The sequence below is a fragment of the Lactuca sativa genome, chromosome 2, assembly GCF_002870075.4.
Source record: "Lactuca sativa cultivar Salinas chromosome 2, Lsat_Salinas_v11, whole genome shotgun sequence".
NCBI classification, from domain to species: Eukaryota; Viridiplantae; Streptophyta; class Magnoliopsida; order Asterales; family Asteraceae; genus Lactuca; species Lactuca sativa.
In genome coordinates, this window is record NC_056624.2 from 94,702,928 (window position 1) to 94,847,106 (window position 144,179).

Below are 144,179 nucleotides of genomic sequence, written 5' to 3' on the forward strand. Positions count from 1 at the left end.
TCAGTATACTATTTTTCTCCTATTTTCTAAGATTAAATACACTTAAATCCACAAAATCGGATTTCAATATATAAAAACCACATTTGGTATTTTTCCCAGATTATTTACTCTATAACTGAAGTTTACAAAATTTTTGGTAATTTACTTTAACTGTTTAATAATTATTATTCAATTAATTATTATTTAAGAGGATTAAACAAGGAAAAATAGCAAAACTAATTGAAAAATATCTTTTATATTTTTCACAGCTTCTATATATGTAATAACAGTGTTAAAAAAATTCTGGACAATTTTGGAAACTGTTTTCTATTTATCTCCATTTTTATTAGAATAAATGCACAAAAATCATAAAATTGGGTTAAACAGTTTATAAATCCATTTTTATATTTTTCCCAGCTTAGGTATGCGTAATGGCAGTAATATAAGAAGTTTGTGGAATTTTCATAACTGATAGCTATTTTTCATGAATTTTTATCAATTTCGAGAATTAAATATAAAACATTGGTTAACATATCTATAAACCATGAAAATTTATCTGGAAGTATTTTAAATGTATTTAGAATTAAAATCTGAAGTTTGGTAATTCTTGTTAGCTTTTTACTATTTTCCATGATTTTATGATTATTCAAGGAATTAAATGGTGAAAATAATTAGACAAATCAAAAAGTCAAGAAAATTTATCTTAAGGTCTTTGAATTCAATTAAAACTGAAATGCAAAGTTTGGGAAAGTTTAGAACTAAATTGATTTATTATTTGAATATTTAATTATTGGAATACCTCTTAAAATGTTAAATATTAACATTTCAATAATGAGAATTTTTCACTTAAAATTGTTATATAACAATTGATTCTTTGAAATTTAATTTTCACAGAAAAATGTTTGTAACTTATCAATATTAAATTTTGACACATTATTGGCATAATTCTAATGTAGTAGTAAGTATACTAGTATTAGATTTCAATTAGGGAATCACTAGCGTATATCATTATTGCAGGATTCGGTAGTGGTACAAGTGGAACTTAGATCAAGGCATCATTTGCATCATCTCAATGCATTGTGAGTATTCACGACTCCCCCTATTTTCGATTTTTATGTTTTGGGGTGGAAAAGCATGTCCTAAACTTTTTATGTTCGTTGTATTTATTTTGACTCGTATGAAACTTGGTTGCTATATTTCGTATGTATGTGTATGTTACTTTAATTCATGAGGACTGTATCGCGGTTAAGTCCTTGGAATCTCTAGACACAACTCATTAACTCTTTTGCGCCTATGGTTATTATGGATAGCGCTATCAAGAGGTAGACAACTCCTCACTCGCACGATTCGCTTGAGTGCATTTTACCATTTTTTTACACTATGTTTGCGATACACATAGTAGTCAATAGGGTACGATTCGGTCATTAGGCTTGGGTTGTGAACTCATGAATGGAAACTTGATGCACATACGAATCTTTATGCACATACGAAACTTGTATTCTCATGTTAGCAACGACACTTGTATACTTATTTTTAGCAATGAAACTTGTATACTTATTTTAGCAACGAAAATTTTATGCTTATTATAGCAACGAACTTTTATTACTAAAAACTTATATACTTGTTTTAGCAATGAAATTGTTTGCTCCTTGTAACCACGAATATTATTTCGATTCTTGAAAACTCATTTTAGCAATATACTTTTATTTATGGAAACTTTTATCATAACTTTTAATTTGATTCTTGAAACCAATATTATTTTTAATCTGTGAGTACTCACCAAGTATTTTTATAGTTGACGCTCGTTTTACATGCTTTTTCAGGAATCATCGAGTAAGTGGCACTTAGGGACACTTCACTTTTAGGAGCATTTGCATGTGTTGTATTTCATTTTACATTGTAATTTTTTTTAAAAGTTGTTCAAACCCGTTGTAAATTTGTAATGATTTTCAATACTATGGTTGGTGTTGTCTTTAAACTTTTGTTATGAAACTCTTTGTACTGCCACGCCTCGTGTTTCCGCTTTAGCGAGGTGTGACAGAAATGGTATCAGAGCCGAAGGTTATAGAGAATACCGGTTTTCCTTTGGAGAACCATAACTATAGCCAAAAAATTTCAAAACGTTTTTAAAATATCGAACATACTACTAGTATAACTAATTCGAGTACGCATTATTGGACTTTAATTAAGTATAGCCTGGCCAACTATGCTTAATTAAGGAAACTTAATGCGAGGCTTGAAACGGTTATAGTAGAATTATGTTCAAAATGATTTTCAGCTTGAACTTTTGAAAAACAATGTTTTTTGGTGTGTGTACGGGCATTGCATATTATAAGCATTCATCTAGATACACTTAGAAACTAAGTTCTCTGTTATAACAATTCATTTATTTAGAAATATTCTTATCCCTTATCAAGTGTTAGGTTAACCACTTAGGTTATATCACTAGCCACTCTAGGAGCAATGCACTTAGTACTGAGAATGAGTATTCCTTGGTAGCTATTGACTTTAGATGTAAGGTTAGTATCTAGATATACACTAGTAATAATCATAAGTCGAAACCTATACCAATTATTCCTCAATACCTCTTCATCGTCTTCGTACTAGAGTTACAACTAGGAAAAAGCGTTTCGATATCGACAAGAATAATAATTGGAGCATCGTGTAAGGAGGTATATGAGTCGCCACTAAGTAATCACTTGGATACCATTGGCGGGCATTCCAGATTCGACTCACGAGGAGACACTGAGGTTTAACATATACGTGAGACCTTATTACTGTGCTACGATTTAGCTCTACGTTGTTTCCACCTTGAGCTTAAAACTTAACATAGGATATCCCTTCGACCTCTATAAAAAGCAATGAAACTGCATTGACACCATAAAACATTTTTCAAACAATTTTTCTTGCCCTTTATCTTAGGGAAAAATACATAGGTACTTGTATTATACTTTCCTTATACTCTCCTTAGTATTTAGGTACGATCATCTACACTAATCTACCTATCCCTTAATTTTAATCTTCCATCGAAAAGTTATCTCTTCATCGGTTTTGTTTATCATCGATAAAATATTTTATATCCACTTCAATCAACTTAGTAGACCATTCCTAACAATGTAAGCCATATTCTCGCTAAAACCTTTTTGACAACTTGTCTTAAACTTAACACTTTTCTTCAAAACTCGATTTAACCAATATTGGTTTTAACATTGCTATTTCAATTTCATTTCAATCCATTTCAATGGATAGATGTGCTTTTAAGGGCATATAAACCATTTTAAACCTTGATTACCATTTTGACACGTTTTCGAAAAACTTAGAAACATTTTCTTTTATAAAAGTGTTTAAATTCTATGCAATAAAACTTAGACATATGACATTGAAGTTCATATTACGTGTAAAAGCTTCACCGGATCTTTCAAACGAGTTTTGTTTTGGCTCTTTTGACCACTTTCTCATTTAGGCATTTTACTTTACTTAAATGTGTTTTTCCTGAAACCCAACATGGTATTTTTACAACTTTCTAATTCAAACATGTTTATAAGAAATCTCTAATTCCTACATTTCCAGCATACCTCATTTATTTATTTTATTTCAAATTACTTTTATACTTTGTAAAGTTTCTAAAATTTAAAGCATTGCAAAACTTAGTGTTCACTTTTAAACTTCCAGTGATGCACTTTCGACAATGCACAATTATTCATCTAAATATGTTAAGTCTTTACCTTATCCGTTTTAACCATTGTTGGACTCTAGTCTAAAAGGTCAACACTATCAGATTTTCAATACCAATTGTAGTGCTTCTTTTTTTCACAAATGGATTTTTAATTTAATAGATAACTCATGAATTTTTAGCAAACACTTTAAAACTTTTTCATTTCAATGAAACCATAAATATACATCAAATATTTAAGTTTGAAATATATCTCAATCTGGTTTTAAATCTACCTATATGTATTGTTCTTAAAATTTTAACAATAACAATCATTTCCGCCACTACCTTCCTTTTTCTTTCCCCCGAACTTTATTTCTCGCTCTCCTTCTGATTTTAGATCTTGAACGCCATAATATTAGCATAATACATTGTCTAACCTTGTTTCTGTCTATTTTGCCCCTCCTGGTATCGTGTTCGTACACATAAAGACTAGAAGTCTACCATTCCGTTTTGAGCGATTAATACGTGTATAGTCGTGAGGCATACTTTTTATTTAGTCAGCTTTGATATATTCAATTACGCCTTTTATCATATACATCTTGTTTTATTTTGAAATCTACTAAACAAGTGATCCTTATTTACATATGCTCTTTCGTTCTAAATTCGGAAACTTGATTTAAAATGCAAGTTTCATTGTATTTTTCCTTATAATTAATACACAAGATGAATACCATTATGCTTATAATTTTTCTATATCCGGAAAATATATGTGAATGATATGTTTTCTTATGCTTCTTCTTTTCTTTAAATACATCAAAAGTCTTGAATTTTACTATTATATATTCTCTAAATGATTGTTTTTGTAGAAACACTAAATTAAGAATCCACTATTTTCAATGATCGATATTTTTACACATTTCTTAAAATAGTATTTTACTTTGCAATTTTCAGTGAATTCCTAAACTCTCAAACTTGTTTTAATAAGTATACTGAATCCTTGTAAACTTGAATTTGTCCTGACTTAGACAATTAGACAATTTCTCAAAAAAAAAAAATAATACAAATATTTCTATACAAATTCCTTTAATGGCGACTAAAACTTTTAACCTTAATTAATCTTTATATTATTTTACTACTTCGTTGGATCGTCACACATGTATCTTCATTATCTTGGAATTATTACACATTTTGATAATAATGAGATTAATTATCATTTATAAACATACATTTTGATAACAGTGAGATTTTTATCACTTCTAAGCACTTAAAATGCTATCTACACAATGTGATTTAATTTATCATTATGACAACCCTAAATTTCCATTCTGTATAACATATCAAGTCAATAGAAGTCAAAACAGTTACTGTAAATTTTCAGACTTTTTGGAATAAGTTTGAGTATTTCCGGATTTACACTTTAGGAGAAATCAGGAGAGAGGATGCCCTAGATTATTTTGTGCATCTTAAAAGTTTCAAAACTCCACGAGGTTGGAGTTTACGGCTCAAATGATATTTTGGACCAAAAACCCCAAGGGGTATAAATATGGCCCTTAGCCATATTTGTTTCATTTGTTCCGTTTTCAACTAGAGAAAAACCCGATTCTCTCTCAAGGATCTTCAGTCTTCCATCCCAAATCGTAAGTGCTTCTATCTTAGAGTATAATAGGGCTTGTCATATGTCTATACATCAAGAAATCACAAGGAATAACCAAGATCAAAGAGTTTACGGCCCAAGAACACCTTGGACCGTAAACCCTTCTTTGATGGCCAAAAGTGTGCCCTAGTCCCTTCCTTTCCTTGTGAAACAAGTCTAAACTCATACCTTAATGTGTATGGGACTTGAAAGCACAAAATACCATGGTCCATATTAGATTACGGCCGCAAACACCAAGGGATTTGGTCTTAGGGACGTAAACCCCTTTTAAGGGTGCAAATGACACCCTAACACTTTAGTGAGCCTTGGATTTTAGCATAGAACCTTATGTTGGAATAGTGTCTAAGGCTGCAACTATATTTGGCAGGTATTTGACCCGGTTGTGCATGGTCCTTTTTGGGTTGCCTTCACCATAGCAACTTGACAGGATGATTTATAAAGAGAGAAGAAATATTATTAATATATTATGAGTATAATATAAGGAATAATAATATTGTTATTTGATTAATATAAGTCATAAATTAACTAGGAATTAATTTGGTGACTTAAAGAGATTAATTGAATAAAGGGGCATAAAATGTCAATTGTATGATAGTTGTACTTTGGGCTATGATTCCTTATGAATAAGGGAATGGACGATTTTAGGGTTAGGAAAGGCCTAGAAATTGTCCAAGGCTTATCAATAAGGGGATTGGATTGCTTAGGGCCTAAGTTATCCAATTAGGGTTTAAGGGTGAAACCCTAGGAGGCTCACTAGTATAAATAGACCCTTAGGGCTAAGAAACTCAGCACCTTTGGTATTGGAGAAACCCTGGCCGACTTTTCTCACCCTCCTCTCTCTCTCTAATCATCCTCTTGCTAGTTGGTGTTTGTAAGCCATTAGAGGAGTGACAATTGTGACTCTAAGCTCCAAGGACAAGAAGATTCAAGCAAGCAACTCAAGGTAATCTTCTAGATTTGTTTTTTTATATATGATTTGAATGTTCTTCATTAGATCTATCAATCAAAGTCTTGGATACATTGCATGTTCAATTAGAGAAACCTAGATCCAAGCATTAGGGTTTGCATGTGCACATAGGAATGTTCTTATGGCTCAAACCCATCAGTGGTATCAGAGCCTTGATTGGTTTCTATTGAATGGATGCATTGGTTGCTTGATTGTTGATTGAAAAATCGATTTTGGTCCTTCTGCCTGATGAACTCGGCGAGTACCACAGTGTACTCGGCGAGTACAGTGTGGTACTCGGCGAGTTCGAGCGTCAGATGGAGTTATTTTCGGGTTTTCTTGTTGTTTATCTTATGGAAACTTGACTTTATCTTTATGGGTCAATATAAATCCGATTTTAAACATATATTAGAGTATATCCTTGACCTAATAAAAGATATTTATCAATTAATTGAATATAATTTCCATATATGATATTAATTGATTATTTTAATTGAATTGGTAAATTGTTTTGCAAGAAACATTTAAATAAATCAAATATGGATAATTATGAGATTAAATGGTTAATTTAAATTATTTTTTATTTGATCCTTTATGTTTTGAAAAGTTTAAAACTTGTCCTCAAGTTTTGAAATTTATGTTTCGTGATTAAAAGTTTAATTTAGACAATTTAAATTTCAAACCCTAGAATTTTAAAAGTTTAAATTTCAACCCTATACTAATATAATATTACAAGACTATATATATATATATATATATATATATATATATATATATATATATATATATATATATATATATATATGTAATTAAAATGCTAGTCTTACCGTTAGTAGGCCTCATTCACGAAGTCGGTTTATAAGGTGGGTATAAGGTTGTGGCCTATAAAATGGCGCTTAATGGGTGTACACTCACACCCACCGCTTGCTTGATCGGTGGAGGGTCGTTAGCCGAACGGGTAGGATAGGGCAACTCTATCTCCTCATTAAAAGTATAATATTAAATACCAAGTAACTACATGTTTTTCAAATTCCCAATCCTAGTTACTTTAGGAAAAGTGAATTGATGCAATCCCATGAAATTACACTTTGCACCCCTGCTAAGAAGTTAGTGGAGCGTGTGTGGTTTACCGGCACACTAAATTGGTTCTAAGCATAGGTGGCAAAGGGTGATTCATTGTTTATGATAGTTCGGTGGAGCATGTGTGGTTTACCGGCACATCGAATAGGTGATTGTTACAATGAAGGCACCGTGTAGATTTGCATGGTTATTCACACCCACTTTGTGATCCTCGATATCCTAGACACAAACGAGAGGGGCATATCGAGATTTAAACATGCCATTGAAAAGTTCAATGAATCTCATCGAAAAACTAGGAATTCTCAATACATTTAGAACTTAAGGTTATGTTTTCATGGTGGAGAATTAGTGAATCGTCATTCACTTACCTTCAAATTGTTTGCATGTTGGATTACGGCATCCCTTTTCTAATATGTAAATAATGTTGTTGGATCCTAACCCTAATTTTTCATATTGGGTGATAATTATGGATTTTAAATTCTAATCAATCATTGTCCTTTCTATTTGTAGATGTCGAACGCGAACAACGCTGTTGCTAGTTCATTCAAATTGATGAGCCTTTGCCAAAAGGTGACGTTCGATGGAACAAACTTTAGCAAATGGATAAGATACATTCGCACGATTGCTCGCTACGAGGACAAGGAGTATGTCCTCGACGAGAAGCTCGAGATGATCAATCCCGAAATCGCTACTCCGGCTGAAATGACTGCTTTTGAGACTCATGAACGTGATGCAACGAAGGTTCATTGCATCATGATAGCCACAATGAACGCCGAATTCCAAAAGTCCTATGAGGACATGTATCCGTACGAGATGCATCAAGACTTATTGGAGAGATACCATCAAAACGCGAGGCAGGAACATTACGAGATCTTCACTAACATGATCTCCGCTAAAATGGGACATGGAGAATCTCTAACCGTACACTTGCAAAAGATGCAAAGGTATGTCGATCGTTTTCACAAGTTGAATGTCGACTTTGGGGAAGACTTAGCTATCGACATGGTGCTTCATTCCTTGCCTCCGTGTTACAACCAATTTAGGATGACCTACCACATGAACAAGGAAGAGGTCACCCTAAGTAAGCTCCAAGGTCTCCTAAGGGTTGCTGAGAGAAACATCAAGGACAAGTCTGTTGCACCAACTCCCAATCCACCCGCTGCTCCTGTTTTGGCAATTGGGCAAGGAAGGGGTAAGAAGAGGAAGGCTCCATCTAAGAGCCACCGCAAGGGAAAGTCCTGAGATGGTTCCTCTTCTAGTGGGACCAAAGTTGATCCTGCTAAGCCTAACCCTAACCCAAAGGAGGCAGAGTGCCACCATTGCTACAAAATAGGGCATTGGAAGAGAAGTTGCCCAGAATACCTGCAATCCATCAGGGAAGGAAAGATCAAGCCGTCTTTCGCAGGTATTTACACAATTAAATCTAATGATTCATCTCATGCTATTTCTTGGGTCCTCGATACCGGGTGTGGTTACCATATTTGTTATGAATTGCAGGGACTAAGAAGAAATAGGGATGTGGAGTGTGGAAGAATAAATCCAATCATGGGGAACAGAAGATCGTCGCATGTGACCAAGATTGGAGTATATTCTCTAGTGCTTAGTAATGGATTATGTTTAGATTTGAATAATTGTTGCTAATCGCCAGAAATGGCAAGAAACATCATTTCGTTTCATGGTTTGTTTAGACAAGGATTTAGATTTTCTTTAATGATGAGAATGGTTCTATTTATGCTTATCTAAATGGTGTCTTATATTTTGAAGCAATGCCATGTAATGGAATTTATGAAACTGTTATGATTGTAGATAACCTAGGAAATGATGTTTTATGCATGGATTCTCCCATTAGTATGGATAGAGCATCCTTATGGCATTTTCGTCTTGGACATGTCAACAAGAAGCGCATAGCCCAACTCCAAAAGGATGGAGTGTTAGAGTCATTCGAACTTAGGGAAGATGACACGTGTAAATCTTGTTTGCTTGGAAAGATGACCAAGTCACCCTTCACTGGTACATGTGAAAAGGGTGAGGGTTTGTTGGATCTCATACATACCGATGTATGTGGACCCTATAGATCCTCCACAAAGGATGCGAATCGCTTCTGTGTGACTTTCACCGATGATTATAGTAGATATGGGTATATTTACTTAATCAAGCATAAGTCAGAAACGTTTGAAAAGTTCAAAGAATTCAAACATGAAGTGGAGAATCAATTGGGCAGGAAAATGAAGATGCTTCGATCCGATTGAGGAGGAGAGTACCTAAGTCTTGAATTCCACGACTATCTTAGAGAATGCGAAATTGTTTCGCAATTGACGCCACCTAGGACACCACAATTGAATGGTGTGGCAGAAAGGCGTAATCGAACCTTGTTGGACATGGTTCATTCTATGATGAGCCGTGCTTCACTATCTATCTCATTCTGGGGGTATGACTTAGAGACTGCCGCCCATATCCTTAACCGATTCCCTACTAAGAAGGTTGCCAAAACACCTCACGAGATGTGGACAGGGAAAGCTCCCTCGTTGGCACATATCAAGGTTTGGGGTTGTGAGGCTTTCGTAATACGAGATACTCACGACAAGCTCGAACCTCGTAGTGAGCGATGTATTTTCATCGGCTACCTGTAGAAATCCTTTGGATATCTCTTCTATAGACCGAGTGACAATGTTGTCTTCGTTGCGAGGAGAGGGGTTTTCCGAGAGCGAGAACTCATAAGCCAAGGAGACAGTGGGAGGCAAATTGAGCTCGAAGAGATTCAAGAATCGATTGATGAAGGAACCTCAAACGCTGGCGCTCAACCCGAGGAGGAAACTCCGGTTGAACCAATTGACGAGTCCTTACCTCTTAGACGTTCCGAAAGAGTTAGAGTTCAACCCCGGTTTTATGGTTTTCATATTACTACCGAAGGGGACACGTATATTAGTGATGGTACACTAATAAATCTAGATGAACCTAATAGCTATAAGGAAGCCATGGCAGGCCCGGAGTCTGCAAAATGGAAAGAGGCGATGGACAGCGAGATTCGATCCATGTATGATAACCAAGTTTGGAATTTGGTTGATAATGTGCCCAGACATAAGACCGTTGGGTGCAAACAGATCTTCAAAAAGAAGACCGACATGGATGGAAATGTACACACATATAAGGCGCGATTGGTTGCGAAGGGCTTTACTCAAACTCCCAGAGTTGACTATGATGAGACCTTCTCACCAGTTACGAAAATAAAGTCTATTAGGGTGATGCTAGCCATTGCTGCATTTCATGATTATGAGATATGGCAGATGGATGTCAAGACCGCTTTCCTTAATGGAAAGTTGGCTGAGGATGTTTACATGGCTCAGCCAGAGGGGTTTGTTGATACGAAGCATCCGAATAGAGTGTGTAAGCTTGAGAAGTCCATTTATGGACTTAAGCAAGCGTCTCGCAGATGGAATCTTTGCTTCGATGAGAAAGTCAAAGAGTTTGGATTTGTACGAAGCGAAGATGAATCATGTGTATATGTCAAAGCCAGTGTGAGTATAGTTAGCTTCCTCGTTTTGTATGTCGATGACATACTACTCATAGGAAACGACGTCTCGACACTGCAGGAGGTTAAGTCCTGGCTCGGGAAGTGCTTCGCTATGAAGAACCTCGGAGAGGCTTCCTATATTTTGGGAATAAGGATAGTGAGAGAACGAAGTAAGAGACTAATAGGACTAAGTCAGAACACTTACTTAGATAAAGTACTAAAACGTTTTAGTATGGAAAATTCGAAGAAGGGAGAATTACCAATACAAAGTAATGCCAAGTTGAGTAAGACTCAAAGTCCGAGTACTGAAGCCGAGATAGCATAAATGAGCCGAGTACCATATGCTTCCGCAGTTAGCTCAATCATGTATGCTATGACTTGTACTCGCCCTGATGTAGCCTTTGCTTTGAGCCTGGTGAGTAGATATCAAGGGAACCCTGGCAGAGCCCATTGGATTGCGGTCAGGAATATACTTAAGTACCTTCGGAGGACGAAGGAATGGTTCTTAGTCCTCGGGGGAAGTGATGACTTAAAGGTGCGAGGGTATAGTGATGTCAGTTTCCAGACCGACAGGGACAACTACCGTTCACAGTCGGGCTGGGTCTTTACCCTTAATGGAGGAGCAGTAACTTGGAAAAGTTCCAAGCAAGAAACTGTAGCTGATTCAACGTGCGAATCAGAGTACATTGATCTTGGAGTTGTGCCTGCCATAAAGGAGCCTATGGAAATTTTCTGTGATAATGAAGGAGCGGTTGCCTTGACCAAGGAACCGAGGGATCATGGTAGATCTCGTCATATCGACAGAAAATATCACTTTATTAGACATCGAGTAGAAGAATGACACCTCGTGGTTAGGAGGATATCATCAGAAGATAACCCAGCAGATCCGCTTACGAAGGGACTAAGTAGGGTTAAGCATTTGCAGCATGCTAGGAGTATTGGACTGAGAGATGATATTAGATTAGATTAGATAGTTAATAGATAAATGTAATTGACATTTGAGGATTAAATAAAGGAGTATTATTTATGAGTAAAGTTACTGTCTTATGTTAATTGTTTAACTATTGTTTCACTTTGCATGTTTTGACTTCCAGAATAATTGAGTTTATTAAGAATAATCGAATTATTCAAACAGTCCACAATCATTCATATGTTGGAAGTAGGTATGAATGAAGATTGTCATGAATTGGTGTGTAGATTGTCTAAATGGTATTAGACATAGCAAAAGTTTGCTACAACGTTCATGAGTGCTTATGAACTAGTTTTGAGCATTGGAACAAACCCGCACTTGTTGGAATCACCTTATGGAATGTGATAAAAAGGGTGATCGCAAGACGATAATATCATATGGTCTTAAAACCTAGATATATGGTTTGTTATTTGTTAATTAGTTGTACATTGATAATGCGAAACCGCATCAGTAAATTGATGTCATAAAACAAATTGTTGTGTATAATTGATTAATGAATAAGTAAATGCATATAAGTCGAATTTTATCTGTTACTTTTATCCTAAGAGGGTAAAAGCGATATCTCGGCCGCTCAATGATTTGATTTGACTTATGTGCCGGGCTCGGTTAGAACTAAATTGATGTGTTCGATTAAGCTCTATGTCGAATAAATCTGAGATCGAGAAACCAAATGCTAGACAATTGATTCCCTAGAATTGTCCGCATAATATCTAAATAGAGGACTATACGATCCCTTATCTAAAGGACAAGACTGATAAGATCAGAGTTTGACAGCGTCTTTGAGAGCTACGATTGCTAACCGGATTATGCTTATATAGTTACTAGACTTATCCAAGTGGGAGACTATTGGAATAGTGTTTAAGGCTGCAACTATATTTGGCAGGCATTTGACCTAGTTGTGCATGGTCCTTTTTGGGTTGCCTTCACCATAGCAACTTGACAGGATGATTTATAAAGAGAGAAGAAATATTATTAATATATTATGAGTATAATATAAGGAATAATAATATTGTTATTTGATTAATATAAGTCATAAATTAACTAGGAATTAATTTGGTGACTTAAAGAGATTAATTGAATAAAGGGGCATAAACTGTCAATTGTATGATAGTTGTACTTTGGGCTATGATTCCTTATGAATAAGGGAATGGACGATTTTAGGGTTAGGAAAGGCCTAGAAATTGTCCAAGGCTTATCAATAAGGGGATTGGATTGCTTAGGGCCTAAGTTATCCAATTAGGGTTTAAGGGTGAAACCCTAGGAGGCTCACTAGTATAAATAGACCCTTAGGGCTAAGAAACTCAGCACCTTTGGTATTGGAGAAACCCTGGCCGACTTTTCTCACCCTCCTCTCTCTCTCTCTCTCTCTAATCATCCTCTTGCTAGTTGGTGTTTGTAAGCCATTAGAGGAGTGACAATTGTGACTCTAAGCTCCAAGGACAAGAAGATTCAAGCAAGCAAATCAAGGTAATCTTGTAGATCTGTTTTTTTATATATGATTTGAACGTTCTTCATTAGATCTATCAATCAAAGTCTTGGATACATTGCATGTTCAATTAGAGAAACCTAGATCCAAGCATTAGGGTTTGCATGTGCACATAGGAATGTTCTTATGGCTCAAACCCATCACCTTACCCCTTTGAGTTAAGGACTTCATTTCATGAAATGGTACTCCTTACCATGAGTTTATGGCCGTAAACTCATGGGGGAGTGGTCCCAGGGCCGTGAACACCAAACAAGTTCATTTTAGGACCTTAAACCCACCCAAACACTTGTTTAAAGCTTTGGAGCAGTTAACCACTTAATCCCTTAGAGTTTTAAGACCCTTTTGGTGACCAATTGAGAGTTTACGGCCAGGAGTAAACTACCCTGGGCCGTAAACTCCAATAAACATGGTCATTGGACCATAAACTCCCGTATGAGGCTTTGCACTCCTTTGTTGCAACCCGATAGCCTCCTAGCACTTGACCAAAGTGTTTTCCTCGCAATAGGATGTTTATACATGTTTAATTAGTGTTAAAGTCACTAATTTTTTATATACATATGTCTTCATATGTAATTAGGATCATTGTGTGTGTCTAAGTCTTCACTTGTCCGACACTTCCTTCCGACCGGATCACTGCAGGTGAGTTCATACCCTTTAAATTAACCTTTTAAATGTTTTTAAACGTTTATAAATGCTTTATGGGGGGGGGGGGGGGGAATACAAGTTGAATCATGTTTAGTTATTATATCAATCACATGTGATTAATAATTAACATGCAAATGGCTTTACTTTATGTAACTGTTTTACCAATCAGATTTCTTCAAATGTTTATCTTAAACGTTTTTAGGTGTTTAAAACACTTTATTAAACTGTTTATTAAACATTGTATGTTCATTTCAAACCCTGTTACATTGTGTTTCAAACAAAGGTTCCTTTATACTTAAACTGTTTTTGTCAAACAAATACTTCCAAACCGTTTTATAAACTGACATCAAATCGATCTTTTCTTAGGTATTAATCTTTTTCAAAGGTTTTATAAAACTCCTTATATGCTTTTATATTGTCAATTGCATGTCGGTATATGTATAGTTATATAAATAATGTTTAAAAGACTTAGGAAGGCTAACCCGCTTTATTTCCTTTTCCCCGTTGGGATGTGGTCTGGTAGGGTATCGGGTATCCGTCCGAAGGTCGTTTAACTATCAGTTATATATCATGTATACATATAGAGACATAAAAGTTTTCCTCAGTCAGTTCAATACCTTTGGGTAGCAAAGGCATACTTTAGGTTATACACTTACATGGTTAGTAACTATTATAGGTATAGTTAGGAGATACCACTTACCATTCCAAGTATAGGGAATCACATAAGAGTCAGTTCATTCATGTGTCTATACTAGTACATTACATGATACATGAGTACCTTACATGATACATGAGTACGTTTACATAGATACGCTTACATGAGTACGTTTACATGAATACTTTTATGTAGATGTTATATGGCGAGTTACTATTACATATTATATGTGTAGATACTATTATATATAATTCTCCTTCTTATCTTTACTTTGTGATACAAACACATAATCGACGATATAGATTGGACTTTATATCCTCGTTCCAAAGGATACTTTGCGGGACTAACCATTCCTAGAACCTTTGTTAGCTACAGAGGTAAATGCAGATCTACGGATGTCTTCGGTTGATACCATTATAGGTATACTTTAAGGGACTAACTATTCCTACACCCAACTGTTAGCTACAGAGGTAAATGTACATCTAAGGATGTCTTAAGTTAACATTGTTAGTTATCCTAGTACAAAAGGATACTACTTAGTTCATTATATTATTTCTTCCTTTACTTTGTGACACATTCATATGATCGACGAGGTAGGATATATTTGATATAGATAACTATTTTCATTATTACCTTTATATTGTGACTCATACACATAAACGATGAGGTATACTATAGTTTTATACTAATAGTTAAACAGGGAAAAACCATCACATTTACAGAGATGCTTGCTTTCAAAACAGTAGGGTCTTGGTAGAAGACTTCTTTCAAAACAGTAGGGTCTTGGTAGAAGACTTCTTTTATAGGGATCATAGGGATTTCTAGGGTTATTCAAACGTTTTCCATTTCTTACAAACATTTACATACTTATACGAACTTTCTTTCAAAACAATGTCAAGACTTTCATTGCAAGTTTTACAAATCAAAGACACATTAATACTTATGAATTCACCAGCTTTTTGGCTAATACTCGCTTTCAAAATAACTTGTATTCTCAGGTCACAAATAAACAGGTACGACGATCAGGTTTTGTGAAGACGAAGCAGTTCAGACTCGTCTTTTATTTTGATGATTCATTATGTTGTCTTATATTATGAAAGAACACACTTTTAGTTAAAATTATACTATTAATGCAATGGATGATGTTGTTGCTTGTTTACTACTTTACATTGTTGTGATACATTACATGAGGTCCTCTGCCCCAGAACGTTTCCGCCGTTCTCGGTTTTGGGGTGTGACAATCATAAACTTTCATAGCCTCCATTTGCAAAAATGACTCTCTCTCTCTCTTTATATATATATATATATATATATATATATATATATATATATATATATATATATATTCTTCAAATATTGTTTTATTATAGTAAGAGTAAACGTGGTAGTAAATATTGCTTCAAAAATCCTCGATTGTTTCGTAACTTATTTTATAGACGACACTTAAATAGCCTTTACCTTCGAGAGGTACCAAAACTTCGTTGCTTACCCTTAGTGCATATCTTTAGGAACTTACCCTCGATCGCTTCCCCTTTCATTCATGCTACCTGTTCTTATTTCAGAATATATCTTTTCCAGATGTAATAGCCAACCCGGAGGTGAACAAATTGTTTCTAATCCCTTCTTTATTAGATGGCGAATTTACACTTAGTGCTAATTTAGAATGGGACTTAAGGATCAATGTGGATTTAACGCTCAGTGTAGTTGGTGCTTCAGCAAAACTTATGCCGCTCTCTTAATTCAAATAATATCTAACTAAAAGATCTTTTTCGACTAGGTCGCCATGGTTGGATCATGATTTCCATGATCCTAACTTCCCACAATCTAGAGTGTAAAACTCGAATTATGGAAACACTAATTTGATTATAACTAAAGAATTGGGCTTTTCCCTTGAGGAATTAACCCAAAATAATCAAAGAGCTCTTCAAGTCACCACCTCTCCAACTATACAATTGTATCCGACTGAGTTCTAATAGGATACATCACGAATTGAATTTCGGGACGAAATTCTTTCAACCGGGGGAGACTGTGACAACCGTCAAAATTCGAGTCGGTTCTAGATTTGACTAGACTTAGTTGTACATATAGGCACTACACATACTAGACTTAATAACTAGAAGATAAGTTATAACCTACTAGAAAATTGGAAACAATTAGAATCAATGGGTAGTGTACTTAGATTTCATATTGATATGTGAATTCTACATCTACTGAGCTGTAGTGACTATCCATATTTGGGTCACTCTTTGACTCGAACAACATTTCATGAATCATATACACACATCATGCACTTGACCTAGAAGTAGAAGTTAGTTCAAAGTCTCATAGAAACTTAAGTCAAAGTTGAAGAGTAGGACTAGTATACTTGATTCCTCAATTTCGCTTGAATCTCGGAATCACTACATAGAATGCCAATAAACCGCTAAAAATAAATTACAAACATTATTTATAACTATAAAAGAGTTATAATACCATAAAATAATTTTAAGTCTCAAAAATACAATTCACTTTGTTATCCAAAAATTTATTAAACTCCAAAAACCCTAAAAATCCTAAAACCTAAATTTTATAAAGTTTAACATCAAGAATTATATAAAATTTTTTATGAAACTTATAATATTATCTTAAAATAATCAAGTTGAGAAATATAATCAAGAAAATTATTGTTTGATGTACCAACTTTATCCTTATTTTATAAGTGGAAAATCAAAGATTTAATAAAACAATGTAAAGCTTAAGCATATTTTATAAAAACTTTAGAAATTTATAAAAAATTGGGGGAAATGATTTGAATGAGATTTATGAGAGAGAAACCCTCTCTCCTCCTCCCAAAACTCGGACTCATCCCCCCAATACACCATTTTCCCAAGTCATTAATCAATTTCGCTCACCCACTCCATCTCATTCTCTCTCACACTCCCTCACTTCATTTTCTCTCTATTCTCTCTTCCTCTCTCCCTCAACCACGAAATTCTCCAGAAAATGCGTCATAGAACACACCATGAACTCTAAATCTTAATCATCTTGAGGTGTTATTAAAGGTAAACCCGAAAATCATTCATTTTCCTTCTCTTTTCCTTCAAGTTTTACTTGTTTTTCATGGATTTTCTCCATCTTTCTACTCCATTCTAATGAAAGATCATGAACACATAAACATACACACACACACAAACTCACGGTTTTGATGATGATGGTGGTAGGATTTCACCCAAAAACAACATGCATGTTGTTAATGGTGAAATCCAAGGACCAAAATCTAAGTCAAAATCAACATAATGCACTTTTTTACAAGTTTTGGGTAAAAATCACCACATGCACCCTACGTTTTCTATCAAAAACGATTTTTGAACATTTCAAACTCATGAATGGTCTTCAAAACAACATGCATGTGATGATCTTAAAGCTTAGATGCTTGATGATCAATGTATGTTGTTAAAAGCTTTCAAACATGTTCATGAAGGATTTATTTCCAAATAAATATCTAAAACTCGTTTTCTGACCAAATCTGATTTTTCCCAGATTCCCACCAACAAAATAGGGTGTTGCTATTCACACCTAGAATTCGAGTCAAAACCACCAATTATAAAAATGAAAACCATTCCTTCAGTTACAAACCCAAATTGAAAGGACACTTTAAACGATTCATTTAATCAAACATTAAACAATTTTATAACTTTGCCCCTTCTATTTAAAATGTAGTTTCAATTTATATCCTTTTGTATTTTAAAAACTTATTTTCAGTCCTTATTACTTTAGTTATATATATATATATATATATATATATATATATATATATATATATATATATATATATATATATATATATACTATTTAAGTTTTCTTTTTCTTTTTTCTTTAAATTTTTTTTTCAAAAGTATTTTCCAAGACTACGTAACTATACTATGCAAAACCGTTGAGTTTTAAATAAGTATACAAAATAACTTATTAAAAGGTTTTTATTCTTTTTACATATAAGCATATTTATAATAAAATAAAATATAACTATATATATATATATATATATATATATATATATATATATATATATATATAATCAAACCAAGAGAAAATACAAAATAATATAACTATATTTACATTTATGGTCCTTTAACTTACTCTACATTTAAAAAAAATATCTTATCTTTATTTTAGTGTTGTCTAAATGAATATCACTATAATCGTCTATTTTTTAGACAAATAAGGTTTTGCATAAAGTGAATATTGGTTGATTATGTCGGATAATGGATTCCTCATTGCTAATAAGTATGGTGTAATCGTCTATTTTTTAGACAAACAATGTTCGTCGACCTGTTTTCCGTTTTGGCATGGCCCGCAAGACATCTCACATCATGGGTGTTGTTATCGTCTATGTTTATAATCGTCGACCTGTCAAATATGGGTGTTGTTATTGGCACCTAAATATTGGGTCAACACGACTGTTCTAAAAAGTTAATACAACCATTCTATATGAAACCCAAATTGAAATGACATTTAAACAATATTATAATACTAAAGGTTATTTTATATATTATTTATATACAGAATCTTTTATCACGTTTTATTTTTTCTTATATATATATATATATATATATATATATATATATATATATATATATATATATATATATATATATCTTATTTAATTTTTTATCTTTTGAAGAAATGAAATATGGTATTTTTGTAATTAGTTTTAAATAAGTATATAAAAAATAACTTATTAAATAGTTTTAAGTCTTTTTTAGAATAGAAATATTAATTTTCTTTTTTTTTCTTTTTAGAACAGAAATATTAAATTTTTTTAAACAAAATATTAATATGATAAAAAGACTAAGTTATCATTCTTTTTTTATTTTCTTTTATTTATTTATTTATTATTATTATTATTATTATTATTACTACTACTATATAACAATTTTATTTTTTCTTTATTTTAATAGACGATATTAATAGTACTTGTTATGACGGTATAATAGTTGTTTTTTCTTATATTTAAGATTATTCGTTTAAAAAGTAACAATAAAATCTCTTAAAGCTGAATAAAAAAGTAAAGAATATAAACAATTGATGTAAACGGAAAACACATAAAATAACATTAAATAATTATATTTGATGCTTAATAGTTATTCGGAGTTCTATTTTAATTTGTTTATTCGAGAAAAATATAAAAAAAATAAAAAAACATTGTATATTGTGACCGAACAAGACGTAAAAAAAAAATATTAAATCGTATATTCGATTAAGACGTCAAAAATATTAAAAGATTTTTAAACTACACTAACAAATATGAATAAATAACAATATGATATATGTAATTTATATAATTAATTTAAAAAAAAATAAAAATAATTTAATAAAAAATCTATACAAATTCTATTAAAAATATAAAAAAAAAATATGTTATAATAATAATAATAATAATAATAATAATAATAATAATAATAATAATAATAATAATAATAATAAATTGTTAAAAGAAAAAAAAAGTTATTCTTTTATATGAAACAAAGGACTAAAACCGTAATATTTAGAAACTACAGGAATATAACATATTTATTTGTAAATTTAGGAACCAAAACTATAAATCAGAACAAAACAAAAAGACCACTTGTGTAATTTACTTAAAAAGAACCTAGAAATAGTTTTGAAAAGAAGACGGTTACATTTTTAATATTATTTTAATTGAATTTATCGGTCAATGGTTTTGTGTAAGTTGTTTTGACTTTTGTCGGGTGTGTTTAAAACCCTCCAACAAAATGAGGTGTTCTACATATTTTCAGAAAATAATTCATTTTTCTCAAATTACTATAATTAATGCAATAACTTAGGGTGATAATTCATATAAAATACTTTCTGAGGTCTATAAATCCTAGGTAAATTCATGGATGACCCCTATGCTAAATAAAGACTTCTCATTAAGTTTCATCGATTTTTTTTTACTGTTTGGCGTGGTTTTGAATTTTCTTTTTGTTTAGCCCCAATAAACCATAAAACCACTTATACAATTTGAAAAGGCTATCTAATAATTTTCTCAGCTCCTAACCTATCATTAAGACTTATAAAAATATTTTCAGAATTTTTCATAATGCATTACTATTTTTCCCCTATTTTGGTGTATATAATGGACTAAAAATAGGAAAAATAGTTCTGCTCATCCAAAATTCATGAAAAGCTACCGGAAGAACTTAAAATATATTATAACTCTAGATAAAAATTTTGAATATTTTTCTGTTCATTATACTATTTTTCTCCTATTTTCTAAGATTAAATACACTTAAATCCACAAAATCGGATTTCAATATATAAAAACCACATTTGGTATTTTTCCCAGATTATTTACCCTGTAAATGAAGTGTAAATTCTTTTTGGTAATTTAATTTAACTGTTTAATAATTATTATTCAATTAATGATTATTTAACTGGATTAAACAAGGAAAAATAGCAAAACTAATAGAAAAATATCTTTTATATTTTTCACAGCTTCTATATATGTAATAACAGTGTTAAAAAATTCTGGACAATTTTTGAAACTTTTTTCTATTTATCTCTATTTTTATTAGAATAAATGCACAAAAATCATAAAATTAGGTTAAACAGTTTATAAATCCATTTTTATATTTTTCCCAGCTTAGGTATGTGTAATGGCAGTAATATAAGAAGTTTGGGGAATTTTCGTAACTGATAGCTATTTTTCATGAATTTTTATCTAGTTAGAGAATTAAATATAAACAATTGGTTATACATATCTATAAACCATGAAAATTTATCTAGAAGTATTTTAAAATGTACTTAGAATTAAAATCTGAAGTTTGATAATTCTTATTAACTTTTTACTATTTTTCCATGATTTTATGATTATTCAAGGAATTAAATGGTGAAAAATAATTACACAAATCAAAAAGTCAAGAAAATTTATCTTAAGGTCTTTGAATTCAATTAAAACTGAAATGCAAAGTTTGGGAAATTTTAGAACTAAATTGATTTATTTTTTTGAATATTTAATTATTGGAATACCTCTTAAAACGTTAAATATTAACATTTCAATAATGAGAATTTTCCACTTAAAATTGTTATATGACAGTTGATTCTTTGAAATTTAATTTTCATAGAAAAATGTTTGTAACTTATCAATATTAAATTTTGACACATTATTGGCATAATTCTAATGTAGTAGTAAGTATACTAGTATTAGATTTCAATTAGGGAATCACTAGCGTATATCATTATTGCAGGATTCGGTAGTGGTACAAGTGGAACTTAGATCAATGCATCATTGGCATCATCTCAATGCATTATGAGTATTCACGACTCCCCCTATTTTGGGGTGGAAAAGCATGTCCTAAATTTTTTTATGTTCGTCGTATTTATTTTGACTCGTATGAAACTTGGTTGCTATATTTCATATGTATGTGTATGTTACTTTAATTCATGAGGACTGTATCGCGGTTAAGTCCCTGGAATCTCTAGACACAACTCATTAACTCTTTTGAGCCTATGGTTATTATGGATAGCGCTATCAAGAGGTAGACAACTCCTCACTCGCACGATTCGCTCGAGTGCATTTTACCATTTTTTTACACTATGTTTGCGATACACACAGTAGTCAATAGGGCACGATTCGGTCATTAGGCTTGGGTTGTGAACTCATGAATGGAAACTTGATGCACATACAAATCTTTATGCACATACGAAACTTGTATTCTCATGTTAGCAACGACACTTGTATACTTATTTTTAGCAATGAAACTTGTATACTTATTTTAGCAACGAAACTTTTATGCTTATTATAGCAACGGACTTTGTTTCTCATTATAGCAACGAAATTTTATTACTAAAAACTTATATACTTGTTTTAGTAATTTGCTCCTTGTAACAACGAATATTTTTCGATTCTTGAAAACTCATTTTAGCAATATACTTTTATTTATGGAAACTTTTATCAAAACTTTTAATTTGATTCTTGAAACCAATATTATTTTTAATATGTGAGTACTCACCAACTATTTTTATAGTTGACGCTCGTTTTACATGCCTTTTCAGGAATCATCGAGTAAGTGGCACTTAGGGACACTTCACTTTTAGGAGCATTCGCATGTGTTGTATTTCAATTTACATTGTAATTTCTTTTAAAAGTTGTTCAAACCCGTTGTAAATTTGTAATGATTTATAATACTATGGTTGGTGTTGTCTTTAAACTTTTGCTATGAAACCCTTTGTACTGCCACGCCTCGTGTTTCCGCTTTAGCGGGGTGTGACATAGACCACTCAGAGTCGGAAGAAGAGTTATGCCGATAGACACCGATCTGAGTTGGAATTTCAGGTAGGTGACATGGTACTTCTGAAGGTCTCACCTTGGAAGGGTGTGTTTCGCTTCAGGAAGAGGGGAAAATTTGGTCCCCGTTATATTGGGCCATTCAGGATCATTGCTAGGGTTGGCAAGGTGGCTTATAGGCTCGAGCTCATGGAGGAGCTTAGCCGGATCCACAACACGTTCCATGTTTTGCAGTTGCGAAAGTGCATTGTGGATCCGGAGGCAGTAGTATCATTGGATGACATTCAGGTCGATGAGTGCCTGAATTATGTGGAGAGGCCGATGACCATTTTGGAAAGCGTGACAACCCAAAAATTTCCGTTAGTTTTAACATCGAAATTAATTACGTCAAAAATTAGCCAAATTTATCCCGAAAATATTTTTGACCGGATTTAAACCCATTGGAATATTTTAAATAATATTTGTCAAGCGAACCAAAATTAAGGCAGTATAATTTTAAAATTTGCGTGATTAACGATAGTCGTGAAAAACCCCGTTCGTGGTTGGTGTCAGGTGAACCCCAACCAGGCCATAAAATCCACCCTATATAAGGGTTGAGTGGGTTTCATTCCCACCTTAGACACTCTCTCTCTACTTTCTCTCTCTACAAAACGGGTTTTGGTCAAAAATCGCCCCTTCTAGCTTCAAATCGGTAAGTTAACCTTCCTAGCTTGTTGTTTATCTTATCTAGCTTGGAAATTCGTGGCTTAATCATCCAAAAAACCCCAAGAACAAGTGTTTATGGTCTTGGGAGCATCCCAAAATCGTAAACACCTTAAAAGAGGGTTTTGGTGCCCAAAAACCCCTCCAAACCACTTCTAATGCTTAGCAATGACTTAGGGGCTTGCATGAAAGGACTTAGAACACCAAAATCGTAACAAATGGGGAGTAAACATGAGTTTATGGTCTAAGAACATTCTTAGACCGTAAACCCATCTTCAAGGACCATAAACACTTACTTAGGTGTTAAACTACCCCTCCAACACCTCCAAAAGCTTCCATGAGTGCCTAGAGCCTTGTAATCCTTCGTTTGATGCACCAAAACATATGATTCATGGACAAACATGAGTTTACTACCGTAAAATCATGCGTTTAAGGTAGTAAACTACCCAAGAACACCTTCTTATACCGTAAACACCTTACCAAGGTGTTTAAGTACCTTTAACACCTTCCTATGCTCATATAAGTGACTAGAACCTTGCATGCATGAGTTAGAACCACCAAACAACAAAAGAAATGGACTAACATGAGTTTACTACCATAAACTCATGTGTTTACGGCCGTAAAATCCTCAAGGAGTGGTCAATGGACCGTAAACTCCCTATTGTGTCCATTTTGAGCCCCAATCACTTCCTTAGCCCTTGATTCAACTCTAGCATGATTCCATGAGTGAGTTAAGACCTTTAAACATCCCATGAAACCACTACCATGAGTTTATGACTGTAAAATCATGGGGGAAAAGGTCTTGAAACCGTAAACACCCATAAGGGCCTTCATTTGAAGAGTAAACTCCAATATGAGTCCATACACACCTTCTATGCAACCCTTGATACTTCTAGCACTTATAGCAAAGTGTTTTTATGTAGTAAGACATCCTTAATTGCTTAATTAGTTATTAAATGACTAATTAGATACTTAAATGTATCATTACATGTTAAATAGGATTCGCGTGTGTAGTCAAGTCCTCACTTGACACTTAGCATCCTATACCGTGCATTCATTCGAAACACCAACGTCAGGTGAGTTCATACCCCTGAATTAACCTTTTAAATGTTTTTACATGCTTTTAAATGTTTTTACAGGTGCGAATGGATCGACATGGCTAATGACTTCACTCTTCGGCCAGAGTACTCCTTACGACTAAGGGCATCGGCCACGACGTTTGCCTTTCCCGGATGATAGCGAATCTCACATTCGTAGTCGTTGAGCAATTCGACCCAACGTCGCTGTCTCATGTTTAACTCCTTCTGGTTGAAGATGTGTTGGAGGCTCTTGTGGTCGGTAAAGATAGTGCACTTGGTACCGTATAGGTAGTGCCTCCAGATTTTAAGAGCGAAGACCACCGCTCCAAGTTCTAAGTCATGAGTGGTGTAATTGACCTCATGCGTTTTCAGTTGTCGTGAGGCATATGCAATAACCTTTCCCCTCTGCATTAGTACACAGCCCAGCCCTTGCTTCGAAGCGTCGCAATACACCACAAAATCTTCGGTCCCCTCTGGAAGAGAAAGGATGGGTGCACTGCAAAGGGCCTGTTTCAAAGTCTGAAATGCAGCATCTTGCTTTTTCTCCCCAGTTGTAGGTCACACCTTTCTGGGTTAAAGCGGTAAGAGGCTTTGCGATGCTGGAGAAATTCTGAATGAACCTTCGATAATAACCAGCAAGACCTAGAAATTGGCGAATCTCTGTTGGTGTAGTTGGTGCAGACCAGTTTTTGATAGCCTTGATTTTTGATGGGTCCACATGGATTCCTTCCTTGCTGACCACGTGACCGAGGAAGTCCACCTTTCTAATCCAAAACTCACATTTTGAGAATTTTGCATAAAGTCTCTCAGTCCGTAACGTCTCTAAGACTTGTCTCAGATGTTGACTATGCTCTTCTTTATTCTTTGAATAAATGAGTATGTCGTCTATTAATACTATCACAAATTTATCCAAGAATGGACGACATACCCGATTCATTAGATCCATGAATACGGCCGGGGCATTGGTTAGTCCGAACGACATTACTATGAACTTGTAATGTCCATATATCGTTTGGAAGGTTGTCTTGGGAACATCACTCTCCAGGATTCGCAGCTGGTGATATCCCGACCTCAGATCGATCTTGGAGAAGTAGTTGGCTCCTTGGAGTTGGTCGAATAAGTCGTCGATTCGGGGTAGGGGGTATGGGTTCTTGATGGTAAGTTTGTTGAGTTCTCGGTAGTCGATGCACATCCTGAATGATCCATCCTTCTTTTTCACGAACAACACGGGTGCTCCCCATGGCGAGAAGCTCGGCCTAATGAATCCTTTTCCAAGTAGCTCATTTAGTTGGCTGGATAGCTCCTGCATCTCTGCCGGGGCTAATCAATAGGGTGCTTTGGCTACTGGGGTAGCTCCGGGAACTAGATCGATTCTGAACTCGACTAGTCTTGCGGGTGGTATTCCCGGAAGGTCCTCGGGAAAAACGTCGGGAAAATTGCATACGTCGGGCACATTCTTGACGTCCTGGACTTTGCGTTTCACATCTACAACATGTGCCAAAAACGCGTGACACTCCTTGCGTAGGCACTTCTGAGCTTGGATACTTGAGATGATACGAAGAGTGGTACTGGGTTTGTCGCCCAAGACAATGAAAGTTTCGCCGGTTGGCAGATTAAGGCGAACGACCTTATCGTAACATAAAATGTCCGCATGATGAGAACTCAGCCAATCCATGCCAATGATGACATCGAAACTCATAATCGAGACTGGCATGAGGCTAATTGAAAAGGGATTATCATTTAGAGTTAGGGTGCAGTTTAATTATATCTCCTTAGTGCCTTCGGTTTTCCCGTTGGCCATTTCTACTATGAATGGTTCACTTAATGATTGTGGTATTGGTTTTAGCAGGCCTTTAAAGTCGTGACTCACAAAACTCCTTTCCGCTCCACTATCAAACAAAATGCATGCATACAAGTTATCGAGAAGAAACATACCCGTAACAACAGTAGGGTCTGCAATGGCTTCATCTTGTCCCATTGCGAAAACTCGGCCCCTTCCGCCGGTATTCCTGTTGTTTGCCTTCGGGCAGTCCCTGCGGTAGTGCCCCGTGTCTCCGCACTCAAAGCAGGCGCGGCTTACTCCGGTATTAGCAGTGGGGGCGGATGGTTGGGTTGGCTCTTTGCAATAGCGGGCTGTATGTCCCTTCTTATTGTACCTGGTGCATTGAAGATCACGGCAAGGACCGTGGTGGTGGAAGTTGCATTGGTTGCACTTCGGAAGTTTCCCATTGTATGAGCTTGTGGGGACAGAGTTGGTAGGTACAGTAATAGCGTGGGTCGCTACTACTTGTTGTTTCTTGGGGTTCTCTTGGAGGGTTTGTCCCCTCCTCTTGTTCCAAGGCCTACTCTAGCCCTGAGCCTCCTTAGATGGATTTGCGCTTGCTGCAATGGTACCCTGTTTTACTCCGTGGTCGATGAGTCGCTGAGCCTGGTGTTTAGCGGTGTTGTAGGTAATAGGGTTGGAAGCTAGGACATGCCCTTGAATCTGGGGTGACAACCCCCAAATGTACCTTTCAACCTTCTTTGATTCTGGGTTGACCATGGTAGGGCACAATGCAGCAAGGTCGTTGAACCTAGCTGTGTAGGCGACTAGATCAGACCCAGTCATTTTCAGATTCCAGAGCTCCTGCTCAAGCTTTTGCACTTCGCCCCTTGGGCAGTATTCTTCCAGTAGTAGAACCTTCAGATCCTCCCAACTCATGGCGTTGGCGACAACGAGCGTCACCGAATTCACATGGCTTTTCCACCAAGTGAGGGCTCGATCTATGAAGGTGCAAGCAGCGAACTTAACCTTGCTTGTTTCTTGGCATGAGCAGATCTCGAAGACTGTTTCGGTCTTTTCGAACCATTGCATTAGTGCAATGACTCCTCCAATGCCATTGAAAGTCTTTGGCTTTGAGTTGGAGAACTCCTTGTAGGTACATTCCCTTACTTGACCCTGGCCGGTGCCACGATTGGAATGATTCGTGCTGCTTCCTGTACCTCCATTTGCATTGGAGTTTATTTGCGAGAGAGCTGCTGTTACTGCTACTGTGATAGCAGCCTGGACCATGGCCGGATCATAAGTTAGTGGTGGAGGTGGTGGTAGGGTTGCGTTTGTACGTGCTGATCTACGAGGAGGCATCGCGCTGCCAAAAGAAAGAAAAATGAGAGATTACAAGTTTCGGTGGTTGCAAGTTGAATGATATTGAGTTAACTTCCTTTAATAGTTTAAGAATTTGGTTTGGCCAATACAGGGGTTTGAGCTTGATTTATAAATAAAGTTTGAATAGATGTACTTATGAATTGACGAACTACACATAATTAAAACAAGAAAGAGATATGCCCTATATATATTAAACATATAGTTGCGTTACATCTAAGTCTAGACAAAAGTTTTTGACCTTTCTAAAGGTATCTGATTACAGAAAATTTTAAAGAAAATAATACTTTTATCCGAAGTCCTAATTTATAACAAAATTTGAGAGTCGGGCAAGTACTACTTGCGGCGTGGTTTGCGCTTGGAGCTTGACTCTGTGTCAGACTGCTTTGACTCCATGAGGCGCCTATCAAACGTGGCTTGTTGTTCCCTTATCTCCGCTATTGTTGCGATCACTGCATTCATTTGTTCTTGGAGGGCATTAGTGCGGTCTAGGCCATATCCTTGCAACTTGTCCAAACGGCGGATGTCGGAAGTGTGCACTTGCACTTCCACATTGACCTCGCGGATTCGGTTGGCTTGAACTCTGGATTGATAGCACTGGTTGGCTAGTTTTCCAACCATGACCGGAAGTGCTCGGTCTGCTGATCCCCCGCCTCTAACATCATAGAAGTCTCGGCACATGCCGTAGGGAGGGCGTAAGCTTTGTTGTTGGCTCCAATGGTGGAGGTGACTTCCCCACACAGGAGTGGGTCCTTGGAAGTTCCTCACGTGGACGGGAGGTTGTGGGATCGGTGGATTGATAACTTCTGGCTCCGAATCTGTACCAGAGTCATCTCCTTCCTCCAACTCTATAGGCTCTTCGTCTTCTACAGGATCTTCTTCGATCCATCCTCCATTACCTTGGTTGGGGTAGTAGGGGTCATTGGGGTGATGGAATCCAACCATTGAGTCTGTACGAGAATAGGGTTAAGAATTTACTATAAGCTAGAGCACATGAAATTTACCCTTAAGTTTAATAGTTGATGACCACACAAAAACTCCCTTAGTATTATGTAATGATGTGCTTTTGGTAAGTTTTAAAATTGTTGTCCACTGCAGACACTCCTTGGCATATGTTAGTCGACTCTCGGACAAATATAGTTGATCAGGCTATATTCTTCCTAGTTCCGATTACATGTCCCAAGGCGTACCTGTACTGCACAACTTATTTATAATACTTTTAAAGTTATCCGATATGAAACTGTTATTAGTATGAAATGAGTGCATGCTTACTTTAAAAACTAAATAAATTTAATTTCAAAAGTATGACTCTTCTCAGAGTGTTTTTGCCCAGTTGAGTTTATAGTTGTATACCAAAAAGAAATGGTTTTGATATACTTAATTCCCTATAAACAAAGCTCTGATACCAATCTGTCACACCCCCAAACCAGAAAGGCAGAAACGTTCGGGGGCGGAGGACGACATATTCAGTATCATAAGAGTTCATAGAAAGGAAAGTACACACCACCATACATAAATAAGGGTTTTAAAAGTGTTTACATAATGGTATTCATTACATGTTCAAAAGATAAATACATAAACATATTTTGAAAAGAAATAATTAACGCCAGCGCGTTAATTCCCAAAAGTTGATTTCCAACCTGCTTAGTGGTTCCCTGAGAATACAAGTTATTTCAAAGAGAAAGTGTCAACAATTAAGTTGGTGAGTTCGTAAGTGGTTTAGAAACATTGAATTCCATTCCAAAATGAGTGTATGTTTTCCAAGAAAATCCCTTATTTTCTTATAAAAGTATGAAATGCATGAGAGTATTTGTGTTGAAAATGTAGCTAGTTGAACCAAGAAAATCCCTTATTTTCCTAATAGTTGTTTGGTTTGTATACAGGAAAATCCCATATTTTCCTAAAGTAATAGTTTGTTTAATGTCCAAGACTAAAAATTTGAAAGCAAACCACATGCTTTAGAAGATTTTAAACATAGATTTATATAATAAACCTATCAGAAGATTCCAATTTGTTAGATAAAGAATAGTTTTAATAGCTACTCGTTCATCAATCAGGAGTACTATAATAATTGTGTATGCGATGAGTTTTATAACCATACTAAACATAATATGCCTGTAGCGACGTTCTTCAGGCGTCGTAGCGTTATGACAAAGCGTCACCCCAAAGGACGGACTGTAGCTAACAGTCAGGGCGCGGGATCATGACTTCCCGTATAGATCTATACACATTTGACACGTTCTCCTAACGGGAGACTCTGGTTATAGACAGGACTTGTAGTATTACCTTCTAACAAGAAGGTAGTATTTGAAGATATACACGTCTCATGGATTCTCAACTAAGTCTGTATTAAAGTAATAGTTTTGTATGCAAAGATTATCCTTTTTCACAATGTTTGACAAAGCATAAATCATGAGTTTTTAGAATGTATAAAACGGCTTAGCAACGAAAGATACTTTGAAATCACTAAATACTTTGTATAAGTCTAGTGCATGCAAAGTATGTCAAGAGTTTTCCATAGTAGTAATGAATTCCAAGTGATTCATTTGATAAAAATGAGTGAAGTGAAACTTTATAAAATACACGATAATAACCGTATGTTTACTTGTATCCCCCCCTAAAAGAGTATAAAAAGCATTTAAAATGTATTTAAAGTGTGTTTGTAGGGGTATGAACTCACTTGATAGATTGAAGAAGGTGTGACGAAAACCGAGCATAACTTTGGCTTGAAAAAGCGGATTTTCTCGGGAATCTCGGGAGTACAAACGACCTTCGGAACTTGAGCTAAGCGACCAGGGCTTCGGGTTTGCACGGGCACGGAAAACGAGGCAAAATGCAAGAAAAACGAGAGGAAATGAGCAAGTTTTCCCGGAACCCTCGCATCCCTTTTATAGGGGCTGAGAGGCCTCGGTACGCGGGGCGTACGGGCGTACGCGGGGCGTACCCGTGCGTCATGCATGACCGAGTCTTCGATAACCCCGGAGTTCGGATGGGACGGGGCGTAGCTCGCATAGGGGGTGACGTGGACGAACCGGGGCCAAGGCCTTGAGTACGCTGGGCGTACTCGTGTACGCAGGGCGTACTCGCGTGACTCAGACTTCGGATAATACCGAAGTTTTCAATTAAAAATATATATTAATTATTTAGTAAACTTCAAAAATTCATATCTCCTTCATACGAACTCCATTTTCGACGTTCTTTGTATCCACGCGTAGGTGAGACTAAGGTCTACAACTTTTGTTTAGATTCCGTCGGGAAATTCCGAAATTATTTTTAAAAGGTCGGGGTAAGAAAATTCGTTAATAATTCATAACTTTTTCATACGATGTCCGTTTTGGGCGTTCTTTTTATGTATGTTTGCAGTTTAACGATATCTATGACTTTCATTTAGACACCTAAGGTCAAAAAGTATTTTATTGAAACTTTGCGTTTTTACGTAAATTCGTATTGCTGGTTTTTGTCGGAAAACTTAGAATGGTCATAACTTCTTCGTTATAACTCGGATTTTAGTGTTCTTTATATGCCTGGAAACCTTAAGACGATATCTACTACATAGCGTACTCCAAACAGAGCTTTTGATTACTTCATTTTTCGATGATATTCTAGTTACTTTTTCAAAGAGGTTACAAGACTCAATTTTCAATGACCTGAAATGACGGGTTCTTACAGCAGTATTTCCTACTGAGGCATATGTTATTTTTCCTAATGTTTTTACTAGTGATATTCTCCTACTTCCTTTAAAATCAAATACCTTATTTTGTTAATGATAGTATTTCAGGGAAAATTACTCTTTAGAACATAACTCTGTCGAGTCTTGGTAGAAGACTGCTTTTATTTAGAAAATATAGGATTTTCTGGAAAGGACTCTAATATACCGTTGATTCTAAACTACTACTTTTATAAAGTTATTTTGAATAAAATGCTTACTTACACAAATGACACTAAATACTTATGAACTCACCAACATTTATAAAAATGCTGATACTCGCTTTCAAAATAACTTGTATTCTCAGGTCAGCGATAGACAGGTACATCCCAGGAGCTTTTGTTGAAGACAGTTTAGTACCGAGCTGCATCTATACTAGTTTATGTATTACTTCAATGTCTCTATGAAATGTAACTTATGTAAAACTATTACTGTTAATGCAATGGTTGTTGTACTTTGATTACTATACTGCATATGTTGTGATACTTGACATGACGTCATCCACCCCAGAACGTTTCCGCCGTTCCGATTTTGGGGTGTGACAGATTGGTATCAGAGCATTGTTTATAGTGAGATCAGTATATCAATTCATAAAAGATATACAGCCTATAAATACATAGGGATAAAACACTCTGACCAAGAATTATACTTTAAAATATAACCATATTTTACCAAAGTATAAGAACATCCAGAATCTAAACACTCGAACAAAAGTATCACAAGAAGAACAAGAATAAAAGTCTTCGGATGTTGAGCATTACCATCAAACCTGGGCAGTTATGTAATCGTAAGCTGAAATAAATGTAACCTGATCAACTACATTTATTCGAGATGCGATGAACGTGTGCTTGGGAGTGATAGTGGTGTTGCAACAGGTCTGAAACTTACCAACTAGGAATGCTAGAGCCAAACATAAAGTTTAAAATACTATGGGAGTATTTTGGAATACTAAAAGACTCACATTAATCCCAGAATCATATTCAGAAGATAAGAAACAAACAAGAAATTAAAATACCATAGGGGTATTTTAGGATCCATAGATAACCTTGTGTGAAGAACTAAAAAGATCCTTATTGATATACCTACAATTACAGAGGGTATACTCCCAAGGTTATATATAATAAGAATCCCACAGACTAAGAATGTGTGGTTTCGCTCTACTTCCTTTTCCTCGTTGGGATGTGGATATAGAGTAGTATCACATATTCGAAGGCCTATCGGATCTAAGCTATATATGATTTGTGTACCCTACGTAATCGTAGCAGGACTCGATATGGATCACCCAGTGAAAGGTTAATAATCTCTTAGGATTCTTTAGACATTTCCGTTCTCGCATGAACCCTGTAGAAAACCCTATCCACTTCAGTACTCGGCAGAAGAGTTGATTCAGACCCCGAAGAGGTTCATTGAGAAGATTTCCTGTTCGGAAATAAATGAACTAGGTCGAGACTATTGAAATCACCAAGTGCCTATATCTTTTTAGGGACATGGTGGGAAATTCGCCTAAACTTTCGAGATTTCCAGTCATCCATCATGAAGTGATGACACCCAGAATCGGGATCGGATGTAAGACAGAGTAGAAATTCAATATGTTTATAGGAGAAGAGAACCCTAGGTAACTACCCGAAGGAAACCAACACCGATCCCAGTCAAAGATACGAGGTAGACAGAGGGAGCCAGTACATGGAACCCGAGAAGTGTCTTTTCCTCGTGTTCGTCACGCTAATACACCCATAAAATAATACAATTTAGTGAGTTAGTGATTACACTACTCACGCTATATGTTAGGTAAAACGAATTTTTCCCGTTGCGAGTAATACGATTAGAGTGGATCCCCACACCTCTATTGAGGGTGTTTAGCCATAAGTCTTCATGAGCCTTTCTCCCCGTGGTCTTCGTTCCGAATTGTTCTCAGATCTTTCCAAGCCGGAGAGTGAACCTTTCCCAGTATAAAGATAACTTAGTAGGAACGAAACCCATCTTATGGCTTTTCCGATACTCATACTCCTACCGTGATACCCGGACTACATCATAGGGATGTAGGTCGACACTCAGACAACCAATATCCGAGGCACGGGAAAAATTTATGCCTAATATAGTAAGGATAGATACGTCTAAGGGTTAACCATCGTCTCTCATCAGCTTGTGTTCCTTTCCGTGTAGGAAAACCATGCCACTGAAGAAGCGTAACCCATCCGCTGGCAAAAAACCGACTCTCCTACTCGATGAAGCTACGTTCCAAGCTGCAGTCTCGGCAGCCGTAGAAACTGTCATGGCTCAATTGAATGCTAACAACGCCAATGTTAGCAAGAGCCCTATCGGGAATTCCGATCCTAGTAATGGACAGCAGCCACCAACACCTGCATACCCAACCATCCAAGAACCTCAGCCAACTCCACTAAAGAGAAAGCTCAAGAACGAGGAGGGAAGTACCTCAGCTCAAGGACCTTCTGAAGGGCAACGAGCTGAGATAGTCAATACCCCTGCCAACCCTTCCGTCCCTACACCTAGAAGACCATACCGAGGAAACTTTCCCCGTTGCGGAAAATGCAGCTACCATCATCATGGTATATGCCGGGAACTCTGTTGTACTAGGTGCGACATGAAGGGGCATACCGCTCGCGTCTGTAGAACCCCGGTTGAGTTTATTACATCAACCACCAATGTGACGATCAATCCAGTATGCCACCCATGTGGTGAGATTGGGCACCTAAAGCGAGATTTCCCAACGGAAAGAAAAGACAAGGACACAGGAGGAGTCTAACTCTAATGCTTGGGGAGAAGCATCAAGGAACCCGGTAGATTTTTAGTACGCCTCTCAATCTCAGATAACTAACCGAAAACATTAAAAGACTAATTCTAAATGTAAATACTTCCCCGTTAAGGCGAAAGTCGCAGCACGATTATAAAATTTAAAATTTCATCAGGTAAATCTATAATGGCTAGATATATACGTTACGACCATGTATAATTGAGATGGATAGACCTAGAGTGAGTGAATGCCGCCTCATTTCCTGTTCCTCGTTTGGTTGTGGATTTAGGGCGGAGTCGCTCAGTCAACAGTCCTCCCCACCTTAATTATACATGACTAGTATATGTTAGGCGATTATAGAAAGGCCTCATGAGAATCCAATCATGAAAGGTACTCTACTCAGAAACACTCAGGACCCTCTATAGTTCCACGTCAACACTATCGGTCCAAGTATTCACGACATTGATACACGGGACGAAACTCGAGACGCCAAGAACTTGTGTGCCCGTTCAGCACATGACCCTATCGACCCTCATTTTATGTCATGTCGATGTATGCCAACTTCGATGCCTCTATCAATCATGGTTCGACTTAGTGCAACCGTGTGTAACTCCCTAGTGATGTGTAAAAAGAACTTTCACCATAGCCATTTTGGCAAATAAAGGTTCTTCCGAACCTAAAAATAATAATAAAACCTAATGCGATCCGTCAGTCGTCACTCTTATTTCAAACCTTCCGAAGTACCCAGGAGAAGGGTACCGCGCGCTGTTAACCAACCCTTCTTAGACAGATAGAAACCAAAGCGAAAGACACTACAAGCATTCCAGAAGACGATAACCACCCGAAGCAGACTCCGTAGAAACCCAGAAGGACCCTTCACACCTCACAATCAGGTTCGTGAATCGAGAGGATAGAACTCATGGGACTGACTACTATAACTGAGTATATGCATAAGGGTGGTATATAATTGAGATAAAAAAGATTTAAGATATGTGCTTCCTCCCTACTCCCTGTTCCTCGTTGAGTTGTGGGTCTGGGGTGGAGTCGCACAACTGAACATCCTGCAGACCTCAATTATATACGGATTGCATACACCAAGTATTAGCGATTAAGCCAAGTATGAGCCCTACCATGAACCTCATAGTAAAACCCTTCATCATATTCCATAGAATAGGAGCTAGATTCAAGAGAACCCCTGCGGATTGAGCTACTATAATGACCACAAATCCGAAATTTGTTGTCATCCCGGTTAAGCCAACATAGTAGCTAACACCTTCGGTTGGTAAAGAAATCTGAGTCGTAAGAGTCAAAGACATTGGCTACGACCATCCATTCACACATATTTCCCCGAAATAAGCATCCGCCCGTCCGTCTGGGGGTGATATGCGGTACTAAAATGCAACCTAGTACCCAATTCCTCATGAAACTTCTTCCAAAATCTGGAAGTGAAACGTACATCCCGGTCTGAGACAATCGAGATCGGCACCCCATGCCGAGATACAACTTCCCTCACGTACATCTCTGCTAACTTCTCTGCGGAAGAACTCTCGCTGATAGCAATAAAGTGAGCGCTCTTCGTCAACCTGTCTACAATCACCACCTCAACCTTGGCCGGGTCGACCAATATCCCTTTCTGGTAAACGAGATGACCCAGGAACTGGACCTCTCGCAACCTGAAATCACATTGGAGAATTTGGCATAAAGCCTCTCCGATCTCAGAACTCCGAGGATCTCCCTCAAATGCTCCTCATACTGCTCTCTAGATCTCGAATATACCAAAATGCCGTCGATGAATACAATCACCGACCGATCCAGCATCGGCCTGTACACTCGGTTCATGAGATCCATGAACACTGTCGGGGTATTGGTGAGCCCGAAGGGCATCACCACAAACTCGTAATGCCCATAACGCGTCCTGAACGCTGTCTTCTGGACGTCCTCATCTCGCACCCTCACCTGATGATATCCAGACCTCAAATCGATCTTGGAGAACCAAGATGCTCCCTGCAACTGATCGAACAAATCGTCGATCCTCGGCAACGGGTAACGGTTCTTGACCGTCAGTTTGTTCAACTCCCGGTAATCAATGCACATCCGGTGTGAACCATCCTTCTTCTTGACAAACAGGATAGGCGCTCCCCACGGCGAGCTGCTCGGCCGAATAAACCCCTTCCCCAACAGCTCCTGAAGCTGCGAGGATAACTCTTGCATCTATGGAGGTGCAAGGCGATAAGGCACCTTAGCGATAGGCGTGGCCCCCGGAACCAAATCGATACTGAACTCCACCTGCCTCACAGGAGGCACACCCGGCAACTCCTCAGGAAATACATCCGGGAACTCACGCACTATCGGAACCTCCTCAACTGACCTCGGTCTCTCGGAATCCACCCGCATATCCATCACATACGCCACAAAACCCTTACAGCCCTGTTGTAGACACTGCCTCGCCCTAGCGGCTGAACAAAACGCTGATCCAGAACCTGTACCCTCGCCGTACACCATAAGAACTCCCCCACTAGGGTCTCGTATGGTCACCAGCTGTCGCTCGCAGTTGATAACCGCACCGAATCTGCTCAACCAGTCCATGCCCACAATGACACAGACATCACCCATCGCAATAGGAACCAAATCAATCGGGAACTCAACACCGAAAATCTCGAATACGCACCCTCGGAGAACCTCCGTGGCATATATCACCCTCTCGTCAGCTATGGAAACTCTCAGAGGCCGACTCAACGCCTCACGACTAACACTGATATGCTGACTAAAAGCCAAAGATACAAAAGACCGACTCGCACCCGAGTCAAATAACACCAAGGCAGGTACGAAATTCACAAGAAAAGTACCTACACATAACATAATATAAGAAAAATATCTCAACATCAAAATAAATACATGAAAGAATACCTACCAGCCACGACATCGGGCGCTGCGCGGACCTCCTCCGCGGTCAACTGAAAAGCTCTCCCTCGTGCCCTCGGCGCCTCGGCCTTCACTGGCTGACTCTCGATAGCTCTGATGGCGGCAGGGGCAGCTCCCTGAGATGATCCTCCCAATTGCGGACACTCTGCCTTCTGGTGTCCGGTCTGGTTGCAGTGGAAACACACCGCAAACCCCTTGGGGCAGTCCTTGGCCATATTCCCCTCCTTGCCACAGTTGTAGCAAGATCCCGCTCCACAGACTCCATCATGACCCTTGCCGCACGTCCCACAAGTGCGGCTCTTCTGGCTCCCTGATTTGGGATCAGCGGGCTTGGCTCGCTTGGCTGCCGGCTGAGACTGCGTCGGTCGTCGATCCCTCCCCTGAGACTCTGCCTCCTCCCTGGCCTGAGTCTCTAGCTCAATCTCCCTCTTTCGGGCATTTGCCTGAAGCTCGGCAAATGTCCGGTACGAGGAGTTCGCCACGAACTTCTAAATGTCTCGCCTCAAGATACTCAAATATCAGCTCATACGTGCCTGCTCAGTGGACACGTGCTCAGGGCAGAACATCGCCCTCTCATGGAACATCCTGGTAATCACCGTAACAGACTCAGTACCGTGCTTGAGGGTCAGAAACTCCTAGGCCAAATGCTCCCTCTCCACCTGGGGAACGTACTCATCTCGGAACATGGAAGTGAACCTCTCCCAGGTCACTACCGCAAGCTCAGCAGGCGTAAAGTGCGCCGTCACAAACTTCCACCAGTCCTTCGCTCCCAAGCAAAGCTGGTTCAGCGCAAACCGTACTCTCAAATGCTCAGGAGATGAGCAAGTGAAGAAACACCCCTCTATGTCAGAAATCCATCTTATAGCCGCCACCGGGTCCGGGGTCCCATCAAACTCCGACGGTTTTGTGTTGCTGAACTCTCGGAACAGCAACGCATCACCACCCTGCGGCCTCGCGGCAGCAATAGCTGCAGTGGCCGCTGCAACAGCAGCCTCAGAAAGAGCAGCATAACGGTCATCGAAAGTCTCAATCAACGTGGTCTTAATAGACCCAAACATCTCTGGTATCTCTGCCCTGATGGCCGCAGCCACCTCCTCATGGATGATCCGACGAATCTCCTCATCACTGGCCCCACTGCTCTCAGGCATAAGACGTGTCCTCACCATGATCTACCTCTGAAATACAACATACGATAAATTAGAATCCATTTGAGCATACTCACACTCGACAACTCATTCCTCCTTGATCCTTGGTATTCCAAAGATTCCTAGTTGGGCTGTACACCGCTCCGGTGCTTTCAGTAGTACGGGCCCCATACTACTGTCCCCACCGTATCAGAATACACCCCATGTCCTCCTCTTCGGATCCCAAATTACAAGTACTCTATCATGCATAATCCACTCTCTAACAGATCTCTCATAAGCCCCTCGCTGCTACCTACTCACTCTCAAGCATCTCATAGCAGCTCACCTCTCCCTAGGCTAAGGCATCACAAATCAGGCCACTCTAGTCCTAATAGGAGTACCTAGCCTACTCTAGCATGAGAATACATCATATCAATATCAATATCACATAACATGAGGGTATCTTGGGAAATCACCGTTCGAGCGCGGACAGATCGTACACATAACTTTGCTCTGCGTTCTTCCAAAAATCTTTTACTCTTTTTGAAAATACTTCTCAAATCCTCAGTTTGAGTTCAAATACGCCCGAAGGAGTACTCGAATCCCTCAAACCAAGGCTCTGATACCAACTTGTAACACCGTAAATTTCAAAACAATTTTTCGCATTTTATAAAAACACAAATCATTTAACATTCATCAAAAACATTAATGTTTGAAACTCAATCCATGCTATAAAAAATTCCCAAGATCTGATAACATAAAAATCCCGTGTGTGTGTACTGATCAAGCCAGCGCCTTCCCACGGTCATCATTAGTACCTGAAACAAATAACACCAACACTGTAAGCAAAAAGCTTAGTGAGTTCCCCAAAATACCACACATAACACATATTAGCCACTCGAGGCTATAACTCTGTGGGTCCGTGGACCCTACTCTGTGAACCCACTGGTTCTAACTCTGTGAACCTTCCGGTTCCAACTCTATAAACATGCACAACATAAATCACATAGAAATAATGCAGTAAAACACATAACATACATATAGCATACAAATACTCTGTCACATAACTCTGATTACCTACTTAAGGTAAAGTATAGTGAGAAGACTCACCTCGCATGTCTCGATAACTCGCAAATCCCGGAAATCACTCGCGCTCGATCCCCCGAGCTATAATCATCCTATAACACAATATATCTCTAATTAACACTTTCACAACTAAGGTTGACTACCCATATCAAGTCAACACTGGTCAACTCTGGTCAACGGTCAACGGTCAACTTTGATCGGACTCGGCGAGTGCACTAGAGCGACTCGGCGAGTCTATACGTGTTCACTGACTCCCTAGGATCCTCTCTTGACACGTCGAGTACTTCCCTGACTCGACGAGTTCCACCTGGCATGAATCGCGGGGCCACCACGACTCAACTCGCCGAGTCTCAAGAACAACTCGGCGAGTCCCAGCTTGACTCAGTCCACCCGTCAACCCTCTCTGACTCTCCCTGACTCACTGAGTCAACCCCTTAACTCGGCAAGACCACTCGCTGAGTGGTTATGGACAATCTTCATGCTACTCGCCGAGTCTGTTCTTCGGACTCATCGAGTCTATGCCATGCATAAACTCAAACTCACTCCCGAGGTCAGATCTGTTCCAATAACTCATAGATCCAGTCCTTCCAAGCACATACATCACGTAAAGTTACAATCTTAGTGCTCATGTAAAGGTCCAAAGACCTTATTTGATGATATGGTCTCTAGAATACTATTCTAAGCTCATGGCCTCCATTCACCCTCATAAAGCTTGAGGGAAAAGAGTCTCTGGACCTCTTTGGGTCCAGATCTAAAGCACCAACACAAGAAGAGGCCAATTACTCCATGGATCATTCTACAAAGAAACCCTAACTCTTAGATTTACACCAAGGACTGAGAAAGGAACGAATGGTTACCTCAAATGAAGTCTCTGAGCTCAGGAATCACTGGATTAGCACCTTCTTTGGTCTCCTCTTGCCTTCATCCTCTTCTATATGCAAAAACACCCACAAATAGTCAAGGATCTTCCTCTTCTCTCTCACAAAACGCTCAAGGACTCTTTAGGGTTCTCTCTGGGGTTGGTGGCCGCAAATAACGGCCATAAGCCCCTTTAAATAGGTCTCATACCCTGGAAATTAGGGTTTCATTAAACAGCGTGGACTCGCTGAGTCCACCTTTTGGACTCGCCGAGTCCGGACGCGAACCCGTGCCCAAACCGCGATCATACTCGGCGAGTTTGAGCTCCAACTCGCCGAGTCTCCTCACAAATCACCAAAAAGTATAAGAATAAATAATACCTGGGAATCCGGGTTGTTATAATTCTCCCCCACTAGAACTAGACTTCGCCCTCGAAGTCTCGCTCTGCAAATAACTACGGATGCTGCTCACGCATCTCACGCTCCGGCTCCCAAGTCATCTCGGACCCCTTCCGATGCTGCCACTGAACCAAAACCAAGGGTACCTCCTTGTTCCTCAGAACCTTGATTTTGCGATCTCTGATTGCCACTGGTCTCTCAGCATAATTCAGGCTCGCATCCACCTGAATATCCTCTAATGGAACCACTGCCGACTCATCGGCTATACACTTCCGCAGTTGCGACACATGGAAAGTGTCGTGGATCTGCCCCAACTCTGCTGGCAAATCCAAACGATAGGCTACCCGGCCTACCCTCGCGATCACTCGGAATGGACCAATATATCGGGGGCCCAACTTGCCCCTCTTCCTGAATCGAATCACTCCTTTCCAAGGAGAGACCTTCAGGAGTACAAGGTCGCCGACCTGAAACTCAAGCTCGGACCGGCGTCTGTCTGCATAACTCTTCTGACGACTCTGAGCGGTCAATAACCTCTGTCTGACCTGCTGGATCTGCTATGTCGTCTGAAGAACGATTTCTGTACTGCCCATCACACGCTGTCCGACCTCTCCCCAACAAATGGGGGTCCGACACCTCCTCCCATACAACAGCTCAAAGGGCGGCATACCAATGCTCGAATGATGGATGTTGTTGTAGGAAAACTCTGCCAAGGGTAAGTACGTATCCCAACTTCCCCCGAAATCCAACACACATGCCCAGAGCATGTCCTCGAGTGTCTGAATCGTCCGCTCACTCTGCCCGTCCGTCTGGGGGTGATATGCGGTACTAAAATGCAGCCTAGTAACCAATTCCTCATGAAACTTCTTCCATAATCTGGAAGTGAAACGTACATCCCGGTCTGAGACAATCGAGATTGGCACGCCATGCCGAGATGCAACTTCCCTCACGTACATCTCTGCTAACTTCTCTGCGGAAGAAATCTCGCTGATAGCAAGAGAGTGAGCGCTCTTCGTCAACCTGTCCACAATCACCCAAATTGCATCAACTCCCCTGGCAGTCCTTGGCAATTTGGTGATAAAATCCATGGTGATCTGTTCCCACTTCCGTTCGGGAACCTCCAACGGCTGCAACTTACCATGCGGTCTCTGGTGCTCGGCTTTAACCCTACGGCAGGTCAAGCACCTCTCAACAAACCACGCAACATCCCTCTTCATACAGGGCCACCAATACCCCTTCCTCAGGTCCAAATACATCTTAGTGGCCCCAGGATGGATCGGAAATTTCGACCGATGAGCCTCTTCCATCAAAATGGTATGCGTTCCTCCCACAAACGGCACCCAGACACGCCCCTGGAATGTCATAAGCCCCCGACCATCGGTAACGAACTCTGAAATAAATCCAACAACTCGCTCTTTCTTCTGCATCTCAGGTTGCACAGCCTCGGCCTGTGCCCCACGAATGGCGTCCAACACTGGAGCTATCACGGTCAATCTCAAACATACATCCCGCAGCGGGGTGCTCTCCGCCCTGCGGCTCAGTGCATTGGCTACAACATTAGCCTTGCCTGGGTGGTACAGGATCTCACAATCATAATCCTTGACCACATCCAACCACCTTCTCTGTCGCATATTTAGGTTGGGCTGATCCATCAAATACTTCGAACTCTTATGGTCCGTGTATATCGTACACTAAACCCCATACAGGTAGTGACGCCAAATCTTGAGGGCGAAGACCACTACCCCCAACTCTAGATCATGGGTGGGATATCTCGTATCATGAGGCTTCAGCTGCCTCGATGCATATGCTATCACATGCCCTCTCTGCATCAGCACCGCCCCCAACCCCAAAATCGATGCATCAAGGTATACCACAAAGTTCTCCATCCCTTCCGGGAGGGCTAACACTGGGGCTTCGCATAACCTTTGGCGAAGTGTCTCAAAGGAGGCCTGCTGCTCGGGGCCCCATGAAAAAGCGATACCCTTCCGGGTCAACCTGGTGAGTGGCACTGCGATTTTATAGAAATCCTTGATAAATGTCCGATAATAACCCGCCAACCCTAAGAAACTCCTGATCTCGGAAGGTGACCTCGGCACCTCCTAATTCATCACCGCCTCAACCTTGGCTGGGTCGACCAATATCCCTTTCTGGTAAACGAGATGACCCAGGAACTGGACCTCTCGCAACCAGAAATCACACTTGGAGAATTTGGCATAAAGCCTCTCCGATCTCAGAACTCCGAGGATCTCCCTCAAATGCTCCTCATACCGCTCTCTAGATCTCGAATATACCAAAATGTCGTCGATGAATACAATCACCGACCGATCCAGCATCGACCTGCACACTCGGTTCATGAGATCCATGAACACTACCGGGGCATTGGCGAGCCCGAAGGGCATCACCACAAACTCGTAATGCCCATAACGCGTCCTGAACGCTGTCTTCTGGACGTCCTCATCTCGCACCCTCACCTGATGATATCCAGACCTCAAATCGATCTAGGAGAACCAAGATGCTCCCTGCAACTGATCGAACAAATCGTCGATCCCTGGCAACGGGTAACGGTTCTTGACCGTCAGTTTGTTCAACTCCCGGTAATCAATGCACATCCGGTGTGAACCATCCTTCTTCTTGACAAACAGGATAGGCGCTCCCCACGGCGAGCTGCTCGGCCAAATAAACCCCTTCCCCAGCAGCTCCTGAAGCTGCGAGGATAACTCTTGCATCTATGGAGGTGCAAGGCGATAAGGCACCTTAACGATAGGCGCGGCCCCCGGAACCAAATCGATACTGAACTCCACCTGCCTCACAGGAGGCACACCCGACAACTCCTCAGGAAATACATCCAGGAACTCACGCACTATCGGAACCTCCTCAACTGACCTCGGTCTCTCGGAATCCACCCGCATATCCATCACATACGCCACAAAACCCTTACAGCCCTGCTGTAGACACTGCCTCGCCCTAGCGGCTGAACAAAACGCTGATCCTGAACCTGTACCCTCGCCGTACACCATAAGAACTCCCCCACTAGGGTCTCGTATGGTCACCAGTTGTCGCTCGCAGTTGATAACCGCACCGAATCTGCTCAACCAGTCCATGCCCACAATGACACAGACATCACCCATCGCAATAGGAACCAAATCAATCGGGAACTCAACACCGAAAATCTCGAATACGCACCCTCGGAGAACCTCCGTGGCATATATCACCCTCTCGTCAGCTATGGAAACTCTCAGAGGCCGACTCAACGCCTCACGACTAACACTGATATGCTGACTAAAAGCCAAAGATACAAAAGACCGACTCGCACCCGAGTCAAATAACACCAAGGCAGGTACAGAATTCACAAGAAAAGTACCTACTCATAACATAATATAAGCATAATATCTCAACATCAAAATAAATACACGAAAGAATACATACCAGCCACGACATCGGGCGCTGCGCGGACCTCCTCTGCGGTCAACTGAAAAGCTCTCCCTCGTGCCATCAGCGCCTCGGCCTTCACTGGCCGACTCTCGATAGGTCTGATGGCGGCAGGGGCAGCTCCCTGAGATGATCCTCCCAATTGCGGACACTCTGCCTTCTGGTGTCCGGTCTGGTTGCAGTGGAAACACACCGCAAACCCCTTGGGGCAGTCCTTGGCCATATGCCCCTCCTTGCCACACTTGTAGCAAGATCCCGCTCTACAGACTCCATCATGACCCTTGTCGCATGTCCCACAAGTGCGGCTCTTCTGGCTCCCTGATTTGGGATCAGCGGGCTTGGCCCGCTTGGCTGCCGGCTGAGACTGAGCCGGTCGCCGGTCCCTCCCCTGAGACTCCGCCTCCTCCCTGGCCTGAGTCTCTAGCTTAATCTCCCTCTTCTGGGCATTTGCCTGAAGCTCGGTAAATGTCCGGTACGAGGTGTTCGCCACGAACTCCCGAATGTCTCGCCTCAATATACTCAAATATCGGCTCATACTTGCCTGCTCAGTGGACACGTGCTCAGGGCAGAACATCGCCCTCTCATGGAACATCCTGGTAATCACCGTAACAGACTCAGTACCCTACTTGAGGGTCAGAAACTCCTAGGCCAAACGCTCCCTCTCCACCTGGGGAACGTACTCATCTCGGAACATGGCAGTGAACCTCTCCCAGGTCACTGTCGCAAGCTCAGCAAGCGTAAAGTGCGCCGTCACAAACTTCCACCAGTCCTTCGCTCCCAAGCGAAGCTGGTTCAGCGCAAACCGTACTCTCAAATGCTCAGGAGATGAGCAAGTGAAGAAACACCCCTCTATGTCAGAAATCCATCTCGTAGCCGCCACCGAGTCGTGGGTCCCATCAAACTCCGGCGGTTTTGTGTTGCTGAACTCTCGGAACAGCAACGCATCACCACCCTGCGGCCTCGCGGCAGCAATAGCTGTAGTGGCTGCTGCAACAGCAGCCTCAGAAAGAGCAGCATAACGCTCATCGAAGGTCTCAATCAACGTGGTCTTAATAGACCCGAACATCTCTGGTATCTCTGCCCTGATGGCCGCGACTTTCTAAGAACCAACCCGAAGGACTACACTTCCAGTATGAGAGAGAACGTTTGGAACTTCGGAATGGCGATCACGCCAGTGTTGATCTCGCCATAGAAGTACACTATGTTCTAAGTACTGAAAAGCTCTACCTTTCCGAGAGCTTAGGACCACCTGAGATTTTTTATAATAATTGCTCCAACCCTCGTCAGACCACTACTACTTTCAGAAATTCCACAAGTTTCACCCCATATCAATCCACTTCTTAGACTAGATAAGTGTTTGCCCGACGTCAGTCTTTGTATGCCATTCATCTTGATAGAAACCGTTGGGAACCCTAACTTCGTAGACGAACCAGTAGGAATCGCTAAATGCACGAATCAAAATCCGCATCCCGTAAGTGAAGGTTGTTAGAACGCCAAGCAATGGCCAGAGTTCATGCGGGAGCGCGAGGACCAACCAAATAGGAAGTACCCTCATACCTCTACCCGATCGTTCATGATTACTTCCTTGCCTAAACCTGAATTTCGGGACGAAATTCCCTCTAACGAGGGGATGATGTGACAACCCAAAAATTTCCGTTAGTTTTAACGTCGAAATTAATTACGTCAAAAATTATCCAAATTTATCCCGAAAATATTTTTGACCGGGTTTAAACCTGTTGGAATATTTTAGATAATATTCGTCAAGCGAACAAAAATTAAGGCGGTATAACTTTAAAATTTGCCGTGATTAACGATAGTCGTGAAAAACCCCGTTCGCGGTTGGTGTCAGGTGAACCCCAACCAGGCCATAAACTCCACCCTATATAAGGGTTGAGTGGGTTTCATTCCCACCTTTTTCCCACCTTATACACTCTCTCTACAAAACGGGTTTTGGTCAAAAATCGCCCCTTCGAGCTTCAAATCGGTAAGTTAACCTTCCTAGCTTGTTGTTTATCTTATCTAGCTTGGAAATTCGTGACTTAATCATCCAAAAAACCCCAAGAACAAGTGTTTATGGTCTTGGGAGCATCCCAAAACCGTGAACACCTTGAAAGAGGGTTTTGGTGCCCAAAAACCCCTCCAAACCACTTGTAATGCTTAGCAATGACTTAGGCGCTTGCATGAAAGGACTTAGAACACCAAAATCATAACAAATGGGGAGTAAACATGAGTTTACGGTCTAAGAACATTCTTAGACCTTAAACCCATCTTCAAGGACCATAGACACTTACTTAGGTGTTAAACTACCCCTCCAACACCTCCAAAAGCTTCCATGAGTGCCTAGAGCCTTGTAATCCTTCGTTTGATGCACCAAAACATAGGATTCATGGACAAACATGAGTTTACTACCGTAAACTCATGTGTTTAAGGTAGTAAACTCCCCAAGAACACCTTCTTAGACCGTAAACACCTTTCCAAGGTGTTTAAGTACCTTTAACACCTTCCTATGCTCATATAAGTGACTAGAACCTTGCATGCATGAGTTAGAACCACCAAACAACAAAATAAATGGACTAACATGAGTTTACTATCGTAAAATCATGTGTTTACGGCCGTAAACTCCTCAAGGAGTGTTCAATGGACTGTAAACTCCTTATTGTGTCCATTTTGAGCCCCAATCACTTCCTTAGCCCTTGATTCAACTCTATCATGATTCCATGAGTGATTTAAGACCTTTAAACATCCCATGACACCACTACCATGAGTTTACGGCCATAAACTCATGGGGGAAAGGTCTTGAAACCGTAAACACCCATAAGGGCCTTCATTTGAATAGTAAACTCCAATGTGAGTCCATACACACCTTCTATGCAACCCTTGATACTTCTAGCACTTGTAGCAAAGTGTTTTTATGTAGTAAGACATCCTTACTTTCTTAATTAGTTATTAAATGACTAATTAGATACTTAAATGTATCATTACATGTTAAATAGGATTCACGTGTGTAGTCAAGTCCTCACTTGACACTTAGCATCCTATACCGTGCATTCATTCGAAACCCCAACGTCAGGTGAGTTCATACCCCTGAATTAACCTTTTAAATGTTTTTACATGCTTTTAGGGGGGGGGGGATACAAGTTAAAACATGCCAGTTATCATATCAATCATATGTGATTAATAACCCGCATGCATAAGGATTTATCACACTTTCAGTTGTTTTACCAAGTATAATACTATAGATGGTTTTTCCAAAATGTTTTTACTCGTTTAAATCTCTTCTTAATGTCTCTCGTGCTGTATGTTTTACTTCAAAACCGGTTACAGCAGTATTTTAAACAAAGGTTTTCTTTACTTATATTGTTTATCAAAATTACATTCAAAACTGTTTATGAAAGGTTTTCAAAGGATTTCCAAAGGTCTTCAAGCTTATTTTACAAAAGGATATTAAGTCACAATTTTCTTAAGTGTAAAGGTTTTCCAAAGTTTTCGTCAAAGTTTCCTTCCATGCTTCAATGCTTCTACTTCGATAAATGCTTCTACTTCGTTAAATGCATTCCTGTACTTGTATAGTTATATAAATAATGTTTAAAGGACTTAGGAAGGCTAGTTCGCCTTATTTCCTTTTCCTTGTTTGGATGTGGTCTAGTGGGATCGGATATCCATCCGAAGGTCGTTTAATCATTAATTATATATCATGTATACATGTATAGACATAAAGGTTTACATCGACCAGTTCATGTTCCTTGGGTAGCAAGGGCATCCTCCTACTCGTCACTCATAGATCAGAGACACTAGTAACTATTATAGGAATAGTTAGGAAGCTCTATTCACTCTTTCTAGTACGAGAATTCCACAGGAGTCAGTTCAAACACGGGTCTATATCATTTCTCCAGCTCCTCTAATAGAATTCAGATTACGAGATGCATCTTCAAGACACAGATCTCCCTGTCGTCGAGTTGGTAACCAGAGTCTCCTGTAGGGAGAGCGGGCATTGTTTGTATAGATCTATATGGGACTGACACTCCCGCACCCTGACTGCTAGCTACAGTCCACGGCCTACCAAGCCAAGGGGTGACAAATGTCACATTTATTCCGACGCTTGCAGGGCGTCAAGCACTCTAGTGTCAATCAGTATGGTTACGAGTATCTCCATGTTTACCTTATAATTCATGGCCTTAAGGTAACGAGAATTAACACTGTATTTCTGAAACAACACTCTTAGGATCACTCTTTGTTTTAGACCTTGCTAGCTGTATCTTTCATTTGATACTGTCTGGGGTCTGTGTTTCTTTGTTTTAGACCTTGCTAGCTGTATCTTTCATTTGATAATGTCTGGGGTCTGTGTTTCTTTGTTTTAGACCTTGCTAGCCATATCGTACATTTGATACCATCTGGGGTCTGTGTTTCCTTATGTTAGACTGAGCCAGGCGTATCATTCATTCGATACTCTCTTGGAGTCTATGATTTCTTTTGCCTTAGTCAGCAGTATTTCCTGCTGAGGCATATGTTATTTTTCCTAATGTTTTTACTAGTGATATTCTCCTACTTCCTTTAAAATCAAATACCGTATTTTGGTAATGATAGTATTTCAGGGAAAATTACTCTTTAAAACATGACTCTGTCGAGTCTTGGTAGAAGACTGCTTTTATTTAGAAAATATAGGATTTTCTGGAAAGGACTCTAATACACCGTTGATTCTAAACTACTACTTTTATAAAGTTATTTTGAATCAAATACTTACTTACAAAAATGACACTAAATACTTATGAACTCACCAGCATTTATAAAAATGCTGATACTCGCTTTCAAAATAACTTGTATTCTCAGGTCAGCAATAGACAGGTACATCCCGGGAGCTTTTGTTGAAGACAGTTTAGTACCGAGCTGCATTTATACTAGTTTCTGTATTACTTTAATGTCTCTATGAAATGTAACTCATGTAAAACTATTACTATTAATGCAATGGTTGTTGTACTTTGATTATTATACTGCATATGTTGTGATACTTGACATGACGTCATCTACCCCATAACGTTTCCGCCGTTCCGGTTTTGGGGTGTGACAGAAAGGAAGAAGAAGATTCTTCAGAACAAGGAAATACCTTTGGTGAAGGTGCAGTGGGAACATCGGAGGGGATCCGAGTGGACATGGGAGCCGGAGGCAGAGATGCGCAAGCATTACTCGACATTTTTTATTTCAAGGGACTTCGAAGGAGAAGTCTAGTTCAAGTGGGGGAGGATTGTAACGCCCCGATTCCCAGGTATGGATTTAAATAAAAGGTTCTTTGGTTTTAAGTCCTACTCAACGAGTTGGTTTCCCTACTCGTCGAGTAGCAGCGGGGTGGGATCGTGTGTTTAGTGACCTACTCGTCGAGTCCAAGGAGGGACTCGACGAGTAGGAGCTGACAGAGGAAACCCTAAATCTCGGGGTTTTGCACCCTATTTAAGGAGGCCTAAGACTCCTTTGGCCTCTTTACAGTATTTGAGAGCTCAGTGAAACCCTAATTCGTCTGGTACTCTTGTTGGTGTGTTTTAAGCCTTGGAAAGAAGGTAGGCTAGGAGGGAAAAGCTTGAAGAGCAAAGGAGTTGAAGCAAGGAAGGTGTGGGAAACAGATCTTACCTCAGCTAGCATCTTTTGGAGGTATCAAGTTGCAATATTTACTCCCCTTTTATTCTAGATATCTTTATGGTTGAGTTTTAGGGTTTTATGGATTTTTGGAGTCAATTTGGTGAGCTATGGGCTAGATCTGAAGTTGTAACTTCAGATCTGGACCCTTCTCATGTTCTAGAATCATAAAGTTTCTGTTTTGGTTGTGGATGAGGCCCTCCTTGTGCATGAAACCCCATTAAGAGCTTAGATTTGGCATTTAGAGACTTTTTAGTCATGCATGCAGGTAAAGTCTGCAACTTTACGTGAAAAGCATGCCCTAGAAGCTTGGATCTGTAATTTGGAGCCATTGTATGGCTTAAATGAGTCTGTATGGCTTAAGGACCGAAGGAACTCGGTGAGTCGCAAGGTTGACTCGCCGAGTCATATGAAGATGGCCATGAACTCGACGAGTTGGATGAACAACTCGGCGAGTCCGATGAAGATTTCCATAGACTCGATAAGTTGCATGAACAACTCGGTGAGTCGGATGATTTTTCCCCAAGTTATGAATGCGTGTGTATCCGTCGTGTTGCAAGAAGGAAACTCGAAGGGTGGCCTTAGGGGTTCGATCGGAAATCATAGGAACTCGACGAGTCACCCCGATGACTCGGCGAGTGGGAAGGAACTTCGAGGAACTCAGCGAGTAACCGAGGGTACTGGACGAGTTAAGGTCAACATTGACTGTTGACCTTGACTGAGGACTTTGACCTTGACCAGGGGTTGACTAGTTGGTTTATGGAGTACCTTGTGAGGTTGAGGACTTATGAGTATATTTGTACTATGGTAATAGGTGGTGGAGTCTTTGGCAAGTGATCCGAGAGTTGGGATTTATCTACCGAGTTGACATCTGTGAGGTGAGTTATCACTATATCAAAAGGGTCTAAGGCACCAAGGCCGGCCCTTTAGTTGTTATCGTTATGATATATATGGTTATGATCTGATAGATCGGAATCAAGATAGACAGTATGTTATGATTCTATGATCCTTAGGGATCGATATGTTAGTGGCTTGTTAGGTCGATGCTTTAGCTATGAGAGATTGCTATGAATTATGATCATGAGATAGATATGTTTGATGCTTATATATGCCAGTATATGTTAGCTATGCGCACATGATTAGTTGTTCATTGATTGGGTTGAGGCGGTCCTACTTTGTGATGAAGGCCAACATACCCTATGAGCGGTCCGGGGAGACTGTAGGCCCATGTGGCGGTCCCGTCATGCCGAAGGCTCGTTATAGATTCAGTTAGATTGTAGGCCCTGTAGGGCGGTCCAGTCAGGCCGATGGCCCAGTATGCATGTTGTTGATTGATTGTTATCGATTTGGTATTTTAGTGTGGTATTGGTATTTTAGGGGTAGCTCACTAAGCCCTTGGGCTTACAGTTTTTTGTTATTGTTTTAGGTACTTCAGGAGATCGTGGCAAGGCGAAGGCGTGATCGTACCGCTCCTCATCCTTATGATCTGTTGTTGGGACACTCTGATGAATAATGATTTGAAAACAATTTGTAAACAAACACTATTTGGGTTTTAATTATGATTGGAAAAGCTTAAATTTGGCGTAAAATGTTAGGGATGTTACACTCCGTCATTTGACTGGGAGGACATGATTCAGGCTTTGAACATTTCAATACCCGAGAATGCTCACCTGGCCCAAGTCAATGATGAAGCTCCCATGAAGAATGTTGCAGCTGATCCAGAAGAAAAGATGATGGAGCTGCAGTTTGCGCGAATGGTATCTTCTACTTCTGAACCAAAGAAAAATGAGGTAAGTTTACCTTCCTGTTCTCAAGCATGTATTGACTATGTTAAAATTCTTCGTGACGAAATAGAATCTTTACATAGAGAAGTAGAGGACCTTAGATATGAGGGCTACCGACTTAGAAAAGAACAAAAACCCCTAAAGGCCCAATTAGAGACAAAGATAAAGGACTTTAGGAGACTTCAGGAAGACTACAGTAACAAATGTGAAAACTATGATTATATCAATAGACAAAATGTTGAGTTAATTACTGAGCTTGATACATTAAAAACAATTTTGACACTGCAAATTTTGATTTTAACAAATATGATGTATCAAGCGAGGTGGTTGCCAACATGATTGACCATTGCCCGCAGTTCAAACAAAACCAGAAAAAGGGCTTAGGATATGATAAAGTGCCTCCTTTCAATCATAATTATCAGTATCAACCTATCACTAATGAGGAGATTGCCAACGAATCTTTCATGGTTTATGGAAAGCCAACTGGTTTTGTTTCGGGAGGAGTTATTAATGTTGAAAGTTCTAACGTTTCTACTTCCCCTGCAGATCAATCCTTAGATCAGTCAAAGCACGAAGTGGAAGGATCTGTTTCTGATAACAAAACTGAGTCTGAACTTGATGTTTTTGTTCCAAATAAAGATTTTATTATTTCTAATGTTAAAAATGACAATGTTATTTGTGATACTTCTGCACCTGCTGATAATGGTTTAAGTTTTTTTTGAAGTGTTTGATGAGCTATTTGATAATTCTGATGTTTGTAATGATCCTAATGAAAAAACACCACTTCCACAAGTCACTCCATCTGATACACCCTCACTTATCTCACAACCTGCTTCTTGTTCATGTTCATGTGGGAAAAGTAAGGGTGTCGGTATAGAAAATAAATCTAAAAAAGGCAGTACAAGTTTAATAATAACAAACATATTTGTTTTAATTGTGGAATTGGTGGTCATATAGCTAGGAATCGTCCAAATAGACTTTTTGTACATTATACGTCACCAAGAGGAGAGAACGAATCTAGATGAAGATCTTTAACTAGAAAGTCCTCAAGAATTCGTTCTCAGGATGATGATTGGAAGGATGATCGAAGTAGAAAAAGGGCAGTTTTTCAAAAGAATAAAAAGGTTTTTCATAACAAAGTCCTAAATAGTTTGCCAAAACTGAACAACGTTTCTCCATGATCGGTTTCGTCAAATAGCAATTCTGGATCTTCAACCAATTCTGGTAGAAAATCCAGATGCTCAATGCAAACTGATAAGAAACATATTTCAAAACCATTTGTGACTGTTAGGAAACCTAAATATCATTGGATGCTCAAATTAACCTCCAATAAATCATCATCATCCTCTGAAAAGGTCAAAAATGATGACTCAAACTTGAAAACCTTGAAAGATAAATCAGAGAAAAAGAAGGGCCAACCCAGGACAGTGATGACCTGGGTTCCCAAATCTAAATGATCCTGCTCATCTTGCATGCACAATTGCGGAGGAATGTCGTCATACCTTGGTACGTCGACAGCGGCTGCTCCCGGTATATGACAGGAGACATATCCCAATTGAGCAACATTCAATCTTTTAATGGGGGATATGTTTCCTTTGCGGGCGGAGAAGGTGGCAAGATCACTCAGAGAGGAACTGTTACAAATGGAGTGCTAAGCTTTGAGAATGTCAATTTTGCTCCCAAGTTAAAGCACATCTTTTTGAGTGTTTCCCAAATTTGTGAAAAAGGATATTCAACACATTTCACCGACAAAGAGTGCATGATTCTCAAGCCTGGCATTGTCATCCCAGAAGAGTGGATTCTTGTCAAATCAAAGCGGGATGGAAATGCGTATATTATTGATATGAACAGTAACATTCCTGAACAAGTCACTTGCCTCTCTTCGAAAGTCTCAGAACAAAACGCAATGTTGTGGCACCAAAGACTCCGTCATGCTAACGCTAAGAACCTAAATCGTCTTGCAAAGAATGAGATGGTTCGAGGCTTACCTGTCAGAGACTTTATGACTTTTGAGAAGTGTATGTCATGTGCCTAGTGAAAACATCATAGAAAACCACACCTGCCAAAACAGGTCAACTCAATCAGTCAGGTGCTCCAGTTATTTCATATGGACTTATTTGGTCCGGTCAACGTCCTAAGCATCAATAGAAGTTCATATTGTCTGGTTGTGATCGATGATTTCTCTCGTTTTACATGGGTCTTCTTCCTATCCAACAAAGTTGGGGTTGCTGATCTGATAAAGAAGTTCATCGTGATGATTGAGAACCAAACCAACAACCGGGTGAAGGCGCTTCATACTGATAATGGAACAGAATTCAAGAATGCCATTCTTGATCATTTTTGCGTAGAAAAGGGAATTGTGCATCAATACAACTTTGCTCACACGCCTTAACAAAATGGTGTTGCTGAGAGGAGAAATAGAACGTTAAAAGACGCTGCAAGGACGATGCTATGTGACTCTAAGTTACCCGTTTTCTGTTGGGCTGAGACGATTAATACTGCTTGCTATGTTCAGAATCGCGTCTTAATCAACAAAGCTCATATGAAGAAACCATACGAGATTCTATACAGTTATAAGCCTTCAGTCCGTCATTTCCGTGTATTTGGCTACCCTTACACCCTTCTTCACCTGGAGTCCAACCCGAAGTTCAATGCCAAAGCCGATGATTGTAATTTCGTAGGATATGTTGCACGCATCGCGTATAGGGTTTACAATAAGATGAAAAAACATACTGTAGAATCCTTCTACGTGCGCTGGCTGGAGGAGAATGAAACGGATGCTCGAGTGGGCCCTGATTGGTTATTTGATTACACATCGCTCTTCAAGTCCATTAATGTGTCTTCAGATGGTTCATCTGAGTCTTCCTCTGGTTCGAAGATTGTTTCTGAAGACGAAGACAAAGAAGTAGTTTACAGACCTCCAACGGTATCCTCATCACCATCTGAGGGGGAGTCATCTGCTCCATCTGAGGGGGATTCATCTGCTCCACTTGAGGGGGAGTCATCTGCTTCACTTGAAGGGGAGTCATCTATTTCACTTAGTAGTCTAAAGTCTCCAGCTTAAAATGATACTCCAAATGCTGATGCTACACCTCTTACCCCTGTTGAAAGAGAGTTCATGTCTAGAGATACTTACGCTGTCACTCCAACTTTTATGGAACTACTATTTCCTAAAGAAATTGTTAATGAGTTTGTAGCAGATTCGTCTGATGTGGAATATTCAACAAATGATGGCGGTTTCAACATTCATAGTCTTCCCGTTTCACTCAATGATAGCAGCCAAGAGATACCGTCAAGACTACAACGTGATCATCCGATCGAAAACATCATTGGTCAGCTGGGTGATGGAGTTAGAACCAGAAGTCAGAGTGGAGATGTCAATACATGTCTCTATTCTTGCTTTATCTCTCAAATAGAACCCAAAAATGTTGAAATGGCTCTGAATGAGCCCAGCTAGGTAGATGTTATGCATGAAGAGCTAAATCAATTCGAAAAGCTCGGGGTTTGGAAATTGGTTGAGTTACCAAAGGGAAAAAAGTCTCTTGACACACGCTGGGTCAATCGAAACAAGTAGGATGATTCTGGCGTCATAGTGCGCAATAAAACAAGATTGATAGTTCGTGGGTTTCGACAAGTCGAGGGTCTTGATTATACTGAGGTTTATGCTCCAGTGGCCCGCTTGGAGGCCATTCGTATCTTCCTTGCATATGCTTCCTACATAAACTTCACGGTTTACCAAATGGATGTCAAGACATCTTTCTTGTATGGCAAGGTGAAGGAAGAAATCTACGTTGATCAGCCCCCTGGGTTCGTTAACTCAAAGTTTCCTAATCATGTCTACAAGTTGGACAAGGCATTGTATGGGTTACATCAAGCTCCTCGAGCGTGGTATGCGAATCTTACAAAGCACTTGCTCGAGCATGTATACTCTCGTGGCACTATCGTTCAAACTCTCTTCATCAAGTATGTTGGTAATGATCAAATTCTAGTTCAGATATACGTTGACGACATCATTTTCGGGTCCACTAGTCCACAACTATGCAAAGATTTTGAAGGCGTTATGAAAAAGATGTTTGAGATGAGTTCATTAGGTGAAATGACCATGTTTCTGGGGCTTCAGGTCAAACAAAATTCAACCGGAATCCTGCTACATCAAGCTAAGTATGTGGAGGATATTCTTGAGAAGTTTGGGTTTCAAGACACAAAACCTGCATTGACGCCGATGGCCGAAAGACCCCTGCTGACTCCAGATACTGTTGGCGAATCCGTAGATCAGACACAATACAGATTGATGATCGGATCGCTGATGTATCTTACTGCAAGCCGTCCAGACATCATGTTTGCAGTTTGTCAATGCGTACGTTATCAGGCTAATCCTAAGTTTTCACATCTTACTGCTGTCAAAAGAATTTTTCGGTATATCAAACGCATCCTAAAATTGGGTCTTTGGTATCCAAAATATTCCGAATTTGATTTATATGCTTTTGCTGACAGTAATTATGGAGGCTATGAGCATGACAGGAAATCTACTTCAGGAGGGTGTCAAGTCCTTGGAGATAGGCTGGTGTCATGGCAGTGTAAGAAACAGCATACCGTCTCAACCTCAACAGCAGAAGCGGAATATGTTATTGCATCTGCTTGTTGCTCTCAAGTTATTTGGATCCAACATCAGCTGTTGGATTATAGTTTGGATTATCTAGAAACTCCATTTACTGTGATAACGAGGCTGCGATTCAAATTGTTAAAAATCTTGTGCAACATTCCAAAACCAAGCACATTGATATCAAAATTCACTTTATTAGAGATTGTTATGAACGTTCACTCATCTGGCTGGAACAGGTTCCCACTACTAATAATGTGGCGGATCTGTTCACCAAGCCTTTTAACAAAGCTCGATTCGATGTGCTTGTGGGATTTTTGAAAATATTCGTTTTGAGGATTAATCTTTTATTTTTTATTATTTTTTATATATTTTTAAAATTTTTATTTTTTATTTTATTTTTAGGTTAGATTAGTTTAAATTTGCGCATTTTAGTGATTTCATTCTCACCCATGCACAAATGTAGGAGGAGAAATAAACAAAAAAAAATGAAAATTTTCAAAAATCCAAAATCATTAAAAAATTAGAAAATCAAAAATATGTTACTAATAGCTTTGCTTTTAGGTGATGTGTTGGGAAGTGATATTATCAAGTGATAATAGGCAATCTGAATCCGCATAACGTACCAAAATTAAATTGTCTACGCTTTGTGTTCGATGCGCTGGTAGGCACGAAAGATTCTAAATGGACTTGACTAGGAAGAATTTAACTTAAAGAATTCAAAGCCTTGACAAATCTTGAACTAGTTAGATCCGTTTAGCCTGACAATACGACGCTCAGATAGGTTGAGCAGGGAGATATACATGCGAATCTACTGGTCACATTAAAAGAACCCGTATCTAGAACTGTGGATTAACCTTTCCTAGATGTGCGGATTCTGTCCTTAATTCTGGTATTGATGGGGTGACTAGGGAATTCCGATAAATTAAGTCTGTAGAAGGTTATTTTCTTTCTTTCTGTCTGTTAGTCATATGTTGCCTCCTCTGCGTGATCGAGAGATCCGACCTGGACTGTAACATATGCAACTCTATCTCTCTGCATGTTCTCTTTATGCAAATTCTTTCTGTCTGTTAGCCATATAATGTCTCCTTTGCGTGACTTACAATCCGACCTGGTACACAGTATATGCATCATTCTTCTTCTCAATCCCTCTAAAACTTCAGTTAGTCATATGTTTCATCCTCTTCGTGATTGGAAGAGATCCGACCTGGGTGTATAGCATATGCATTCTAAATCTATCTTCTCTCTGAATAATTGTCTGCTCACCCGATGTAAGGAGTATTCTGGAAGTCCTTTATTACTGGAGCATCTCAGGAAGCGGGAAACATGTTCTAGTACAATTAAAATTAAACATTTACATATTTTCTGTAGATCTCGTTGCTCAATTTAGGTGGCAAACAATATCCCTGGTCGTCATCAGCTAAATGGTCCCTAGGAAATTTATCTAAGAATATAAAATAAAAAATGTCTTGTCTTTATTAGCTTGTCAAATTTATCACAATTTTCCGTGTTTAAGTGGATCACAATAACGACGATCGACCAGACATAGACATGAAGGTAAAGGTACCGACAAGTGGACTAAGGCTGTCTAACAACTTGGATCCCTCTGTCACAAAATTATATTCAGTGTTTGTTGAGATAAGTTTAGTCTTCTTGTTTTTATTTCATTTCATTTTATTTTATTATTTTATTTTTATTTTTGTTTTATTTTATTTTTATTTTATTTTATTTTATAATTGTCAAAATTTTAAATTTTTAAATTTTAGAAATTATTTTATTTTATTTATTTTTATTTTTATTATTATTTTTAGTTTATGTTAATTTTAATTTTTTTTAAAAATCCTCAAAAAGGTTTTATTTTGAAACATTTGGGATTTTGACTGTGCATTATACTGTGTGGAAGACAGGTAAAATCGCACAAGGTATAAAAGGTGGGTTTACAGCCGGAAACCCTTCCACTCCTCACTTTTCCTTTTTCCGGCCGCAAAGCCTCTCCCATCTTCTCTCCTCTCGAAAAAAAAATTCTCTCGTTTTGTGAAATCGTTCGGTTCATCTCAATGGTATAACAAAATCGACCGTGGGAATGTGTTTTATTCATCAAATCGACGGATTTTAGGGTGTAAATCGAAGAAAAACGATCTGTCGGAGTTTACGATCGAAGCTTACGGCCAAGGAGTTTACAGCCGTAAACTCTGTTTATAGCCATGAGCTTATTGCCATGGGTTTACGGTCGTAAACCCCTGGTTGATCGTAAACTCCAGTTTGGTCAAAAAAAAATTAAAAAGGGGGGCCAAAAATTAAATCGATTAATTGAGAAAACTTAAAACATTAATTGCTAAAATATTTTTTGCTTACTTACTTGGCTTGTTTTAGTGTAGCTCAAATGCCAAATTTGAAGTTCGCAGACATGCACAACTTGGCCATCGTACTGGCTGATCCTCCTGCTGTTCATGGAGAATTCAGGTCGATGATCCACAGGTTGAGGGATTGTTGCTTGACTTCTACTATTACTATGAATCCCGTGATTTATAAGAATATCATCTGGGAATTCTGGAGGACTACTAAACTGAAGACAGATAGTGATGGAGCAGTTACTGTTGAAGCTGTTGTGAAGGGTTGCAAGATTGCTATTAGTGAACAATTCATCAGAGAAGCGTTGCTAATTGATGATCAACCTGGCATTCCTACTGAGATTGGGATTGAAGATGCCCAGAAGGTTCTTAAGAAGATGGGTTACAAAGGCAGCTTTCCTCCCACTATGAAAAATCTTTTGTCACCATACTAGAGATTCTTGGCTCATGTATTTGTGAGCTGCATTTCCGGGAGAAGATTTGGAGCTGACGAGATTTCTCTAAGGAACACTAGAGCCATTGCTACTCTTGTTGTAAGGGTAGACTTCAATTTCTTGAAGTTTATCTTAGACGAGTTTGTGGTGAACATCAACGCAATAACCCGGGATACTTTCTTGATGTATCCTAGGTTCATCCAACTGTTCATCAATATTCAATTTTTGGAGATGGTCAAGGAGGGAGATGACCTAGATATGAAGTCATTAGGTCCCCATACTGTTGGGCTTATAAAGCAGAATCGCAAAGGAAAGGTCATTTTCCAAGGACTGTATCTGCTTGTGAAGTTTGGAAGATTTGCTGAGCTAAATGAGGCATCCGAGTCTCATGGATCCTCTGATAAAGTATCCTCTGAGCCTACTTCTTAAGAAAAAGTGATTTCAGAAGAGGATGTTATCATTGTGTCAGACCATGACGAAAGAGAAGAGACAGTTACTCCAAATGTTTCTGGGGCAGAGGAACATAATCTGACATCAGTTCAAGTTCAAAGTGATTATAATGAAGGGTCTTCAAAGAGTGGGACTGAGACTAATTTATATGAAGACCTTGATCTTTCTGGCTTCGATAAGGATGAAATTCCGTTAAACTTTGGAAGTAATGAATATTTCTTGTCAAATGATAATCTCAACTTGCTACTTGACAATATCAATGATGTTGCTCATCCAACAACAGAGATACGAGACTCCGATGATGTTCTCGAGTCAACGCCTCTCACTACCAAACAAGTGGTTGAAACGGCAACTTCTATGGTGACAGTGTCAGGGATTCCTCCCCTTGATAATTTTTCACCTACCACAGAATCACTTCAGAGTGATGATACAACAATCCAGATGTCACAACCTCCTCCAAAAAGAAGAAGACGTGATCTTAGACAAGGATTTCTGGATTCTGATATATTTCAAGGCCTCCCAATTCCACCAACAACCACTCCTGCCATTGTTTCATCAGAACCTTTCAGTGAAGGTCCTAGCACCACCTTTGAGGCTGGTGGATCTTCTGCTCAAGCAGGATTTTCTCCTCCCAGGCCAGATCATGATGCTGCCTCTGTGAGGCTCGCCATGCATTTAGCTCAGGAACAAAGCTCAATGCCTTCTCCTAGAGCTAAAGGAATTTCTTTTAGAGAAGGTCATTCAGGAGAAGATAATCCAACCATTAATGAGATTCAGAAGAAAGTGAATGTGCTTGATCAAAAGAACATTGAGCTCAATATCCAAGTTACTGATCTTTTGAGCGAAAATGCCAAGCTGAAGATTCAAGTTTCTGATCTTGAAAAGGACAAAACTTTGAAGACTAAGTAGATTTCTAATCTCCAAGATCACTTTAATATCCTCACTTCAAGCTACTTTGATTTAAAGAAAAAGCTAGAAGAGGAACTTGGTGACAAGCTCAAGACATCTGTTGATGAGTCAAGGATCAATCTTCATATTCAAGCTCACCCCATTGTGACATCTGCTCAAACATCTTGTGTTGTCAATCGATTTGAGGAGGAGCCAGCTCAAGCTCCTAGTGTTGTGGCCTTAAAACATGCAAAACTGGCTGGATCCGCTGAGAAGGGTCAATATTTGTTTAAAAGGAGCTCAGATCAAAATGCTCCTAGGGATTAGCCCAACATCACTTTTACATATCTTGGAGAGAATCACTTTAGAAATGTATATGGTGATAGGCCAGGGATGATCTCATGGGGATTTCGCGACACTTTAAATATGTGGATCGTGAGACGGAAGAGTTGCAACATTGAATTGTATAAAGATGCTCATGATTTCAATTCATGGACCAGAGTTGATCTTTCAGAATTATCAAAGGCTCCTTTTGCAAATCCATCTCAGAATCCCAAGGCTACACAGTTCAAACATTTCTTGGAAGATCAAGTACATAACGGTTTTCCTTCAATGAAGATTGCAGAGTCGATTATTAAAGTATACCCAAGTGTAATTGATCCCAAATCCAATCAACCTCTTCGATCTGTTATGTGGCCTGCTACTAATCAAGTAAAGCAGATTCCTATTCTTCAGAATCATCCAGATGGATCTTTACGGTCCATGCTGTACTGGGTGTTTGATGAAACTACAACCCCTGTTGTCATAAAGCTTGACAAATGATGCATTCGCTTATGTGACAAAAGAGACCTGCTTCAGTTTCGGAAATGGGATATACATCAGCTGAGCCATCATCAGATTAAAGTTGCAGAATACATTTTAAGCCAACTGCCAAAGAATATATGTCTATGGTTATTGATATCATTAACAAACGGATGTGGAACAGAGCAATGGGGAAGTCAGATGTGATGGTGGTCGACAAAGACTGAGCTCAAGCTACCACCAAACCAAGGGGAGATTGAAGGGTCCAGTTAGTGGTTTGGTCTAGGATTTCATTGTAATAGTTCTTTTGAGTCTTTATTGTGTTTTGGTAGGTTGTTAGTGAAGTTTACAGCCCTGTAGTGAGTTTATAGCCATAAACCTGTTTACGTCCGTAAACCCAGTTTCCGGCCCAAGTCCACTATAAATTGAGGTTGTTTAGGTCATTATTGGTTGTTGATGCCACAGAGTTCACAGCTTAGTATATCGAGTTGTACCAGACGTTTTTCAGTAATAAACGTGTGCAAGCTTGATTTCTCTTCTTCTACTCATATTCTAGTTTCTATTGATTGTTTGATTGTTTGATCATTGGTAAAGATCCATTTTAGGACCTTACAAATGGCAACCGATCTCAAAAGTACAACATACTAAGAAGCACGAGAAGAAAGTCAGTGAAAGCCCAAAACTATCGAAAAATTATGTTTCAATATCTTTAACTGATGATGTCGACTTAATTGATACTTTCAAAACAAAAGCTCGAAATTGGGCTTTAGGTTCAAAATTTCATTCACTTTTTCAAACTAATGACCAAGGACCCAAACAACCTTGGGTACCTAAATTCTTTTAATGATTGTAGCTACTGTGTGACGAGCAATATGATGAGAATGGTACATTGATAGTGGTTTCTCACGTCATATGACTGGAAGAAAGGAGAATTTGAGAGATTTTAGAATTTTAGGAAATGCTGGTGTTATGAAGTTCGGGAACAATCATAAATGTCAAGTAGAAGGATATGGAAAAGTAACGAATGGATAGTTTACTGTAAATCATGTTGCTTATGTCGAAGGTCGTCAACATAATTTGATAAGTGCTTCACAACTTGTTGTGGGCACTAGCAATCAAGTTGTGTTTAATGAAGAACGAAGTATCATTTCTAATGTTGAGACGAACGAAGCATCACTGAAATCAAAAATATATAGCGATATGTTCACTCTTGACATCAAACCAATTGTTAGGAAACCTTCAGTTTGTTTACTTTCGAAAGCTCAATCTGATGTTAGCTGGTTGTGGCATCGACGTTTATCTCGTTTAAACTTTCGAAATTTGAATAAGTTGGTAGTAGAAGATCTTGTTCGAGGTTTACGTTTTCTAAAGTTTGACAATGATACTTTATGTGCAGCTTGCAAACAAGGAAAACAGCGTCAGAAAGGGCATCCAATTGTCAAAGATTCGAAAATTGTTGAACCGTTGGAACTTCTTCATATTGACCTCTGTGGACCTTCAACTATTGAAACACTCAAAAAGAAACAGTACATTTTGGTTATTGTTGATGATTTTTCACGATTCACTTGGGTGTATTTTCTCAGGTTAAAATCTGAAGTCACTCAAACAATGATCAAATTTATCAAGAAAATTGAGACGAGTCTAAAGAAGAAAGTTTGAAAAATCAAAAGTGATAATGGTTCTGAGTTTAAAAACAATGTGCCTGATTCGTTCTTAACTGAGAAATGAATTTCACATAATTTCTCATCACCATATACACCACAACAAAATGGTGTGGTTGAAAGGAGGAATAGGTCTCTTTGCGACGCAGCAAGAAAAATGTTGACATATGCGAATCCTCCTCAATATCTATGGGCAGAAGCAATTTCAATAGCATGTTTTACTCAGAATCGATCTTTTATTCATCGTTGTTTTAATATAACTCCGTATGAAATCATAAATAACCAAAAACCTAATGTCAAATTCTTTCATGTTTTTGGTTGCAGGTGTTTTATCATGAATCTCAAAGATAATCTTTCGAAATTTCAAGCTAAGGTTGATGAAGGAATATTTTTGGGATATTCAGCTAATTCGGTTGGATACAGAGTGTTGAATAAGCGAACAAGAAAAGTTGAAGAGACATTTAATCTCAGTTTTGATGATGACTATGTGAAACAAGTTGAAAAATGTTTCGAACAAAAACCAATTCTTAATGAATCAAATGATGAGTCTGAAAGTTATAATTCATCTGATTTTGATTATGATTTAATTTTTGGCGTTCCAGAAAGGGTTGCAGATGCTGAATTCAATGCTGCCGATAATCGAACTCCTGAATCTTCGAAACATACTGATGATTCGACATCACATCAGATACAACTGCTAATGGCGAAAGTATGCTAGATGCACAAGTGGGGGGGGGAGCACTTGCATATACCGTCAAATGTTGAGGGGGGGGGGATCCTTTCGAGGGGGAGAAGAGCAGTATGAATGATGTTTTCGAGGGGGAGCATCAGAATGAAAATTCTGTTGAGGGGGAGCATAATGATACTGAAAACATAAATCTTGATTAAAACGATGAATTTCATGAACTGAATGAGAATTTTTCTGTTACAGGATCCGAAAATGAAGAAATGTATGAAGATGCACCATTGGACTTTGATCCAGCATATCCACCACTGGAAAAATGGACAAGAAATCATCCAAAAGAACAAGTCATTGGGAATCCACAAGATGGTGTTTTGACTAGAGCCCAAATTCATACAAAGAATGAGGTACTGAATACTCATCAAGAATTTTGCATGTTTACTGTTTTTATTTCGAAAATAGAACCAAAGACAGTGAAAATTGCAATGGAACACTTTGGCTGGGTTGTTGATATGCAATCCGAACTTGCTGAATTTGATCGAAACAAGGTTTGCAGACTAATTCCTAAGCCAAAAGATGTTTCGATAGTTGGATTAAAATGGATTTTCAAAAATAAAACAGACAAAGATGGTAATATTGTTCGGAATAAAGCTAGGATTGTAATAAAAGGTTATTCACAACAAGAAGAAATAGACTATGAAGAAACCTTCGCCCCTGTCGCAAGACTCGAGGCTGTTCGAATATTTTTGGCCTATGCAGCTCATAAAGACTTTGATGTTTATCAAATGGATGTGAAATGTGCATTTTTGAATGGAGAACTTGAAGAGACAGTTTATGTGGAACAACCTCCTGGTTTTGTTAATGAAGAATATTCTAATCATGTTTACATTTTAGATAAAGCAGTATATGGGTTAAAAAAAGCACCAAAAGCCTGGTATGTGTGACAACCCGAAGTTTGTTCCGTCATTGTAACCCGTTCCGTCAATAAAATTTGTCGTTTTCGAATTGTTTCCGTTTCGTTATTAAATTAAGTCATTAATTTTGAGACTTCTATTATGACTTAATGGGTGTCCAAACACATTAGAAACTCTTGATAACGCCCTAATTTAATAATTGGAAGAATTTTTAGATTCGACCATATCGGGTTACGGCAACTTAATCAGGTGCGACCAAAAGCCTCGTCTAACGTCAGTATCGGGTAGAATTCCATCGTATCCCAAACTTGAACCATATATAAAGTTCAAATGACTTCATTTTGAAGCTTTTGCACCCTCTCTCATTACTCTCTCTCTACAATTCAATCTTAAGTCCAAAATCATCCAATCTAACCACCAAATCAACAAGGTAACTATCCTAACTCATAATATAACCTTTTCAGCTTTGAAATCCGTGTTTAATCTATGAAATAGGATCATAAATATGTGTTTACGGCCCTAGAACACCCATAGGCCGTAAACACACATATAAGGGGTTTTTGAGCCCCAAAACCCTCTCAAAACACGTTTGGAGCTTGGAATCGACTTAAGGACTTATTGGAATGGACTTGGAACACCTTGAACTCAACATTTAGGGAGTAAACATGAGTTTACGGCCCAAGAACATGATTGGACCATAAACACCATTTCATGGGCAGTAAAATCATTTTAAGGTGTTAAGATGCCCCTTAAACACCTGCTAAGCCTGGAATTAAAGTCTAGAAGCAACCACAAATGAGTTAGGGGCCTTAAACTTGATAAAAACCACCCCATAGGAGCTTAAGGCTATAAACCCCCCATGGATAGGTTCCTGGGCCGTAAACTCCTAAAACATGGTCAAATGATGGCCTAAATTCCATCCAAGGCTTGTAAAATGACTTAGAATCACATATGATTAATCTAGGGCCACCAAATCATGAAAGGAAAGAGTATATAGGAGCTTACGGCCGTAAACTCCTAGTTCACGGCTGTAAACTCCATTTGATAGTCCCTTTGGTGGTTTAATCCATTTTTATGCCTTAGATTTGATCCTAGCATCACCCCACTAGTGTTATAAGGCCATTTAGCAACCAAGAACCCACCACCCATGAGTTCACGACCGTAAACTCATGGGGATATGTCTATGGGCCGTAATCTCCTTAAGGATTTTACTACAGGGACTAAAGGTGACAATGTTCAAAATTGAGCATTGAAGAATTCTAGAACCTCCCTTATAGGTGGGGAACGAAATCTAGAGTGTCTTAGGGTTTCCTTGGGCTCTAAGGGTGCCTTGGAAGCCTTAGGGAGGAACTTAAGGGATTAGGGTTGTCTAAGATACACCTACCTTATCCTAAACCTTCCTTATCACCTATATAAACCCCTATAGGGTTGGATTTCGTCTAAGGCACTCCACGAGAGGCTTAGATCCGAATTTTCCACTTCCCTTCTCTCTCCATAGTAATCCTTGGTTGCTAGGTTTGTTTGTGAGCCATTAGAGGCGCGACACTTGTGGCGCTTGATTTCAATGACAAGTAGATTCAAGATTTAAGTTGTTTTTACAATATAACAACAAGATGTATGTATTTTATCTTTCTTTGTGAATTTCTAAATCCTTAGAAGCTTGTTAGGGTTCTTCACATGTTCATAATGTTGTATAACTAATAGTGATAACATAGATCCAACTCTAGGGTTGCATGCACACATAGGATTGTTTGTATAAAACTCATCAGATGTTTACTCAAATTTTGGAGATTCGGAATTCACCTCCATTCTTTCAACCTTCCAGTGCTTAGATTCTGTTTATGTTTAACGAGATGGGTCATCAACTACCTCTTGTTAAGATTAGTACTTCAAGAAGTCTGGTCTACCTTGCATCTGGAATTTCGTGGTTAGGATATACCTTCGTTTCTTAACTAGGCGAAGTGTAGGGCTTGACAAGGGAAGAATGGAAGTTTATGCTATGGTAGCAGGATTGTATTATGACTTGAATGTAGATTTTGCTACTCATATGTGGAAGGAGTTTGTTAAAACCTTGGAAAACACAAACATGGTGAAAGGGATTTCATGTGCTCGTTACTAGAGTTTAATCCTCAAGAAAATTCATGAAAAAGAAAAATTTCAAGTTCCTGTAGATCAGGCTAAGGCAGAGTTCATGAAGTATCATTTTCCAAAGGCTGTTGAAGATGACTCAGAAGTATTCCCTAATGTTGCATGAATTCCTGATGGTATGTTGAAGAAAGTTGATCCAACAAACTCAGTGTTGGTGGCATACTTTAAAAATGTTAACCCTTCAATCGAAACTGGGATTTTGCTGAAAATCAGTGATGAAGGATCGTCTAAGAAAGTTAAGAAATCGAAGAAGGGAGTTGATGATGTTGTTCACGAAAGCCCCAAGAAACAAGCTAAGACTAAGTCTCCGAAGAAGATTACAAAAGAAATTGAGAAGCCTAAGGAGAAGGTTGTTGATTAATCATCGAAGGAATTGATCCCTTCGAAATCGGGTGTGTTCAAAATGGTGAAGAAATTCTCTTATACGGAACAAAATCCATCAGAAGATTGATTTCCTATTATTCGCAAACCTCATCTTAACAGAAAAGGAGTAAAAGTTCGTGAGATTCCTACACCAGTTTCACCATCCTGAAAAAAGGGAAGCGCTGAGGATGTGGCTAAGCACATCACCAAGAAGACAAAGAAATGAAAGCTGGTGATTCGTGATGAGTCATCAGATAGTGAGATCGTACCAGAAACACCTTTGGGTTCGAATTCCCCAAACCACTAATCCTCACAGTTGTTTCACTACCAACAACAACAGTTGTACTCGAAATTGTTCTAACCAAATCAAATACTGAGGAGGTTCCCATTTCTAACATTGTTGCAAATGTATCTGATATGGTTGCAGATGTTTATGTGAGTGTTGACCCATCATCTCAAGGTATTTCTATTACATCTTCTTCCGAACCTAATTCAAGTACGTTTTTTTCACTTCCACCTTTCATTCAACATATTTCAACCACCACTACTTCACCTACTTTCGATAACATATTACAACAACCCATCACTACACTTTTCCAATCCTAATCCACCGATCCACCAAAACCAAATTCCGATGATGAAAGAGATGGAGGAGGTTTCAGAGGAACATTTGTTGGTTTGGAGTTTTATTCTGAAGAGGAGCAAATACCTAGTCATATGTTGATGTCGGGGAAGCAGTTTAAGATTCTCAATCGAAAACTCAATTCTATCCTTCAATCACAAGCTAATTCTGGAGCCAAGAATTCGGTTTTGGGGATAGAAGTTGATGTGATGCTCAAGGATGTTGAACTCAAAATGCAAAAGTTGTTGGATGCAATTGATAAGAATAATGAATTTCGAGTCAAAGCTCAAGCTGATTCGTTTAATTCAGAAATCTAGGAGCTTCGGAAAGTTGAAAAAGAACACAATGTTCTTTTTGTACAAGATGTTAAGAAAGTTCATGAAGATGTAAATCAGAAGCTAGAAGAGTTAAAGGTTGATGTATCGAAAGAATTAAACACTTTGAATACTAATTACTCATCCATTATTTCGAAGGTAGACATCATAGCAGGAGCAGTTACAAATTTTGTTCAGACCTTGCAGTCCTTCTTAACTCCTAAATTTTTAACTCAGAAGTTACATGGTTTGGATCATGCTATTCAGAAGGCTGTTGCTCCAATTACGAAATTTGCCAACATGTTGCCAACTGGTGCCCCTCCTATTGTCACAGGGGTGCAAGGGGGAGAAAAGAAAGTTCAAGATGGAAAATCTTAGAAAATTACAAAAGGAGTGGAAAAGTTGAAAAAGATAGAGAAGATTGTTACTACTGGTGAAGTAACGAAAGTTGTATCTACTCAAGTCCCAACACCTATAGTTTCAGAGGTGATTACAACAGAAGCCATCAAGACAATAACAAAACCTATTTTGAAGGGAAAGGGATTTTGATGATGGAAAAAGGAAAGGGATTTTGATTGAAAAATCAAAAGAAGAGAAGAAGGCTGAACTTGAAGCTGAAATGGAAAACCAAAGGCAGATACAGGGCACACTAAGACTTCGTCAAAGTGACCACCTGGTATGGATAAGGGAGATCCAAAGAATTTGTACAGTTATGAGAATATTGAGGCAAGAATTGCTTACAATCGAATGCATGCATTTGAGAAAAAGCCTAAGAAAAGCTACTCTATCACTAACACTGATATGAGTCAGCTTGATTTTCCTATGAACGAAATGATGTTTATCATGGCTCAGTACAATATTGTTGAGAAGTTCGACAATGAGGATGATTTTATCCATATGAAACTTAGGTTTCATGCAGTTATGGGAAAAGAACCAGAAGAAATATGGTCTTTGGTGAAGATAAAGAAGGTTGTCAGTTTAACAAAAGATGTATTGTTCAAGAATATGATACGTAATTTTTGTTATTATGTTGCAAGGGCAAACAATCAAGTTTGTGATTTCTCAGTTGTTGATTTTCCTCTAATTAACTTGAATGACATGATTCAAGTTGCATTAATTTTGAAAGACATGGATGTAACACCGTAAATTTCAAAATAATTTTTTCACAATTTATAAAACATTTCCCATTAACTTTTCATAAAATCATCAAGTTTAAATTCCAATTTACATTATACAAAATCCCAAGATCACAAGTATAACAAAATCCCATGCGTGTGTACGGATCAAGCCGGCGCCTTCCCACGGTCATCGCTAGTACCTGAAACAACAACACTAACACTGTAAGCACAAAGCTTAGTGAGTTCCCCAAAATACCACACATAAAACACATATTAGCCACTCGAGGCTATAACTCTATGGGTCCGTGCACCCAAACTCTGTGAACCCTCAGCATCTGACTCTAGGAACCTTCCGGTTCCAGCTCTGTAAACATGCACAACATAATCACATAGAAATAATGCAGTACAACATATAGCATACAATACTCTATCACATAACTCTGGTTACCTACTCAAGGTAAAGTATAGTGAGAAGACTCACCTCGCGTATCTCGATGACTCACAAATCCTGAAATCCTTCGTGCCCGATCCTCCGAGCTACAATCCTCCTATAACATCATATGTCTCTAATTAACACTTTTTATCTCTAAGGTTGACTATCCCTAAGAAGTCAACACAGGTCAACTCTGGTCAACGGTCAACTTTGACCAGACTCGGCGAGTGCACGAGGGCAACTCAGCGAGTCTAGACGTTTTCACCAACTCTCTAGGATTCCCTTCTTACACGTCGAGTACTCCCCCTGACTCGACGAGTTCCACCTGGAAGAATCGCGGGGCTACCCCGACTCAACTCGCCGAGTCTCAAGAACAACTCGGCGAGTCCCAACTCGACTCAGTCCTCTTGACCACCCTTCCCTACTCACCCTGACTCACTGAGTCAACCCATGACTCGACTGGACCACTCATTGGCCGATCCAAGGCTATCTTCAAGCTACTCGCCGAGTCTGCTCATCGGACTCGGCGAGTCCATGCCATGCAATCACTCAACTCGCTTCTAAGGTCATATCTGTTCTATCAATTCATAGATCTGGCCTTCCTAGACCGATTCACCACGTAAAGCCCCAAACTTGGTGTACATACAACCTCTATGTGTCCATATATGAAGAATTATCAACAGATATCACAACTCAAGGTCATAACCTCCATTGTTCTTCATAAAGCTTGATGAATGAGGCTCTCTGGACCTCTATGGATCCAGATCCAAAGCCTCATCACTAGCAAGGGACTATTTGGCCATCAAATCAACCCAACAAAGGCCACAAGAAACCCTAAACCCAAATATACTTCACAAAACAGAAGATGAGCCGAATTCATACCTTTAGATCGAGGATCTAAGCTTCAAATCCACAGAATAGCAACCTCCTTTGCTTCCTCTTGGCTAGAACCTCCCTCTTCTTTGCTAAACAACACACAAAGGTCAAGAAATGCTTCCTCTCTCTCTCAAATCGCTAAAGCACTCTAGGGTTTCTCTCTATGGACTGATGGGTACAAATGACGGCCATAAGGCCCTTTAAATAGGTCCCAAACCCGAGAAATTAGGGTTTCATTGAACAGCGCGGACTCGCTGAGTCCATATCCTGGACTCGCCGAGTCCAGGCGAATCCCGCGTCCAGAATCGCGTCCCTACTCGGCGAGTCTGAGCTCCAACTCGCCGAGTCCCCTCTCAAAACACCAAAATCATAAACAATAAAGATACCTGGAAATCCGGGCTGTTACAATTCTCCCCCACTAGAACTAGACTTCGCCCTCGAAGTCTCGCTCTGAAAATAGCTCCAGATGCTGCTCCCGCATCTCACGCTCCGGCTCCCAGGTCATCTCTGACCACTTCCGGTGTTGCCACTGAACCAATACCAGAGGTACCTCCTTGTTCCTCAGAACCTTGATCTTCCGATCTCTGATGGCCACTGGCCTCTCGGCATAATTCAGGCTCGCATCCACCTGAATATCCTCTAATGGAACCATTGCCGACTCATCGGCTATACACTTCCTCAATTGCGACACATGAAAAGTGTCGTGGATCTGCCCCAACTCTGCTGGCAACTCCAAACGATAGGCTACCCGGCCTACCCTCGCAATCACACGAAATGGCCCAATATACCGGGGTCCCAACTTGCCCTTCTTCCTGAATCGACTCACTCCTTTCCAAGGAGAGACTCTCAGGAGAACGAAGTCGCCGACCTGAAACTCAAGCTCGGACCGGCGTCGGTCTGCATAACTCTTCTGTTGGCTCTGGGTGGTCAATAACCTCTGTCTGACCTGCTGAATCTGCTCTGTCGTCTGAAGCACGATCTCTGTACTGCCCATCACACGCTGTCCGACCTCTCCCCAACAAATGGGGGTCCGACACCTCCTACCATACAACAACTCAAAGGGTGGCATACCAATGCTCGAATGATGGCTGTTGTTGTAGGAAAACTCTGCCAAGGGTAAATACGCATCCCAGCTACCCCCGAAATCTAACACACATGCTCGAAGCATGTCCTCAAGCGTCTGAATCGTCCGCTCACTCTGGCCGTCCGTCTGGGGATGATATGCGGTACTAAAATGCAATCTAGTACCCAACTCCTCATGAAATTTCTTCCAGAATCTGGAAGTGAAACGCACATCACGGTCCGAAACAATCGAGATCGGCACCCCATGCCGAGATACCATTTCTCTCACATATATCTCCGCCAACTTCTCTGCTGAAGAACTCTCACTGATGGCGAGGAAGTGAGCGCTCTTCGTCAACCTGTCCACAATCACCCAAATTGCATCAACTCCTCTGGCAGTCCTCAGCAATTTGGTGATGAAATCCATAGTGATCTGCTCCCACTTCCATTCGGGAACCTCCAATGGCTGCAACTTGCCATGCGGTCTCTAGTGCTCGGCCTTAACCCTGCGGCAGGTCAAGCACCTCTCAACAAACCAAGTGACGTCCCTCTTCATACAGGGCCACCAATACTCTTTCCTCAAATCCAAATACATCTTCGTGGCCCCCGGATGGATCGAAAATTTTGACCGATGAGCCTCCTCCATTAAAGTAACACGCATACCGCCCACAAACGGTACCCAAATCCGACCCTGAAAAGTCATAAGCCCTCGACCATCCGTAACAAACTATGAAACCAAACCAACGACCCGTTCCCTCTTCTGCATCCTCGGTTGCACAGCCTCGGCCTGTGCCCCACGAATGACATCCAATACCGGAGCTATCACGGTCAACCTCAAACATACATCTCGCAGTGGTGTGCTCTCCGCCCTGCGGCTCAACGCATCGGCTACCACATTAGCCTTGCCTGGGTGGTACAGGATCTCAAAATCATAATCCTTGACCACATCCAACCACCTCCTCTGCCGCATATTTAGGTTGGGCTGATCCATCAAGTACTTCAAACTCTTATGGTCCGTGTATATCGTACACCGAACCCCATACAAGTAGTGACGCCAAATCTTGAGGGCGAACACTACTGCCCCCAACTCTAGATCATGCGTGGGATATCTCGTCTCATGAGGCTTCAGCTGCCTCGATGCATATGCTATCACATGACCCCTCTGCATCAACACCGCACCCAGCCCCAAAATCGATGCATCACAATATACTACAAAATCCTCCATCCCTTCCGGGAGAGCTAATACCGGGGCTTCGCACAACCTTTGGCGAAGTGTCTCAAAGGAGGTTTGCTGCTCGGGACCCCATGAGAATGCAACACCCTTCCGGGTCAATCTGGTGAGTGGCACTGCGATCTTGGAGAAATCCTTGATAAATCTCCGATAATACCCCGCCAACCCAAGGAAACTCCTGATCTCAGATGGTGACTTCGGCACCTCCCAACTCATCACCGCCTCAACCTTGGCCGGATCGACCAGAATCCCTTCCTGGTTAACAAGATGTCCTAGGAACTGGACCTCTCGCAACCAGAAATCACACTTGGAGAACTTTGCATAAAGCTTCTTCGATCTCAAAACCCCGAGGACCTCCCTCAAATGCTCCTCATGCTGCTCTCTAGATCTCGAATATACTAGAATGTCATCGATAAATACAATCACCGACCGATCCAACATCGGCCTGCATACCCTGTTCATGAGATCCATGAACACTGCCGGGGCATTGGTGAGCCCAAAAGGCATCACCACAAACTCATAATGCCCATATCGCGTCCTGAACGCTGTCTCCTGGATGTCCTCATCCCGCACTCTCACCTGATGATATCCCGACCTCAAATCGATCTTGGAGAACCAAGATGCTCCCTGCAACTGATCGAATAAATCATCGATCCTCGGTAACGGGTAACGGTTCTTGACCGTCAGCTTGTTCAACTCCCGGTAGTCAATGCACATCTGGTGTGAACCATCCTTCTTCTTGACGAACAGGATAGGCGTTCCCCACGGTGAGCTGCTCGGCCGAATAAACCCCTTCCCCAGCAGCTCCTGAAGCTGCGAGGATAATTCTTGCATCTCTGGAGGTGCAAGACGATAAGGCACCTTAGCGATAAGTGCGGCCCCTGGAACCAAATCAATACTGAACTCCACTTGCCTCACAGGAGGCACACCCGGTAACTCCTCGGGAAAAACATCTGGAAACTCACGCACCACCGGAACCTCCTCAACTGAACTCGGTCTCTCGGAAGCCACCCGCGTATCCATCACATACGCCACAAAACCCTTACAGCCCAGCTGTAGACACTGCCTCGCCCTAGCGGCCGAACAAAAAGCTGATCCTGAACGAGTACCCTCACCGTATACTGAAAGAACTCCCCCACTAGGGTCTCGTATGGTCACCAGCTGACGCTCACAGTCGATAACTGCGCCGAATCGGCTCAACCAGTCCATGCCCACAATGACACAGACATCACCCATCGCAATAGGAATCAGATCAATCAGAAACTCAACCCCGAAAATCTCTAATACACATCCCCGGAGAACCTCCGTGGCACAAATCACTCTATCGTCAGCTATGGAAACTCTCAGAGGCCGACTCAATGCCTCACGACTAACACTGATATGCTGACTAAAGGCCAAAGATACAAAAGACCGACTCGCACCCGAGTCAAATAACACTAAAGCAGGTACAGAGTTCACAAGGAAAGTACCTACGCATAACATAATATAAGCGTAATATCTCAACATCAAAATAAATACATGAAAGGAAACATACCAGCCACAACATCGGGCGCAGCGCGGACCTCCTCCGTAGTCAGCTGGAAAGCTCTCCCTCGAGCTCTCGGCGCCTCGGACTTCACAGGCCGACTCTCTGTAGCTCTGATGGCGGCAGGAGCAGATCCCTGAGATGCTCCGTGCCACTGCGGACACTCAACTTTCCGGTGTCCGGTCTAGTTGCAGTGAAAACACACTGCAAACCCCTTGGGGCAGTCCTTGGCCATATGCCCCTCCTTGCCACATTTGTAGCAAGATCCCGCTCGGCAGACTCCATCATGACCCTTGCCGCACTTCCCGCAAGTGCGGCTCTTCTGGCTCCCTGGTTTGGGATCAGCGGGCTTGGCCCGCTTGGCTGCCGACTGAGACTGTGCCGGTCGCCGATCCCTCCCCTGAGACTCCGCCTCCTCCCTGGCCTGAGTCTCAAGCTCAATCTCTCTCTTCCGGGTATTTGCCTGAAGCTCAGCAAATGTCCGGTACGAGGAGTTCGCAGCGAACTCCCGAATATCCCGCCTCAAAATGCTCAAGTAGCAGCTCATACGTGACTGCTCAGTGGACACGTGCTCAGGGCAGAACATCGCCCTCTCATGGAACATCCTCGTGATCGCTGTAACTGACTCAGTACCCTGCTTGAGGGTCAGAAACTCCTGTGCCAAACGCTCCCTCTCCACCTGGGGAACGTACTCATCCCGGAACATGGTAGTGAACCTCTCCCAGGTCATCGCAAAAAGCTCAGCAGGCGTATAGTGCGCTGTCACAAACTTCCACCAGTCCTTCGCTCCCAAGCGAAGCTGGTTCAGCGCGAACCGAACCTTCAAATGCTCAGGAGAAGAGCAAGTGAAGAAACACCCCTCAATATCAGATATCCACCTCATAGCTGCCACCGGATCCTGAGTCCCATCAAACTCTGGTGGTTTGGTGTTGCTGAACTCCCGAAACAGCAATGCATCACCACCCTGCGGCCTCGCAGCAGCAATCGCTGCGGTAGCCGCTGCAACAGCAGCCTCAGAAAGAGCGGCATAACGCTCATCAAACGTCTCAATCAGTGTGGTCTTTATAGACCCAAACATCTCCGGTATCTCCGCCCTGATGGCCGCAGCCACCTCCTCCTGGATGATCCGGCGGATCTCCTCCTAACTGGTACCACTGCTTTCGGGCATCAAACGTGTCCTCACCATGATCTACCTTTGAAATACAACATACGAAAATCAGAATCACACGAGCATACTCACACTCGACAACTCTTTCCTCCGTGATTCTTGGTATTCCAAAGATTCTTACTTGGGCTGCACACCGCTCCGGTGCTTCCAGTAGTACGGGCCCAATACTACTGTCCGCACCGCACCAGAATACACTCCAAGTCCTCCTCTTCGGATCCCAAGTCTCAAGTACTCTATCATGCGTAGACCACTCTCTAATAGATCTCTCATAAGCCCCTCGCTGCTACCTACTCACTCTCAAGCATCTCATAGCAGCTCACCTCTCCCTAGGCTAAGGCATCACAAATCAGGCCACTCTAGTCCTAATAGCAATACCTAGCCTACTCTAGCATGCAGATACATCATATCAATATCAATATCACATAATATAAAGGTATTTTGGGAAATCACCGTTCAGGCGCTAACCGATCGTACAGACATCTCTTGCTCTACGTTTTTCAAAAATCTTTTACTCTTTTTGTAAATACATCACAAATCCTCAGTTTGAGTTCAAATACGCCCGAAGGTGTACTCGAATCCCTCATACCAAGGCTCTGATACCAACTTGTAACACCGTAAATTTCAAAATAATTTTTTCACAATTTATAAAACATTTCCCATTAACTTTTCATAAAATCATCAAGTTTAAATCCCAATTTACATTATACAAAATCCCAAGATCACAAATATAACAAAATCCCATGCGTGTGTACGGATCAAGCCGGCGCCTTCCCACGGTCATCGCTAGTACCTGAAACAACAACACTAACACTGTAAGCACAAAGCTTAGTGAGTTCCCCAAAATACCACACATAAAACACATATTAGCCACTCGAGGCTATAACTCTATGGGTCCGTGCACCTAAACTCTGTGAACCCTCAGGTTCTAACTCTAGGAACCTTCCGGTTCCAACTCTGTAAACATGCACAACATAATCACATAGAAATAATGCAGTACAACATATAGCATACAATACTCTATCACATAACTCTGGTTACCTACTCAAGGTAAAGTATAGTGAGAAGACTCACCTCGCGTATCTCGATGACTCACAAATCCTGAAATCCCTCGTGCCCGATCCTCCGAGCTACAATCCTCCTATAACATCATATGTCTCTAATTAACACTTTTTATCTCTAAGGTTGACTATCCCTAAGAAGTCAACACAGGTCAACTCTGGTCAACGGTCAACTTTGACCGGACTCGGCGAGTGCACGAGGGCAACTCGGCGAGTCTAGACGTTTTCACCAACTCTCTAGGATTCCCTTCTTACACGTCGAGTACTCCCCCTGACTCGACGAGTTCCACCTGGAAGAATCGCGGGGCTACCCCGACTCAACTCGCCGAGTCTCAAGAACAACTCGGCGAGTCCCAGCTCGACTCAGTCCTCTTGACCACCCTTCCCTACTCGCCCTGACTCACTGAGTTAACCCATGACTCGACTGGACCACTGACTGGCCGATCCAAGGCAATCTTCAAGCTACTCGCCGAGTTTGCTCATCGGACTCGGCGAGTCCATGTCATGCAATCACTCAACTCGCTTCTAAGGTCATATCTGTTCTATCAATTCATAGATCTGGCCTTCCTAGACTGATTCACCACGTAAAGCCCCAAACTTGGTGTACATACAACCTCTATGTGTCCATATATGAAGAATTATCAACAAATATCACAACTCAAGGTCATAACCTCCATTGTTCTTCATAAAGCTTGATGAATGAGGCTCTCTGGACCTCTATGGATCCAGATCTAAAGCCTCATCACTAGCAAGGGACTATTTGGCCATCAAATCAACCCAACAAAGGCCACAAGAAACCCTAAACCCAAATATACTCCACAAAACAGAAGATGAGCCAAATTCATACCTTTAGATCGAGGATCTAAGCTTCAAATCCACAGAATAGCAACCTCCTTTGCTTCCTCTTGGCTAGAACCTCCCTCTTCTTTGCTAAACAACACACAAAGGTCAAGAAATGCTTCCTCTCTCTCTCAAATCGCTAAAGCACTCTAGGGTTTCTGTCTATGGACTGCTGGGCACAAATGACGGCCATAAGGCCCTTTAAATAGGTCCCAAACCCGAGAAATTAGGGTTTCATTGAACAGCGCGGACTCGCTGAGTCCATATCCTGGACTCGCCGAGTCCAGGCGAATCCCGCGTCCAGAATCGCGTCCCTACTCGGCGAGTCTAAGCTCCAACTCGCCGAGTCCCCTCTCAAAACACCAAAATCATAAACAATAAAGATACCTGGAAATCCGGGCTATTACAATGGAGGCTTCGCAACTTCAAGGGACTGACAAAGATGTTTTGAGGCTTGGTCTTGCTCATATCAAAATCTTCATAGATAAGTACTATGATTGTCTAGCATTGACTGATGAGGAGTTAGCATCAGCAATGGGAAGGGAAGTGAAAGATGCTATGGAATTATCGATGACCCAAGCTGAACTGAAGAAATATGATGATGGGGAGATTTGCTTAAAACCTTTTGGATTTGTCTTTGCAAGAAAAGATAAGAATGGCAAAGCTAAGAGGTTTTTGTTCCAAGCAAGTGAAGTGGAAACATATACTACTTCGCAATATATGAACTTCATTGTTCGTATGAATAATTGCAAGAAGAATAATGATGGAGATAAAGTTGAGTTGAAAAATATTTTGACGTGGTACTCAGAGATACGAAGGATGATGCACTTTGCTGCACAGATTCTCACGAATTGAGAAGTTCGACATGATTACAAAGGGGGAGATTGTAGAGTCAAAATATCTTATAATATGTCGAAGTCTGTGTATTTGTCAATTTCGTATGTTTTCTATGTATTTTCTAAGGCATATTTTAACGAAGCGTAATGTCTAGCCTTAGTATTTTTTGTACTTTCAGCCTCCTATAAATAGGAGCTGAACATAGAGTTGATAGTAGAGTTTTCCCATTTTTACTATCGTTTTGTACTCGTGTTCATTGAAAGTAATATGAGCCGACCTAGATCTTATTTACTTCGTGTGTTCATATTACATCTTTTTCCTCTAATTTTGTCACATCCCTAACCCGAATTGGCATAAACGTTCGGGGGTAGAGGACGTCATGTACAGTATAATAACAATGCATAATAGTAAAGAAAGCAACAACAACCATTGCATTAATAGAATAGTTAAATACATGTGTGTTCTTTAGTAAAGTTTAAATGACACCAAAAATGTATAATCAAAATAATGACGAGTCTTGAATCCACTCCGTCCTTCAAAAGTTGCATGGGTGTACCTGTCTACTGGTTCCCTGAGAATACAAGTTATTTTGAAAGAGAGTATCAACATAAAATGTTGGTGAGTTCATAAATGTTTAGTGTCATTTATAGTAATTTAAAACTTCGAATGTTTGTATTAAAACCTTGAAATGTTTGTAAAATTTTCCTAGAAAATCCTATATTTTCTGCTTATAATGAAAAATGGCGTTCTGCCACAGGCCCAGCTGTTTACATGTTTGTTCTCGTATAAAATGTAATGTTTGCATATATACTTAGAATAGTTTGGAAACTATAGTAGTAATTTATATCTGTATAAAAGTATGTTTTTCTCATTTATTGTTATCTTTTATTAGGAAAATAGTATGTTTTAACCCAGCAGTACCACTGCTGTATAATGAAATAGGAAAAATGAAGACTCGTAGTCGTATTAAATGAACTATACGCATTGGGGAGTCTTGTTGTCTTTAAAACCAGTTTGGTTAATTAAAGAATTAAAATGCGATGTAGTTGTAACCATGCCGATTGACAGCTAAATACACGACGACCTTCTGGCGTCAAAAATAGTAAGGTGTCATTTTGTCACCCCTTGGCCTTACCTGTTGGGACTGTAGCTAGCAGTCGGGGTGCGGGAGAGTCTGTCCCATATAGATCTATACACACAATGCCCGCTCTCCCTCCAAGAGACTCTGGTTACAAATGTGATACAACAATGTATTCATGTATCATGAAGTAGTATTTCACATTCTAATTATCATGTTCTTTCAGTACTTATACATACATATATATATATATATATATATATATATATAAGTTCTTTCCTGTTCTTGTATATGTATATGTATATGGTCTCTAAACTATACCTATTATAGTTTACTAGTAGATTTAGTTTGTCCTCGACTTATAGAAAGGAGTCAAATGTTCAGCTTGAACAATTCAGTTAAGTATACTTTTTAAAGATAAAATTTTATATTCATATACATATTTAGCATGTATAACTATGAGTTAATCGACAGTCGGACTACTAGTGTATCCTACCCTAAGCCCATAACCAAACAAGGAACCGGAGTCAATGTTATCAGCAATAGTCCTAAGTCCATTAAAGCATACTTATACACTAATACACAAATGAATATTGTTTTGAAAGTAAAAAAGAAGAGTTTGAAAAAGAGTTTAAAAGTAGTCAGAAAAGAGTTTTACTATAAAGTCTAACAATGTTGTAAAAGTACTTTGAAAATGAGTTTGAAATGAGATAATTAACAAGTATATAAATGTTTATACTAACACAATTTAAGTGTGTTCAACTTGTATTCCCCCCCCCCCCCCCCCCCCGTAAAAGCATTTAAAACAGTTAAAGGTTGATTGCAGGGGTATGAACTCACTTGTAGTGAGTGATTAGAATGCAAGATCGGTTGTAGGATGCAATGTGTCAAGTGAAGTCTCGAACACAAACGGATCCTATTTAGCATATAATAATACATATATGTATCAAGTTAGTGTATAACACAACTAGTTATGATAGGGAACCACCCTCGGGACTAGGAAACACTTGAAACTAAGTGTTAAAATCACATATGATTGAATAAGGGAGGTTCACGGCCATACTAAGGTGTGTACGGCCATGGGGTTCACTGCCCGTGAGTGTACGACCGTACACTCATGAAGAAGTATGCAAATGTGGTGTTTTAAGGTCCTTTCTAGCATCAAGGAAGTGTTCTTGGTCCCATGCTTAGCTTTAAGGAAACTTTAAGGCCAACTATGAACATCAACAAGGGTTCACGGCCCTATGAGGTGTGTACGGACGTACAAGGGTTTATGGTTGTACACCCTTCATGTTCTTGTTAAGATGGTCGATTTTAAGATGAATAACAAGTGCTTCAAGTAGATAACAAGCATAGGAAGCAGTTACTCATGATTTGGAAGCTTGATGAGGGCTCACGGCCACCAAGAACTAGTGTGTGGTCTTGGTGTTCTTAGTGAATGATGAAGATCTAACCAAAGATGAAATTTATGGAATGAAAACATGGATTCATCACTAGTTAAAGAAATGTAGCTACAAATTAAGGTAGGAAACACTTACTTCTTAGAAGATATGGGTGAGAAAATTGATGATAGTTGAGAGAGAATCCAAATTCTTGGCTTGGAAGTGTGAAAAGTGTTGAAAAAATGACTAAGTATCGTTCATATAGGTAAGAGTTCATGGCCATAGATGGGTGTACGGCCGTACACCCATGTGTATGGCTGTATATTCCTCTTAAAGGAGTGTTTGGCCCGAATGCAACACTATGATTTAAGATAACTCGTCCCTAAACTCAAACCTTAATTGTACTAGGCTTAGAACACTCAAATAGACTCTAAACAATGCTAAAAGATAGCAGAAATGAGTCTGAATTTGATTGAATTGAGTGGTTGTACAAGCTAGAAACTTTGGGTTGTCACACCATCCCCCCGTTAGAGGGAATTTCGTCCCGAAATTAGAGTTTAAGTAATTACAAATGACTAGGTAAAAATATGAGGATATTTCAGTTTCATCTGATCCTCGTGTTCCCAAGTGAATTCAGGTCCTCGTTTGGCATTCCAGCGAACCTTCACTATTGGAATGCGTCTTTGATTCGTTCGTTTGACCTCACGGTCCATGATCTCTACTGGTTCTTCCACGAAGTTGAGGATCTCATCGAGAGGGATTACACGAGTCTCATCGGATAGACACTTTTTCAAGCTCGAGACATGGAATGTAGGATGTACATTACTAAGTTCGCGAGGTAGTTTGAGTTTGTAAGCTACAGGTCCGATTCTAGCGATAATCTCAAAAGGCCCTACGTATCTTGGATTTAGCTTTCCATGCTTTCCGAAGCGTATCAAGCCCTTCCAGGGTGAGACCTTCAATAGGACGCAGTCACCAACCTGGAATTCCAAAGGTTTCCTTCTCTTGTCTGCGTAGCTTTTCTGTCCGTCTCTAGAGGCTTTCAATCGTTTGCGAACTTGAACGATCTTCTCTGTCGTTTCCCATATGATTTTCGGACCCGTGAGAGTGTTTTCAGGAACGCGTCCTTTAGTTGACTAAGTGTCACCCACCTCAGCCCAGTATAGAGGGGATCTGCACTTCCGACCATAGAGGGCTTCAAATGGAGCAACCTTTATGCTCGTGTGATAACTATTATTGTAGGAGAACTCGACAAGAGGTAGATGAATATCCCATGCCTTTCAAAAGTCAATCACACAGGCTCGCAACATATCTTCCAAAGTTTGAATAGTCCTCTCACTTTGTCCGTCGGTTTGCGGATGGTAGGCTGTACTCATATCCAGCCTAGTTCCTAGGGAACTTTGTAGCGACTGCCAGAACCTTGAGGTGAATCTACTATATCTATCAGAGATAATGGATATGGGAATACCATGCAGTCGTATGATCTCTCTAATGTAGGTTCTCGTTAGTTTCTCCATATTATAAGTTTCTTTGATAGGCAGGAAGTGTGCGGACTTTGTTAACCTGTCTACGATCACCCAAATGGTGTCGAGACCACCCGTTGTCTTGGGCAACTTGGTTACGAAGTCTATCGTGATTCGCTCCCACTTTCATTCCGGTAACTCCGGTTACTGTAGTAAACCTGAGGGTTTCTGGTATTCGACCTTAACCTTGGCGCATGTAAGGCATTTACTCATGAAGGTAGCAATCTCTGCTTTCATGTTAGAACACCAGTATAACTTTTTGAGATCCAGACACATCTTATATGAACCTGGGTGGATGAAATACCAAGTGTTGTGTGCTTCAGACATGACCAAGTGCCTGAAACCACCATGCGTCGGTGTCCAGATCTGTTCCATGAGATATAAGGCTCCGTCACCCTTGACTTCCAAGTTTTTATCCATCCCTCTTAGGGATTCACCCACCACATTTTTCGGTCTCAAGGCTTCTAGCTGAGCCTCCTTGATTTGTGTGGACAGGTGCGAACGGATAGTCATAGTCAATGATTTGACTTTACGACCAGAATATTCTTTCCGACTTAGTGCGTCCGCTACTACGTTGGCTTTTCCCGGATGATAACGAATTTCGCATTCGTAGTCGTTGAGTAGTTCAATCCACCGTCGTTGTCTCATATTGAGCTCCTTCTGGTTGAATATATGTTGCAGGCTTTTGTGGTCTGTAGAGATAGTGCTTTTTGTACCATATAGGTAGTGTCTCAAGATCTTCAGAGCAAATACGACTGCTCCTAACTCAAGATCATGCGTGATGTAGTTGACCTCGTGTGTCCTTAGTTGTCTTGAGGCATAGACGATCACCTTACCTCGTTGCATAAGAACACAACCAAGCCCTTGGTTGGATGCATCGCAATAAACCACGAAGTCTTCTATCCCTTCTGGGAGGGATAGTATTGGTGCGCTGCATAAGGCTTGTTTGAGCATTTGGAATGCTTTTTCTTGCTTTTCTTCCCAGTTAAAGGCCACGCCTTTCTGGGTCAAAATAGTGAGCGGTTTTGCGATCCTAGAGAAATTCTGAAAAAACCAACGATAGTAGCCAGCGAGGCCTAGAAATTGACGAATTTTGGTAGGCATCTTCGGTGCTGACCAGTTCTCAATGGCCATTATTTTGGAAGGGTCCACATGAATTCTCTCTTCAATAACAACATGATCCAAGAATTCGACTCTTTAGATCCAAAACTCACACTTTGAGAACTTCACATAGAGCTTCTCTGAACATAAAGTTTCCAAGACCTGATGTAGATGCTTACTGTTACACCCCAAAATCGGAACGGCGGAAACGTTCTGGGGCGGAGGACGTCATGTACAGTATCACAACACAGAATAATAGTAAACAAGCAAACAACATCATCCATTGCATTAATAATGTATTTTAATACAAGTGTTTTCTATACAGTTATAAGACACCAAAATATGAATCAAAATAAAAGATGAGTCTTGAAAGTGCTCCGTCTTCTCAAAAACTGGCCTCGGTACCTGTCTACTGATGAGCTGAGAATACAATTTATTTGGAAAGAGTTTATCAGCTTTAAAGCTGGTGAGTTCATAAGTATTTTAGTGTCATTGTTTGTATGAAAATGTTTGTAAGTGTTTGAACGTATGAGTTTGTAAATGTTTGTAGTAGTTATTTGTATCTCCTAGAAAATCCTATATTTTCTTCTTAAATTAGCCTTCTACCAAGGCATCAAATGTGTTGTATGTTTGTTCATTGTAAAAGTGAGTATTCCTCCCAAATGTGACTATCATTAATAAAATATAGTTTTTACATTACTGTTTATGTGGAGATCACAAAGTAAATGTAATGGGGAAAATAATGAAGTACTGCGGTTTTATGTACTAACTACCTTAAACCAATTGTTAATTAAGGTATAATGTGATATAATTGTAACCATGCTTGATCGACCTAGTAAAACACGATGCTCGAAGACATCGAAATGGTATGACATTCATCACACAGAGACCTGTAAGTCCCACTATAGCTAGCAACAAGGTGTAGGACGGTCAGTCCAGTATAGATCTATACACAAATTCACGCTCTCCCTTTAGAAGACTATGGTTACAAGACAAGTCATGACAGAGATTGCATGCCCCGAAGTAGTACCTCACATTTATGTTATAGTTTGTATGTATTGTACGTACTAGTGTAGTGAATGTCCTCTTTGATTCTCATCATAGTATGTTCTTTTGTATAGTATATAGTGTGTATGAATTGTATGTACTAGTGTATGTTCTCTTTGTATAGCGTATAGTATGTTCTCTCGGTATAGTGTATAGTATGTTCTCTCTGTATAGTGTATAGTATGTATCGACTCAAGTATGAATGGACTCTTTGTATGTTTCATTATACTAGAAATTAGTAAGTAGTATAACCCTAAACTATACCTATTATAGTTTACTAGCACTATTGTTTGAATGACTTAGTAAGCTTATACACCTTTGCTGCTCAAACGTGTTAGAATTGAAGTAAAAGCTTTATATCCACACACATATATATAATATATAACTAAGGATCAAATGACACTCGGACAAATAACCGAGTACTCTAAGTCCACAACCAAACAAGGAACAAGAATTAAAGTGAGTTATCAGTCCTAAGTCCTTCAAACCTTACTTATATAACTATATATGTACTGGACATGGTTTTGACAATATATATGTTTAAAGAATTGAAAGTAAAGGTTTGGAATCCAGATTAAGTTTTTATAAAGAGTTTAACATGTAAAAGGGTTTGATAATCATTTTGAAGTAGGTTTGTTGACAAACAGTTAAAAGTACCGTAAATCCATTTGTTTGATAGTTATAAATAAATGTGATTGATATTATAACTATAATGATTAAACTTGTATTCCCCCCCCCCCCCATAAAAGCATTTAAAAACATTTAAAATGTTAATTAAGGGGTATGAACTCACCTGTAGTGAGTGATGCGACTGTAAGATCGGGTTAGGAAGTTGAGTGTCAATTGCGGACTTGAGCCCAAACGAATCCTATTAACCATATAATGACACACACACACACACACACACATATATATATATATATATGTATACAATTAGTGCTTGTAACAACTAAATATTGAATTGGGGCCACCTTTGGGACTAGTAAACACTTATATTGAAGTGTTACAACCATATATGATTGTATATAAGAGGTATATCGCAATACAAGGGAGTGTATGGTCAAAATACACCATTTGTGTGTGTGTGCGGCCAGGGTGTGTGGCCATGGTGTGTGTGCGGCCTCACACTTCCCTTAAAGTGTGCCCAAACATATGTTAAGGCCTTAGGACTCATCTAAGAAGGTTTCTTACTTCATGCTCTAGCCTTATATGGAGTTCATTGGCATTTTAGGACCTAAAAAGGGTGTGTATGGTTGAACATGGTGTGTGCGGCCGTACACATGGTGTGTGCGGCCATACACACCTAAAGATCATGATATTTGGCGTTTTTCTTGCCTATCTTCAAGTGTTCTTGGCATATAACAAGTTATGATAAGTGTAAAAACGTTATAGAGGCTTGAAAGGGTGATTAAGGTCCAAAACTAGTGTGTGTTCTTGGTGTTCTTGGTGTTCTTGACTAACAATGGATGTTTTCATGTATCAAAGTAAGGGGAAGGCTAGTTGAGGTCGTGTATTAATGAATCAAGGAAGCAATACTTACTTGATTTGAAGATTTGAAGAGAAATGTGGATGATACTTGAGAGAAAACGAGTTCCAGCTTTGAAGGAGTGGTAAAAGTGTTCATAAATGACTAACGGTCATATATGTAGGTGGGAGTGTGTGGCTGGAATGGGTGTGCGGCCGCACACACTTGTGTGTGGCCGTACACTCAAGTGTGCGGCCGCACACTCCATATGTTGGAGTGTTTGGCCCAAGTTTGCTTTATATGCATCGTGTTATCCCATTTCTAGGCTCCTACCTTGATTGTATTAGTTTTAGAACACTCAAATAGACCCTAAACAGTGTTAAAAGATATCAAAACGGGTCTAACTTTGATTGAATTGATCTATTGCACATGATAGAAATTTTGGGTTGTCACATCACCCCCCCCCCCCCCCCCCCCGTTAGAGGGAATTTCGTCCCGAAATTAGAGTTTAAGAAATTAAGTAGTTACAAATAACTAAGTGAAAAGATGAGGATGTTTCAATTTCATTTGATCCTCGCGCTCCCAAGTGAATTCTGGTCCTCGCTTGGCGTTCCAGCGAACCTTCACTATTAGGATGCGACTTTGCTTCGTCTGATTGACCTCTCGGTCCATGATCTCTCTAGGTTCTTCCACGAAGTTAAGACTCTCGTTGATCTTGATCTCGTCGAGCGGGATTTTAAAGAGTCTCGTCAGATAGACACTTTTTCAAGTTTGAGACGTGGAAAGTAGTGTAACACCGTAAAAATTAAAACAATTTTTCACATTTGGAGAACACATTTTAATTAAAACCATTCATTCATAAAATGTCATAACATCATGTTTTTATTTCACAAATGTCTCCCAAGATCAAAATACATCCAATCTCATGTGTGTGTACGAATCAAGCCGGCGCCTTCCCACGGTCATCACTGGTACCAGAAAAACATAACACTGAACACTGTAAGCATAAGCTTAGTGAGTTCCCCAAAATACCACACTAATCACATAATAGCCACTCGAGGCTGTAACTCTGTTGACCCTCTGGTCAATGTGTCTTAGTGGGGCCCTCCAGCCCCAACTCTCTGTGGGCCCTCTGGCCCTAACTCTAGGGACCCAAAAGTCCCAACTCTGTAACTTTGAATCATGCATATCACATATCACAATAAATCACAACACATAATAACATACAATCACACTGGCATATAACTATATAATACTATGTCTCTTAACTCTATTACCACACTAGGTAAAGTATAGTGAGAAGACTCACCTCGGGTATCTCGGTAAATCTCTAACTCGATAAACGCTTGCCTAGCCTCTGCCTAATCATATGAAAATAACACTCTATTTAATATAACTCTCAAAGGCTAGACTATGTTCTCTTATGACACTCTCAGAAGGGTAAAATACCATTTTACCGCTCTCATAGCTCAAAGGCCCCACAATAGACCATACCCTAAAAGTCAACCAAAAGTCAACTCTCCGTGTTACGCTATGCGTACCAGATGTGTACGCTGAGAGTACCCGGCTGCATCTCAGAATCGAGGAGCGCCACCCAGTACGTGACGCGTACTAGGGATTATGCCCGACGTACTCCCCTGCTTCAGCCCTTTTACTCTTGAGGTCTTAAACAGTTAAGACCTACGCCCATATTTTATATTTGACCCCATCTAAGCCCCTTAATCCATAAAGTTGATGACTTTAAGCCTTTGCGTGGCTGAACAAGTCACTATCTCCCAAAATGATCCAACCTTCAACTCTAGAAGGCTTAAAACACATGCATGACTCCAAACTAACTGTCACACCCCCGAACCAGACGGCGGAAACGTCCGGGGGCTGTCGTGACTTCATTAAATACCATAACATTGAATATATATGAAACATAACATCATTCGTCACCATGCATTAATATAGTACAACTGATAAAGTTTACACTGATTACATTGTCTTAGCATTACATTCCCAAAAATAAATTGTTCGGTTCATAGATAAACAAACTGCAAGCCATCACTGAGTACATTTTCCTTCGGTTTACTTGTTACCTGAGAATACAAGTATTTTGAAAAAAAACGTCAACATATGAAATGTTGGTGAGTTCATAAGCGGTATTTGAAAAACAACGTTTTGTATTGCTTTGAAAAACTACCAGAAAATCCGATATTTTCTGAAAAGAGTTTATGAAAAAGTTTGTGAAGATCCATAAGTATGCTTGTTTGTTTCTATAGTTGTAAAAATTGTTCGTTAAACTTGTATACATTTCGAAACCGTATGTATTGAAAACCCTAGGAAAACCCGATGTTTTCCTAACACTTTGAATTCCATGTAGTTATTGTACCATCGCGGCGTGTGAAGTCATTGATTCCAGGCAACGTCGGATTATTGCGCATGGTGAATTGCTATAAACACGCGTTACGCAAACGACCAGTTTACAACTATACTAACGATCCCGTAGGCGTCGTCTGTACTATCCACGTAATCCAACCGCCCTGACTTCTTGTAGTCCCACATCCGAAGAGAAAAAGGGCATGAAGACCTCGATAACTCTGTTAGTCGGTTGGGGATAAAAAGAGTGCGAAAGGCCCTTGACCCGAATCGCATTAGAATAACCGACTGTACTAGCAGTACCAAAGGACCCTTGGGGACCAATAGTATAAAAGCCATTGAAAGTTCTTTTACGCTGTGTTGGATCATGTAAGACCCAACAACTCGTAAGGTTGAAGTCTTCGGGCCTAAAGATCAGGTCATTGGGCTAGCTAGGCCCAACAAACAAGATTTTACACTTTGGGGCCCAAAGATGGTGCGTCGACGTCTGTGCACTCTCACGTGTGTATTGAATTCCCAAATTTTCCGTGTACGAATCGAGTTGTCGTCGTGTTAGTAGTTTCGGGTTTGTTATTGATTCGAGACCGAATCAATTCGTTAGATAACGATTTTTGGTGTTGATGTGTATTGTAATTCGTTGGTAGTCGCAGTGCCAATATTTGATCACAAAGGATGTATTGAATTAGCATTGAAATTTTTCTGTTTTCAGCCCCTCTTTATTTTGTAAATTTACTTTTTCAACCCTTTGCATAAATAAATTTCCGGTTTAGTCCTTAAACTATTTTTCTTGGCATTTTAACATCAAAACTTATTGGAATTGATATTTTTCAGCACATTTTTAGTTGAAAACAGTTTTAGTCCCTGAAAATACAGTTTTCTCGGTTGAAACCTTCCTTTTTCGCAATTTTACACTTTTGGCCCAAATTGGAAATTTTTTGCAACTTTGGTCCTTTTTAATTATGAAAATCATTTTTAACCTTAGAAAAGGACTTGGGACACTAGTAGTCCACTGTTTTACAGAAAAACACAGTTTTGGCCCTTCAAAACAGAAAATTTTGCATATTGGGCCAAAAATGTCATTTTTAGCCCATTAGGCTTGAAATTTATATTTTTAACCCTCCAAAAGAGTATATTTCCAGAAAATACTTCATTGAAACTGTTTTGACTCTTCTCATCCATCAGAATTCGTAATATGTCATTTTGGGCCCTTTAACTTTATTTTTTTAACATTTTGTGTCCAAAAAATGAGTTTTTAGCCCAAAGGAGATGTTATTAAGCCACTTAGCAATTTTTCTTGGGATACTTTGTATGTAATAATAAAGTTTATGCTAGTATCATTTAGCATAAAATATATCTCGATTTTTAGGAGTTTATGGATAGATCCAACATCATAAACACACAAAAATACACATATAAGCATAGAAATCATACAAGACATACAAAACACATATAGATCTACACTTTCACCTGTATTCCCACCCCCCCCCCCACAAAACTTATAAAACAGAAAAATAGGGAGTATGAAGCTCACCTTAGGGTGTAGTTTCGGTTTTTGAAGAAAAGATGGAAGAGAGTTTGGTGATTTTTGGCCTTAGCAACCCTTTGATGATGATCTTGACTTTAAGATGATTCTAGGAGCATGATTACCACAAATGTTTAAGAGAAAGGATCTAATCATGAGGAAAGAGTTATAAAATCCTTGGATATGTGTAGCTTACCAAGAAGTGATGATATTTCCTTGAAATCCTCTTGATGCACAAGCAAAATTTCGAGATTTTTGAATGGAGAGGAAGGATGATTTCTTGAGTAATCTAGAGAGAGTTTGTGAGGTGTGTGTGTGTGTGTTACTCACGGCCGAAACAAGAAGAGGGAGGGAGAGAGAGAGTTGCATGGAGAAATGAGATTAGCATGGATGTTTGAGGGATATTAGCTTGGATAACCACCATATAATAATGAGGTGGCATGCATTAAGTCAACCCTTCATCTTTTCTTCTTGAATTTGGGCCTTGGGCCGAGAATTTGGATGGAAAAGGAAAGATTTGGGCTTTAATGCCCTCTAGCCCATGTAGAAGTTAGGTTGGATGAGTTTTAACCTAAAAGAAATATAATATGATTTTTACACTTTGTTGGACTAGTTTAGGTTATTCATGGTTCAAAACTCTTAATTTATTTCATTCTAGGCCTAATATGGCCCATAATGTTGAAATAAATTAATGTGGGTCCAATTAGAGCCCAATTAAGGGTTGTAAGCCCATGATAGTCAAATTGGAAGCTTATTGGTCCATTGAGTCCAATAAGGAAGTCCTAGTCCAAAATGGACCTAAACAAGAACTTCTAGGGTTTCCAATTGCTTGTTGACTATTTGTAGTATTTGTATGATGTATTTGATTGAAGTTTTTGATGTCATAATAATAGGTATCACACATGCTCTTAAGTTTTTGATTCAACATTTTACTTAGGTATAGTGATTACAAGACACAAAATTTCTAGTTGTGACATCATCCACCGTTAGAGGGAATTTCGTCCTGAAATTCTGTTTGAAAGCTAGATTTGAGTATGCTAGAATAGGTGAGGGTACTTTTGCTTCTTTTGGTCTTCGCGTTCCCACGTGAATTCTGGTCCACGCTTTGCATTCCACCGTACTTTCACGATCGAGATGCGACTTTGCTTAGTACGCTTCACCTCCCTGTCCATGATTTCAATTGGTTCTTCAATGAACAGGAGATTCTCGTTGATTTTGATTTCGTCAAGAGGAATGACGAGGGTTTCATCTGATAGGCACTTCTTCAGATTAGAGACATGAAACACGGGGTGTACACCGTTTAGCTCCGTGGGTAGTTGCAGTCTATATGCTACCGGACCTATTTGGGCGACGATCTCGAATGGTCCAATGTATCGTGGGTTCAATTTTCCCCGCTTCCCAAAACGAATAACTCCTTTCCAGGGCGAGATTTTTAATAGTACTCGATCTCCGACTTGAAATTCTAAGGGCTTTCGCCGTTTATCGGCATAGCTCTTTTGTCGGTCGCGCGATGCTTGCAGTCGAGCTCTGATTTGAACGATCTTTTCCGTGGTTTCACGAATGATTTCTGGTCCCGTTAGCGCCTGATTCGACATGAGTGCTTTTGCTAGCTGGGTGTCACCTACTTCAGCCCAACATAACGGTGACCTACACTTACGCTCGTACAGTGCTTCGAAAGGAGCGACCTTAATGCTTGAATGATAACTGTTGTTATACGAGAATTCGACTAAAGGTAAATGGGTATCCCATGACTTCCCAAATTCTATCACGCATGCGCGAAGCATGTCTTCAAGCGTTTGAATGGTTCGTTCGCTTTGACCGTCCGTTTGTGGGTGATACGTGGTGCTCATGTCGAGATGAGTTCCTAGTGCCTTATGGAGAGATTGCCAAAAGCGCGAAGTGAATCTACTGTCCCTATACGAGATAATAGACACGGGTACTCCGTGGAGTCTCACGATCTCTCGAATGTACAAACGTGTCAATCTTTCCATCTTGTAGGATTCTTTTATACACAGGAAATGGGCAGACTTCGTCAGTCGGTGGACTATTACCCATATTGTGTCCAGTCCGTCCGACGTCTTGGGTAGCTTGGTCACGAAATCCATAGAAATCCCCTCCCATTTCCACTCAGGGATTACCGGTTGTTGTAACAATCCTGAGGGTTTCTGGTACTCCACCTTTACCTTGGCACACGTAAGGCACTTACTAACATAGGTCGCAATTTCCGCCTTCATGTTAGGCCACCAATAGTGTTGTTTAGTGTCCAAATACATCTTGTCTGAACCGGGATGAATGGAGTATCGTGTCTTGTGGGCTTCCTTCATAACAACCTCCCTAAATCCTCCGATTTTAGGGACCCAAATTCGGTTCATGAAGTAGTATACTCCATTCTCCCTTGCCTCCAGGTTCTTCTCCATCCCGCGTAATGCTTCACTTGCTCTATTTTCCGTCTTCATGGCCTCCGACTGGACTGCTGCAATTTGGGTGGCCAGATGAGATTGAATGGTTATCGAGAGAGTTTTCGCACGGCGATTAGAGTACTCCTTCCGACTTAATGCGTCAGCTACCACGTTGGCCTTGCCTGGGTGGTACTTGATCTCACACTCATAGTCGTTTAACAATTCAACCCATCTTCATTGCCTCATGTTCAGCTCCTTCTGGTTCAAGATGTGTTGGAGACTCTTGTGATCCGTGAAGATGGTGCACTTCGTACCATACAGGTAGTGCCTCCAAATTTTCAGAGCGAAGACCACGACTCCCAATTCCAAATCATGGGTCGTATAATTTACTTCGTGCGTCTTTAGTTGGCGAGATGCGTAAGCTATCACCCTTCCACGTTGCATGAGAACGCAACCTAAGCCCTGATTTGACGCGTCACAGTAGACTACAAAATCTTCCGTTCCTTCAGCTAGAGATAGCACCGGGGCGCTACAGAGAGCTTGTTTCAGGGTTCGGAATGCGACTTCTTGTTTGTCCGTCCATTTGAATGGTACACCCTTTTGTGTAAGCGAGGTAAGTGGTTTGGCGATCTTAGAGAAGTTCTGAATGAATCTCCTATAGTAGCCTGCTAGACCCAAGAATTGACGAATTTCTGTGGGCGTTGTCGGGGTTGCCCATCCTTCCACGACTTTGACCTTAGAGGGATCCACATGAATTCCATCTTGGCTAACTACATGACCTAGGAAGTTCACACTCCGGAGCCAGAACTCATACTTGGAGAGTTTTGCGTATAGCTTCTCCGATCGCAGCGTTTCTAGGATTTGTCGGAGATGTCGGCCATGCTCTTCTTCGCTTCGAGAATAAACGAGAATGTCATCAATGAAGACAATGACAAAGTTGTCGAGGAATGGTCAACAGATTCGATTCATTAGGTCCATAAATGCAGCAGGTGCATTTGTTAGACCGAAGGGCATTACGACGAATTCATAATGTCCGTAGCGGGTTCGGAAAGCGGTTTTTGGAATATCCTCTTCCCGGACTTTGAGTTGGTGGTATCCGGACCGTAGATCTATTTTTGAAAAATAACTAGCTCCTTGGAGCTGGTCGAATAGATCATCGATTCGTGGGAGTGGGTAGCGGTTCTTGACTGTGAGTTTATTTAACTCTCTGTAATCGATGCACATCCTAAAGGATCCGTCCTTCTTTTTGACAAAGAGTACTGGAGCTCCCCATGGCGAGTAACTAGGTCGGATAAGTCCCTTGTCAAGAAGTTCACTGAGTTGGCTGGACAATTCCTGCATTTCAGCAGGAGCCAGCCGATAGGGTGATTTAGCAAGAGGAGTTGCTCCTGGTACGAGGTCGATTCGAAACTCAACCTGTCTCTTTGGGGGTACTCCCGGAAGATCTTCAGGAAACACGTCTGGAAATTCACACGCTACCGGAATATCTTGAATGTTAGTTTCTTCCTTGGTTTTATCCACTATGTGAGCCAGAAATGCCGAATCCTTCTTTCGTAGGTGCTTTTGTGCCTTGATGCACGAGATGAGGCGAAGGTTCATGCTAGGTTTGTCTCCGTAAATTACTAGGGTTTCGTGATTTGGGAGACGAAGACGAACGGCCTTCTCGTGGCACATAATTTCAGCATGGTGGGGGCTTAACCAGTCCATGTCGATGATCATATCGAAACTCCTGATTGATACTGGCATTAGATCTATTCGAAAGACGTGTTGATTAAGGGTTAGGGTACATCCGGTGTAGATTTCCCCAGTGGATTCGGTTTTCCCATTGGCCATTTCCAACGTATAGGTTTCATTTAGCTTTTGGGGTTGTCGTTTTAATAAATGTTTAAACTTATCGCTTACGAAACTTCGCTCCACTCCGGTGTCAAATAAGATGCATGCATAAGTGTGGTTTAGGGGAAACGTACCGGTAACAACTGAGGGGTCCTGAATCGCCTCACCCTGACCCATGGTCAGCATCCTTCCTATTCCTCCATTTCATGGATTGTTGTTGTTAGGGCAGTCTTGGCGGAAATGCCCAGTCCTTCCACACCTATAGCAGGTGTGGCTAGGCCCTACATTGTTGCCACCGGTGGTGACGTTGTTGTTGTTGTGATGGTTGTTATTGTTGTTTCCCTGATTTTGGTTCTGGGGAGGGTAAGTCCTGCAGTACCTTGCAGTGTGTCCCCTTCGATTGCAACTGGTGCACTGAAAATCCTTGCATTCTCCATTATGATGGAGACCGCACTTATTGCACTTGGGAAGATTACCGGAATAAGGTCTTGAAGCATTTGAAGCAGCTGAGGCTGGAGCATGTGGTGCGGCTGGAACCGGTGCGGTGACAGCGTTAACCGCCACTGTCTGCTGCTTTTTAGAGGTATCGGGGCCCTGGAGCCCCTTCCTCTTGTTGTTCTTTCCCTTCTTGCCATCACCTTCCTTCTTTCTCTCACCCTCCACTGGCTTGTCGCCCTTCTTGTTGTTATGGTCATACAGCTTCTTTGCCAATCTTTTTGCACTGTCAAATGTTTCAGGGTTTGCAGCTATCACATTCCCTTGAATTGGTGATGGCAGTCCCCAGATGAATCGCTCAATCTTCTTTCCTTCCGAGGTGATCATACCTGGGCACAGCAGAGATAGTTCACTAAATCTCGATATGTAAGCATCGATATTCGCATTCTGCACAGTGAGGTTCCATAGCTCTTGCTCCATCTTCTGTATTTTGCCTCGCGGGCAGTACTCAGCCATTAACATTTCTATCATCTCTGCCCACGGCATAGAGTTGGCTACAGGGAGCGTCATGGCTTCCACATGTCCGTTCCACCAGGTGAGTGCTTGATCCACAAAAGTGCAGGCCGCGAACTTCACTTTCATCTGCTCAGGGAAATCGCATATCTTGAATACCGACTCCACCTTCTCGATCCATCGCTTCAGGGCGATCACTCCTCCAGTGCCGTTAAAAGTTCGTGGTTTGGCGTTCGTAAAGTCCTTGTAGGTACATGTTTTGGTAGGTCCTTGATTCATCCCGTTGTTCGAACTCCCTGCCCCTTGCCCGTTGCCTCCTCCATTATTCCCCTGATGGAGTTGTGCCATAGCTGCGGTGACCGCAGCAGACACGGCTGCCTGGAATGCAGTGGAGTCAACTTCGGGTGGAGTTGGTCCTGGGTTTCCACGAGTAGATCGGAGAGGCATCTTTCTGTCACGAAACGGAAAGATGTTGAGTGTATGTGGGTTTTGTGAGGTTGTGATCCTACTAACTAGGTGCATGGTACGAAGTTAAACACTACTACCATTGAACATACAATCATAACTTCTCAACACATAGAATTTGTAATATCATAATAAAGCACATAAAAGTTTATTAATATTATCCGCATTTGATACAAGAAAATTTTGCTCGTAAGAGCATACATGAGTGGCACTAATTCCACAACATAACGGCTCTATGAGTAGTGTAGTCACTTAAACATAGAGTCGGGGTACATAGCATAGTTCCTAACGATCTACTAAGATAAGTCTATCCCTAACCGCGATGAGCTGCGTCCGGAGGTGGTGCCGAGGATGTGGATGCTCCCTGAAGGCGAGCCACCAAGCGTTCTGCGTCCTGAAGTCGAGATTCCCACCGAACCTGCCTCATGTGAAACTCTCGAAGGACGTCTTGTGTCTCCTGCTCCGCACGCTCGACCCTAGTCCTCAACTGGCGTACATGATCAACAGTGTCCTAGGCAAGGTCGCCCGTGTTCCGTAACCGCCTCACCATGACTGGAAGGGCTCGATCAGCCGGTCCTCCGTCTCTCAGGTCAAAGAAATCGCGTGACATGCCGTACGGGGGTCGCTGTCCCTCCTGTCTGCTCCACCTCCAAAGATCAATACCCCAAGGAGGTGTAGGACCAGTGGGGCCTACACGATAGGCAGGCACCCTGATCGGGTAAGGGGGGTCGATGACTTCGGACTCCGCGTCCGAATCACCCCCTTCACTGTCATCAGTATCCTCCTCGAGGCTTTCTTCGTCTTCCTCTGATTCGGCAGGCTCGCCCTCGACTTCTGCCTCCGGTTCCCCGTCAGATTCCTCTTCGGGGTCTTCCTCAGGTTCCTCCTCAGGCTCTTCCTCAGGCTCCTCCTCCTTTAGCCATCCGTTGTTTCCCTGGTTAGGGAAGTAGGGATCCCCGGGATGATGAAAACCAGTCATGCTGTCTGCGAGAGTGTGTAAATATGCTAACATTATTCCTAAGGCGCCACGACTATTGCATAAGCTAAACAGGCGTTCTCTTTTTGGTGCTAAAAGGGTATAGTTTTAGGTTCCCTAGCTATCCCGATCTCATCAGGACGTGTGTTAGTTATACTTTGGAGAGAATGTAGTTGATCAGGCTACATCCACTCCTTGGTACCACTAAGAACAGTCCTGAATTAACCGAGATACTAGCATTATTTTGTTTGGTTCGGCGTTATGTTCCTTGTTCCTAATGCAAGCAAACATGTTTTATTGTTGTATTTTTACTTGTTTTGTTCAGAGTTAAGTTAGTCCCTCTTTTTGGTTTATAGTTGCATATCAATGTGTGGCTAGATATGCTAGTTCACTATAAACAAAGCTCTGATACCAACCTGTCACACCCCCGAACCAGACGGCGGAAACGTCCGGGGGCTGTCGTGACTTCATTGAATACCATAACATTGAATATATATGAAACATAACATCATTCATCACCATGCATTAATATAGTACAACTGATAAAGTTTACACTGATTACATTGTCTTAGCATTACATTCCCAAAAATAAATTGTTCGGTTCATAGATAAACAAACTGCAAGCCATCACTGAGTACATTTTCCTTCGGTTTACTTGTTACCTGAGAATACAAGTATTTTGAAAAAAACGTCAACATATGAAATGTTGGTGAGTTCATAAGCGGTATTTGAAAAACAACGTTTTGTATTGCTTTGAAAAACTACCAGAAAATCTGATATTTTCTGAAAAGAGTTTATGAAAAAGTTTGTGAAGATCCATAAGTATGCTTGTTTGTTTCTATAGTTGTAAAAATTGTTCGTTAAACTTGTATACATTTCGAAACCGTATGTATTGAAAACCCTAGGAAAACCCGATGTTTTCCTAACACTTTGAATTCCATGTAGTTGTTGTACCATCGCGGCGTGTGAAGTCATTGATTCCAGGCAACGTCGGATTATTGCGCATGGTGAATTGCTATAAACACGCATTACGCAAATGACCAGTTTACAACTATACTAACGATCCCGTAGGCGTCGTCCGTACTATTCACGTAATCCAACCGCCCTGACTTCTTGTAGTCCCACATCCGAAGAGAAAAAGGGCACGAAGACCTCGATAACTCTGTTAGTCGGTTGGGGATAAAAAGAGTGCGAAGGGCCCTTGACCCGAATCGCATTAGAATAACCGACTGTACTAGCAGTACCAAAGGACCCTTGGGGACCAATAGTATAAAAGCCATTGAAAGTTCTTTTACGCTGTGTTGGATCATGTAAGACCCAACAACTCGTAAGGTTGAAGTCTTCGGGCCTAAAGATCAGGTCATTGGGCTAGCTAGGCCCAACAAACAAGATTTTACACTTTGGGGCCCAAAGATGGTGCGTCGACGTCTGTGCACTCTCACGTGTGTATTGAATTCCCAAATTTTCCGTGTACGAATCGAGTTGTCGTCGTGTTAGTAGTTTCGGGTTTGTTATTGATTCGAGACCGAATCAATTCGTTAGATAACGATTTTTGGTGTTGATGTGTATTGTAATTCGTCGGTAGTCGCAGTGCCAATATTTGATCACAAAGGATGTATTGAATTAGCATTGAAATTTTTCTGTTTTCAGCCCCTCTTTATTTTGTAAATTTACTTTTTCAACCCTTTGCATAAATAAATTTCCGGTTTAGTCCTTAAACTATTTTTCTTGGCATTTTAACATCAAAACTTATTGGAATTGATATTTTTCAGCACATTTTTATTTGAAAACAGTTTTAGTCCCTGAAAATACAGTTTTCTCGGTTGAAACCTTCCTTTTTCGCAATTTTACACTTTTGGCCCAAATTGGAATTTTTTTGCAACTTTGGTCCTTTTTAATTATGAAAATCATTTTTAACCTTAGAAAAGGACTTGGGACACTAGTAGTCCACTGTTTTACAGAAAAACACAGTTTTGGCCCTTCAAAACAGAAAATTTTGCATATTGGGCCAAAAATGTCATTTTTAGCCCATTAGGCTTGAAATTTATATTTTTAACCCTCCAAAAGAGTATATTTCCAGAAAATACTTCATTGAAACTGTTTTGACTCTTCTCATCCATCAGAATTCGTAATATGTCATTTTGGGCCCTTTAACTTTATTTTTTTAACATTTTGTGTCCAAAAAATGAGTTTTTAGCCCAAAGGAGATGTTATTAAGCCACTTAGCAATTTTTCTTGGGATACTTTGTATGTAATAATAAAGTTTATGCTAGTATCATTTAACATAAAATATATCTCGATTTTTAGGAGTTTATGGCTAGATCCAACATCATAAACACACAAAAACACACATATAAGCATAGAAATCATACAAGACATACAAAACACATATAGATCTACACTTTCACCTGTATTCCCCCCCCCCCCCCCCACAAAACTTATAAAACAGAAAAATAGGGAGCATGAAGCTCACCTTAGGGTGTAGTTTCGGTTTTTGAAGAATAGATGGAAGAGAGTTTGGTGATTTTCGGCCTTAGCAACCCTTTGATGATGATCTCGACTTTGAGATGATTCTAGGAGCATGATTACCACAAATGTTTAAGAGAAAGGATCTAATCATGAGGAAAGAGTTATAAAATCCTTGGATATGTGTAGCTTACCAAGAAGTGATGATATTTCCTTGAAATCCTCTTGATGCACAAGCAAAATTTCGAGATTTTTGAATGGAGAGGAAGGATGATTTCTTGAGTAATCTAGAGAGAGTTTGTGAGGTGTGTGTGTGTGTGTTACTCACGGCCGAAACAAGAAAAGGGAGGGAGAGAGAGAGTTGCATGGAGAAATGAGATTAGCATGGATGTTTGAGGGATATTAGCTTGGATAACCACCATATAATAATGAGGTGGCATGCATTAAGTCAACCCTTCATCTTTTCTTCTTGGATTTGGGCCTTGGGCCGAGAATTTGGATGGAAAAGGAAAGATTTGGGCTTTAATGCCCTTTAGCCCATGTAGAAGTTAGGTTGGATGAGTTTTAACCTAAAAGAAAAATAATATGATTTTTACACTTTGTTGGACTATTTTAGGTTATTCATGGTTCAAAACTCTTAATTTATTTCATTCTAGGCCCAATATGGCCCATAATGTTGAAATAAATTAATGTGGGTCCAATTAGAGCCCAATTAAGGGTTCTAAGCCCATGATAGTCAAATTGGAAGCTTATTGGTCCATTGAGTCAAATAAGGAAGTCGTAGTCCAAAATGGACCTAAACAAGAACTTCTAGGGTTTCCAATTGCTTGTTGACTATTTGTAGTATTTGTATGATGTATTTGATTGAAGTTTTTGATGTCATAATAATAGGTATCACACATGCTCTTAAGTTTTTGATTCAACATTTTACTTAGGTATAGTGATTACAAGACACACAATTTCTAGTTGTGACAGTAACATCCAAGATGGGAACTTTATGGCTCTAAATCACTAGTAACACTGAAAGGGGACAGATCTCGGACCATGGAGCACTTTACACTCATAAAGTCTCCACCTTTGGGGTTTTTTGCCCTAGAAAGGACACATACAAGAACATCCAAAAGAAGAGGAAAGTTTTGAACTTTATACCTCCAAGTGTAGCCCTCTCCTCAGCAGATCTCAGATCCAAAATGGCACCTCAAGCTTTAGCCTCCAAGAACTCCCTTCCTTCTTCTTCACTAAGCCACTAAAGCACCAACAAGCTCAAATCAACACTCTCACACACTAAGAACGATGGGGCTCTCTTTTAGGGTTTCACTCACTGATATGGAGGCTAAGGAATGAGCCATAACACCCTTTAAATAGTGCACAAGGAGGATTAGGGTTTTTGCACCTGGATTGGGTATGCCCGGCGTAACTCTAGGTACGCCCGATGTAACTCCAGGTACGCCCAGCGTACCTTGGCGACTCCGCGTCCAAATTAAGTGCATGAGTACGTGCAGCGTACCCTTCTGGTACGCCCATCGTACTTACTTGCTACAAACCCTCCACTGAAGGGCTAAACATGCCCAAACAATAAAGAACAAGGATGAAAGGAATATACCTGAATCTCAGGATGTTACAATTCTCCCCCACTAGAACTAGACTTCGTCCTCGAAGTCTCATTCCTCGAACAACTCTGGATACTGCCCTCACAACTCCGACTCTGACTCGCAAGTCATCTCAGACCCCTTTCGATGTTGCCACTGAACCAAAACCAAAGGCACCTCCTTGTTCCTCAAAACCTTGATCTTACGATCTCTGATTGCCACCGGCATCTCAGCATAATTCAGGCTCGCATCCACCTGAATATTCTCCAATGGTACCACTGCCGACTCATCGGCTATACACTTCCGCAATTGCGACACGTGGAAAGTGTCATAGATCTGACCTAACTCTGCAGGTAGCTCCAATCAGTAGACTACCCTGCCTACCCTTGCAATCACCCAAAAAGGACCGATATAACGGGGAACCAACTTGCCCCTCTTCCTGAATCGGATCACTCCTTTGCAAGGAGAGACCTTTAGGAGTACAAAGTGGCCGACCTGGAACTCGAGCTCGGACCGGCGCCTGTCCGCATAACTCTTCTGACGACTCTAAGCGGTCAATAACCTCTGCCTGGCCTGCTGTATCTGCTCAGTCGTCTGCAGCACAATCTCTGTACTACCCATAACACGCTGCCCGACCTCTCCCCAGCAAATGGGAGTCCGACACCTCCTCCCATACAACAGCTCAAAGGGTGGCATACCGATGCTCGAATGATGGCTATTGTTGTAGGAAAACTCTGCCAAGGGCAAATACGTGTCCCAACTCCCCCCGAAATCCAACACACATGCCCGGAGCATGTCCTCGAGCGTCTGAATCGTCCGCTCACTCTGACCATCAGTCTGGGGGTGATATGCGGTACTAAAATGTAGCCTAGTACCCAACTCCTCGTGAAACTTCTTCCAGAATATGGATGTGAAACGCACATCTCGGTCTGAGACAATCGAGATCGGCACTCCATGCCGTGATACCACTTCCCTCACGTACATCTCTGCCAACTTCTCTGCGGATGAGCTCTCACTGATAGCAAGGAAGTGGGCGCTCTTTGTCAACCTGTCCACAATCACCCAAATTGCATCGACTCCCCTAGCAGTCCTTGGCAATTTGGTGATAAAATCCATGGTAATTTGTTCCCACTTCCATTCGGGAACCTCCAATGGCTGTAACTTACCATGCGGTCTCTGGTGCTCGGCCTTAACCCTACGGCAGGTTAAGCACCTTTCAACAAACCACGCGACATCCATCTTCATACAGGGCCACCAATACTCCCTCTTCAGGTGTAAATACATCTTAGTGGCCCCAGGATGGATCGAGAACTTCGACCGATGAGCCTCTTCCATCAAAATGGTACGCGTTCCTCCCACAAACGGTACCCATATACGCCCCTGAAATGTCATAAGCCCCCGACCATCAGTAACGAACTCCGATACCAACCCAACAACTCGCTCTTTCTTCTGCATCTCAGGCTGCACAACCTCAGCCTGTGCCCCACGAATGGTGTCCAACACCGGAGCTACCACGGTCAATCTCAAACATACATCTCGCAACGGGGTGCTCTCCGCCCTGCGGCTCAGTGCATCGGCTACAACATTAGCCTTGCCCGGGTGGTACAGGATCTCACAATCATAATCCTTGACCACGTCCAACCACCTCCTCTGTCGCATGTTTAGGTTGGGCTGATCCATCAAATACTTTAGGCTCTTGTGGTCCGTGTATATCGTACACTGAACCCCGTACAGATAGTGACGCTAAATCTTGAGGGCACACACCACTGCCCCCAACTCTAGATCGTGGGTGGGATACCTCGCCTCATGAGACTTCAGTTGCCTCGATGCGTATGCTATCACATGCCCTCTCTGCATCAGCACCGCTCCCAACCCCAAGATCGATGCATCACAATACACCACAAAGTCCTCCATCCCCTCTGGGAGGGCTAACACTGGGGCTTCACATAGCCTCTGGCGAAGCGTCTCAAAGGAGGTCTGATGCTCTGGTCCCCATCAAAAAGTGACACCCTTCCGGGTTAACCTGGTGAGTGGCACGGCGATCTTGGAGAAATCCCTGATAAATCTCCGATAATAGCCTGTCAACCCTAAGAAACTCCTGATCTCGGACGGTGACCTCGGCGCCTCCCAACTCATCGCTGCCTCCACTTTGGCCGGGTCGACCAATATCCCCTTCTGGTTAACGAGGTGCCCAAGGAACGGGACCTCTCGCAACCGGAAATCACACTTGGAGAATTTGGCGTAAAGCCTCTCCGATCTTAGTACTCCGAGGATCTCCCTCAAATGCTCCTCATGCTGCTCTTTGGATCTCGAATACACCAAGATATCGTCGATGAACACGATCACCGACCGATCCAACATTGGCCTGCACACTCTGTTCATGAGATCCATGAACACTGCCGGGGCATTGGTGAGTCCGAAAGGCATCACCACAAACTCATAATGCCCATAACGAGTCCTGAATGCTGTCTTCTGAATGTCCTCATCTCGCATCCTTACCTGATGATACCCCGACCTCAAATCGATCTTGGAGAACCAAGATGCTCCCTGCAACTGATCGAACAAATCATTGATCCTCGGCAACGGGTAACGGTTCTTGACCGTCAGCTTGTTCAACTCCCGGTAATCAATGCACATCCGGTGTGAACCATCCTTCTTCTTGACAAAAAGGATAGGCACTCCCCACGACGAACTGCCCGTCCGAATAAATCCCTTTCACAACAGCTCCTGAAGCTGCGAGGATAACTCCTGCATCTCTGGAGGTGCAAGGTGATAGGGCACCTTGGCAATAGGTGCGGCCCCCGGAACCAAATCGATACTGAACTCCACTTGCCTCATGGGAGGCACACCCGACAACTCCTCCAGAAATACGTCCGGGAACTCACGTACTATCGGAACCTCCTCAACTGACCTCGGTCTCTCTGAATCAACCCGCGTATCCATCACATACGCCACAAAGCCCTTACAGCCCTGCTGTAGACACTGCCTCATTCTAGCGGCCGAACAAAACGCTGACCCGGAATGTGTACCCTCGCCGTACACCGTAAGAACTCCCCCACTAGGGTCTCGTATGGTCACCAGCTGACGCTCGCAGTCGATAACCGCACCGAATCTGCTCAACCAGTCCATGCCCACAATGACACATACATCGCCCATCGCAATAGGAACCAAATCAATCGGGAACTCAACACCGAAAATCTCGAATACGCACCCACGGATCACCTCTGCGACATATATCACCCTCTCGTCAGCTATGGAAACTCTCAGAGGCCGACTCAACGCCTCACGACTAACACTGTTATGCTGACTAAAAGCCAAAGATACAAAAGACCGACTCGCACCCTGTGACAATCCGATATTTCAACTCTTTGTAATGGCCTAATAAGTCAAGTATTGTAACCACTTTTGAGTTAACGAAATTAACTTTGATAATAAAATGTCCAAAAAGTTTCTATTTAACTACCTACTATGTTTAATATCATTAAACCGGGATTGTACGTAAAAAGAATGCCCAAATCCGGCTTCGTATATTGAAGTTAAGATTTTTCCAAGTTCGGCTTAGCAGCAGACAGCTAAAAACTCGAATCGGAGATCGAGCGACTTTTGGCTGGAATGACCTAAACGAGAATCGAAGGTCTCGACAATGGTATTTCAGCGGTGAAAAGTCTGGCAAAAACCGACGTCAGATAAAGAAGTTATGATTTTTTAAAGAAATTCCTTAATCATGTCATTTTATAAATAAATAATAAAAATAATTTCGGAATTTGCCAACAGAGTCTAAACGAAAGTTGTAGAGCGTAGTCTCACCTACGCGTGGATATAAAGACAATTGAAAACGGAGTTCGTATGAAGAAGATATGATTTTTTGAAGTTTATTAAATAAATTATATATAAATTTAATTCAAAATCCGGTAATATCCGAAGGAGGAGTCAGCATCCTCATCCGAGTTACGCGCCGCGTAACCTCATACGCCCCGCGTACGCGAGGGCCTTGGTCTCGGTTCGTCCACGTCGCCCCTATGCGAAGCTACCCCCTTTCCGTCCCATCCGAAGCCGAGGCAGTCGAGGACTCGATCATGCATGACGTACGCGTACGCGCTGCGTACGAGCGTACGCCCCGCGTACCGAGGCGGTTCAGCCCCCTATAAATAGAAATGCGAGGTTTCCCAGAAATTTTGCTCATTCTCTCTCTATTTTCTTGCGTTTTGCCTCGTTTTCCATGCCCACACTACCTCGAAGCTCTGGTCTTTTTGCTGAAGTCCCGAGGGTCGAATTTACTCCTGAGATTCCCGAGAATCCCGAGAAAAATCCGTTTCCCGAGACGAAACTCTGCCCGGTTTTCCATCTCGCTATCTTCAAACTTTCAAGTGAGTTCATACCCCTTTATTAACCCTTTTTAATTATTCTAAATGCTTTTATATGCTTTCTAAGGGGGGGGGGGGAATACAAGTAAAACACACGACTACTATCGGGTGTTATATATAAAGATTTTTATACACGTTTATTAAGTAGAATCATATGTGATTTATAAACTTTATAGGGAACTCTTGTATACAAAATATATTACAATAGATTCCTATCTTTAAAAATATAAATTGTTGTAATGCATGTATAAACTAAACATTTTCTTAGATTATATGTATACTTGTCTATCTTAGGCTCTACAAAAATCTATACATTTATAAAAAAAGTGATTCCTTTTCTAGGCATTTTCTAAACAAACAAGTCACACTTTTAGAAAACTATAATAGGTATAGTTTTAAGAGGATATTGCTAACTTTTACATACTAGAAACATGATTTTCAAGAAGTCACTTTCATATACAAGAACAAACGAACATTTTAACACGTAAATCTGTTTTTATACCACGGTTTTGTGAGACATTAACTTCACGTACATTTGGGTACACATTTTAAGTCCTGTATTATATACCAGAATCCCTTGGAGGGGGAGCATGGTGTTTGTGTATAGATCTATATGGGCTTGATAACCCGCGCCCTGACTGTTAGCTACAGTCCACCATTTGGGGTGACAAACGTCATAACATTCCAACGCCTGAAGAACGTTGTGTATAGGCATTCCGAGTCAATAGTATGGTTATAAAACTCACATGGGGTAGTAAAAATGCATTAATTTACAAGGTTTTCTAACACATTGGTTATTTTACACTTACATACATTTTAGAAACAAACATTGGTCTTGAGAGAAGGCTACTTTTATACTAGTAGAAAATATAGGATTTTCTAAACACAACACAACCAAGGACAAAACATTTCATTTCATACAAACATTGTCATTTAAATACTTATGAAACTCACCAGCTTAAATGCTGATCTACTCTTTCAAAAATTACTTGTATGTCCCAGGGATTAAGTAACTACAGGTAACAATACGCTTTTGAAGAAGGGACGCTGCGGCACCACTTAAATCTCACATTTTGACATCATATTGTAATTGGTTTTGAACATGTACTTTTTGACAAATGTAAACTTTCAATTATATATATGATGGTTGTATTGCTTTCTTTACTATGTATTCAATTGTTACGTTACCACATGAAGTCATCCGCCCCCGAACGTTTTCGCCGTTCAGGTTTGGGGGTGTGACAGATTGGTATCAGAGCAATGTTTATAGTGAAATAAGTATATCGAACCACATAAGATATACAAACTATAAATGCTTAAGGGACTAACACTCTCAGACAAAACATTTTTCTTTTTTAAGCAGCGTTACGTTTAACTTAAATTGATAGTTCATTTAAGTACAATTACATGCATACAACAAATTATTTTCATGATATCTAACTATACAACAAGTATTTAGACAAGTTGACACTACGATTAAGACTCGATATATGTAATCAGATTTTGGACAAATATAGCGTGATCAACTATATTTGCCCGAGATTGGACCAACGTATATCGAGGAATGATCATAGTAAGCAACAAGTCAAAACTTACCAAACCGTTACTAGAATCAAACACAAGAATTTAAATACTATAGGAGTATTTGCTACCTAAACTAGTTTAACTTACATGTTTTGCAAGTTTCAACTTTATTCAACTCTTATAACCCTATTTCTCGTACAGTCAAATGGCTGGATTTCACCACCCCGGCGACCCCTACTTTCCCAACCAAGGCAATGTAGGATGGGTCGAAGATGATCCCGAAGAGGACGAGGAACCCATAGAAGTGGATGATGACTCCGATACCGACTCAGAACTGGAAGTGATCGATCCACCACCCGTTCAACCTCCTGTCTTCGTAAGGAACTTTCAAGGACCGACTCCCGTCTAGGGAAGTCACCTCCATCATTGGAGCCAACAACATAACTTACGCCCTCCCTACGGCATGTGTCGGGACTTCTATGATGTCCGCGGTGGAGGTTCGGCTGATTGGGCACTCCCAGTAATGGTGGGTAAGCTAGCCAATCATTCCTATCAGTCCAGAGTTCAAGCTAGCCGACTCCGGGATGTCAACGTGGAAGTACAGGTTCACACTTCTGACATCCGTAGGCTGGACAAGATACAAGACAATGCTCAACTCCAAACCGAGGCATTCCAAGCACAAATGATTGCAGCCCTCGCTGAACTGAGGGAACAACAAGCCGCTTTTGATAGGCGTCTAATGGAGTCGAAGCAATCAGATGCAGAGTCAAGCTCCAAGCGCAACCTACGTCGCAAGTAGTGCTTGTCAAAGACTCAAATTTTGTTATAGTTTAGGACCTCGGCTAAAAGTCTTTAAATTTCTCGAACTTCGTAATCGGAAACCCTTATAGGGGTCAAAATTTCATGATCGTTGTATCAACTTTTATATTAATATAAGTGACACTATTATTACTACGTTGAGTATTTCGTTCAAACCTTGAAAAGTCTTTGAGAAGCCAAATACTTGTTTCATACTTTCAGTCTTACAAATAACTTTCATTCTTCTATTTTAAGACTCATACTAGCATCTGTTGTTGAACTATAGCAATTTAGTTCATGAGACACATTAATTTTCTATTCTATGGAATTCTTATCTTTACCTTTTCAACCTATAGTTGAAGGATGCCTCCGCGTAGGAATCCAAAGCGAAGCAACGGTGGGGAAGCACCTGTACCACCACCACCTCCACCACCTCAATTTGATGCTGTTATGTTCCAAGCAGCAGTCACCGCAGCGGTAGCGGCTGCCATGTCACAGATCAATAACTCGAGTACTAATGGCTCGGGATCTGGCACACACCCATCCAACCATGGCGAGAGTCATGGACCACCCCGAGAATGCACCTATAAGGACTTTACTAATGCCAAGCCCCGGATGTTTTATGGATCTGGTGGTGTGATGTCACACCCCAAAACCACGAACGGCGGAAACGTTCAGGGGTGGAGGACGTCATGTACAGTATCACAATAGTGTAATATAATAAACAAGCAACAACATCATCCATTGCATTATAAGTAAAGTTTAATACATGTGTGTTCTTTCATTGTAATAAGACACCAAAAATATACATCAAAATAAAAGACGAGACTTGTCTGCTCCGTCTTCTCAAAACCTGGCCTCCGTACCTGTCTACTGACGACCTGAGAATACAAGTTATTTTGAAAGCGAGTATCAGCTTTAAAGCTGGTGAATTCATAAGTATATAAGTGTCATTGCTTTGTTGTGAAAATCTGTTATGAAAGCCATGTAAACCTTTAAATGAAAATGTTGAGGTAAGTAGGAAATCCCTAGAAAAACCCTTATTTTCTATAAGTATGAAATGTAGTCTTCTACCAAGACCCGAATGTTCTGTATGTATGAAGTGTAGTCTTCTACCAAGACCCGAATGTTTTGTAAGTATGAAGTGTAGTCTTCTACCAAGACCCGAATGTTCTGTATGTATGAAGTGTAGTCTTCTACCAAGACCCGAATGTTTTGTAAGTAAAATGATAGTTTTTCCTTTCTATTGACTACTACTAAAAGTGCTTAGTCTAACTCATCGTTTATGTGAATATATCACAAAATAAAGTAAAGTAGGAAAAATATAATCATGCAAGTGTTATTGTCTTGGGTTACCAAGACAAACACGACATCGCTGAAGCGAAAGATAGACCCTATGGACATCCGAAGAGTGTCCCCTCGTCCTCTGTAGCGGCAGCAGGGTGGAGGGAGGGTTAGTCCCATAACAGCGTTAACCTAATGATCCTCCGAAGATTCAAATCTCATCCACTGTTGCAACAGTTGGACAGAGGGATGGTTAGTCCCATCACTGACTACTAATCAAGTGACAACCTTAGACATCCGTAGACGTTCATCGACCACTGGTGCTAATCAGTGGGATTCAGAATGGTAAGTCCCGCCGAAATATCCCATTGAACTGGGATAGGAAAGATGATCTACACAGTGAGTACTAATAAATCATCCTCTTAGTTCTAAGTACAAGTATCCAAGGTAAGTAAATACAGGATAATGCACCTATGAAGAAATGTTCATGTATGGTATTCATGTAAGTGTGTTCATGTAACAGGCAAGTATATGTAAACATATTCATGTATCATGTAATCCTAAGTACGTGTACTCATGTATCATGTAAGGCATTAGCATAGACTCATGAATGAACTGACTCTTGTGTGATTCCTTGTAGTAGAAGTAATGTTTGATATCTTCAAATTATCCCTATGATAACTTACTGTAATATAACTGGATGATCATGTAGGTTTGTACACTCTTACTACTCAAGACTGTGGGAAACTAAATGAAATATGTAAACTATAACATCAATACATATATAAGAATATAAGCGTATATGCATAGTTTAGTTCAAGAATGAAAAATGGTTTTTGTAGGACATCTTATGGGTTTTGAACAATAATTAACAATGACTTGATGTCATTTTAATAAACATTTCAAAAGTAAAACATTTGGTAACAATGTGCTTTTAAGATGTAAAACCATTTCATGCATCACATTTTGTAACATGTGAAATCTGTTAAATGACAAACACAGTTATAAAATACATATCAATGATTTAATAACATGTTTGTTTCTACTTGTATTCCCCCCATTAAAGCATTTAAAATCATTTAAAATATTTATTAGGGGTATGAACTCACCTGTAGTTGGTGATTGGAATGAACTGAACGGTATAGGATGGCTAGGTGTCAAGCGAGAACTTGTGCACACACTACGATCCTAATGAACATATAATCACACATATATGCACTCAATTAGACTTAAATGACTAATTGATAATGCTTAAGACATCCTAGACATAATAAACACTTTATATAAGTGTTTTAAGCCTTAAGGATTGCATCTAAGTTATTGTGGGACAGGGTATTTGTGTTTAGGGTTTCCAAAGGACCCTATATGAGAGTTTACTCTCCAAAAACCATCACACATGGAGTTTACGGTTGTAAACTCTTGAGTTTACGGCCGTAAACTCCCAAACATGTGTGTTTGGTGTGTTTTGAAGTCCCAAATGCTTTCTAGAATTATCCTAACTTAGTGGCTAAGTCCTTGGAAGGGTTTAAGGTCTAGAAGTACTCCAAATAGGAGTTTACGGCCTCAAGGCCATTCCCCTTGGAGTTTACAGCCGTAAACTCCCTTGGGGTGTTGTTTTTGTTGCTTTCAAGCCTCTTGCACTTGTGGGATATGTTCTAGACTTTTATTCCTAGCACATGAAGGCATTAGGCACACCTTAGTGCCCTTTTTAGGAGTTTACGGCCCAAGAACCATCTCTTGGCCGTAAACTCACTTGGTTAAGTGATTTTGATGTGCTTTGGTCCTTCCATTAAGTGTGTAACAATTTCTTGTAAAGACCTAGGGCTTTAGGTATCATGAAAACACCCTTTTGTCCATTTATATGGAGTTTACGGCCTAAGATACACGTGGGCCGTAAAATCACCTTTGTTTGTGTCATTTGATGTGTTTAAGACCTTAAACTACTTGGGAAAATAGTCTAGATGCAAGCCTTAAAGTCCTAGAGTCCTTAAATCACCATTTAGTGTTAGAAAATGGAGTTTACGGCCTATGAGAGTTCTGGGCCATAAACTCCTAATCTTGGGTGGATTTTGGCTTGTTTTCTTGTCCCTAACATGCATACATAAACATCTAAGGCCTTATCATAACACAAGTGTCGGTTTTGGCTTTGTTTCGGGAGTTTACCGCCCAAGAACACCTTGGGGTGCAAACTCCTAGATCTAATGATTTAGCCATCTAAATCATGTTATAAGCATCTAATAAGCATTCTAATACTACTAGAAAAGGGTACTCAAAATCTGGGATAAAAACCCGAAGATCCGTCAGAGAGAAAATGGCTTTTCTCTAGTTGGAATTGTGAGTAATGAATTAATTTAATTCAGAAATCTATTTATAGTCCTGAAATATTTTGACAGAAAATATTTCTATTCTCGAACTTGGACTGAAACATTATGAAACTTGAAATGTTCAAATTTCACAAACCCAGGAGCATCCACTCTCCTGATATCTCCTTAAACGTAAACCCTAATGTACACAATCTTGTTCGGAAAAGTCTGAAAATCACTGAAACTGGACTGGCTTCTATTGAATAGATATTGTTCGTACAAATGGAAATTTCGGGTTGTCACATGTGATAGACCTGAGACAGTGGATTGAAAGGACAGAGTCAGTCTTTGAAATCTGCTCCTGTCCTGAGCACAGCAAAGTCAAATTTGCAACTTTCACCCTTATTGATAGAGCTTTAACTTGGTGGAATGGCCACGTTAAAGTACTTACCCTGATAGTGGCAAACTCCATAAGCTGGGAGAGCCTAAAAGCCATGATGATGAGAGAATATTGCCCACGGGGAGAGATTCAAAAGCTCGAACACGAACTATGGACTCTCGGAATGGTTGGTACCGACATCGCAACTTATACCAACAGATTCTAGGATCTGGCAATCCTTTGCCCAGATATGATTGCTCCCGAGAGCAAGAAAATAGAGAGGTACATCTGGGGACTGACGCCCCAAATACGATCAAGCGTGTTAGCTTCCAAAACTGACACCTTTGAAAGTGCTAAGGAACTGGCACAATCTCTGATTGACTACGGAGGTCATCAGAACTCAACCGTTTCGGCACCAGAACCACAGAAAGGAAACAACAACAACAACAACAACAACAGGAAGAGAGTATGGAATAAAGGGAAGGGTGGGTCTTCCCAAGAATCCACAAAGAAACAACTGGTTTCAGTGAATGCTGCCACTGTACCTACTACAGTCCCTACAAATCCCTACCCCACAAAGCCTTATGTAGGTAACCTTCCAAAGTGCACCAAATGCACTTACCACCACCATGGACCTTGTCGGGAAATGCAGTGCGCCAACTGTCACATCATCCCCCCGTTAGAAGGAATTTCGTCCCGAAATTAGAATGTAAGCAAATAAGAAATTACAAATAACTAAGCAAAAAGGTGAGGGTATTTCAGTTTCATCTGATCCTCATGTTCCCAAGTGAATTCCGGTCCATGCTTTGCGTTCCAGCGCACCTTCACTATCGGGATACGGCTCTACTTTGTTTGCTTGACCTCTCGGTCCATGATCTCTACTGGTTCCTCCACGAAGTTGAGGCTCTCGTTGATCTCGATCTCGTCGAGTGGAATAACAAGAGTCTCGTCGGATAGGCACTTTTTCAAGTTTGACACGTGGAAGGTAGGATGTACGTTACTGAGTTCTTTCGGTAGATTGAGCTTGTAAGCCACGGGGCCGATTCTTGCGAGAATCTCGAAAGGCCCTATGTATCTTGGATTGAGCTTCCCATGCTTTCCAAAGCGTATCAAGCCCTTCCAGGGTAAGACCTTCAGTAGGACTCGGTCGCCCACCTGGAACTCCAATGGTTTCCTACGCTTGTCGGCGTAGCTTTTCTGCCGGTCTCTAGAGGCTTTTAATCGTTCACGAATTTGAACGATCTTCTCTGTCGTTTCCCGAATGATCTCCGGACCCGTGAGATTGCTTTCGGGAACTCGTCCCTTAGCTAACTAGGTATCACCCACTTCAGCCCAGCACAGAGGGGATCTGCACTTTCGGCCATAAAGGGCCTCGAATGGAGCTGCCTTTATGCTCGTGTGATAACTGTTGTTGTAGGAAAATTCAATAAGGGGTAAATGAGTATCCCAAGCTTTTCCAAAGTCAATCACACAGGCGCGCAACATATCTTCTAAGGTTTGGATAGTTCTCTCACTTTTCCCGTCGTTCTGTGGATGGTAGGTTGTACTCATGTCCAGCCTAGTTCCTAGGGAACTTTGTAATGACTGCCAGAACCTCGAAGTGAATCTACTATCTCGGTCTGAGATGATAGATAAAGGAACACCGTGCAGTCTTACAATCTCCCTAATGTAAGTTCTGGTAAGTTTCTCCATCTTGTCTATTTCCTTGATCGGTAGGAAGTGTGCAGACTTGGTCAGTCTATCGACGATGACCCATATGGAATCAAGTCCACCCGTCGTCTTGGGCAACTTGGTTATGAAGTCCATAGTGATCCGCTCCCACTTCCATTCTGGTATCTCCGGCTGTTGTAGAAGACCGGAGGGTTTCTGGTATTCGACCTTGACCTTTGCGCAAGTAAGGCATTTACTCACAAAGGTAGCAATATCTGCTTTCATGTTAGGCCACCAGTATAGCTTTTTAAGATCCAGATACATCTTATCTGAACCCGGGTGGACGGAATAACGAGTGTTGTGAGCTTCGGTCATGACCAAGTCTCTGAAGCCACCGTGTTTCGGTGTCCAGATCCGATCCATGAGGTATAAGGCTCCGCCACCCTTGACTTCCAAGTTCTTATCCATCCCTCTAAGGGATTCACCCGCCACGTTTTCAGGTTTCAAAGCGTCGAGCTGAGCCTCCTTTATTTGCGTTGACAAGTGTGAATGGATAGTTAGAGTCAAAGATTTGACTCTACGACCAGTATATTTTTTCCGACTTAGGGCGTCGGCTACTACATTGGCTTTACCCGGATGATAACGAATTTCGCATTCGTAATCACTAAGTAGCTTGACCCACCGTCGTTGTCTCATGTTGAGCTCTTTCTGGTTGAAAATGTGTTGTAGACTCTTATGGTCTGTAAAGATCGTGCTTTTTGTACCGTATAGGTAATGTCTCCAGATCTTCAGAGCAAACACAACTGCTCCTAGCTCGAGATTGTGGGTTGTGTAGTTAACCTCATGTGTCTTCAGTTGTCACGAGGCATAGGCTATGACTTTACCTCGCTGCATCAGAACACATCCGAGTCCTTGATTGGATGCATCGCAATAGACAATGAAGTCTTCTATTCCTTCGGGAAAGGATAGTATCGGGGCGGTGCACAAGGCTCGTTTGAGCGTTTGGAACGCTTTTTCCTGTTTCTCTTCCCAGTCGAAGGCCACGCCTTTCTGGGTCAGGGTTGTAAGAGGTTTCGCTATGCTGGAGAAGTTCTGAATGAACCTGCGATAGTAGCCAGCTAGACCTAGAAATTGACGAATTTCAGTAGGTGTCTTTGGTGCTGACCAGTTCTCGATGGCCTTAATTTTGGAAGGGTCCACGTGTATACCTTCTTCGCTAACTACATGGCCCAAAAATTCGACTCGCCGAATCCAAAATTCGCACTTGGAGAACTTCGTGTATAGTTTCTCCGCTCGCAATGTTTCTAAGATTTTACGGAGATGTTAACCATGCTCCTCCTTACTTCAAGAGTAGATGAGTATGTCATCAATGAAGACGATGACGAACTGATCCAAGTAAGGACGACACACCCTATTCATCAGATCCATGAATACTGCTGGCGCGTTAGTTAATCCGAATGGCATCACTACAAACTCGTAGTGCCCATAACGAGTTCGGAAGGCTGTCTTGGGAACATCCTCCTCTAACACTCGTAGTTGGTGGTATCCGGATCGTAGATCTATCTTCGAGAAGTAGTTGGCTCCTTGAAGTTGATCAAACAAATCGTCAATGCGGGGCAAGGGGTAACGATTTTTAATGGTAAGTTTGTTGAGTTGTCTATAGTCGATGCACATGCGAAACGATCCATCTTTCTTTTTGACGAACAAGACCGGTGCTCCCCATGGCGAGAAGCTTGGTCGAATGAATCCCTTCTTGAGAAGTTCGTTAAGTTGACAGGAAAGTTCCTGCATTTCAGCCGGTGCCAGACGATACGGGGATTTGGCTACGGGGGTAGCCCCTGGCACTAATTCGATTTTGAACTCGACTTGGCGTTGTGGTGGTAAACCGGGAAGTTCTTCTGGGAATATGTCGGGAAAGTCGCGTACTTCCGGGATTTTCTGGATGTCTTTCAGTTCTTGACTGGTATCGACGACGTGTGCGAGAAATGCATGGTACTCCTTCCGCAAGCATTTCTGGGCTTGAATGCACGAGATGATGCGAAGGCTCGTACTAGGTTTGTCGCCGTAGATAATTAAAGTTTCGTTGTTAGGAAGGTTAAGACGAACTGCTTTTTCGAAGCACATAATGTCGGCACGCAGCAGACTCAACCAATCCATACCGATGATAACGTCGAAACATTTAATGCTGACTGGCATGATATCTATCTTGAAAGTATGGCTATCTAAAGTTAAGGTACAACCTACGTATATGCACTTTGTACTCTCTGTTTTCCCGTTAGCCATTTCTACTGTGAATGAATTATCTAATGCACATGGTTTTTGGTTAAGCAGGTGTGCAAATTTGTGACTTACAAAACTTTTCTCGGCTCCAGTATCGAAAAGTATGCAAGCATATGAGTTATCGAGGAGGAACGTACCAGTAACTATCGTAGGATCAGCTACTGCTTCCTCGTGGCCTAGAGCCATAACTCTTCCCACTCCTCCAGCCATCCCTGCTTTAGGGCAGTTCCTCTTATAGTGGCCCACTTCGCCACAACCGTAGCAAGCTTGGCCCATACCGGCGTTAGGAACCTGGGCAGCTTGAGCTGTTGGAGTCTTGCAGAAACGGACTGTGTGTCCCTTCCTGTTGCAGTTAGAGCACTGCATCTCTTTGCAAGGCCCGTGATGGTGGAAGTTGCACTTGGTGCACTTTGGGAGAGTCCCAGCATATGTTTTTGCTGGTAAGGGGTTCGCAGGGGTAGTGGGAGTAACTGTGGCAGCATTGATCGCCACAAGTTGTTGTTTCTTGGAGGACCCTTGCGAATCCCCTCTTTTCCTCTTATTCCACCCCTTCCTGTTGTGGTCGGGGTTGGACTTTTGTGGTACAGGTGTAGGGATTGTTGCGTTCTGAGGTTTCCGGTGGTCTATGAGAGATTGTGCTAGCTCTTTGGCGTTATCGAAAGTAATAGGCCTGGAAGCTATCACACTTGACTGGATCTGGGGTGACAGTCCCCAGATATACCTCTCTATCTTTTTGCTCTGGAGAGCAACCATGTCGGGGCATAAGTTTGACAAATCACAAAACCTATTTGTGTAGGTAGTGATGTCGGATCCAACCATTTGTAGACCCCAAAATTCTTGCTCGAGCTTTTGTATTTCACCTCGAGGACTGTATTCCTTCATCAGCATGTCTTTCAATTTTTCCCAGCTGATGGAATACGCCACCACCAACGTTAGATAGTTAACATGGCTGTTCCACCATGTTAGTGCTCGGTCAAAGAAGGTACAAGCTGTGAACTTGACCTTGCTGCCTTCTTGGCATCTGCAGATCTCGAAGACAGATTCCATCTTCTCAATCCACTGTCTCAACACCATAAAACCCCCAGTTCCATTGAAGCTGCGGGGTTTGGCGTTAGTGAAGTCCTTGTAAGTGCATTCCCGAGGGTGTCCATGGCTTTCGCCGTGGTTCGAGGGTGGTGCACCTGTTCCTGATCCACTAGGGGCAGGAGCGTTGATTGCTGACACAGCAGCTGCAACTGCTGCTGTGAAAGCTGCCTGGAACATGTTGGCATCAAAAGGATTTGGTGGTTGAAGAGGTACAGGTGGTGGTGGAGGTGGTGGTATTGGTGCTTCGTTGTTTGGGTTCCTTCTTGGGTTCCTGCGTGGCGGCATCTTTAACTATACGTTTAAAAGATGACGACATGGATAAGAATAAATGATAAACGAATGTGTCTCATGGACTAAATCCTCATAGTCCAACAACAGAAAGAATAGTATGATTAAATGCAGAAGATAGCATTTGGATAATAATTTCCATAAGATTTGATATCTGTCAATAATACTAGAATTACAGATGTAACAAGTTCGGGAAAAATGGCCTAGAAGTAGGCCTTACATCAACCAAGATGGAAAATTTTGACAGAATTAAGACTAGATCAAGACCTAACAAGTCTAAGATTTATACAGATAGGAAATTAGACCAAAGTTTTACAGAAACTAGGTTATATCCAAAAGATGAGTCGTCGAGATTCTATCGGCGACGAGAACTGCTAGCATGAGTCCACGATCCCGACAGTAGACGTTCAATGTCCCTTATACGCCTGTCCGACCTTGCTTGCTGAGCTCGAAGTTCTCTAACTTCAGCCCGGGTTTCAGCAAGTTCCCTTTGCAGATTTGCATTGCGGACCAGAGTCCTTTCATGAGCAGACTCTAGTTGGCGAATTTGGACAGTGTTAACACCAGAGTTGGCGTCAACTTCCAAAACTTGATTGATAGTCGCCTGAGCTATTATCGAGTTCCGAGAAATCCTACGCACCATGATTGGTAGGACTCTATCAGCAGAACCTCCTTCAGTGAGGTTGTAGAAACTTCGGTCTCCATTGTAGGGAATGGGCTGACCTGTTCATGACTCCATGAAATCAAGTTAGTGGCCCACAGAGGTGTGGGTCCTTGAAACATAGGGTGAGGGCTTAGGTTTGGGTTTTGAGCAATTGGGGGTAGGTTGTTGACTTCTGGCTCTGTATCAGAACTATCAGAAAAACCTTCAGCATGGTGATCATCCAAAGGAATTGGGTGACCATCTTCTGGTTCAGCATCTAGCCAACCAGCATTGCCTTAGTTCGGGAAGTACGGATCGCCATGGTGAAATCCAGCCATTTTAATCTACGCGAGAAAAGGGATATAAGAAATAGCTAAAATAGACGAACTACTAAGATAATTACAGTAAGACCAAATACCCATATGGTATTTCTTTATGGTTGTGTTGGTAAGTTTTTAGACTTGTTGCCATATCACAACCATTCTTGGGCATATTCTAATCACTCCTCGGACCAGCATAGTTGATCAGGCTATGTCATTCCCAAGACTGACCATATATCCCCAGGCTTACTTGTGATATTCAACAATCGTAATACTTTTGTTCTTGTCGTTGTGACACTGATTTTAGTATGAATGCAGGCACGTATACTTACTTAAATATTTTATTATTTAAAAGTATAACTCTGAGACAGAGTGTTTTAATCCCATGTATTTATAGTTAGTATATCTTTTATGGGTTGATATACTTAATTCACTATAAACAATGCTCTGATACCAATCTGTCACACCCCAAAACCACGAATGGCGGAAACGTTCAGGGGTGGAGGACGTCATGTACAGTATCACAACAGTGTAATATAATAAACAAGCAACAACATCATCCATTGCATTATAAGTAAAGTTTAATACATGTGTGTTCTTTCATTGTAATAAGACACCAAAAATATACAATCAAAATAAAAGACGAGACTTGTCTGCTCCGTCTTCTCAAAACCTGGCCTTCGTACCTGTCTACTGACGACCTGAGAATACAAGTTATTTTGAAAGCGAGTATCAACTTTAAAGCTGGTGAATTCATAAGTATATAAGTGTCATTGCTTTGTTGTGAAAATATGTTATGAAAGCCATGTAAACCTTTAAATGAAAATGTTGAGGTAAGTATGAAATCCCTAGAAAAACCCTTATTTTCTATAAGTATGAAATGTAGTCTTCTATCAAGACCCGAATGTTCTGTATGTATGAAGTGTAGTCTTCTACCAAGACCCGAATGTTTTCTTAGTATGAAGTGTAGTCTTCTACCAAGACCCGAATGTTTTGTAAGTATGAAGTGTAGTCTTCTACCAAGACCCGAATGTTCTGTATGTATGAAGTGTAGTCTTCTACCAAGACCCGAATGTTTTGTAAGTAAAATGATAGTTTTTCCTTTCTATTGACTAGTACTAAAAGTGCTTAGTCTAACTCATCGTTTATGTGAATATATCACAAAATAAAGTAAAGTAGGAAAAATATAATCATGCAAGTGTTATTGTCTTGGGTTACCAGGACAAACACGACATCGCTGAAGCGAAAGATAGACCCTATGGACATCCGAAGAGTGTCCCCTCGTCCTCTGTAGCGGCAGCAGGGTGGAGGGAGGGTTAGTCCCATAACAGCGTTAACCTAATGATCCTCCGAAGATTCACATCTCATCCACTGTTGCAACAGTTGGACAGAGGGATGGTTAGTCCCATCACTGACTACTAAATAAGTGACAACCTTAGACATCCGTAGACGTTCATCGACCACTGGTGCTAATCAGTGGGATTCGGAATGGTAAGTCCCGCCGAAATATCCCATTGAACCGGGATAGGAAAGATGATCTACACAGTGAGTACTAATAAATCATCCTCTTAGTTCTAAGTACAAGTATCCAAGGTAAGTAAATACAGGATAATGCACCTGTGAAGAAGTGTTCATGTATGGTATTCATGTAAGTGTGTTCATGTAACAGGCAAGTATATGTAAACATATTCATGTATCATGTAATCCTAAGTACGTGTACTCATGTATCATGTAAGGCATTAGTATAGACTCATGAATGAACTGACTCTTGTGTGATTCCTTGTAGTAGAAGTAATGTTTGATATCTTCAAATTATCCCTATGATAACTTACTGTAATATAACTGGATGATCATGTAGGTTTGTACACTCTTACTACTCAAGAGTGTGGGAAACTAAATGAAATATGTAAACTATAACATCAATACATATATAAGAATATAAGCGTATATGCATAGTTTAGTTCAAGAATGAAAAATGGTTTTTGTAGGACATCTTATGGGTTTTGAACAATAATTAACAATGACTTGATGTCATTTTAATAAACATTTCAAAAGTAAAACATTTGGTAACAATGTGCTTTTAAGATGTAAAACCATTTCATGCATCACATTTTGTAACATGTGAAATCTGTTAAATGACAAACACAGTTATAAAATACATATCAATGATTTAATAACATGTTTGTTTCTACTTGTATTCCCCCCATTAAAGCATTTAAAATCATTTAAAATATTTATTAGGGGTATGAACTCACCTGTAGTTGGTGATTGGAATGAACTGAACGGTATAGGATGGCTAGGTGTCAAGCGAGAACTTGTGCACACACTACGATCCTAATGAACATATAATCACACATATATGCACTCAATTACACTTAAATGACTAATTGATAATGCTTAAGACATCCTAGACATAATAAACACTTTATATAAGTGTTTTAAGCCTTAAGGATTGCATCTAAGTTATTGTGGGACAGGGTATTTGTGTTTAGGTTTCCAAAGGACCCTATATGAGAGTTTACTCTCCAAAAACCATCACACATGGAGTTTACGGTTGTAAACTCTTGAGTTTACGGCCATAAACTCCCAAACATGTGTGTTTGGTGTGTTTTGAAGTCCCAAATGCTTTCTAGAATTATCCTAACTTAGTGGCTAAGTCCTTGGAAGGGTTTAAGGTCTAGAAGTACTCCAAATAGGAGGTTACGGCCTCAAGGCCATTCCCCTTGGAGTTTACAGCCGTAAACTCCCTTGGGGTGTAGTTTTGTTGCTTTCAAGCCTCTTGCACTTGTGGGATATGTTCTAGACTTTTATTCCTAGCACATGAAGGCATTAGGCACACCTTAGTGCCCTTTTTAGGAGTTTACGGCCCAAGAACCATCTCTTGGCCGTAAACTCACTTGGTTAAGTGATTTTGATGTGCTTTGGTCCTTCCATTAAGTGTGTAACAATTTCTTGTAAAGACCTAGGGCTTTAGGTATCATGAAAACACCCTTTTGTCCATTTATATGGAGTTTACGGCCTAAGATACACGTGGGCCGTAAACTCACCTTTGTTTGTGTCATTTGATGTGTTTAAGACCTTAAACTACTTGGGAAAATAGTCTAGATGCAAGCCTTAAAGTCCTAGAGTCCTTAAATCACCATTTAGTGTTAGAAAATGGAGTTTACGGCCTATGAGAGTTCTGGGCCATAAACTCCCAATCTTGGGTGGATTTTGGCTTGTTTTCTTGTCCCTAACATGCATACATAAACATCTAAGGCCTTATCATAACACAAGTGTCGGTTTTGGCTTTGTTTCGGGAGTTTACCGCCCAAGAACACCTTGGGGTGTAAACTCCTAGATCTAATGATTTAGCCATCTAAATCATGTTATAAGCATCTAATAAGCATTCTAATACTACTAGAAAAGGGTACTCACAATCTGGGATAAAAACCCGAAGATCCGTCTAAGAGAAAATGGCTTTTCTCTTGTTGGAATTGTGAATAATGAATTAATTTAATTCAGAAAACTATTTATAGTCCTGAAATATTTTGACAGAAAATATTTCTATTCTCGAACTTGGACTGAAACATTATGAAACTTGAAATGTTCAAATTTCACAAACCCAGGAGCATCCACTCTCCTGATATCTCCTTAAACGTAAACCCTAATGTACACAATCTTGTTCGGAAAAGTCTGAAAATCACTGAAACTGGACTGGCTTCTATTGAATAGATATTGTTCGTACAAATGGAAATTTCGGGTTGTCACATGTGATAGACCTGAGACAGTGGATTGAAAGGACATAGTCAGTCTTTGAAATCTGCTCCTGTCCTGAGCACAGCAAAGTCAAATTTGCAACTTTCACCCTTATTGATAGAGCTTTAACTTGGTGGAATGGCCACGTTAAAGTACTTACCCTGATAGTGGCAAACTCCATAAGCTGGGAGAGCCTAAAAGCATGATGAGAGAATACTGCCCACGGGGAGAGATTCAAAAGCTCGAACACGAACTATGGACTCTTGGAATGGTTGGTACCGACATCGCAACTTATACCAACAGATTCTGCGATCTGGCAATCCTTTGCCCAGATATGATTGCTCCCGAGAGCAAGAAATTAGAGAGGTACATCTGGGGACAGACGCCCCAAATACGATCAAGCGTGTTAGCTTCCAAACCTGACACCTTTGAAAGTGCTAAGGAACTGGCACAATCTCTGATTGACTACGGAGGTCATCAAAACTCAACCGTTTCTACACCAGAACCACAGAAAGGAAACAACAACAACAACAGGAAGAGAGTATGGAATAAAGGGAAGGGTGGGTCTTCCCAAGAATCCACAAAGAAACAACTGGTTTCAGTGAATGCTGCCACTGTACCTACTACAGTCCCTACAAATCCCTACCCCACAAAGCCTTATGTAGGTAACCTTCCAAAGTGCACCAAATGCACTTACCACCACCATGGACCTTGTCGGGAAATGCAGTGCGCCAACTGCAACAGAAAGGGACACACAGCCTGTTTCTGCAAGGACCCCGCAAAGCCGATCACTCAAGTTCCCAGTGCGGGTTTAGGCCAGACTTGATACGGTTGTGGCGAGGTGGGCCACTACAAGAGGAATTGCCCTAAGGCAGCAGGCACCGGCGGTGTGGGACGAGTTTCGGCGATAGGCCACGACGAAGCTGTAGCTGACCCAACTGTAGTTGCTGGTACATTCCTTCTCGATAATTCATATGCATGCATATTATTCGATAGTGGAGCGGAGAGAAGCTTCGTGAGTCAAAACTTTATTCATTCACTTAAACCTAAACCTAGCAAGTTAGAAAAATCATTCACTGTAGAGATGGCCAATGGAAAAACCGAAAACACTAACTGCATATACATGGGTTGTACGTTAACTTTAGACGGCCATTCTTTTCCAATCAATCTCATGCCGGTCCAAATTAAAAGTTTCGACGTCAAAGTCGGCATGTATTGGTTGAGTCTTCTTCACGCCGACATCATGTGCTTTGAGAAAGCAGTCCGTCTTAATCTCCCTAACAACGAAACATTAGTTATCTATGGCGACCAATCAAGTACAAACCTTCGCATCATTTCGTGCATCCAAGCTCGAAAGTGCTTGCGGAAGGATTGTCGAGCATTCCTAGCGCACATCGTTGATACAAGTCAAGAACTGAAGGACATCAAGAACATTTCAGTAGTACGCGACTTTCCCGATATCTTTCTAGAAGAACTACCAGGATTACCACCACAACGCCAAGTCGAATTCAGAATCGACTTAGTTCCAGGGGCTACCCCAGTAGCGAAGTCGCCTTATCGTCTCGCACCAGCAGAGATGCAGGAACTTTCCAGTCAACTTAATGAACTCCTTCAAAAAGGATTCATAAGACCAAGTTTCTCACCTTGGGGAGCACCGGTCCTGTTTGTAAAGAAGAAAGACGGATCGTTCCGTATGTGCATCGACTACAGAGAGCTGAACAAACTTACTGTCAAGAACCGTTATCCTCTACCCCGTATTGACGACCTATTCGATCAAATTCAAGGGGCAAACTACTTCTCAAAGATAGATCTACGATCCGGATATCACCAATTACGAGTTCTAGAGGGGGATATTCCAAAGACAACTTTCTGAACTCGTTATGGACACTATGAATTTGTAGTGATGCCGTTCGGATTAACCAATGCACCAGCAGTATTTATGGACCTAATGAATAGGGTATGCCGTCCTTACTTGGATCAGTTCGTCATCGTCTTTATCGATGATATACTTGTCTACTCCCGAAGTGAGGAAGAGCATAGTCAGCACCTACGAAAAGTCCTAGAAACACTGCGAATGGAGAAACTCTATGCGAAGTTCTCTAAATGCGAATTTTGGATTCGAAGAGTCGAATTTTTAGGCCACGTTGTTAGCGAGAAAGGGATACACGTGGACCCCTCCAAAATTAAGGCCATTGAGAACTGGTCGGCACCAAAGACACCTACAGAAATTTGTCAATTTCTAGGTCTCGCTGGCTACTATCGCAGATTCATAAAGAACTTCTCTAGCATTGCGAAACCTCTTACTACATTAACCCAGAAAGGCGTGGCCTTTGACTGGGAGGCGAAACAAGAGAAGGCGTTCCAGACGCTAAAACAGGCCTTGTGCACCGCACCGATACTATCCCTCCCCGAAGGGATAGAAGACTTCGTAGTGTATTGCGATGCGTCAAATCAAGGACTTGGTTGTGTTCTTATGCAGAGAGGGAAGGTTATTGCTTATGCCTCCCGACAGCTTAAGACACACGAAGTGAACTATACGACACATGATCTTGAGTTAGGAGCAGTGGTATTTGCTCTGAAGATCTGGAGACACTACTTATACGGAACAAAGAGTACTATTTTCACCGATCACAAGAGCCTTCAACACATTTTCGATCAGAAGGAACTCAACATGCGACAATGACGATGGGTTGAGTTACTAAATGACTACGAATGTGAAATTCGTTATCATCCTGGCAAGGCCAACGTGGTAGCTGACGCCCTCAGTCGAAAGGAATACACTGGTAGGAGGGTCAAATCTCTGACTATGACTATCCATTCCCACTTATCCACACAAATTAAGGCGGAACAAATAGAAGCTTTGCAACCTGAAAATGTGGCAGGTGAATCCCTGCGAGGAATGGAAAAGAATCTAGAAGTCAAGGGTGGCGGAGCCTACTATCTCATGGACCGAATCTGGACCCCGAAACATGGTGGTTTCAGAAATGTAGTCATGACCGAAGCACACAACTCAAGATATTCCATTCACCCAGGTTCAGATAAAATGTATCTGGATCTTAAGAAACTGTACTGGTGGCCTAATATGAAAGCAGAAATTGCTACCTTCATAAGTAAATGCCTTACTTGCGCTAAGGTTAAGGTCGAGTATCAGAAACCGTCAGGATTACTACAACAACCGGAGATACCAAAATGGAAATGGGAGCGGATTACTATGGACTTCATAACCAAGTTACCCAAGACGACGAGTGGACTCGATACCATATGGGTCATCGTCGACAGATTAACCAAATCCACACATTTCCTACCCATCAAGGAGACTGACAAAATGGAAAAGCTTACAAGAACTTACTTAAGGGAAGTAGTGCGACTGCATGGTGTTCCGATATCCATTATCTCCGATAGAGATAGTAGATTCACTTCAAGATTCTGGTAGTCACTACAAAGTTCCCTGGGGACTAGGCTAGACATGAGTACAACCTACCACCCACAAACTTTAGAAGATATGCTAAGAGCCTGTATGATTGACTTTGGAAAGGCATGGGATATCCATTTACCCCTTGTCGAATTTACATACAACAATAGTTATCATACAAGCATAAAGGCTGCTCCGTTTGAAGTCCTCTATGGTCGAAAGTGCAGATCCCCTCTTTGCTGGACTGAATTTGGCGATACCCAGTTAGCTAGAGGAAGAGTTCCTGAAAGCATTCTCACCGGTCCGGAAATCATACGAGAAATGACAGAGAAGATCGTTCAGATTCGTGAATGATTGAAAGCCTCTAGAGACCGACAGAAAAGCTACGCTGACCAAAGGAGGAAACCTTTGGAATTCCAGGTAGGAGACCACATTTTATTAAAGGTCTCACCGTGTTAATACGCTTTGGAAAGCGTGGGAAATTAAATCCAAGATACATAGGGCCTTTCGAGATTCTTGCCAGAATCGGCCCTGTGGCTTACAAGCTTAACCTACCGCGTGAACTTAGTAACATACATCCAACCTTCCACGTCTCGAACTTGAAAAAGTGTCTATCCGATGAGACTCTTGTTATTCCACTCGACGAGATCGAGATCACGAGAGCCTCAACTTTGTGGAAGTACCGGTAGAAATCATGGACCGAGAGGTCAAGCAAACAAAACAAAGTCGCATACCCATCGTGAAGGTTCGCTGGAACGCCAAGCGGGGACCTGAATTCACATGGGAACGCGAAGATCAGATGAAAAAAAAGTACCCTCATCTCTTTCATGTTCACTAGTATCTTTACTACTTTAAATTTCGGGACGAAATTCCCTCTAACGGGGGGATGATGTGACAACCCGATATTTCAACTCTTTGTAATGGCCTAATAAGTCAAGTATTGTAACCACTTTTGAGTTAAAGAAATTAACTTTGATAATAAAATGTCCAAAAAGTTTCTATTTAACTACCTACTATGTTTAATATCATTAAACCGGGATCGTACGTAAAAAGAATGCCAAATCCGGCTTCGTATATAGAAGTTAAGATTTTTCCAAGTTCGGCTTAGCAGCAGACAGCTAAAAACTCGAATCGGAGATCGAGCGACTTTTGGCCAAAATGACCTAAACGAGAATCGAAGGTCTCGACAATGGTATTTCAGCGGTGAAAAGTCTGGCAAAAAACCGACGTCAGATAAAGAAGTTATGAATTTTTAAAGAAATTCCTTAATCACGTCATTTTATAAATAAATAATAAAAATAATTTCGGAATTTGCCAACGGAGTCTAAACGGAAGTTGTACAGCGTAGTCTCACCTACGCGTGGATATAAAGACCATCGAAAACGGAGTTCGTATGAAGAAGATATGATTTTTTGAAGTTTATTAAATGAATTATATATAAATTTAATTCAAAATCCGGTAATATCCGAAGGAGGAGTCAGCATCCTCATCCGAGTTACGCACCGCGTAACCTTGTACGCCCCGCGTACGCGAGGGCCTTGGTCTCGGTCCGTCCACGTCGCCCCTATGCGAAGCTACCCCCTTTCCGTCCCATCTGAAGCCGAGGCAGTCGAGGACTCGGTCATGCATGACGTACGCGTACGCGCTGCGTACGAGCATACGCCCCGCGTACCGAGGTGGTTCAGCCCCCTATAAATAGAAATGCGAGGGTTCCCGGAAATTTTGCTCATTCTCTCTCTATTTTCTTGCGTTTTGCCTCGTTTTCCGTGCCCACACTACCCCGAAGCTCTGGTCTTTTTGCTCAAGTCCCGAGGGTCGATTTTACTCCCGAGATTCCCGAGAATCCCGAGAAAAATCCGTTTCCCAAGACGAAACTCTGCCCGGTTTTCCATCCTGCTATCTTCAAACTTTCAAGTGAGTTCATACCCCTTTATTAACCCTTTTTAATTATTCTAAATGCTTTTATATGCTTTCTAAGGGGGGGAATTACAAGTAAAACACACGACTACTATCGGGTGTTATATATAAAGAGTTTTATACACTTTTGTTAAGTAGAATCATATGTGATTTATAAACTTTATAGGGAACTCTTGTATACAAAATATATTACAATAGAATCCTATCTTTAAAAATATAAATTGTTGTAATGGATGTATAAACTAAACATTTTCTTAGATTATATGTATACTTGTCTATCTTAGGCTCTACAAAAATCTATACATTTATAAAAAAAGTGATTCCTTTTCTAGGCATTTTCTAAACAAACAAGTCACACTTTTAGAAAACTATAATAGGTATAGTTTTACAAGGATATTGCTAACTTTTACATACTAGAAACATGATTTTCAAGAAGTCACTTTCATATACAAGAACAAACGAACATTTTAACACGTAAATCTGTTTTTATACCACGGTTTTGTGAGACATTAACTTCACGTACGTTCGAGTACACATTTCAAGTCCTGTATTATATACCAGAATCCCTTGGAGGAGGAGCATGGTGTTTGTGTATAGATCTATACGGGCTTGGCAACCCGCGCCCTGACTGTTAGCTACAGTCCACCATTTGGGGTGACAAACGTCATAACATTCCAACGCCTGAAGAACGTTGTGTATAGGCATTCCGAGTCAATAGTATGGTTATAAAACTCACATGGGGTATTAAAAATGCATTAATTTACAAGGTTTTCAAACACATTGGTTATTTTACACTTACATACATTTTAGAAACAAACATTGGTCTTGAGAGAAGGCTACTTTTATACTAGTAGAAAATATAGGATTTTCTAAACACAACACAACCAAGGACAAAACATTTCATTTCATACAAACATTGTCATTTAAATACTTATGAAACTCACCAGCTTAAATGTTGATCTACTCTTTCAAAAATTACTTGTATGTCCTAGGGATTCAGTAACTACAGGTAACAATACGCTTTTGAAGAAGGGACGCTGCGGCGCCACTTAAATCTCACATTTTGACATCATATTGTAATTGGTTTTGAACATGTACTTTTTGACAAATGTAAACTTTCAATTATATATATGATGGTTGTATTGCTTTCTTTACTATGTATTCAATTGTTACGTTACCACATGAAGTCATCCGCCCCCGAACGTTTCCGCCGTTCAGGTTTGGGGTGTGACACACCCGAGTCAAATAACACCAAGGCAGGTACAGAATTCACAAGAAAAGTACCTACGCATAACATAATATAAGCACAATATCTCAACATCAAAATAAATACACGAAAGAATACATACCAGCCACGACATCGGGCATTGCGCGGACTTCCTCCGCAGTCAACTGAAAGGCTCTCCCTCGTGCGCTCGGCGCCTCGGCCTTCACTGGCCGACTCTCGGTAGCTCTGATGGCGACAGGAGTAGATCCCTGAGGTGCTCCCTGCGCTGATCCTCGTAACTGCGGACACTCTGCCTTCTGGTGTCCGGTCTGGTTGTAGTGAAAACATACTGCAAACCCCTTGGGGTAATCCTTGGCCATATGCCCCTCTTTGCCACATTTGTAGCAAGACCCTGCTCTGCACACCCCGTCGTGGCTCTTGCCACACTTGCCATAAGTGCGGCACCTCTGGCTCCCTGATCTCGAATCGGCGGGCTTGGCCCGCTTGGCTACCAGCTGAGACTGCACCGGTCGCCGATCCCTCCCCTGAGACTCAGCCTCTTCCCTAGCCTGAGTCTCCAGCTCTATCTCCCTCTTCCGGGCATTTGCCTGAAGCTCGGCAAATGTCCGGTACGTCGAGTTCGCCACGAACTCACGTATGTCCCTCCTCAGAATGCTCAAATATCGACTCATACGTGCCTGCTCGGAAGACACGTGCTCTGGGCAGAACATCGCCCGCTCATGAAACATCCTCGTGATCACCGTAACAGACTCAGTACCCTGCTTGATGAAGAGAATTGTTATCAAGATTATGAAAGCAATTATGATTTGAGTGATTGAAAAGTAAGAACACGAAAAGTAAATATTAATCAGATCTTATATTGATAAAGACTGATTACAGGAATACGCAGAAAGGGTATTTGCGTTTCAAAAGTTATCCTCTACTTCTATCTTCAGTCCCTATTTATAGGGAACCTGAGTGTACAAAAAATATACTAAGTCTAAACAATACACTTCGCATAAAACTGACTTAGTAAAATAACTAAAAATGCGAAACTAAACAAACACACAATTCGACTTTTACAATTTAAACTCTACAATCTCCCCCTTTGTAAACAGTCGAAGTTGTTCAGTCCATAAGCTTTTGAACAACTGAGTGAATTGTCTTTCGCACTTCTCCATACCAGGAGATCACCTTCTTGAGCTCCTTCTTGTCTCCTTCATTATTCTTCTTGCAGTTGTTCATATGAACAATAAAGTGCGTATATTGCGAAGAAGTATATCTTTCAACCTCTGAGACCTTAAATAAAAATTTCTTAGGCTTTTCCTTTGTATCTCTTCCCGAAAACACCATGCCGAAAGGTTTCAGGCATATTTCCCCAACAACATATTTTGATAATGCTGACTGGGTTATGGTTTCTTCCCAAGGGACGTTCACTTCTCTTCCCAAAGTGGTTGCCAATTCTTCATCAGTTAGAGCCAAACAATCAAAGTAATTGCCGATATACGTCTTGACATGTGCGAAGCCGATCTTAAACACTTCAGTCTCATATCCTTTGAGCTTATTCTCTTCCATATGTTTCAAAATGAGAGCCACTTGAATCAAATCATTGCAATTCATCAGAGGGAAGTCAGCAACTGTGAAGTCATACTACTTGTTATCAGCTCGAATAAAAAAGTAACGAAAATTCTGAAGTATGTCTTCAAACATCGCATCTTTCTTGATCGTTAACACCTTTTTGATCTTCATTAAAGACCATACTTCATCTGGATTTTTCCCCAAAACAACATGAAATCTGATTTTCATGTGTATGTAGTCATTAGGATTATCAAACTTCTCGCTAATCTTGTATTGAGCTGTAATGAAGAGCATTTCGTTGATTGGAAAATCTAGCTAACAATTGTCTGAATTCGCAATATCATAACTTCTCTTTGGCTTCTTCTCGAATTCATAGATTTCCCTTCTCACAACTTTTGACTCTATGGTTTCATAAGAGTATAGCTTCGCAGGATCTCCTTTGTTCATCGTGGGAGGATCACTTGCCCTTTGCCTCATAATACTTTGGACTTGTCTCATTCTTTCCAACTCTGCCTCTGCCTCAACTTTCTTCTCCTCCTTCGATTTTTCGTACAAAATTCCTTTTCCTTTTCCCACAGTATCAGTTTGAGGTTTCGTACTCGAACTTCCTTCTTTTGTCCCAATCGATATTCCTTAGGCAATTGGTCTTGTGGTTATTGTAGTTGAGGAAATTGGCATCGTAAGTATTGGAAGAGTAGATTTAAGCTGAGTAGATATTACTTTTCACACGGTCTTCGCATCCTCCTCTTTACTTAAATTTTTCTCTCCCCCTTGCACCCCTGTGAAAGCAGGTGGGGCACTCTTTGGTAGTAAAGAGGTAAAATTGGCGATTGGTGCAAGAGCTTTCTGAATTGCTTGTTCCAACGTATTAACCTTTAGAGACAAGAACTCAGGAGTGAGAATTTGTTGAGATGAAGATTGCGAAACCACAGTTTTCAGCTCAGTCACCAACTTGATCAACTAATCAAACTTCTCCTGGGTTTCTTTGTGGTTAGCTTCAAGGATAGGGGCAGCAACAACCTTGTGCATTTCTGTAGCAACTAAATCAACCTTCTTTTTGACTTCGATATGTTGAGAAGTAATATCCCGAAGCTCCTTCGCAAGTTTGGTTTTCAACTCTTCAAGCTTAAAGTTGACATCCTCCTAAACTTTCTTCACATTCTGTACAAATAGAACATGGCGTTCTTTTGCTACAGCTTTTAACTCCTGGATCACCCCTGGAAAATTTCTTCCTTAAGCTTGAATGCGAAGCTCAGTGTTTTTATCTGTCTGATCAACCTTGTCCAATATTCGCTTCTCAGCTGCCTTAAGCATAATATCAACCTCCATTGCTGAGATAGATGATATTCTGCCAGAATCCGCTTGTGACTGAATAATGGCATTCAACTTATGATTCAAGACTTTAAACTGCTTTCCTGTCATAAGCATATGATCAGGAATATCCTCCTCCTCTGAATCAAAGTGAAGATCTTCAAACACTCCTCCAAAAGCTCCTCCTTCGGTTTCATTATCTGACATGGGTTGCGAAGGTTGAGGAGTTTCAGGTGATTGTGAGGGAAATAGGGTTGTAAATGGGTTTTGAAGAGGATGATCAAAAATGGATGAAGTTGTGGATAGTGTAGTAGTTGGAAAGGATACAGATGGTAAAGAAATGGGTAAGGTGACTGGTAAAGTGGTTTCAACACTTGTGATAGGTGCCCCCGTATCAGATACGTTGACAACCATATCGAAAATAAGCACCTCCTCTGAAACTGATTTGGTAGTGACTATTTCAAGTGGTTGTGAGGAAATATGCGAAACTTGAACAGTTGACACAGGTTGAACATAAATGATTACCGGTGTAGAAACTAGTGGAGTGTCTGCAATCACCTCTTCATCGGAAGACTCATTGCGAATAATCAACTTTCGCTTTTTCAACAATGTTTGTTTCATTTGTTTCGCAACATCTTGAGCACGTTGCCTCTTAGATCCTGGAGAGACAGGAGCTGGAATATTGCGAACGGTAACCCCCTTACTGCTCACTTCAGTCTTGGGAATCTTTTTCAATACCCCTGATTTTGAGGGTATTGTTTCCTTCTTCGATTTTGGTGAGGTTTCCTCTATCTGAACCTCCTCTTCTTGACCCTGTTTCGAAGACTGAGCAGTTGCATTATTCTTGGTAGCCTTCTTCTTCTTTGGGGTTTTGGCAGCAACTTGTAACAAAATTCCAGTCTCCACAGCTGAATCGAAAGTCTTCATATAGCGTATCAACACCTTGTGAGTAGATGATACTTTGCGAAGCATCGCATCCGGAATACGAGCAACATGAGTGAAAATATTTTCATCATCCTCCACCTCCTTAGGAAATTGATATAATGAAAATTATGCAACCTCAGCATCCTCTGGGACTTGAATGCCTTCTTTTCCGTATACCTTTTCAAGAATCAGGCTCCAATACCGTGCACAAGAAATTCCTTTTTTTGAATTTGTGTTTTCTAGACTCTTAACAAACTCCTTCCATAACTGAGTTGCATAGTCCACACTAATGTCATAGTACAATCCCATTACCATGGCATAAACTTCCATACGCGCCCTATCAAGACCAACTGTGCGTCCTGTTAAGCATCGGAGAAAAATACCGAACAGAAAATTCCACATACATGGTAATCCTGACTTTCTGAAGTCACTGATCTTCTCAAGAGTTGGTTGATGGCCCATTTTGTTGAACATGTGGATGATTTGAGAATTAAAGGGTTTGAAAAATGGAGGGTTGTTAGTGATCCGCAAGAATTCAACGAACATCTTCTTGGTAAGTTTAACCCGTTTTTTGTTCATCAAGTTCAAGGTTATCACATCAGCGGTGTAGTTGTGTGAAGCCGATGAAGCTGCCAATGACAACCATGTCATCGGAACTGAGAAAGAACTAAACATGGCGGTGGACAAGGGTGATCGTTTCAGGGCAACTATGAGCATCTTCAGTCCTTAGGGATAAGAAGATACATTCGGATCAACTTGATAGTTGGTGCTTTGGATTTTCATCAGAGATTGAGAAAGAACTTCATTAGTATTTGATTGAGTGCTAGCCATTGTTAGGGTTTGAAAGAGATGAAGTTGAAGAAGTTTGAAGCTTTTTAGGATTGTGAGAATTTTGTTCGCATAACCGTATACAATGATCTTGATTCCCCTTTTATAGGTTACCAAAATCGATTTGAAATTAAAGCGGGATACATTTAATGTTATCCGATGTGGCACCTTGCAAATTAGATCATGACTATAAAAGATAACCATGCTTCAAAAAGTAACTGTCACATCTCCTAGAAAACTGGACAGAATACCAACCATCTTGAGTACACAGCCTGTCAATTTTCCTGTTATAGAATTGGAACCGTTAAAACCCTTCGCATGGAGGCAAGGCTCTTTCACTTTTGGGATGTAAAGTGAAGTCATATGCCAGACTTGCGAAATCATCAGCCTGAGTTGGTATTACTCAGAACCTCAAGGATTCCGTGTGTGCATTGTTCCAAAGAAATAAGATGAGAATTAAAAAAAATTTGGAATTCTGTGATGTCAAAAATTCAATTTGACACGAATGCAATTGAACCCCAGGCATAGGTTGCTTCGTTAATCATCAAGAGAGATGATCAACAGCTTGTGTAGTTTCCCGTGAATTACAATCTAATACTTTTTGATAAGTATCGAAGGGCTTCTTTTAAAAGATATTTTTGGGTTGGTTTCAAATTTCATTACATATCAACCTTAACATAAGGTGAGAAATTGTAAATGAAATTACTCGTATGACCAGTGTAGTCAGTGACAAGTTGACTTTTGAAAATATTTAACATGACTAGGATTTGCGAATAAAACTCACACTGAAATCATATTCATAAAAAATTTTGTACTGGATCTTGTTGGGTAACAAACATCGTGGGTTTCGAATGTTTGATCAAGACCACACATGCGAATTGAATATGATTTGGAGTTTCGAAATTTTGGTACTGAAACAAAAGTTTCGTTAAAATCTGGAACTATGTTCCCCGTCAATTCCTCAAGGTTTATGATGTTTGGGTTTCACTTCCATCACGGACTCATGATGTCAGATCATAGACACATAATTTTTGTATATCTAAGTCTCGATGGGTTGAATCAGAGACCTCTGGGACATACGTCTTTGTGTGTGATTTGTGTGAAGAAATTTTGAGATGAAAAAGATTGGTTATTAGATCGAATGTACCTCTGTTATATATGGACCAAACAGAAAACTCTTAACTCATATGAGAAGAGTAAGGTAGCTCTTTTGACTTATGCAAATACTAGCCTTTCGGGGAGAAATTTTCATGTGATAATTTCATTAAGGCTTTCTTTTCTCACACATAGAGTCATATGAGGCTTGAGTCAACATGCTGCAGCATGCTTCTAGGGACATCCTAACTAGTTCAAAAAAAATTGATACCTTCCCATAGAAACATATAAGCATGACCTCTTCGCATTCAGCCCGGGACTAAACTCACAACACACAATGTTTAAAGAACAAAGAAAACAAAAATATTTTTGTGATTTTTGAATTTTTGAAAATTAAAAACATAACAAAATAAAATCTTTTTGGATTTTTGATTTTCAAAATGAATAAACATAAAAAAATTAATATATATATATATATATATATATATATATATATATATATATTTACAAAATGAATCGTAAACCTAACCTTAGTTGTTATGATCTCAAATGCGAAAAGATGTGGATGCGAAGCCATGCGAAGCCTCTGGATGAACAGTAACATCTGAACAATTCTGACTCATAACTGCTGAATGAAACTTTTAGGCTTAATATTTTGGAATTGAATTCGCATCAATCATCCCCAAACCTGCTAAAATTCTTACAAATGATTTTTCATCAAGAGGTTTAGTAAAAATATCAGCAAGTTGTTCAGTTGTTTTTACAAAATGAATTTCAATGTTCCCATCTTCCACATGATCTTTGATAAAATGATATCGAAGAGCAATGTGTTTTGTCTTTGAATGTTGTACTGGATTATGAAAAATTCGAATTGCACTTTGCGAATCACAATACAAGGGAATCTTTTTCATGTTTATTGCATACTCACGAAGTTGACTCTGAATCCAAATAATTTGCGAAGTGCAAGCAGCAGCAGCAATGTATTCAGCCTCAGCAGTTTAGATAGCCACACAAGTTTTCTTCTTCGATTGCCAACTTACCAACTTCCCATCCAATAGTTGACATCCACCACTCGTACTTTTCCTATCCAAAGTACATCCTCCTAGATCAGAATCTGAAAAAGCTTGAATGAAAAATCCTATTTTCGAAGGATACCAAAGTCCTAACAAAACTGTTCCCTTAAGATAGCGAAAAATATTTTTCACTGCAGTCAAATGAGGTTCTCTAGGATTAGCTTGATATCTAGCACAATTACATACCAAAAACATAATATCAGGTCTACTTGCAGTTAAGTACAATAAAGACCCTATCATGCTTCGATAAAGTGTTAAGTCAACAGCAGGAGCATCTAACGAAGGAGTTAATCTTGTTCCCACTGCCATTGGTACTCTTAGTTTCGTGCTATTTGTCATTCCATACTTTTCAAGCAAATTCTTCGTATATTCTTCATGATTGATTAAAATTCCATCCCTGTTCTATCTTATATTCCTTCCAAGAAAATTATTAATTTTTCCCATCATGCTCATTTCAAATTGACTTTTCATTAGATTTTCAAATTCAATTGACAATGCTGGGTCAGTTGAGCCAAAAGTAATATCATCAACATAAATTTGAACAAGCATTAGATGATTCCCAACTTTCTTGCGAAATAATGTGGGGTCAACTGATCCTTGTTTAAATTTAGATTGTTTCAAGAAATTTGTAAGTGTTGCGTACCAAGCCCTTGGTGCTTGTTTTAACCCATAAACTGCCTTGTCAAGAATATAGACATGATCAGGATGTTCCTCATTTATGAATCCTGGTGGTTGTTCAACATACACTGTTTCTTCAAGTTCTCCATTTAAGAATGCACACTTAACATCCATTTGATAAACATCAAAGTCTTTGTGAGCTGCATAAGCTAAAATATGCGAACTGCTTCGAGTCTTTCAACAGGAGCAAATGTTTCTTCATAGTCTATTCTTTCTTGTTGCGAATAACCTTTAATCACTAGTCTAGCTTTATTGCGAATAATATTGCCATCTTTGTCAGTTTTATTTTTAAAAATCCATTTTAAACCGACAATTGAAACATCAGAAGGTTTAGGAATTAATCTCCAAACTTTGTTTCGTTCAAATTCAACCAGTTCAGATTGCATAGCAACAACCCAATCTGAGTGTTCCATAGCATCCTTTACTGTTTTTGGCTCTATTTTCGAAATAAAAACATTAAACATACACAGCTCTTGGTTCGCATTCAGTACCTCATTTTTTGCACGAATTTGAGCTCTTGTCAATACACCATCTTGTGGATTTCCAGTTACCTGTTCTTTTGGATGATTTCTTGTCCATTTATCAAGTGGTGGACAATCAGGATTTAATTCCAATGGTGCATCTTCATACATATCTTCATTTTCAGATCCTGCAACAGAAAAATAATCATTTAGTTCATGAAACTCATCATTTTCATCAAGATTAATTGTCTCTATTTCATCATGCTTCCCCTCAACATGATGTTCATCTTGATGCTCCCCCTCAAAATGATGTTCCTGTTGATTTTGCGAATGCTCCCCCTCAACTTGATGATTCATATTTTCATTCTCCCCCTCGAAAGTTTGCGTTCTAAATTCATTGTTAATCGTATGCTCCCCCTCCATATGAACTTCATGCACACTTTCGCATGATTCTGAACTTGTAGTAATTGTTGAATCATCAGTATGTTTTGAGGATTCTGTTGATTGATTATCAGGAGCATTTTGTTCCGCATCAATTGCCCTGTCAGGAATTCCAAAAATTAAGTCATAATCAAAATCATTAATTTCAGAATTATCAATTTGTGTATCTGAATCAACAAGAATTGATTTATCTCAAATTTACTATCCGTTTTTTAAGATAGTAATCATCAAAAGTTAAATTAAAAGTTTCTTCAACTTTTCTTGTTCGCTTGTTTAGCACCCTGTATGCTACTGAATTTTGCGAATATCCTAAGAATATGCCTTCGTCAGCTTTAGCTTGGAACTTTGTCAAATTATCTTTGAGATTCATTATGAAGCACCTACAACCAAAAACATGGAAAATTTTGACATTAGGTTTTCGATTGTTGATGATTTCATATGGATTGATATTGAATCTGCGATGAATAAATGTCTATTCTGAGTAAAGCATGTAGTTGAAACTGCTTCAGCCCAAAGATATTGAGGTAGATTCACATATGTTAACATTGTTCTGGCTGCTTCGCATAGAGATCGATTTCTTCTTTCAACAACATCGTTTTGTTGAGGAGTATATGGTGATGAGAAATTATGCGAAATGCCTTTGCTTGTGAGAAAAGAATCAAGAGTTTGATTTTTAAGCTCAGAACCATTATCACTTTTAATTTTGCGAACATTCTTTTTCAGACTAAGCTCAATCTTTTTGATAAATTCAATCATTGTCTGAGCAACTTCAGATTTTAAGCTGAGAAAAAATACCCATGTGAATCGAGAAAAATCATCAACAATAACTAAAATGTACCGCTTTTTATTGATTGTAGCAACAGTCGACGGTCCACATAAGTCAATGTTAAGAAGTTCCAATGGTTCTACGATTTTTGAATCTATCACAATCGGATGACCTTTTCTATGTTGTTTTCCTTGTTCACAAGCTGCACAAAGAGAATCATTGTCAAATTTTAGTACAGGTAATCCTCGAACTAAATATTCAGTGACAAGTTTGTTAATATTGCGAAAGTTCAAGTGTGACAATCTTCTATGCCAAAGCCAACTGACGTCATTAGATGCCTTTGATAGTAAACACACAACAGGTTTTCCCACGATTGGTTTGATGTCCAGTGTAAACATATCACCATATCTTTTGGATTTGAGAAGTACTTCATGTGTCTTTGCATTTGAAATGATACTTCCTTCTTTATTAAATACAACCTGGTTTCTAGTACCCACAACAAGTTGTGACACACTAATCAAGTTATGTTGAAGTCCTTTAACATAAGCAACCATATTAACAGTGAATTGTCCATTTGTGACTTTCCCATAGCCTTTCACTTGACACTTGTAATTATTCCCAAATTTGACTACTCCTGCATTTTCCAAGCTTCTATAATCTCGCAAGTTTTCCTTTCTTCCAGTCATATGACGAGAGCAACCACTATCAATATACCATTTTGCATCATATTGCTCGTCATACATCACCTGCATTTATTGAAAAAATTTAGGAACCCAAGACTTGTTGGGTCCATCATTAGTAGAATGAAACAAATTCTTTGAATTTAAAAACCATGTTTTCACTTTGTTTGTGACAGAATCCATTATATCAACATCATCATATCTAGATATTGAAATATAGTCGTTCAATAGTTTTAGATTTCCATTGATTGTAATCTCATCCTTCACAACATTCGTAGCTTTGATAACTGGTTTCCATTTTTGAACCGGAACTTGCGAATTATGAGATGATGAACTAGCAGTGGAAGAGTTATTTGCGAACTTGTCAAATGCATTCTTTATTTGTTGTTCTGAAAACTTCCCACTTTGATATTGTCTTCCTTTCCCTTCAAGCCAACGATTGATCGTACTTACATCAGATTTTCCTTTTGTATACGAAACTTTGGTCGGTTTTGAGACTGAAGGATTTGGAAAATTTGGTTGTTTTGGTGAAAATTTCACTTTTGCTTGAGTTGAATTTTTCAAAGTTGATGAAGTATTCGTGAATTTGCCAACATTTTGAAACTTTTGATTATTTACAAATTTTTGCGAAGTCTCAAATTTTCGATTGTTGTCATATTTGCGAACACATGGAATGTTATCAACAGAATTTATTGGTTTGTGAAAACTTGTAACTGTTTGTTTATTTTTGCTTTGAAATTTTGATGATGTTGTTTGTGAAATTTGTTCTTTTTCAACTTTTGATTTATCATTAGACACAACTTGCCAAAAGATTGCTTTTCTTTCTTTTCTTTTTGAAACATTATTTTTTGTTGAATAATTTCCAACCATCAATTTGAATTCATGAGAATTTAATTTCACTTCAGCCTTTGGTTTTTCCACGTTTTCAAAAACTTCGTTTGCTTTTTCACCTTTAACCACCCATTATTGTGATGATTTTTGTTTTTGAAACACATAAGGATTTTGAGTTAAATTGTTTTCTTTTGTGTTTTGATTTGCGAAAAAGCCTTCAGCAGTTGACCTTTGATTATCTTTTTCAATCATTTTGTTGAATTCAGGATGAATTTTCTCAGCATTCCCAGTAGTGACAAAAACTTGATTTGGCAAAATGGTTTTATCAGTGCATACAAAATTTGGATATACCACAGTGTTGGTTTCCAAATAATGTGCGTCTTTGTCATTTAAAATTTTGTCAAATTCTTTTGTATTTTCAAACACTTGATCAACCACAACTCGTGGAGGTATTTCTTGTGAATCTTTCACATCTTCTTTGTTTTCATCAGTATCATCAGATTTCCAGCTTTCAACTTCCACATTATCAAAATTACAATGTTGCGAAGTAAAGGGTTTATCAGTTTCATCTTCTACTATCGAATCAACTATAATTTCCTTACCTTTGATCTTAGATGTGATATTAATGATTGACAATTGAGAACAATCAACCTCTTCTTCCTCTTCTATCTCACTGATTTCACTCACATTATCTGAATTGTCATCAATATCAACATAATTGAATTGAGAATCAAGAGTTGAAGTTTCGGTTTTCTTTAAGATTTTCACTTGTTCACTTTTTGTCAAACTTTCGTTGACAATGTTAACCAACTCATCAGCATTTAGGAATTCATCAATTTTGACAATACCATATGCATATCTATCATCAGGTATTTTGTCAAATTGAGCAATTGTACTTTCGCAATCATAAGAAACAACATCAACTTTTTCACGTTCATATTCAAGAAAAGGTAAAAGTTTCCTATGTTGTTCTTTGCTAATATCAGAAGAATGATGTAAAGCAGTTAATTTTGCATACAATCGTTTGGCAGAATTACAATATATGTTCCTTTGTGCTAGCAACAACCTAACATCATTTGTAAGATTATTCCTATCATAATCTACATTTTTTATCTGCATTTCAAGTTTTTCTACTCTGCTCCTTTTTATTTCTAATTCTCTTCGTGTCTCACCTAGTTGCATATTTAAATTTTGAGCTTCATTACTAGCAGACACAATAATAGAATCAAAATAAGCCACGGTATCATCAAATGAAGTGATTTCAGCATCATAAGCAGATAAAGGAATATTAAAAGATTCAAGTATAGCACGTACCTTGGTGGTCATGGGTGATTTGTCCGTGGATTTGGATACGAAGCACCTCCCTGAAATATCCTCTTCGCAATCTTCAAAACTTGCGAACATAGCTCCATGTGTAGGATGCCTCATTTCTTCATCATCAGATCCTGAAGACCAGATCTGATACGTTCCACTCTATTCATCACCAGATTCACCATTCGCAACTAGAGACACTCCTTTTGTCTTAGCGCGCAACTCTTCAATCTTTTCTGAATAGTATGCTTCGTCTTTAAATTTTTCCTTATTCTCTTCTTTCTTTCGCAACATGCAATCGGCTGCGAAGTAGTGACAGTAAATTCCTGAGTCACCTTTCAGCTTTTTCACTTCTTTCGCATCTTTTTGTTTCTCATCAGCTTTCTCCATTTTCTTCCTCTCCTCTCCTCTCCTCCAGTTTTTGTGACTCCACTCTTCGCATCACTAGTCTTTCCTTTTGGATTAAAAGGCTTTTTGAAAAACTTCTTAACTCTGTTGTTTGAGTAGAATGCCACAGCTTCATCATCAGAGTTCATAAAAAATCCTTCATTATCTGAACCATCTTTTTCATTAACATCAATTTCTGATACCTTAGAAACAAGAGCCAAAGGACCTCCAATACTCTGTTTTGATTCTTCATACATTTCTGAAACTTCACTTTCATGTGTTTTCAGCTGATTGTAGAGATCATTCAGATGAGTTGTATCAAAACTCTGTTGATTCTTAATCATCATACTCACCCTTCGCCATTCCTTGCGAAGGCCCATAATGAAAGTTAAATTGAACTCCATGAGAGACCTAGTGATTCCATACCTATTGCAGCGAAACACAAGCTCATTCAGACGATCATAGTAATTTTCAAGAGTTTCAGCATCCTTTTGTCTGAATTCCTTCAGTTCAACTAGACATTGCTTCACAGAGTTGATCTTCGTCTTTTCGCTACCTTGATACTTCTCTTTTAGAGTGTTCCGGATCTCCTTGGTTGTTTTACAACTACGAATGTAATTGTAAACCACAGGAGGTAGAGCACCTCTTAGTTCCCTCATGCACCTCTTTTCATTATTCTTCAAATGTTTTTTTTGTTCAGCAACTTCAGCAGATATAGTAGATGGTCCAATTGGTTGAACATTAGCAGGAGCTTGCAATGTTCCATCGATACAATTCCAAAGTTCTTCATCAGTTCCATTTAAGTAATCCTTCATTCTATCAGGCCACTGATAATAGTATTCAGGAATTAACATCAGAATTTTGGTTGAGGAACCAAGCAAGTTAGAGAAGGAAGTCATTGTATTCATGTTGAAGTTCGCCATTGATGAACACAGAAATTTTCAGAAAGCTTGAAAAACTTGATGAATTTGAGAATTGATCAACTGAATTGATCACAAATCACTAATCGATTACTCGACTAAACAATTCAAAGACAAAATCAATTCAAATCTGAAGATCAAATTTGATTTTCAAAACCAAAATGCGCGGAAAATTTTGAGTAAAGTTGCTACTCAAAAAGCAAATGATTCTAACACGAAAATCAGATCAATGCAGTTTGAATCCTGCTCTGATACCAATTGAAGAGAATTGTTATCGAGATTATGAAAGCAATTATGATTTGAGTGATTGAAAAGTAAGAGCACGAAAAGTAAATATTAATCAGATCTTCTATTGATAAAGACTGATTATAGGAATAAGCAGAAAGGATATTTTCATTTCAAAAGTTATCCTCTACTTCTATCCTCATTCCCTATTTAAAGGGAACCTGAGTGTACAAAAAAATATACTAAGTCTAAACAATACGCTTCGCATAAAATTGACTTAGTAAAATAACTAAAAATGCGAAACTAAACAAACACACAATTCGACTTTTATAATTTAAGCTCTACACTTGAGGGTCAGAAACTCCTGGGCCAAACGCTCCCTCTCCACCTGGGGAACGTACTCATCTCGGAACATAGCAGTGAACCTCTCCCAGGTCACTGCTGCAAGCTCAGCAGGTTTATAGTGCGCCGTCACAAATTTCCACCAGTCCTTCGCTCCCAAGCGAAGCTGGTTCAGCGCGAACCGGACTCTCAAATGCTCAGGAGATGAGCAAGTAAAGAAACACCCCTCTATGTCTGAAATCCATCTGATCGCCGTAATCGGGTCCTGGGTCCCGTCAAACTCTGGTGGTTTTGTGTTGCTGAACTCTCGGAACAGCAACGCATCACCACCCTGCGGCCTCGTCGCAGCTATAGCTGCAGTGGCTGCAGCAACAGCAGCCTCAGAAAGAGCAGCCTACTTCTCATCAAATGTCTCTATCAACGTGATCTTGATAGACCCGAACATCTCTGGTATCTCTGCCCTGATGGCCGCAACCACCTCCTCCTGGATGATCCTACGGATCTCCTCATCCCTCGTACCACTGGTCCCTGATGTGTGGCGAGTCCCAACCATGATCTCTCTCTGAAATACAACATAAGTATAATATCAGGGACTCGCTCGAGTATACTCACACTCGAGTACTCCATCCTACTTGTTCCTTGGTACTCCAAAGATTCTTACTTGGACTGTGCACTAACCCGGTCTCTTCAGTAGTACGGGCCCAATACTACTGTCCACACCGCATCAACATCCACCCCAAGTCCTCCTCCCAGAGTCCCAAGTCCCAAGCACTCTACTCTCTCTAATCATATGATACTCGCAAACAGATCTCTCACAATCTCCTCGCTGCTACCTAACCACTCTGAAATATTCATAGCAACAAGACTCCTAGACTCAGGCATCACATATCAGGCCACTCTAGTCCTAATAAGAATACCTAGTCTACTCTAGCATGCATATCATAGTTCATCATATAACATATTACATCATATCTCATAACACTTATAATAATGGTATTTTGGGAAATCACCGTTCGGGCGCTGGCTGTTCATACACACGACTCTGCTCTGTTTGCCTCGCAAGTTCTTCTTTTGAAAACTTGTTTTATTATCAAAATTTTCTCAAATCCTCGGTTTGAGTTCAGATACGCCCGAAGGTGCACCCGGATCCCTCAAACCTAGGCTCTGATACCAACTTGTAACACCGTAAAAATTAAAACAATTTTTCACATTTGGAAAACACATTTTAATTAAAACCATTCATTCATAAAATGTCATAACATCATGTTTTTATTTCACAAATTTCTCCCAAGATCAAAATACATCCAATCCCATGTGTGTGTACGAATCAAGCCGGCGCCTTCCCACGGTCATCACTGGTACCTGAAACACATAACACTGAACACTGTAAGCATAAGCTTAGTAAGTTCCCCAAAATACCACACTAATCACATAATAGCCACTCGAGGCTATAACTCTGTTAACCCTCTGGTCAATGTGTCTCAGTGGGGCCCTCTAGCCCCAACTCTCTATGGGCCCTCTGGCCCTAACTCTAGGGACCCGAAAGTCCCAACTCTGTAACTCTGAATCATGCATATCACATATCACAATAAATCACAACACATAATAACATGCAATCACACTGGCATATAACTCTATAATACTCTGTCTCTTAACTCTATTACCACACTAGGTAAAGTATAGTGAGAAGACTCACCTCGGGTATCTCGATAAATCTCTGACTCGGTAAACGCTTGCCTAGCCTCCGCCTAATCATATGAAAATAACAATCTATTTAATATAACTCTCAAAGGATAGACTATGTTCTCTTATGACACTCTCAGAAGGGTAAAAGACCATTTTACCCCTCTCATAGCTCAAAGGCCCACAATAGACCATACACAAAAAGTCAACCAAAAGTCAACTCTCCGGGTTAGGCTGCACGTACCAGATGTGTACGTTGAGCGTACCCAGCTGCATCTCAGAATTGGGGAGTGCCACCCAGTACGCGGCGCGTACTATGGATTACGCCCGACGTACTCCCTTACTTCAGCCCTTTTACTCTTGAGGTCTTAAACAGTTAAGACCTACGTCCATATTTTAGATCTGACCCCATCTAAGCCCATTAATCCATAAAGTTGATGACTTTAAGCCTTTGCATGGCTGAACAAGTCACTATCTCCCAAAATGATCCAACCTTCAACTCTAGAAGGCTTAAAACACATGCATGACTCCAAAGTAACATCCAATATGGGAACTTTATGGCTCTAAATCACTAGTAACACTGAAAGGGGACAGATCTCGGACCATGGAGCACTTTACACTCATAAAGTCTCCACCTTTGGGGTTTTTAGCCCTAAAAAGGACACATACAAGAACATCCAAAAGAAGAGGAAAGTTTTGAACTTTATACCTCCAAGTGTAACCCTTTCCTCAGCAGATCTCAGATCCAAAATGGCACCGCAAGCTTTAGCCTCCAAGAACTCCCTTCCTTCTTCTTCACTAAGCCACTAAAGCACCAACAAGCTCAAATCAACACTCTCACACACTAAGAACGATGGGGCTCTTTTTTAGGGTTTCACTCACTGATATGGAGGCTAAGGAATGAGCCATAACACCCTTTAAATAGTGCACAAGGAGGATTAGGGTTTTTGCACCTAGATCGGGTACGCCCGGCGTAACTCTAGGTACGCCCGGCGTAACACGGTCTCCCACCTGGAATTCCAAGAGTTTTCTTCGTTTGTCCGCGTAGCTTTTCTGTCGATCTCTAGAGGCTTTCAATCGTTCACGAATCTAAACGATCTTCATTGTCGTTTCCCGAATGATCTCCGGACCTGTGAGAATGTTGTCAGGAACTCGTCCTTTAGCTAACTGGGTGTCACCCACCTCAGCCCAACATAGAGGGGATCTGCACTTTCGGCCATAGAGGGCCTCGGATGGAGCAGCCTTTATGCTCGTGTGATAACTATTGTTGTAGGAAAACTCGACAAGGGGAAAATTAGTATCCCATGCCTTCCCAAATTCAATCACACAGGCTCGCAACATATCTTCCAAGGTTTGGATAGTTCTCTCACTTTGTACATCCGTCTATGGATGGTAGGTTGTACTTATGTCCAGCCTCATTCCTAGGGAACTTTGTAACGACTGCCAGAACCTCGAAGTGAATCTACT